We start from the raw sequence: 144179 nt of genomic DNA, 5'->3' as shown, positions 1-144179 counted from the left end.
CACTCCACTGTCAATCAGACCCTGGTGTCTATTGTTCCCTTCTTTGTGTCCATGCATATTCAATATTTATCTCTCACTTATAAGTGAGAACATGAAGTATTTGGTTTTCTGTTCCTGTGTTAATTCACTCAGGATAATAACCTCAAGCTCCATACATGTTGCTGCAAAGGACATGTTCTCATTCTTTTTATGGCTGCATAGTATTCTATGGTGCATATGTACCACACTGTGTTTATTCAGTCCACCATCGATGGGCACCTAGGTTGATTCAATGTCTTTGCTATTGTGCATACTGTTTTGATGAACATACAATTGCATGTGACTTTATAATAGAATAATTTATTTTTGGGGGGTATATACGCAGTAATGGGATTGCTTTTGGAGTCTTTGCAATTCTCATTTTAGAGATCTTTCTCCTCACTGGTTAGCTGTATTCCTAGGTATTTTGTTCTTTTTGTGGCTATTGCAAATAGGATTGTGTTCTTTATTTGGCTCTCAGCTTGGATATTTTTGGTGTGTAAAATTGCTACTGAGTTGTGTACATTGATTTTGTATCCTGAAAGTTTCCTGAAGCTGTTTATCAGTTCTAGGAGCCTTTGAGCTAGCCTTTGCTAGCTAGACAAAAAAGAAAAAAGGGAGAAGATCCAAATAAGGACAATCAGAAATGACAAAGGGGACATTACCACTGACCCCAGAGAAATAAAAAAAAATTCCTCAGAGACTGTTATGAACATGTCTGTGCAAACAAACTAGAAAACCTAGAAGAAATGGATAAATTCCTGGAAACACCCAACCAGGAAGATATGGAAACTCTGAGCAGACCAATAACAAGTTCCAAAATTGAATCAGTTACTAGAAAATTGTACCAAACAGAAAAAGCTCTGAACTAGATGGATTCACAGCTGAATTCTACCATCTGTATAAAGAAAACTGGTACCAATCCTACTGAAACTATTTCCCAAAAAATCAAAGAAGAGGAGCTCCTCCCTAATTCATTTTATGAGGCCAACATCATTCTGATACCAAATTATTTGATAAATAAATATCAATTATTTGATAAATAAATATCAATCTTATTTATTCTTTCAAAGAACAAGCTTTTGGCTCATTGATTTTTCGTATGGATTTCTTCATCTCCCTTTGATACAGCTCAGCTCTGATTTTGTTTCTTAAATATTTGCAGACATTTATCATTGAAGTTATCTGGGCCTGTTTTGTTTGTTTGTATAAAGTTTTCTACAAGTTAAATTTATTTATTAGTCATTCAAATATTTCTAGGGATATTCTTGGTTATCTATTCTAGATGAACTTTAATTGTTTCAATAAATTTTTCAATTATATCTAATGTCACATTTCTGGATATGGAATTGATTGTAACATTTTTCATTGTTATTTTAATATGTTAAAAGTTGATAATGTATATTGAGTATGTGTATCTTCTGTCTTTCTTCTTGTTAAGTCTGGCTGGGGATATAACTATTTCTTTGATATTTTCAAAGAAACAACTTCAATTTCTTTTTTTTGCTCTGTTTGTTTCTGTATTTAAACTTATTGATTTGTTAACTCATGTTTATTGGGACTTATTTATGATTTATGTGGATTTAATTCTCTTTTCATTGTTATTTCTTACAATCACAGATTAGATCATTGATTTGAAAACTGTCTCCTAATATAAACATTTATATTTACACTAATGTTATGACAGCATATAGCATGTTATAAATTTCTTCTAAATATTGCTTTACTTTCAGGCCACAAAATCTGATATTTTGTGTCATTTTTATTTAATTCATAATGTTATCTAATTTCTAATGTGACTTCTGTTTTAACACATGGGCTATTTATAAGTATAATATATAATTTCAAAAAATTTCTGCCTTTTCTGTATATCTTTCTGTTATTGATGTCTAGTCAAATTTGGATGTAGTAAAAACAAATATCCTATATGAATTCAATCTTTCTAAATATCTTGAGCTTGGTTCTCTTGGTGAATGTTCCATGCTTACTGTTTTATTCTGCTTGGGCTAGTGTAATGACAACAACAAAAATACCGCAGACAGCATGGCTTAAATAATAAACATTTATTTCTTATAGTTCTGGAGGCTGGTAAGTCTAATATCAAGGTACTGGCAGGTTTGGTAGCTTGTGAAGACACTTTTCCTGGTTTAAGGATGGTTGCTTTCTTGCTGTGTTCTCACATAGCAGAGAAAGAGGGAAAGATAGCGTGTTGCCTCCTCTTCTTAAAGGGCATTATCTCATCAAAGCGGCTCCAAACTCATGACCTCATCTAAACCTAATTACAGAGGCACAAGTATTGTGGGCAACCTGTGCTTTAAATGTTAAAAGAAGTGTATTCTGTTGATATTGGTAGGATTGTTCTATAAATTACCTAGTTCAATAGACTGATAGTTTTTTTTGTTTTCCTTTAAAGAACTTTTTGGTTGTTTTCTATCTTTTTGTGCTATTGCTAAGAGAGAAGTGTTGAAATCTCCAACTAAAATTGTTGATTTATATATTTCTTCTTTCAGTTCTGTCAGTATTTTCTTACGGAGTTTTGAAACTCTGTTATTAGAAAAATACACATTCAGGATTGTTGTATATCTTTGAAAAATTGGCATTTTTATTACAATTTAATATCTCTTTTTATTCCTGACAATATTTCCTGTTCTAAAGTCTATTTTCTTACATTAATATAGCTGCTACAATTGTACACTAATTATGTTTGTAGAGCATACCTTTATCCTATCATTTACTTTTAACTTATTTCTGTCTTTATATTTAAATTTTCACTTTCTGTGGGCAGCATAGAGTTGGTTCTTGTTATCTGAGCCAATTTGACAATAGCTGTCTTCTGTATTTTTAAGAGTTTTTTATATACACCATTTATGTTTAATGTAATTCTAATATGACTGGATTTAAATCTACAATCTGATGCTTGCATTCTACTTTATTCATTGTTTTCCTGTAGCTTTTGTCCATGTATATGCCTTCTTTTGGATTAATTTAGATTATGTTATAATTATCTGCTATCTATAGTAATGGCTAATATTTATAACTATCATTTTTATTTTCAATTGCCTTTGTGTATACACAAAGTATTTAATTACAATCTAACTTCAAATAATATTATAATATATTAAATATGTAAAGAAACACAAATGTGTATATATAATTATTTTCTCTTTTATGATATAATTTTTATGCATTTTCCTTTTACATATTCTATAAACCCATATTGCTACCATTTTTACCATTTTTTCCTTTGGACACCCAATTACTTTTAAGAGTTACTTAAAACTTTCTGTGTTTAATTTTCTCAGAGTTTCTATACTCTAACATAATCATTTCTACTTATCCTTGAACACACCACTAAAAATTTTACGTGTATTTTTCTTAACTTTTTATGTGGCACCCAAGTTCTCTTCCTTCTAAACTTTACCGATGGTCAGCCAGTGCTTACTTCTCACCTCTTCTTGGAAAGTTTTATCTTTCCTTAGATTTCAGTCTACTTATTTACTTTGCAACCTGTTTCAGGTGGGTTTTTAAAAAGTTATGATTTTGTAGTTTCATCATTTTGTATTGTTAGAGTGGTAGCAATGCCTTTTTTCTTTTTTTCTATATTTTATATGAAAGCAGACCACCTACAATTGAATCTTAGCAGACAAGAGTTGTCAAGGTTAAAAGTATTAAATTTGAGGCATTACTTTTTGCACTATGAATATACTGTAGAGAAAGTGAGTTAATTTATTACTCTAAGTTATAATTATATTTTATGAAATATTCCATTTTAAACTGAATGTTACGTGTTTTTGTCATTCGTTCTACAACTTGAATAATGTCATCTTCAATTGATGGAGGTTACTAAAGTGAATTGTTCATATGATATAAATACATAGATGCAAGTTTGTTTCAGGTATTTATTCAGCAAATATTTATTCAGGCTCACTTTTGAAAGTTAGGGTGTTAAAATGATAAAGACTGTTCAAACACCTTCTCAGGATGCGCTTGGAATTTCTTCTTGAAGGTTACATTAACCATGAAGGAATAAGAAACCAGAGATTTATTTTAAGATGTAGATATAAAATACAGAAAGAAGATTTGCTGATATTTATAATACATTGTGAGGAAAGTAATTAAGACCCTTGAAGAAGATTATTTATACAGAGAAAAAGAAAATAAACCGTATCTCTTAAAAATTAAAGCAAAAGATAAATCAACTATGTATATAAATATAATACATATCACCAAAGAAATAATGATTGATACGAGTATCAAAGACCAACAAGAAAGTCTAATGAGTGTATTTTAGAGTGATGGTTTTAAAATGAAAGGAGTTTTAACCAGTTCACCAGCAGGTGCGTTCATAGGTTCTGGTTAGATCTATTACCTATAAGCTTTTGAAACAGACTAGAAAGAATTTCCTTCCATGACGTAGCTCCACATTGAAGAGAAATTAATGGTAATAAAATTAAAAATAAGTAGGATGTTGAATATAGAGGGAAATGACAGATGATTTTGAGAGGATACTGAGGGAACAGAGCAGAGCTAGGGAATTTCAGAAATAAATTATTATGTCTTTGAAACTACAAAAAAAAAACAGAAGATAAAGTTCTATGACATTAGAAAACCTATCCTGAGCTAGCCTTCTTTTAAAGATCCAGAAAAGACTGATTTCATTTAACAATGAGCAATCAAAAAGGGCTAAGGCCCAAACTCCATAAAAAGTATAATGACAAAAAAGAGAATAAATAATATATAATAACAAACATACAGAAAATAAAAGCACTCCAGAAAGATATAAATACAGAATAGATCAAAACTGTGTTTACATAACTTCATCGTGATACTGTCGAAAAATAAAAGCCTGATTATTCACTTTTTTTAGCCCAACTTTTATAACAAGTTCTGGGGTACATGTGCAGGATGTGGAGGTTTGGTACATAGGTAAACGTGTGTCACAGTGGTTTGCTGCACGATCAACACATCACATGGGTATTAAGCCCAGCATCCATTAGCTATTATTCTTGATACACTCCTGCCACCCCTGACTGGAGAAGCCCCAGCGTGTGTTGTTCCTCCCCATGTGTCCATGTGTTCTCATCATTCGGCTCCCAACTGTAAGTAAAAACATGCAGTGTTTGGTTTTGTGTTCCTGCATTAGTTTGCTAAGGATAACAGCTTTCAGGTCCATTAGTGTCCCTGCAAAGGACATGATCTCATTCCTTTTTATGACTGCATAGTATTTAATGATGTATATGTACCACATTTTCTTTATCTAGTCTATCATTAATGAACATTTGGGTTAATTCCATGTCTTTGCTATTGTGAATAGGGCTGCAATGAATATGTACATATGTATCTTTACAATAGAATGAATTATATTTCTTCAGGTATATACCTAGTAATGGAATTGCTAGGTTGCATGGTATTCATATTTCTGCCTGTAGATCTTTAGGGAATTACCGTACTGTCTTTCACAATGATTGAACTAATTTACACTTTCACCAACAGCATAAAAGTGTTCCTTTTTCTCCACAGCCTAGCCAGCATTTGCTGCTTCTTGACCATTCCGACTGCCGTCAGATGGTATCTCATTGTGGTTTTGATTTTTTATTTCTCTAATGATTAGTGATGTTGAGCATTTTTTCATATGTTTGTTGGCCACATAAATGTCTTCTTTTGAGAAGTGTCCGTACATGTCCTTTGCCCACTTTTTAATGGGGTTGTTTGGGTGTGTGTGTGTGTAAATTTGTTTAAGTTCCTTGTAGACTCTGGATATTAGACCTTTGTCCGATGGATAGATGGCAGAAATTTTTCCCATCTGCGGGTTGTCTGTTCACTCTGATGATAGTTTCTTTTGCTGTGCAGAAGTTCTTTAGTTTAATTAGATCCTATTTGTCAAATTTTGCTTTTGTTGCAATTGCTTTTGGTGTTTTCAGCATGAAATCTTTGCCTATGCCTATGACCTCAATGCTATTGCCTAGATTGTTGTCTAGGGTTTTTATAGTTTTTGGTTTTACATTTAAATGTTTAATCCATCTTGAGTTATTTTTTGTATAAGATGTAAGGAAGGGGTCAGTTTCAATTTTCTGCATATGGCTAGCCAGTTCTCCAATTACCATTTATTAAATAGGGAATCATTTCCCCATTGCTTGTTTTTGTCAGATTTGTTGAAGATCAGTTGGTTGTAGGTGTGCAGGCTTATTTCTGAGTTGTTTATTCTGTTCTATGGGTCTATATGTCTGTTTCTGTATCAGTAACATTCTGTTTTGGTTATTGTAGCCTTGGAGTATAGTTTGAAGTTGGGTAGCATTATGCCTACAGTTTTGTTATTTTTGCTTAGGATTGTCTTGGCTTTCTGGGCTCTTTTTTGGTGCCATATGAATTTTTAAATAGTTTTTTTCTAATTACATGAAGAATGTCAATGTTAGTTTAATGGGAATAATATTGAATCTATAAATTACTTTGGGCAGTGTGACTATTTTCATGATATTGACTCTGTCCATGAGCATGGAATCTTTTTCCATTTGTTTGTGTCTTCTCTGATTTCTATGAGCAGTGGTTTGTAGTTCTCCTTGAAGAAGTCCTTCACTTCCCTTGTTAGCCATATTCCTAGGTATTTTATTCTCTTTGTAGCAATTGTGAATGGGAGTTCATTCATGATTTGTCTCTTTGCTTGCCTGTGGCTAGTGTTTAAGAATGCTAGCAATTTTTGCACATTGATTTTGTAATCTGAGACTTTGCAGAAGTTGCTTATCAGGTTAAGATCATGTCAGCTGCAAAGATTATTTGACTTCCTCTCTTCCTATTTGAATACAGTTTCTTTCTTTCTCTTGCCTGTTTGCCCTGGCCAGAACTTGAATAGGAGTTATGGGAGGGGGCATCCTTGTCTTGTACTGGTTATCAAAGGGAATGCTTCCAGCTTTTGCCCACTCAGTATGATATTGGCTGTAGGTTTGTCATATATGGTTCTTACTATTTTGAGGTATGTTCCTTCAATACCTAGTTTATTGAGAGTTTTTTAAATGAAGGGATGTTGAATTTTATTGAAGGCTTTTTTCTGCATCTATTGTGATAACCATGTGGATTTTGTCTCTGGGTCTGTTTTTGTGATGAATTGCATTTATTGATTTGTGTATGTTAAACCAGCCTTGCATCCCAGGATGAAGCCAACTTGATCATGGTGGATAAGCTTTTTAATGTGCTGCTGGATTTGGTTTGCCAGTATTTTATTGAGGATTTTGCATCAATGTTCATCAGGAATATTGGCCTGAAGTTTCTTTTTTTGTTGTATATGTGCCAGGTTTTGGTGTCAGGATGATGCTTTCTCATAGAATGAGTTAAAGAGGAGTCACTTCTCTTCAATTTTTTGGAATAGTTTCAGTAGAAATAGTACCAGCTCTTCTTTGTGCCTCTGATAGAATTCAGCTATAAATCCATCTTGTCCCGGGCTTTTTTTGGTTGGTAGGCTATTTATTACTGCCTCAATTTCAAAACTTATTATTGGTCTATTCAGGGATTCAATTTCTTTCCAGTTCAGTATTGAGAATGTGTACATATACAGGAATTTATCTACTTCTTCTAGATTTTCTAGTTTATGTGCATAGAAGTGTTTATAGCATTATCTGATTGTTGCTTGTATTTCTGTCCACAGCATGGATACCAACAGCATTCCACAGAATGGGAGCATCAATGTAAAAATCTTCAATAAAATACCAGCAAACCAAATCAATAAATGCAATTGATCACAAAAAGAGAACCAAAGACAAATGACATGGTTATCTCAATAGATGCTGAAAAAGCCTTCAATAAAATTCAACATCCTTTCATATTAAAAACTCTCAATAAACTAGGTATTGAAGGAACATACCTCAAAATAATAAAAGCCCTATATGACAAACACATAGCCAATATCATATTGAATGGGAAAAAGCTGGAAGCAGTGGTCAGTGGTGATATCCGCCCTAACATTTCTGATTGCGTCTATTTGATTCTTCTCTCTTTTTTTCTTTATTAGTATAGCTAGCAGTCTATTTTATTAAGTTAAAAAATAATCAGCTCCTGGATTCATTGATTTTTTAATGGTATTTTATGTCTGTAGCTCCTTCAGTTCTGCTCTTGTTTATTTCTTGTCTTCTGCTAGCATTGGGGTTTGCTTGCTGTTGGTTCTCTAGTTCTTTTAGTTGTAATGTTAGGTTGTTGATTTGAGATCTTTCTAGCTTTTTGATATGGGCATTTTGTGCTGTAAATTTCCCTCTGTTTCAGCTGCATTCCAGCGATTCTGGTACATTGTCTCTTTGTTCTCATTAGTTTCAAACTTCTTAAGTTCTGCCTTAATTTCATTATTTACCCGAGAGTCATTCAGGAGCAGGTTGCTCAATTTTCATGTAGTTGTGTGTTTTTTAGTGGGTTTCTTAATCTTGAGTTCTAATTTGATTGTGTGGTGGTTTAAGAAACTGTTTGCTATGATTTCAGTTCTTTTACATTGGCTGGGGAGTGTTTTACTTCCAATTATGAGATCAATTTTAGAGTAAGTGTTATGTGGTGATGAGAAGAATGTATATTCTGTGCTTTGGGGTGGAGAGGTCTGTAGGTATCAATCAGATCCACTTGATCCATAGCTGAGTTCAGGTCCTGAATATTTTTGGTAATTTTCTGTCTCAATAATCTGTCTGATATTCTCAGTGGGGTGCTAAAGTCTCCACTATTATTGTGTGGGAGTCTAAGTCTCTTTGCAGGTCTCTAAGAACTTGATTTATGAATCTGGGTGCTCCTGTACTGGGTGCATATATGTTTACAATATTTAGCTCTTCTTATCAAATTGAAGTTGAAATCTTTAACATTTTGTAATGCCCTTCTTTGTCTTTTTTGATCTTGTTAGGTTAAAGTTTGTTTTGTCAGAAAATAGAATTGTGATTCCCGCTTTTTTGTTGTTGCTGTTTTCCATTTGCTTGGTAAGTTTTCCTCCATCCCTTTATTTTTAGCCTATGTGTGTCTTTGCACATGAGATGGGTCTCTTGAAGACAGCATATCAATGAGTCTTGACTCTTTATCCAGCTTTCCATTCTATGTCTTTTCATTAGGGAATTTAGCCCACTTACATTTAAGGTTAATATTGTTACATGTGAATTTCATCCTGCCATCATGATGGTGGTTGGTTATTTTGCAGACTTGTTTATGTGGTTGCTTCACCGGCCTGTGTACTTCAGTGTGTTTTTGTAACAGATTTTCCTTTCCATATTTAATGCTTCCTTCAGGAGCTCTTGCAAGAAAGGCCTAGTGTTGACAAATTGACTTGGCATTTGCTTGTCAGAAAAGGATCTTATTTTTCCTTCACTTACAAAGCTTAGTTTGGACAAATATGAAATTTTAAGCTCAAAATTCTTTTATTTAAGAATGTTGATTATTGGCCCTCAATCTCTTCTGGCTTATAGAGTTTCCACTGAGAGGTCTACTGTTAGTCTGATGGACTTCTCTTTGTAGGTGATCTGGCCTTTCTCTCTGGCTGTGCTTAACATTTTTTCTTTCATTTTGACCTTGGAGAATCTGATGATTATGTTTCTTGGGATGGATCTTCTCAAGGAGTATCTTACTGAGGTTCTCTGGATTTCCTGAATTTGAATTCTGGCCTGTGTTGCTATCTGGAGAAGTTTCTCCTGGATGACATCCTTAAGTATATTTTCCAACTTGGTTTCATTTTCTCCATTTGTTTCAGTTACCCAAGTCAGTTGCAAGTTTGGTCCTTTTATATAATTCCATAATTCTTGGAGGTTTTCTTTGTTACTTTTCACTGTTTTTCTCTAACTTGTCTGCCTGTCCTATGTCAGCAAGATAGTCTTCAAGATCTGAGATCCTTTCCTCCATTTAGTGTGTTCAGCTACTGATGCTTGTGTTTGCATTGTGAAGTGCTCATGTCGTGTTTTTCAGCTGCATCAGGTCAGTTATGTTCTTCTCTAAGAAGAATAGAATAGCTGGCTATTCTGGTTATCAACTCCTGTATTATTTTATCATGGTTCTTAGATTCTTTGTGTTTTGTTAGAACATTCTTCTTTTGCTCAGCAAAGTTTGTATTACCCATTCATGTAGTTTGGCTCTGTGTCCCCACCCAAATCTCATCTTGAATTGTAATAATCACTGCATGTCATGGGAGGGACCTTGGGGGAAGTAATCAAATCAAGGGGGTGAGTTTTTCCCATTCTGTTCTTGTGCTGATGAGTAAGTCTCAGAGATCTGATGGTTTTATAAAGGGAGTTCCCCTGCACATGCCCTTTTGCATGCCACCATGTAAGACATGCCTTTCCTTCTCCTTTGCCTTCTATCATGAAGGTGAGTGCTGAACTGTGAGTCCATTAAACCTCTTTCTTTTATAAATTACCCAGTCTTGGGTATGTCTTTATCAGCAGCATGAGAACCGACTAATACACCCACCTTCTGAAGTCTGCTTCTGTCAGTTCAGTGATCTCAGCCTCTGCCCAGTCCTGTGTCCTTGCCAGAGAGGTGTTTTGGTCTTTTGGAGGAGAAGTGGCACCTGGCTTTTTGAGTTTTCAGCATTTTCCCATTTTTTTTGTTTCTCATGTTTGTGAGCCTTCAATCTTTGAGGTTGCTGAAATTTGAATGGGGTTTTTGTGGGGAATTTTTTAGTTGTTGTTGTTGTTGTTGTTGCTTTCTGTTTGTTTTATTTTCACAGTGAGGTCACTCTTCTGTAGGGCTGTTGTGGTTTGCTGGGGGTCCACTTCAGACCCTAGTTGTCTCAGTCCCTCCTACATCTGGAAGTATCACCAGGGAAGGCTGCTCCTTCCTCTGGGATCTCCCTCCCAGGGGGAACCAGTCTGATGCTGGCCCGAATGCATCAGGAGGTGTCTGGAGACCCCTGTTGGGAGGTCTCACCCAGTCAGGAGGAATGGCATCAGGGACCTACTTAAAGAGGCAGTCTAGCTGCTCCTTGGCAGAGCAGGTGTGCTGTGTTGGGGGTAATCCACTTTGCTCACATCACCTGGACTCTCCAGAGCCAGCAGGCTGGAAAGGCTACGTCAGCTGAACCACAGAGTAGGTAGCTGCACCTCCCCCTGGGGACTCCATCCCAGGCAAAGATCAGAGTTCTGTCCATATAACCCTGACTGGAGTTGCTGACATTCCCACAGGGAGGCCCTGTCCAGTGAGGAGGGATGTACTGGGGTTCCTCTTAAAGAAGCAGACTGGCCATGATCTGGCAGAGCAGTTGTGCTGCGTTATGGGGAACTCCTCCTGGTCCAGACTGCTAGGGAGGAACCAGCAAACTAGAATAGACTGGAACTGCAGAGATGGCAGCTGCCCTGTCTCGCCCCACCTGCCCCCTCCAACTCGGCCTGTCTCAGGCAGTCTCCAGCCTGCTGCCACTGTCTGGCTGGAATTCCAAGCCAGTGGGTCTTAACTTGTGAGATGCTGTGTGAATGGGGCCCACAGAACAATGCTGCTTGGCTCCCTGGACTCAGCTTCCATCCCAGGGGAGGCACGGACAGCTCTCCCACCTTGCCGGAATTCCCAGGGCCAGAGTATGCAGAACTCCTGAGTCTCCCTGCATGCATGAGCAAACTGTCACTCTGCCGAGACTGCACAGCTCTGTGCTTTGGACCCAAGGCCCTGGTGGTATGGTCTCAGTGGATTGCAAAGATCTGTGAGAAAAGCATGGTTTCCTGGGTGGGGTCTCACAATCACTCACTGCCCCCCTTGACTGGGGCTAGGGGCTCCCCTGGCTCCATGCCACTCCCAGTGGATCCTCTCCATGACAGCCACGACCACAGCTGCTGCTAATCAGCCATCTTGGCCTCTCCACCCTGACTATTCACTTTTAAGGTGAACAAAATTTATTATTTGTTCTTGATAACTCATAAGTAAAGGGAAAACATTCATATTGTCTGAACTAGATGTACTGTACCTCTGGGTAACCAAATATCGGAAAGAGAATAAAACCTCTTTTTAAAATTATTCTCTTTTTAAAATAATTTAAAAAGAAATGATAAACTTAAAATATCACAACTTTTGAACCCATGCTAAATGTATTAATCTAGGTATTAAACAAGAATAGATGCTGACATTATAACAAGTGAGACAACCAGATATTACATAAATCCTGATGAAAGAAAACATTATCAACATTATCTGTTTTATCTAAATATTATCTATTTTATCTAAATAAAATTGTCAGATCCGAGTGACTTTAAATCTGGACCAATCCTCCCATTTGCAGGAAATATAGAGGAAATAAAAACATGAAACCATTAAAATCCAAACTTGGAAAACTCTACAAGTCAAATAGCCTGTGTTCTTCAACAAATTACATTCATGCATCAAAGAATGATATTCCAGTCATGTACAGCATGTACAACTGTGGTCTCATAAGATTATAATGCTGTAGTTTCATTACAGTTTTACTGTACTTTTTCTGTGTTTAGACATGTTTATATACAAAAATATCATTGTTTTATACAATGATATTTGTTTTATACAATGATATTTTTGCCTACAGTATTCAGTGCAATGATATGCTGCACAGGTTTGTAGTTTAAGAGCAAAAGGCTCTACTATATACTTAGGTGTGTAGTGGGATATTCCATCTAGTTTTTTGTAAAGACACTTTATGATGCTCCACACAATGATGAAATAACCTAACGACACATTTTTCAGAACACATCACTGTCATTTAGCAATATATGACTGTAATTGTAAGGAAAAGGGAACACTTAATACACTGTTGGTGGGAATGTAAATTAGTCCAGCCACTGAGGAGGGCAATTTGGAGATTCCTCAAAGAATAAGAGTTGAACTACCGTTCGACCCAGGAATCCCATTTCTGGGTATACACCCAAAGGAAAATAAATCTTTCTATAAAAAAGACACATGCACGCATGTGTTCATCACAGCACTATTCACAATAGCAAAGACATGGAATCAACCAAGGTGCCCAACAATGGTGGACTGGATCAAGAAAATGTAGTACATACACACCATGGAATACTATGCAGCCATATAAAGAATGAAATCATGTCCTTTGCAGCAAAGTGGATGCTGTTGGAGGCCATTATCCAAAGTGAATTAACGGAAGAACAGAAAGCAAAATATACATGTATTCACTTATAAGTGGGAGCTAAACATTGAGTACACGTGGACATAAAGACGGGAACAACAGAAACTGCAGACTACTAGAGAGAAGAGAGAGGGAATGGGGCAAGGGCTGAAAAACTACCTATTGGGTACTGTGCTCACTACCTGGATGATGGATTCATTCATACTCCAAACCTCAGCATCACACAATATACCTGTGTTAGAAACTTGCACAATTCTAAAATAAAAGTTGAAAAAATAAAATAAAATGAAAATAGGAAAAGAAAAGGATGAATGGGGAGTTGTAGAGACTCAACAAAAAGAAATAGTGAAATGTGTTAGACTAAAGGATAATGTCTAGGGAGGCATAGTTAGACCATTAAACTGTAAAGAAACATAAGAAATGCTTATTACAAATTTCAGGCAATTGAATCGTTTAGTGGGGAAAGAGGTAGATATGATTAGGAAGGTGCTAATGGAAGACTCTAGGATCTATACTATGCAAATAACCATATTACAGACATATCATTACTGAAATTTTGGGAGGCCCAGAAGAAAGGGTGCTAGTATATTACAAATAACTCAGATATATACCAGCTTTATAATGTGGTAGTTTAGTGATTAGACTGTCAAGTCAGATTGCTGCTTAGGTTCAAATTGCAACTTTATTCTAGCAACAGGACTTTGAAACAGTTTCTTCATCTGTAAAATGGTGATATTTTACTTATAGGTTGTTCATGAGGATTAAAAGAAACATTGTGAAGGAATTTAGTTTTATGTTTTGTAAATAAGATAATAACAGAATCTTTGCTATATTATTCAGAAGTGAACATATACCTTTTTATTGTCATTACAGCAATTTCTCAAAAACTTTTTGCATACTAAGTCATATATCTCACCTAGATAAGACCCTGAAAGTAATATTTAAGTCTTATTAGGTAAAATTTGAAATATAAAGTGTAAAACTTCAACTAAAGTGCAAATATTTATTGATTAAACCAAATGAATAAAGCATATTGTGTTTTTCAGCTGAAGTAGAAAATACTTTTCTAATACAATTGAATTCTTAAGGTTCAATTAATATCATTAGTAATTTTTGTTCAATATATTTATTGCCAGACTCTTTTCTTCCCTCTCCCATATATGATATTTACTTGAACATTTTTTGAGAAACTTTAGGAAAATAAATCTTTTGTACATCCTGCAATGATTAGTTGGGTCAAATAAGTATGCAATAATTTGGAATTTCATGGAACATTATTGTGAAGGCAATGTTGAATAAACAAAGAGTCAAGACTGATTAAATTGGTTCTCTTATAGATGAAATTGAACTTTTCACAATTCTTTTCAGATTGAAGTTGGGGATCATTTTTTTGCATCAAGTATGTAAAAATTGACACATTTTTGGCTATAGTTTCATTTAATGTTTCATTATTTTCATAGCCGTTTCAAAACAGGTTCCACATTTATGGTCACTATTCTTTGAGATTTAAAAACTTAGAGTTAATAACATATTTCACTTTACTATCTTTTAAAATTTTAATAACACACTGGTTTTCTGAAAAGTAATGATTTCACTACTATTTTCATATTTTTTAAATTTCTTTTTGAAGTTAGATTTTTAATGCCAAAACCTTTGGAGATTTTTGTTTTTTGGCATAATTCCTTTGCTCTGCCACACATGTTTAAAATATGCATTATCATAAAAAGACTATTGCTTCAAAATTTTATCTTCTTTAAATATATTTTTCAGATTTCCGAAGTCATACTGAAGCTTCTTAAAATTCATACATTACAGAAATCTACAATGTTCAAAGAACAGCCTTAAATAAATCCAATTCCCTGAGGTAATCACTGTCAACATACTATTCAAAGATTTTTTGTAGACCAAGTTATATGTGTGTGTATATACAGATTAAGTGTAATTATCCTATTTATAGTTCACCTATTTTTGAAGACTGACCTACGCTAAAGATTTTTTATTTAAACAATGTTGCTTTTAACACTTTTTTAAAAGTTTGAAACAAAAGTTAAATAAAATTTTTGAGAGGCCAATACTGTATAGAACTTATTTACTGGCAAATATATTTAAAGAAACATTTGATGAAATATCTAATGTTTGATCTTTTTAAAGTTTATCAATTGCAGCTATGATAAGATTTAGTCTCTAAATGACATTGAAAGAAGAGCAAACCCTGTCATCCCAGAACATTTGCATGAAAAACAAATAAAACTTTATCTTACTAAGTCACCATTTTCAAACTTCTTTTTAATAGGAACTTAGCATATATGTTAACTAATTCTAGAACCGTCAAATGCTAAAATCTGCTCTATAACTACATTGAGACATCTTAATAGCATTTCTTTATTGACAGAGTTATGAATAAAGGAAATATGGGGATATATTCATTCAATTTACTCATTAAATATTTAGCTAACAGCTACTACATGCTAAGCACTATGCAGGGCACTAGAGACACACACTGAGCAAAGATGCTAAATTCTGTGCTCTCAGATATATTGTTTTAGACAGAAACAGACATTCATTGAAAAATCAAAAATAAAAATCTAAAATTTACTGATGTGAAAATTGTTTCAATTTTTGTCTACCAAGTTGTATACCTGGTAATACAAAGAAAATAAGAAAGATTTTGTCTCAGTCACCAATGTTTCTTATATAATACCTACATAAAAATAAGAATAATTCAAAGACATACTGTCCTCTGTTACTTAGAATCTATTAGAGGAAATAAAAAGTAAAAATGTAATCATTAAGCAAGTGACTATGTTGGTATGACGTGAGCACTAAGAGATGATTCCATTTATTGTGAGCATGTCTAAACCCGCCAAATGGTTTTCTAATGTAATGACAGATGTAACACAAAACAATACAATCACTGCTTTACAAAGTCTGTACCTCCTAATGTAAAATATCTGCATCTGAACTATGAGAAAAATACATTGAAGTTGTACCCAGCTACACATATTCATTTTTTTCACATAGCATTCATTACAAGTCTTCCTGACTAGTGGTTTCAATCATGATGTGTAATGATTTGATTTAAATTGTGTCTTTCCCAGAGAAGATTTGTCCAAACACATAGAGCAAATCTTCCACTGAAGTCTCCAGGTTTGAAATCAATCAATAACTGGAATTTTAACGGAGGTAACCACATAACTTACATTTCCATGTTCCAACTTGTTATTGTGAAGAAATTGCTGAATACTCAGAATGAGTTCAACCAAAGCTTGCCTGAGTTCACTCCCACGTTTGTTAACCTTAGGATAAAACCTTACTGTGAATAGAGAATGCACTTGAAAACAAAGACAGACTTGTTCCAAGCTTCCCTGGGAGTGAGGGTATACAGAACTAACCTGATTTTTGGTCTGGTAGGGGTCTGATTTTTAGAATGTGGTAAATTTGTATTAGTGACATTTAAAAACACTTGTCCTAACCTCCAGAGACATGGATTACAACAAAATTCTGAAAAATAAATTAGCTATATACATATAGATGTGTTTATGTAAATTTCGTGTATATATACACATACAATTTAGTGGTTACAAGAGTAGTTTTGCAGATGTTTGGTGTTGAAACTAGCGCTGAAAAGTTGGCTAAATTAAGACCTCAATTTTCAAGGCTTATGACATTAAACTACAAGATAGAGAATGGCTATTTTTCTCCCAATCAGCCTCTGAATCTTCAAAGTAGTATTTGTAGCATACCTACTTATGCAAATTTTTATTCAGCCACATAAAGTATAATTGGAGAATGCACATTTTTCAAACACTCCTTGGAATTTCTCAAATGTAGCAGACATACCACAAAATTACCTTGATAGGTTTAATGTAAGAAAGAAAATACTACATATACATATAACATATGCCAAAATTGTGCCTAAATTATAGATATTGTTAATTGTTAAATCTTTGGCAGCTTTAGTTTGGGTTTTATTCCCCTTTCTAAGTGGATCTATGAGATCTTGGGGTGCATATTAAGCTACCCATATTTTCTATATGCCCTCGTATTTGAAGATGATCAAGAATGCCCTACTATGTCTGATTTGGTCAAATTGCCATATGCCACCAGGACTGATCTCCCCCTGAGCCACACATATCACTAAGCCCTCAATTTTATACCAAAAAAAAAAAAAACTAAGTCAGTTAGTTTTGTTGGTAGTTGCTATATTGCTTCTCTTCTTGTTTCCTCATTTTTTTCTATTTTTGGAGGATAACTTTGTCATGAGCTCCTACAGCCACTAAACCACTCCCCCTTTATTACTGTCTAGCTATATAATATTGGCTTGCTTAATTCTATTATTAGCTTAAATTGTTGTGTTGGATCAAACTTAATTCCTTGTTCATTTGTTTATCTTTGAAAATACTAAATCTCTATATTATTAAAAAGATTAAAGTTGGTTATCTAATTTCTAATTTGAAACAGATAAACAATTCTTTTGGACTGCCTGTGTGAAATAAACCAAACCACCACCACAGAAATTTCTATCTGTATGTCGTGGTTTATTCCACAAAGACATGAGAATCAATGTTATGTATAGTCAATTAAAATTTAGTGGTTGAATATGCCACAAATTATTCTTTATTCTTGATGGAGTAACTTAAGACATGTCAAAAGTAGCTGCCAAGTTTAGGGAGGAAAACTAGATAAAATTAATCCATACCAATAGGTCACTCAACATATCTGGTTTTTATCACTTGCATTGCCAAACTATTGTGTATTCTAGAATGATCTCAGTGAATAAAGGAATTAAAAAAATACACTGTATTTCTGCCAACACTGTTATTTATCAGATTATCTGAGCTATAAGATTTTTGACAGGACATGAATAATGACAAGCACAGCTAAAATGTCAGAAACCTGAATTCTGTGCCTTAGGTGGATTACCACAGAACTCTGGAATTTTAGTGCTTCAAAGAACTTTAGAGATAGAATAACTCTTCACTTTTCAACATTCTTCTCAAATTTATTTTAGTTCACCCAATCAATTGAAATACAACTCCTGTATAGACAGTATTAAGTGTAAAACATTTATGTGTCATTTCTTTAAGGTGAACAATTGTAAGCCATCACTTCAGGAGAATGACTGAAATGGCTAAAGCATACACTGGGTAACCTTCAAGTATTAATGCCAAATCCCTCAAATTTGACTCTGCTCCCAGAACATGCTACGTTCATGTTAGAGTACCTGACTTTTAGGAAACAAGATCCTTTTGTCATTTAATGTAACGTCAAATTTCATGCTAGTGCTAAACATTCTAATTGTACTGGAACTTAAAAAAAAAAGAAAAAGAAAGTTTAGGTTTAAATATGAAACTCTCAGTTTAGGTTAAAATATGAACTTAAAATATCAACTGATCATTAACCAAACAAATCCCTGGCATGGATCTGAGCAACATGGAAATAATAGAGTACAGTTGATCTTCTTTAGATTTTCTTTGATTCAACAGATCAATACAATCATATTTTTATTTATTTACTCTCTTGCATTTCGTTAATAAGCATGCAGGTTGAAAGAACACCAGTATGTGCTGAATAGACTTTTTGAGCATGATTAATTAGAAAGCACAAATTATTCATTTAAATATGGTTCAGTTGCACAGAATTTGAATGAAAATTATTTTGTGGGTTATCCTTTATCGGTTTCATAAGAAACTTTCATCAAATCACAGCCTTTATCAAAACATTTTGCCTAATAGAATTATCTGCTATAGGTACAGCTTCCTTCACTGCAAGGTGTCATAGGCACACCTACGTTTAAAAAGGAGTACAGCTTTGCAATTCTTCAGTCTCAGCAGATTAAACAGATACCTTTTTCATGGACACTGACACTTTTATTCTAAATGACTAGTGGGAATTGAAATTCAAAATATTTCCAAAATCTGATAAATATTTCAGTTTTAAAATATATTATATTTATACTATACTTCCAAAAAAAATAAATTAACATTAATCTAATATGCCTATGTAATCCTTTTTAGCAAGATATATTTTAATTTTAAAATTGAACATTTTTTCTAATTATACTTTTTCTAATTTAGAAAATACTATTTTATGTACATAAAATTTAGCAGAATATTTGATTATTGTTATCATGACATTGAGAATAATCATAAATACAACTACACTGGCAGAAAACGTTGATTAGATAGCTCATTTATTTAATAGAAGTTAAATTTGAAAAATATCAAATAAAATCAAATAATGTTTCTATATTCACTTCCAGCTCTAACAATTTCCATGATTTAGTACCTAATGATTCTTTTTAAAACAATGATAGTTTCAAATGTACAATAACTAGGGTTCTCTTTGCTCTGGCAAAATGAATAAATTAATACGCTGTGAGCTTACACTATGAATGCTGTTTTCAGCCACCTTCACCATTATACGGATGGAAGAAAATGTAGAAAATAAATTACAGTAAAAATGAAGTAAATGGAGTCAAATATGCCTTATTTTTTATTATACTTTAAGTTCTGGGTTACATGTGCAGAACTTATTTTAATTAACACTCATACTCCCAGCTCAAAGAGCTGAGTTTTATTGGATTCAAGTATCTACCATGCTATAGGTGAAACCTAATTCCATTCTGACTTTCAAACTATGTGTACTCAGTCTGATTCCCAGCTCTCATCTTTATATAGCAGCTGTTGTTGTATCTATGAATAAATTCATCCTCCTCCTGACTGTTTCAGGCTCCACATTAATCAAAGGTTTCAGTTAATTAGTTGTAAAAAGGGGTGTTACCAATTTCCATATCAGCCAGCCCAAGTAGATACCATATTTTGTCTAGCCAGGATCCCTGCTTACAGATAAAAGTAAAGATGCTTACCCTATACAAATACATACATTTGTAATAAATAGAATATATATGCTACAGACATAAAAATAAATATGGAAATATTTACTTCATAAATATATGTAAAATTTATGAAAATAATTTTAGGGCAATTTTATTTTCACTAAATTATATATTCTGAAGATCATAAGACACCATCAGTTTCTGCAGCTATCTCATTTATGTGATATTCTCTCCCTACTGCTCATCACTAAATTTTCTAAAGGAAAATTGCTATCTGCAGATATCAAATATTCACTTTTTTTTCAGAGCTAATGTTTATCATCATTTTTCTCCCATCTCTTTCATGAAATAATTTTTAGGTAAAATTGTGTTTGAAGAATGTTTTAGTATTTTGTTCCATCTTCTATTTGGGGAAAGGTCAAAAAAATGTTCACATTGTTTCTTGCTTAGCTGCAAACAGTTTTTAAAAGAAGTTCAAGTATACTTATATTTCTCCCATTGAACAAGAGTTTTTTAAAAAGTCTCTTGATGTTGAACCTTGCTTCATCTCTAAATATATTTGTTTATGTGAAAAACAAAACTTTTTGGCAATCTGGACATGTTTAGGATTTTTTCCTCCTTTAAATTGAAAAGCACATGATAAACATCTGTCATAAATCGTAAGTGTACCTTTCATTCTTGGTTTTGATCCAGCAAGTGTTCTCCATCACAAACTCTTCATCTGGCATATTTAACTGATGACTCCCTGCAGATAAAGCTGAAAGAAGATGATTTAATAATCCCCTTCATGTTCTAGTCTCAGGTTAAGTTGCTCTTATTTTACATTTATTTGAAATCTCTTTTTTATTCTCTTTATAAGAATCTTTAAGTTCTGTTTCTTTTTTTATGGAAAAAAAATCCTTTTACAAAGAAGTATTTCTCTTTTATTACTTTCCAGGGTACTCTTTGATCTCTAAGCATTTTGACTTTATTTTTTTTTTTAATTTTTTAAAGTGGTCTCAAATTAGCACTTATTTAAGAAACAAACTCTATTAAATCCTGAGTATGTGTTAAGCACAAAACATAAAAAGATGATTGAGACTGATCCTTCCTTCACTAAAAAACTCATGACCTACCAGCAATGAAATGCAAAGCAATCATTCCTTTCATGAAAGAAAATAAAGTGCAGAAATTTAAAAACATAAAAACAAAAAAACAGATTTGGAATCTCACAAGCCACAAGACTTGTTTAAACTCTGGGCTTGGCAGGGCACAGTGGCTCAAGGCTGTAATCTCAGCGCTTTGGGAGGCAGAGGAGGCCAGGAGTTTGAGATCAGCCTGGGCAATATGGCGAAAGGCAGTCTCTACTAAAAATATACATCTGTAATCCCAGCTACTCAGGATGCTAAGGCACAAGAATCGCTTGAACCTGAGAGGCGAAAGTTGCAATTGCAGTGAGCTGAGATGGCGCCACTGCACTCCAGCCTGGGCGACAAGAGTGAGACTCTCAAAAAAAAAAAAAGAAAGAAAGAAAAAGAAAAGAAAAGAAAAGAAAAAAAAGGAAAAGAAAAGAAAATCTAGGCTCAGTCACTGTTAAGGTATGTGACATTTGTCAAATTTCTTATTCTCTGAATCATTATTGTATAATCTTGAAAATAGCTCTGTAGAGGAAAATAAAAAAAGAGTATGGATCCTAAACTACAGATAGTGCTTTGTCTAATATCTGTACATTCTCAGGCACATACTCAAAATTCATTTCCACAGAAAAGGAAACGTTAGTTTGGAAATCTGCATTTTTTATGGAATTTTGTAATTTTATTTTACATTGAGATTTAAGTAATTTCCTAAGGACCCATATGAAATGAAAATTTGCAAACTCATAAACAAAGTCTAGGCATTCTCATAATCTGTCACATACTGAGACCATTTTGCAACACAGACACTTTGTTAAGCTTTCTTGTTTTCATACAGAGAACCTGCTGGAATAATGAAATTAATTCATTAGATATAGTTGTGAAAGGAGACCAGCAATACAAAAATTCTCAGTGACATTTCAGAATAGAGTCAAGTATGAACAGGCCACTTGGCGCAGAACTGACAGAGTAGGAAGAAATAAGACTGTAATTGACCTGAGATCTTTGAAATGATCATTATCATGAGAGTCTCCCATATACATACCATGGAGTGCCCATGAGCATGGAAATCTGCATTTCTAAAGGAAGTTTTGAAAGGAAGAGGAAACACCTGAAGTATGATGAACATAACAAGGAATGATTTGTACTTCCATTTTCAGTCAAAATGGAGTAGACCCATTGCTTCTAGGTTATTCCTGTTCCAACCAAAACTCTCTGGACGTAACACAACAAACAAGTATAGAAAGACTCTGAAAGGTGGAGCTGAGAATGTAGACTGTCTAGGGACCTTGGTTGTCAAGGAATGACACAGTGGGTCCTTTGGTTTCTTTATTGCCCCTCATATATCCTAGACAGGGTACTGCAGAAGATTCCAACCCAGAACCTCCAATAGGCAAAGCCAAGAAAATAAATTTCAAGCTAAGCTTGTTCCCTGAAGTGACCTAACAGAAGAGAAAATCATTTTGGAAATACCCAGCCGCCTACAGCCAAACACCAAGGGAACCCAACTGCCCCATGGTTTCAGTGAGAAAGAGCAGAGAGCTGACATTCCACCCCATCCCTTCCCCAGCAAAATAGGTGGCAGCACTCAGACAAGTGGTATTGGTAAAAAGAACAAGGAGCTAACCTTCCACCCCCGCCTGGGAGGAGCAGGTAGCACTTCAGTTCTCCTGATGGCTGGTGCTGGCACTCCAAGTAGGAGTCTGACCTTCCTTTCCCCCGCCATTCATTTTTTCCCTTTGAAGCTAAAACAATAGATTAGAGGTTGCTACTTCTTCCATATGTAATTTTACACTGCCTGCCACTAGTTTATTTGACTGTTTTAAAAATCCATTTCTTTTAGTTTTGTCACTTGGAACTTGAATTTTTATACTATGCCCTATTCTAAAATCGTATTCCTTTCCTTCTGCCAGATACCTTCTTCAGTCTATTCCCCCCCAAAAAAAAATCCCTTGAGTGAAAATTGAGTGTTGTGATAATTTTTACTGAAACATCCTTCCAAAATGCTACTGGTTACTAATTATTTACATTTTTATAATTCTGCCTCATTCACCATGTTATAGAAATGGGTATATATTTGCATTTGCTTTTATGACTATAAATGTTATTAATTTCAGAAGTAAGTTTATAAGCATAATTATATGTTGGGGAAACAGTGGAGAATATAGAAATTAATATTTAGTTGCATCAATAATAAATAAGAAGAGTACACTAAAAAAATAGGCTTAAATTACAATTTTAGGCCGGTGGCTGGGCCATTTTGGCAATATTATTTTATCTTAAACTCAGAAGTACTTGAGAAATGCTTCTTAATAATTTTTATCTTTTTATACTTTTCATCTCACTTTTTCAGTTTCATAGTGTATTTAATAAATATAATGAGAAATTGCTAGATACTAGTATACTGATAATTTCACCTTTTTCTTTCTATTTTTTAAAAAAATTGTATTATTTTAAAAGCATTTTTTCCAGGCCATATGTTTCTGTACAAAGTGTGTTATATCTATGTTTTCTGAAATTGTACTGAGAATTGACAAAGATTCTGCTCAGCTTATAACAATCTTTTTCATGTAAATAAATTACAGTGCAATCTAAACGTGTAAATAATTTATAATGTAATGAGTTGTTTGCAAGCTGATTTTTTCAAGTGCCCAAGATTGAATTTCTTTGGCTTCCCTCAGTTGACTTTACTGTATCTCATATGAAGGCACATTGCTTTGTAGCTCACCCCTATTTCACAGGGTCAAGAATTGATATTAACCCTTTTCCAAATGAACAACTATAACTAAAAAATCACATAGCAAAAATATGTCCACAGGATATGAAGTAAGGTAGAAGAGTAAAAGGGTAGAAAGGTGTCTTTTTTTGAGAAATAACCAAGTGAAAAAAAAATGATATTTTTAGATTTCTAACAATCTTGAAAGAGAAAAATAAAATAAAAGAACAAGTGATAGGCTCTTGCCTGGAACTGACACTTGTACCACAGGAAAATGCAAAAAGGAGAATGAAAAGTTGCTCAATGACCTTTCCTTTAATGCACTGAAGATAAGGTTTGCTTGTTCTTTCTAATCAGGTGTCTGGCGAAATAAAAAGAATCCTTGGACTTTCTACTCTTTAGTTTCTCCTTTTGTACAGATAATTTCATACTGCCCTTTAGTGTTTCAAACACAGAACATACGGTTGACCTTTGATCAACCCTTGGGTTAGGGGTTACAAGCCCCCACACAGTCAAAAATTCATGTATAACGTTTGATTCCCCCAAAGCTTAACTAGTAGTAGCCTACTACTGACAAAAAGCTTCACTGATAACATAAAGTCAATTTTCACATTTTTGTATGCTGTATGTATTATATATTATATTCTTACAATAAAGTATGCTAGAGAAAAAATATTATTAAGAAAAATCATAAGATAAAATATATTTAGTATTTATTAAGGGGAAGTGGATCATCATAAAGGTCTCTATCCCCGTCTGTTATCTTCACATTGCATAGGATGAGGAGGAGCAGAAAAAGGAAGGGTTGGTTTTGCTGTATCAGAGGTGGCAGAGGCAGAAGCAGTGAGGTAGGTGGAAAGGGAGGCAGGAGAGATTTCTTGAAAATAATGATGTATAAATGAATTGTGCAGTTCAAACCTGTGTTGTTCAAAGGTCAACTGTATAAAATTACTTTGGTACTCATGAATTTAGCTACTTAAACTCTATTCACTTATAAATCTTTATGAACTACAATCTTTTTTCGTAGTAAAGTGAACTGAAGGTCTTAGAGATTTATATCTATATTTAGGCATGCCTCAGAGATTTTGCAGGTTCTATTCCAGACCATGGCAATAAAGTAAGTCGCACAAATATTTTGGTTTCCCAATGCACACAAAAGTTATTGTTACAATACTGTAATCTACTGAGTGTACAAAGCATATTTTACTAAGTGTGCAAAGCCTAAAAACAATGTACATACTGTAATTTAAAAAGTAATTTATTGTAAAAAATGATAACAATCATCTGAGGCTTCAGCAAGTAATAATCATTTTGCTTATGGAGGGTCTTGCCTGGAAGTTGATGGCGCTGACTGATCAGAATGGTGATTGCTGAAGGTTGGGGTGATTGTGGCAGTTTCTTAAAACAATGCAGCAATGAAGCTTGTGGCATTATTTGACTCTTTGTTTCATGAAATGATTCTCTGTAGCATGAGATCCTGTTTGGTAGCATTTTATCGACAGTAGAACTTCTTTCAAAATTGGAATCAATCCTCTCAATCCCTGAGACTATTTTATCAACTAAGTTTATGTAATATTCTACATTTTTTGTTGTCATTTCAACAGTGTTCACAGCCTCTTCTCCAGGAACTGATTCCATCTCAAAAAACCACTTTTTTTGCTCATCTATAAGAAGTAACTCCTCATTCCTCATTCACTCAAGTTTGATCATGAGATTGTAGCAATTCAGTTGCATCTTCAGGATCCACTTCTGATTCTGGTTCTCTTGCTATGTTCACCACATCTGACATTACTTTTGCCACTGAAGTCTGAACCCCTCAAAGTCATTTATTAGGGTTGAAATAAACTTCTTTTAAATTCCTGTTAATGTTGATATTTTCAGCTCACATGAATTAAGAATGTTCTTAATGACATCTAGAATCATAAATTATTTCCAGTGGTTTAAATTTACTTTGCCCAGATCCATCAGAGGAATAAGAGCTATCTATGATAGCTTTAGCCTTACAAAATATTATTTCCTAAATAATAAGGCTTGAATATCTAAATTACTCCATGATCCCAGGTTAAAGAATGGATGTTGTGTTAGTAGGCATGAAAACTTCAATCTTCTTGTATACCTTCATCAGAGCTCTTGGGTGACCAGGTATTTTGCCAGTCAGCAGTAGTATTTTGAAAGAAATCTCTTTTTCTGAGCAGTAGGTCTCAACAGTGGGTTTTAAATATTCAAAAAAAATTCTGTTGTAAAGAGATGTTGTGTTATCTGGGCTTTGTTGATCCACTTATACAATACAGGCAGAGTAGAATTAACATAATTCTTAAGGAACCTAGAATTTTCAGAATAGTAAATGAGCATTGGTTTTAACTTAAAGACACCAGCTGCATTAGCCCCTAATAAGAGGATCAGTTTGTCCTTTGAAGCTTTGAACCCAGGTATTGACTTCCCTTCTCTAACTATGGAAGCTCTACATGGCATCTACTGCCCATATAAGACTGTTCTGTCTGCAAAATCCATTGTTTAGTGTAGCCATTTTCATCAATGATCTTAGCTAGGTAATCTGAATAACTTACTGCAACTTTTACATTAATACATGCTTCTTCTCCTTGCACTTTTATATTATGGAGACAGATTTTTTCTTAAACTTCATAAACCAGCCTGCACTATCTTGAGATTTTTTTTCCTGCAGCTTCCTCACCTCTTTCAGCCTTTATAGAATTACAGAGAGTTAGGGCATTGCTCTGAATTAGACTTTGGCTGAAAAAAATGTTGTGGCTGGTTTGATCTTTTATCCAGACCACTAAAACTTTCTCTATATCAGCAATAAGGCTATTTTGCTTTCTTATAATTTGTGCATTTACTGGAGTAGCACTTCTAATTCCTTCAAGAACTTTTACTTTGCATTTGCAGTTTGGCTAACAGTTTGGCACAAGAGCCCTGGCTTTCTGGCTATCTTAGCTTTCAGCACGGCTTCCTCATTAACCTTAATGATTTCTAGCTTTTGATTTTAAGTGAGAGACATGCAACTCTTTGCTTCAGTTTGAACACATAGAGGCCATTGTAGGGTTATAAATTGTTATAATTTTAATATTGTTCTATCTTAGGGAAAAGAGAGGCCTGAAAAGATGGAGAGAGATGGGGTAATGCTGGGTTGGTGGAGCGTCAGAACATACATAATATTCATCAATTAAGTTTGCACTCTTATATGGGCTTTGTTCATTGAGCCCCAGGCAATTGCAATAGTAATATCAAAGATGATAAGCACAGATCACCATAACAGGTATAACAATAATTTAATAGTTTGAAATATTGTGAGAATTACCAAAATCTGACACAGAGACACAAAGTGAGCAGATGCTGTTGGAAAAATAGCGCCAATAGACTTGCTACTTGCAGTACTGCTACAAACCTTCAATTTATAAAAAAGCACGATATCTACAAGGCACAATAAAACAAGTTGTGCCTGTATTGTTAAATCAGACTACATTTGGCCTGAGAAAGCCTCCATAGTCCCATGCTTGAGTTCTTACAAATAATAACCTAAATTGGTACGTAAATAAGTTGAAAACCTAACTTAGGAGTATGCTTGTGTAGCAACTAGCTGAGTGTTATCTAATCATAGCAACTATGCTTCAACCAATCACAGGTGGCCAACTGTTCAATCTGTGTTCAAATTAGGCAAATGCCATGCTGTAACCAAGCCTGCTGTTTTTGTACCCCACTTTCGTTTTCTGTACATCACTTTCTGTTTTCTGTACATCACTTTCTGTTTTCTGTACATAAATATATATATATATATATATATATATACACACACATACACACACACACTCCCTACAGTATGGAATGCATACAGATACTTCCTATAGTATAGAATACAAAGATAGATATTCCCTATAGTGTAGAATAGAAAGAGAGATATTGCCTATAATGTTTTATTAATGTTTCCTTCATTCATCATATAGGAAAGAGAAATGATTTCATATTACATAAAGTTCTTTTTCGCTTATGATAATTATTGAAAGCTTACTCATACTGTGCAACTAAATAAAAATAACTGTTTATCAGAAAAGCCACTTTAAAATAATTACTGTTTTATTCACAGAAAAAGAGATCTGAAATTTTTAGAATTTAGTTTCTTCATATTCATTTTGTCCCTATTGAAAGATACATTTAAAAATACAACAATTAGCCAGATGTGGTGGCACACGTCTGTAATCCCAGCTACTCGGGAGGCTGAGGCAGAGAATTGCTTGAACCCAGGAGACGGAGGTTGCAGTGAGCAGAGATCACGCTACTGCCCTCCAGGCTGGGTGACAGAGCAAGACTCCATCTGGAAAAATATATATATATATTCAAGGACTTACTGTCAAAGCAGGACTCAGATCCTGCAGGCTCACGTATTTCATTTTCACTATGATATTGATATTTTTCCTATTTAATCATATATGACATATTTTTATTAATAGCTATTAATTGTAGATTAAAATTATCAATACCACCCCATTCCATATTTTTTAGAATTAGGTCTGATAACAGTAACATAAATTTGTATGACATTTTACATTTTACAGAACATTTTTAAAACCTATTCACAACACTTCTGGAAAGATCAGGTGTGGTTTCCAGGCATTCAGAATCGCATTCTCATTTACATTTGCAATCTGGACGACTTCTTCTTTTTCTCCAGTTAAATTACTTACAAAACATTCTTTTTATAAAATTACATACTTGCTTCTGTGTATACCATTTCTGTAATCTCTTTCTTTACTTCCATATAACCAAATATCTCCTGTTACTTAAGATCCAGTTCAAATATTTCCTCTTAAGAATTTTTACATGCCCTCCATCTTGACTGTTATATATTTTATTCTAGACCCTTGGAGCACATTATTATCTCTTATGATGTATTTCCTTCTCTCCTATTTAAAATTAATTTGATACACATATTAGCTCTGCCACTACTAGGTAAGCTTATTGGGTGCAGCTATTTTCTTTCTTTCTTTTTTTCTCCTAGCAGCAGCTAGCATACCACCATACACTGTAGGAATTTCAGATGTTTTGTATGGAAAGAATGAATAAAACTTCAGAAGAGAATTTGTGTACAACTAAGGTGGCCCATGTCAGAACTCAGCCCAGGAATTGTGACTCTTCTGCTATTTTAGATTTCAAAGAAGGGGATATTGTATTGTCCCCAAAAGCCACTCAAAGTGTTACCATATTCTAAAGTCAAGTAACCTTGACCTTAAGCATAGTTCATTTATTTTACCTGGAACTTGTCTGGGTCTCATGATTTATAGCTATTAATTCATGTTCTGATTTCCTTTCTTATTCATGCTTTTATTATTTGTCATGTGCTTTCCCAGATTTCTGTGAGTAGAGATTTTTAAAAACACCTTTTACCTTAAGTTCCACATATTATTTCAAAACTCTCTTTAAACAGCTGAATCAAAAACAAGCAAACCAATGAAAATGAAAACAATACAAAAAACTATTTCAAAAACGTAATTACTGGAAATATTTTAACAGAAAAAGAGGAATGAATCTGATTTTTAACATTGGTTTTCAACTAATTACATATGAGCATAAAATATATTTCTTTTAAATTTGTACAAAAATTTCAAATACTATAAAATCTTTAGACCACGACAAAACTGTAAATGGATGATAATATTATACTCAGAAAACATTTTGAACTGAAACCTTTCTGCTTGAATTGGAAGTCCATATTTTTCTGTTTCATATAATTATTAGGAGCACACTTTACCTTTAGTTTTCTACTAGCCTGCCTTCTTTCTAGTTATCACTGGCACTTTTAAATCATTCTTTCCAAAGAACTCTTCATGCTGTTGCCACACTTTACAGGCAATAACTGTAATTCCAAAATGTGTCAAAATCTGTCACAGATCTGCTTCAATATTTAAACTTGAAAAAATAAGATTTTTTTTCTCTATCCAAAGGCATTTTTGTAGAAGAAATTATATACAAACACACAACACAAAGGAAACTGAATGAGAAAAGAAAATTGACATTTTGATTTGTGGACTCTCCAGTAGGTCTATCATTCATCCAGAAAAATATCAGTTGTGTCACTCTTCTCAGGCAGGGAGACTAATTGGTGCAGCTGTGGCAGAACACAGTCTTTCTGCTGGGAAAGCCGCCTTGCAATGAAATAGAACATGCTAAAGGACTTGCAGGTGTTATGAATTGAGTGTAAAAGATGAGACTATGTCTGATTAGGGAGAGCTAAGAATGTATAGACATGTCTTTCTAAACACTGAGTTACTAATATGTTTTTTTGTGTGTGGATGACAGTTCTTTCATTGAACAAATATTTTTGAATTTGTAATCTGCACAAAGCAGTGCACTAGACACAGCCCATAGCCTAAGAAACAAACAAAACTGGACATGATGGAAAAGACAGCGAAAAATCAACATAGAAATGAACTCAATCTCTAAGGTAATGCAGTGCCTTATTTTGGTTTTCTTTTTCATAATGAGATTTCCATCCAACTCATTCTAGAGATCATAAAGGTATTAGTAAAAGCTAACATTTAGCATGGCCAGAGAGGTGAAATTATCTGCCCAAGGTCTTATTCAGGTTTTGTAATTCCCAGTTTAGTCAAATGTTGACTTCACTATAATCTTCTGTGAACCAATCAGATAAGAATTCATGACCATATCATCCACTTACACTTCCCTGGTGTTGCAAAAGGAATTATTATTTATGATTTAGCAACATAATTGAACCTGAGCAATTGCTCATCATTCAGGAGACCAGGTGAAGGAAAAAGGAATGGCATTAGTCCTTTACAGCAATGGAAAGAGAAGTTGGACATTTTCCTAGAAGCAAACGGGAGTCTCAGACTCTTTACCTCCCACCTCACAAGATGAATTTATCAAAGATTCTTCCTGATGTTTTGGGTAAGAACAGTGGACACGGAGTGATAAGGCTTATTATCTGGGCAATCTTGGGCAGGTTTTTTAACCTCTGTGCATTTCAATTTTCTCAATATCTTTAGGCTACTTTTATCAAAGCATCTATTTCACTATATATTTTTTCTTGTCTGGATGTTCTTGAGGACAGGAATTGTCTTATTTACCTTTATACACCTAAAGCTTAGACTAGACATATCCAAAATTAAATGATAAATAGCTACCAAATCAAAAAATAAAATATTATCCTTATCTAACTCATGGAATTGCTATACATTAATGAAAACATTGTGAAAACACTTTAAAACATTAAAATGCTATGTCATATAAGTGAGCATCATATTTGTGCTTATCAATATTCTAAGTGTTATTTATTTGTGCTAGTTTACTTCATTCTTATAAAAAACTGACAAGGGAGATATTATTATTACCCCTTTACAGGTGTGAAAACTGAGCCACAGAGAGATGGACAAAAATGCCAATGTGACTTAACCTGTACTTCTTGGAACCAGAATGTGTACCTGTGCAATCAAATACCAGCATCTGTGCTCTTAACCGGTATATATTATTGCAACCAAATGGATTTATTTACTGTTTGTAGATATGCCTATGTATCTCTTGATTGAAATAGCAAATGACTAAAAAAGAATGTGTTACCTCTGGAATTTAGTTCATAAAGGAATGTTGAGATATAGAAAGACCATTGAGACTGAAGTCAGACAGGAATGGTTTAAATTATCCTGTTATTCTCTTTCTCTTTGATCTTAAAGTTATAACGGGATGTTCCAGAGGCTTAGTTTCCTATGAAATTATGAAATGATACCATTTACTTACAGGATTCAAAGTGTCTAATTATAGAACAGCTAGTAGCCCTTCAGCAATATATAGCTACTAGTCCTACAATTATTGTCATTGCCATTTGTTTCCCTTTTTTCTTTCTTTCTTCCTTTCTTTGATTCTTTGTGTATTAATTCACTCAACACTTAGAAATTGAGCACTTATTGTGTGTCAGATATTGCTCTAAGTGGGAAGGATATATAAGGGAGTAAAACAGATATAGCTGCATATGTAAAGCTTACCTTCTTGTAGAAAGAAAAATATGACACAGGTTAAATATATAAAGTAGATTAAATATATGAAATAGATTATATAGCAGAAGATGATAAAAGCTTTGGAGAAAAATAAAGCAGGCAAGTTTCATAGTGCGTTCCAGAGGAGAGAGAGAATTTGCAATTTTAATAAGGTGGTCAGAGATAAATGCACTAAGGTGATATTTCAAAGAAGAGTTGAAAGAGATAAAGGAGGCAAACAATGTGAATATCTTGAAGCACTGCACTTTGGGCAAAGGATACACTATTATAAATGTCCACTATTATAAATGTCCCAGAGTGGGATCATGCTTGCCTTGTTTGAAGACTAACTAGAAAGCCATAGTGGATAGAATGGATTGAGGAAGGGAAGAGAAATAAGATTTAAATCAGAGAAGTATGGGGATGGGGTCATCAAAGGAAGAACACTTTCTCGATTTTGAGAATTTTGAGTTGTTTTTTGTTTGTTTGTTTGTTTTCTGAGGTAGAACACCACTGAAGTATTTTGAGAAGAAAATAGCCTTAAGTTGACAGCTCTGGCTGGTGTGTGTGTTAAGCAAAGATGGTAAAAAGTGAAGGATGATAACAAGAAGCCAGTTAGGAGGTGTTCGTAATAATCTTGCTGAGAGGTAATGATGTCTTGAGCCAGAGTATGTGGCAATGGTGTGTTAAGGACAACCATTTGTGCCAAATGCTGACAGCTGACCCTATTTATTGGCCCAAAAGCAATAAGAAGAGATGGATATAGATTTCAAGGAGAACAGATCATCTTGTGATGCAGTCTCTGTACCATTTACAGCCAAGAACAGATCGTTAACCTTTTCAGTTAAGAAGAATGGGTCATTTTTGCTGCTCAGAAGAGTCAGAGACATTTTGGGATGCTGAGTTCTCCAGCATATTGAACTACATGCTCCCCAGCCAGGTCTCAGTGTCACTCTCTTTCTCAGGGGCCTGAATTTAGCATAGGAAACTTGCCAAGATGATCGATTCAGCCTTCCATGAGATTCTAGCATTCTCAAACTTTGGTTCTGGGCCTCATTTTTAGCACAACCTGCTCTCTGGTTGCATGACAGGAGGGTTCTTTACAAACCACCATCAAGGTCTTCTGGCTTTCACACTGTGCCCTGAGTTGATAGTTGGCTGATTTCATCCTATTAGTTTCTTCCATCAGTGCATCACAGGCACTTTAAAACACTCAATCACTACCACAGCTTCTATAATTGCTACTGCTCCTATGAAAGTATCTTATTTAGAAACAATGGTGTTTATAAGGACAGGGGTATTTGTAGGAGACTAGTAAGTGAGGAAGTAAAGCAGAAAGAGAGGAATTATCAAGCCAGTTGTCCTTGCAGGTAGCTAGAGCTTAATGCCAAGGTGGCTATCTGGAAGGTAATGCAGAACTCCTGCTTCAGAGTTAACTCAATGGAGAAACAGCAAGTTAAGGTATTCATGCATACAATGCCAATACTCTGGTTCAGGTCTGCTCCCAGAGAGCACTAATTCTCTGACATTTACTGCCTGCTGTGCCTGTGGTAGAGTGAAATTCAACCACTAGAGAAAGGCCTCAGGCAATGAGATACAGATGCTAGCAGCTGGAAATCAGTCTGATACACAGTACAATGGAAAGGCCCATCGTATATGGTCAGGGCACTGACCATGTTTAGCATACAATCTACTATTGATGAACATCTGGATAGTTTCTGGGTTTAGACTTTTATGATTAGTTGCAAGGAACATTTTTGCACATTTTTTTTTTTGTGAACACATGTATGTCTTTTTTTGGGGTGTATACCTAGACCAAGAATTACTAGGTCCTGGGGTATACATATGTTCAACTTACTACATTCTGTTAAACATTTTCTTAAAATCATCATACTAATTCACAATCCAGGAATTGTTAAAGAGAACTGTGGTTGTTCCATGTCTTTGGTAATAATTAGTGTTATGTCTTTTCTTATTTGATTCATCTGTTGCATGCGTTATTATACATGTGTGGTTCTAATTTTCTTTTCCCTGCTTATTAATAAAATTGTATATTATTTGTATTTGAAAATCACACATCCTTTATTGTAAAGTGTCTGTTAAAATATGTACCTTTAAATTTAATTAAACAGCATTGCTTGATAAACTTGATTTTCTCCTTCTTTTTTCATTAACCATATTTTTGATGTTTTTGAAATTTACCAATGTTTCACATATATGCTTAATTCATGTATTTTATTCATTCACTATTATAGCACATAATATTTATCTATTCCCCTACAGATGGGTGTTAATTTATCTGTCAATTTTTTTCCACCATGACAATGCTGTGAAAATCATCCTCATTCACATTTTCATCTGTATTCTTGACTATATACCAACTAAAGCTCAAAATATATTGCGAGACTAGGAGTAAAAATGTACATTTCTTGTAAATTACCTCAGTATTTTCCTTTTCTCATAGCCTGGCTAGGTCTTAGTATTTTCCTTTTTTTGTCTTTTGTGTTTCAATTGCTTTTTTGTGATTACTAGTAAGCTTGAGCATCTCAATATTTATTATATAGCTAAGCCTCATAGCAGAGATAATAGACATATAATACCAGCACAAAGCAAATTTACTGTAAAAACTTACAGAAAGAATGGCAGCTGATTATATGCAGTTTCTGGAGTGCTCACAATTCTGCTGGCCTAATATAGCTGGGCCTGATGTGGAAACATTCAAGTTTGTGCTCCAGGTACTCCAATAATCTTCTTTATATGATCAATGAAAAATTGGGAGGAGACACAGGGCACCTGATCTACCGTGTAACAATGGGAATCAAAAGATCTTAACTTTCCCATTCTTTGGTATGACCTTGCTGATAAGAGGCATATCCTGACTTCCTGAGTTGCCTAAAGGAATTTGGTTTCCAGGACCAGTGTAAGTTGGAGACTTTGCAGACCCTTGTACAGAGCCAGTTCATTGATAGGCTACCCAAATGGAGAACTGCCTGGATCATCCATCCATTCGTTCAGCAAATGGCTAAGTATCTTCTTGGTTACACACTGGTCCCTAGAAGAACTGATTAAACATAAGACTTCCCATCAAGGGTGGAAATTAATTGAACCTTTAGTGCAGCTTCTAGTTTCTCTTGAAAATGGTTGGCCGGGCATGGTGGCTCAAGCCTGTAATCTCAGTACTTTGGGAGGGTGAGGTGGGTAGATCATGAGGTCAGGAAATCGAGACCACCCTGGCTAACACGGTGAAACCCTGTCTGTACTAAAAATACAAAAAATTAGCCAGGCATGGTGGCACGCACCTGTAGTCCCAGCCACATGGGAGGCTGAGGCAGGAGAATCACTTGAACCTGAGAGGCAGAGGTTGCAGTGAGCCAAGATTACACCACTGCACTCCAGCCTGGACAACAGAGCGACACTCCGTCTCAAAACAAAAAAAAAAGAAAGAAAATGGTAAAAAATAATAATAAAAATAAATAAGTAAATAGATATTACCTAAGTATAGAAACTATAGAATTAATAAAATTCTCATTAGAAGGATTTTTAGAATCATCTAAACCATTTGGTATAAAGTCCAACTTGAGAACACACACACCACACACACATACACTCCTGGGATCAGACTGAAGGATGATTTAGTGTCTTTTTTTTTTTTAATTTCATTAGGTGAAGGCCCAAGACCCACATATCCTGCATTAGCCTAAGAATGCTGCTGATAGTGCAAAAATCCTGGTAATGTGATTTGTCCCCCTCACCTCTGGTTCTTGGGTCATCGTGAAGGATCATATAATTCCCACCAGAATGCAAATAGTATTATATCTATGTGGATGCAAGAGAGAGCTTGCCTACTTCAGAGAAAAATAAGTCCTAGGGGACACAAAGTGTGTACTAACAGTTTATTTTGAGGTGACATTTTGTATCCAGCTAGTATTGATTATCTTCTGCTTGGTCATATAGATTTTCTGCCTTTAAGATGGTGACAAGATTTGGTTACCTCAAGGATGTGGAGAAAGTTACAGTCATGGCTTTTGCAGTAGCACTGCTATGTGAAGTAGTTGCAAACTTTCCTAAGAGCGAAGACATCAGAATAAGCATATCATTTTATGCCTGGAGGAAATGAGGAAACTTTGATATAATTCATGTGGTTGAAGAAAACATCTATGTGAAGGACCAAAGCATACAGACTAAAGAGGCCATGACAGTTACCAAGAAGTAATTGTCTAGGAATCACTAGGAATTATCTAGGGAAGGGAATGGGATCTAAAAAGGTTTCCTACATCTTGAGCAGATTGTGGGCAACATTTGAAACATCACTATCAGCCACAAACTGGGAAAGCTTTAGCCAGCTTTTGGGCTGGTCATTTCTGTAGTAAGAGAGAAGAAAGATAATTTATCCACCCTCTGAGCACCCTTCCCTAGCCTCTAAAGGTCAGGAGTGTTCATGCATAAATTGTTGCTTTGGGAAATAGCTAGTATTCTTGTCATTCTCCAGTAGGCATAAACTCTATAGAAATCCCACAGAAATGCTTCTGCCTCCAATGATGACTTCTGAAGAACAATAACAACTGCAATAGAAAGGAAATTTGTAGAAAATGTATGATAACCATAGCAATATTCCTCGCTTCCAGAGACATCGAATCATAAAATCCCCAAGAAATGATATGGTGTTATCCTAGTAGCAATGATCCAAAATAATTTACATCATATCCATCCAGTCATACTCATTCCATGAATTGTAAATCTCCATCTATTCACCTTGGTGAAGATTCGTGTGAATTAGAGGGAAAGAGTGAATTTTGAGATACAGAAACTTTGGAGTCCTTAGACCTTGGGTAAAAATGTGATACTCTAACCTTAAAAAAAAAGGAAATCTATGAACTAAAATGGAAATATCTCCAAGATGTGTTCAGTGAAAAGAAAAATATGCAGGACAGTAGGTATATTATGTTCTATTTGTGTTAAATAAATAATACTCCTTATATTGTGGTATAGAAATACAAGGATCCTGAATTACCAGATGAACTGTCTTATTTCCCGTGCCTAACACCCACATGCCTAAGAGTTTCACCCAGCAGAAAGTCCTTGCAGAGTAGGCCAGTGTTCATTTTTTTAAGAGTTCACATAACCAAGGATAGGTGAAACAGACAACCCTGTCAAATTGTTGCAGGAGAAATTGTTGCAGATAGTCTTTGAGAGAGTCGTCTCATTGCTCAGTGGTATTTGCTCCCCATGAGTGATAGTGAGTTAAACCACCAAATGCCATGCTGAGAGGCCTAGGGCAGTGGCAGGCATAAGCAGAATCCCACTGACAAATTTTATTAGGTTGGGAAATTTCCATGCCTGAAAGATATTTTCAATAGCTATATGTGCATTATCTACTCCAGAAAGAACATGGCAGCTCCATTGCCCACAAGTATGTCTATGGCAATCAGGTCCCATTTTTGTCTCCTTGGTTAGGTCAGGAATATCTGCCAGATGCAAGTTGATCCATGTACATGTGGTGGTTGCCTAGTTTGTTTAAAGTTATGCATTTGGTAGCTGCCAGATGAGAGCAGAAGCCCCAGAGTGAGAATTTAAGTCTTACTTTCCAACACCAGAGTTAGCTCTGCCAGGGAGAGAGACATCTTGACCTCAGAAGTTGAGCAACTTGTGGGGTTTGGGCCCCAGAGGCTTTATCACTGAAGACCTTAGTCCTTTCTGTGGAGCTATCTCATTGCTAGGATAACTGGAAGAGCAATAGGTATGTCTCCCCTTTGTTATTAAGATTCCCTATTCCATAAATTCTTCTTTAGATCCTTTGCTCAGTTTTCTCTTGGTTTTCCTGTCCTATTGAGGAGTAGCATATCAATACAGGAGACTTACTGTCTGGGTTCAAATCCACCACTTATCAAACGGTGGGTCTTTTGACAAGTCACTTAATTATCTGTGTCTCAGGTTCTTGATTTGAAAGAGATCACTTAAGCCCAGTAATTTGAGGCTGCAGTGAGCTAAGGTCATGCCACTTCACTCCAGCCTGGGTGACAGAGCAAGACACTGTCTGTAAAAAGATAAAATAAGATTTAAAAAAAAAAGACACAAAATGATATTTTGCACCTCATGGTGTTATTATGAAGATTAAATGAATTAATTTTTTTAGCACATTCAAACATTCTGCACCAAAGTAAACCACATTTGTTCACTGAATAAATTAATTGACTTTCTTGTTTATTTATAGAAATGTATCCAAATTATTTCGAAGTTAGGGAACATGGACTTGAATGATAACACAGTATTATTAATGCCACTGTATCATTACTAAGCTAATGATGTGCTTTATTCTGATGATAGCTTTTCTCTTTTTTTTTTAATTATACTTTAAGTTTTATGGTACATGTGCACATTGTGCAGGTTAGTTACATATGTATACATGTGCCATGCTGGTGCGCTGCACCCACTAACTCGTCATCTAGCATTAGGTATATCTCCCAATGCTATCCCTCCCCCCTCCCCCCACCCCACAACAGTCCCCAGAGTGTGATATTCCCCTTCCTGTGTCCATGTGATCTCATTGTTCAATTCCCACCTATGAGTGAGAATATGTGGTGTTTGGTTTTTTGTTCTTGTGATAGTTTACTGAGAATGATGGTTTCCAATTTCATCTACGTCCCTACAAAGGACATGAACTCATCATTTTTTATGGCTGCATAGTATTCCATGGTGTATATGTGCCACATTTTCTTAATCCAGTCTATCATTGTTGGACATTTGGGTTGGTTCCAAGTCTTTGCTATTGTGAATAATGCCGCAATAAACATACGTGTGCATGTGTCTTTAGAGCAGCATGATTTATAGTCCTTTGGGTATATGCCCAGTAATGGGATGGCTGGGTCAAATGGTATTTCTAGTTCTAGATCCCTGAGGAATCGCCACACTGACTTCCACAATGGTTGAACTAGTTGACAGTCCCACCAACAGTGTAAAAGTGTTCCTATTTCTCCACATCCTCTCCAGCACCTGTTGTTTCCTGACTTTTTAATGATTGCCATTCTAACTGGTGTGAGATGATATCTCATAGTGGTTTTGATTTGCATTTCTCTGATGGCCAGTGATGATGAGCATTTTTTCATGTTTTTTTTGGCTGCATAAATGTCTTCTTTTGAGAAGTGTCTGTTCATATCCTTTGCCCACTTTTTGATGGGGTTGTTTATTTTTTTCTTGTAAATTTGTTTGAATTCATTGTAGATTCTGGATATTAGCCCTTTGTCAGATGAGTAGGTTGTGAAAATTTTCTCCCATGTTGTAGGTTGCCTGTTCACTCTGATGGTAGTTTCTTTTGCTGTGCAGAAGCTCTTTAGTTTAATTAGATCCCATTTGTCAATTTTGGCTTTTGTTGCCATTGCTTTTGGTGTTTTGGACATGAAGTCCTTGCCCACGCCTATGTCCTGAATGGTAATGCCTAGGTTTTCTTCTAGGGTTTTTATGGTTTTAGGTCTAACGTTTAAATCTTTAATCCATCTTGAATTGATTTTTGTATAAGGTGTAAGGAAGGGATCCAGTTTCAGCTTTCTACATATGGCTAGCCAGTTTTCCCAGCACCATTTAATAAATAGGGAATCCTTTCCCCATTGCTTGTTTTTCTCAGGTTTGTCAAAGATCAGATAGTTGTAGGTATGTGGCATTATTTCTGAGGGCTCTGTTCTGTTCCATTGATCTATATCTCTGTTTTGGTACCAGTACCATGCTGTTTTTGTTACTGTAGCCTTGTAGTATAGTTTGAAGTCAGGTAGTGTGATGCCTCCAGCTTTGTTCTTTTGGCTTAGGATTGACTTGGCAATGCGGGCTCTTTTTTGGTTCCATATGAACTTTAAAGTAGTTTTTTCCAATTCTGTGAAGAAAGTCATTGGTAGCTTGATGGGGATGGCATTGAATCTGTAAATGACCTTGGGCAGTATGGCCATTTTCACGATACTGATTCTTCCTACCCATGAGCATGGAATGTTCTTCCATTTGTTTGTATCCTCTTTTATTTCCTTAATGTAAATGGACTAAATTATCCAATTAAAAGACACAGACTGGCAAGTTGGATAAAGAGTCAAGACCCATCAGTGTGCTGTATTCAGGAAACCCATCTCACGTGCAGAGACACACATAGGCTCAGAATAAAAGGATGGAGGAAGATCTACCAAGCAAATGGAAAACAAAAAAAGGCAGGGGTTGCAATCCTAGTCTCTGATAAAACAGACTTTAAACCAACAAAGATCAAAAGAGACAAAGAAGGCCATTACATAATGGTAAAGGGATCAATTCAACAAGAGGAGCTAACTATCCTAAAAATATATGCACCCAATACAGGAGCACCCAGATTCATAAAGCAAGTCCTGAGTGACCCACAAAGAGACTTAGACTCCCACACATTAATAATGGGAGACTTTAACACCCCACTGTCAACATTAGACAGATCAACGAGACAGAAAGTCAACAAGGATACCCAGGAATTGAACTCAGCTCTGCACCAACCGGACCTAATAGACATCTACAGAACTCTCCACCCCAAATCAACAGAATATACATTTTTTTCAGCACCACACCACACCTATTCCAAAATTGACCACATAGTTGGAAGTAAAGCTCTCCTCAACAAATGTAAAAGAACAGAAATTATAACAAACTATCTCTCAGACCACAGTGCAATCAAACTAGAACTCAGGATTAAAAATCTCACTCAAAGCCGCTCAACTACATGGAAACTGAACAACCTGCTCCTGAATGACTACTGGGTACATAACGAAATGAAGGCAGAAATAAAGATGTTCTTTGAAACCAATGAGAACGAAGACACAACATACCAGAATCTCTGGGATGCATTCAAATCAGTGTGTAGAGGGAAATTTATAGCACTAAATGCCCACAAGAGAAAGCAGGAAAGATCCAAAATTGACACCCTAACATCACAATTAAAAGAACTAGAAAAGCAAGAGCAAACACATTCAAAAGCTAGCAGAAGGCAAGAAATAACTAAAATCAGAGCAGAACTGAAGGAAATAGAGACACAAAAAGCCCTTCAAAAAATCAATGAATCCAGGAGCTGGTTTTTTGAAAGGATCAACAAAATTGATAGACCACTAGCAAGACTAATAAAGAAAAAAAGAGAGAAGAATCAAATGGACACAATAAAAAATGATAAAGGGGATATCACCACCGATCCCACAGAAATACAAACTACCATCAGAGAATACTACAAACACCTCTACGCAAATAAACTAGAAAATCTAGAAGAAATGGATACATTCCTCGACACATACACCCTCCCAAGACTAAACCAGGAAGAAGTTGAATCTCTGAATAGACCAATAACAGGAGCTGAAATTGTGGCAATAATCAATAGTTTACCAACCAAAAAGTGTCCAGGACCAGATGGATTCACAGCCGAATTCTACTAGAGGTACAAGGAGGAACTGGTACCATTGCTTCTGAAACTATTCCAATCAATAGAAAAAGAGGGAATCCTCCCTAACTCATTTTATGAGGCCAGCATCATTCTGATACCAAAGCCGGGCAGAGACACAACCAAAAAAGAGAATTTTAGACCAATATCCTTGATGAACATTGATGCAAAAATCCTCAATAAAATACTGGCAAACCGAATCCAGCAGCACATCAAAAAGCTTATCCACCATGATCAAGTGGGCTTCATCCCTGGGATGCAAGGCTGGTTCAATATATGCAAATCAATAAATGTAATCCAGCATATAAACAGAGCCAAAGACAAAACCACATGATTATCTCAATAGATGCAGAAAAGGCCTTTGAAAAAATTCAACAACTCTTCATGCTAAAAACTCTCAATAAATTAGGTATTGATGGGACGTATTTCAAAATAATAAGAGCTATCTATGACAAACCCATAGCCAATATCATACTGAATGGGCAAAAACTGGAAGCATTCCCTTTGAAAACTGGCACAAGACAGGGATGCCCTCTCTCACCGCTCCTATTCAACATAGTGTTGGAAGTTCTGGCCAGGGCAATCAGGCAGGAGAAGGAAATAAAGGGTATTCAATTAGGAAGAGAGGAAGTCAAATTGTCCCTGTTTGCAGACGACATGATTGTTTATCTAGAAAACCCCATTGTCTCAGCCCAAAATCTCCTTAAGCTGATAAGCAACTTCAGCAAAGTCTCAGGATACAAAATCAATGTACAAAAATCACAAGCATTCTTATACACCAACAACAGACAAACAGAGAGCCAAATCATGAGTGAACTCCCATTCACAATTGCTTCAAAGAGAATAAAATACCTAGGAATCCAACTTACAAGGGATGTGAAGGACCTCTTCAAGGAGAACTGATGATAGCTTTTCTCTAACACTCACTACATGCAAAGTGCCATACAAAGGGAAAAGAAAATGGTCATGAATACACCATGCTCCATGTGTTAATGAGGTTTGCACAGTAGTGGGGCAGGTGTATAAGCCAACAGCTATAAGAAAGTATATTGTTTGTTGATATTAATTTGATAAGAATCTATGAGATTAGAGTAGAAAGACCCAATTTAGTCAGGAAAGGAGTGAGGAGTCAGTGAATGAATTCTTTTTAGAAGTTAGAAACTAGAAAATAATGGGGCAAACTTTGATTTTATTCATTTTGTTTTTAAAATTACTTTCACCTCTGAAAAATAATAATGTGCTTGTGTGTAAAAACTAAGAAATATTTGAAAAATATAAATAATACATATAATGTAAACATTTTGCTTTATTTCTAATCATTAAGTTATATATTTACTATGTAGAAATGCAATTAGATGTAACCATTGATTAGGCTTTCTATCATTTGCCAAACATTGTTCTGTGCATAAAATATCAAGTTATCAGAAAATAGCCTAGAGAATTTGGAAATATTCTTATTCCTGGTAAAATATTTTACCTCTGTCTAATTGTAGAAAGTCTGTTTGCCATAGGAAGAACAAAGAGGCCTTTCATGTGTTTCGTTTTTAACAAGAATTTTTTTCTCATTTCTATGCCTCATTCAACAATTGTGCAATATTGATTATAGAGCTCTTATGTAATCCTTAGGATTGCTTTATTCCATTGAAAAACCATCTTTTAGTTTGTATAGTTATTATAGCACTGCAGGAGTCTTCACGGATGCAATTATCCATGCATTGTTACAGAGCAAATGCCACAAGGGGGAAAATAATTACCTAAAACAACTGAACCAGATGGATATTTGAAAATAAAACACATAAGATATATGTCGTTTGTGTGGTTTAGTTTCTGTGGTTAATAACTGTTCACCAGAAAAAAAAAAAAAATATATATATATATATATATATAAACCTATGCAATTTTTATAGCCTAAGATGGTGGTGTTTTCAATTCTCATTTACATTTCTTTAGTTACTTTCAAAGGAAGGAGCCAACAAATATTTTCCTGTTGCTGTAGTGGTTAAGGGGAAACATAGTTTATTATTTCCTAGGGCAATGCCAGATGACAGGACAGAGTTAATCCCCAGGAGTCTGTGGGAAAATTACCAGTTACAGACAAATAGTAAATACCACATTTGAAACACTGTGACCTCCAAGATCTAAAATTAGAGCAGAAATTGGCCATGACCTTACAAGGTACCTTACTATCTGGAACAAATGAGGAGAGAAAATAAAGCAGGCAGGTGGAGAGGACAAGAACAAAGCTTCATTCCCTCAAAGCCATTAGAAAGTTGAGCTACAAGACTCCAGAAAGGGCAAAAGCAGTATTTGGGTATTGTCAAGATTTCAAGAGCAAAGACATCTTCCACTTCTATATCTTTTCCCCAAAGCTCAGAGTCTCATCACATATTACCTCATTGATCACAAATGGAAATGAGCTGACAGTGCTTTGTACAATATTGACTTTGTGAATGCTATTTCTATTAATAGTGTCACAGTGTTGTTGTGATATTGTTTAACGATTATTTGGAAAGACCAACTTCAGTTCAAAGGTTGAAGTAAATGTTTGAGATCTGGAGTCAGGTTGACACTCTTCTATTGTTTCTGTGACTTGGTAACATTGCCTAATCTCTCTGAGTATCATTTTCCTTCACTATAAAGTAGAAGTAAAAGATATTAATCTTGCTCAGAGGGAAGTGAAGGGCCACATACAGTGTCTGGCCCATAGAAAACATGTAATAGTAATGTATAGGCATATCAGTATTATGATGATCAATAAGCCAGATGACTGCCAAATTCTACATTTTAGAAGGTGAGGATATCAGAAAGAATTTTTTGCAATAGAAATTATTATTTGAGCCTTAAATATAATTCTTCTCCTCTGTTTTTGGTCTTCAAAAATAAGATAATTTTATCTTTTAAGTTATTACACCATGTGCTTAATAACATCTTTAAAATATAAACTTTCAGAATTTACTAATTTTGGGTGACTAAGGCTATTTTAGTCTCTTTGGGGCCTCCTAATATTTCTGGCTTGTTTCTGGCAACCTAGTACGTACAGTGAGAGATGTCTGTAGACTCTGAGCAACTCAAATTTTACAGATCAAAAGTCTTCTTAAAAACTGTAAGTTTTCTTAGAATAGTACCTGATACAAATTGCCTGATGAAAAATGCTTCTTTTGGATTAATGAATGAATGGATGTTGAATCATGCTTATGTATTACAGTGTATAGATAAGAAGTATGATGTTTATCCATTCCTCTAGGTATTTTAGGTTTCATTTATTGATAGTTTTATCATTAAAAGTTAAAAAAAATCAGTCGTTCTTATGTAAATAAAACATTTTTGCTAAATTGTAATATAACGGTACATTGAAATCTGAATACATATCACAATGTTCATGATGTTCTCAACCATATGACTCAGTGACATCTACATAATTCACCAAATTTGATATTTCTTTCAGAATTTAGTGCTAAGAAAAATTTTATTTAACTAGAACTAATTTCATCCCTTTACAAAAAAGGAGTATTTAATATAACAGTTTTCCTTCTCTCAGTGGGCAGGAAGCTCAGATGAAAGTTTTATACTGAATCATAGTGACATTTTAAGAATTAGGCTTTTTTCTTTTTCTCTTTGCCTTTCCTCATTTATTTTCTTCCCTTCCTTTTACAGTGTTTTCAAACTCATGGGGTTTTTTTTTTTTTTTCTTATAATACATTATTGTCTACAAAAAAAGTCACTAGGTGTTCCTTAGGGGATAAAAGAATGTTAGTTTAGGCAACACTGACTAGATAAAAGCTCAAAATATTGTTTGCCTCACATTTCTCAGACTGCAATATGTTATGTATTTTTAAATTTCTAAGAGAAGGAATTGTGTTGAATTAAACTTCAAGCTTATTTAACTGAAGAATCTCTTAAGAGGAACATGCAGAACAAGATTTAGGACATGATATTTGATGTTATCTGTAGAAGGTAGATAATATTTACTTTTAAAGTTACACACCGATATACACAAATACATGCATGCAAGATGCAATAAGACACACTGGAAATTTATGAAGTCTTATTTGACCTTTTATACATAGCTACTGATTTCAAGTTGATGAATATTTATACTGCTGCTATGCATTTACATATGTATGCATAAAAAGAGTTTTGTATTAAATTAGTTGTTTTAACATAATTGGTGTCATACACTATGCATATTTGGGTGATTGGTTTCTTTTGTAATTAACAATATGTTAATTATCTATCCATAGCACCACTTGTGGATCAACTTCCTTCTTTTTATTGTTACACAGTATTATATAGTGTACATGTATCCCAATATTTTTAACATACTGATTAGTGAATATATGATTATATCTAATTTTGTCCTTTGTGAACAACCTGCAGTAAATACCCTTGTCCATTGCCTGTGTTATGGATAGGTATCCAGAGAATCTGAATGGTTCATTACTCAGTTTTTGCTGTGGTTAAAAACAATTCTCCAAAACATGTTGGAAATATTTCAAGACAATGAAAGCTCACTCTTCAAAAAAGCTGCATTAATATACATTCCAACCACCACCAGAAGAAAGTGATACGGGAGGGGTCAGGGAAGTGCTGGGTAGAGAAGGGCAGGTCCCTGGTTAGGGGTCCACCTCCAGGTGAGTGCCCACGGACCTAGGTGAGGACAAGTATTTCTGTTTACATGCCTAAATGTTGCATTTTCCAATACCACCCAGGCCCACCATGCCCTGATCCTGTGCCTGTAAAAACCCCAAGACCGTAGTGGGCAGAGACACAAGCAGCTGGACATTGAGAGGAACACACCAGAGGAAGAACACACAAGTAGCTGGGTGTCGAGAAGAACACACCAGCAGACACCAGCAGATGCCAGCAGGCCATTTATGGCAGAACAACGTGGCGACAGGAATCCGGGCTGGGCCATGGAGGAGAATCCCGCCATTGAGCAGCCCAACTCCAGGGGAAAACCACCTTCCTACTCCATCCCCCTTCTGGCTCCCCATCCATCTCCCGAGAGCTTCCACCACTCAATGGTGGCTCACGCCTGTAATCCCAGCACTTTGGGAGGCAGAGGCGGGCGGATCACGAGGTCAGGAGATTGAGACCATCCTGGCTAATACAGTGAAACCCCGTCTCTACTAAAAACACAAAAAAATTAGCCGGGCGTGATGGCAGGCGCCTGTAGTCCCAGCTACTCTGGAGGCTGAGGCAGGAGAATGGCGTGAACCCGGGAGGCGGAGCTTGCAGTGAGCTGAGATCCAGCCACTGCACTCCAGTCTGGGCGACAGAGCAGGAATCCGTCTCATAAAAAAAAAAAAAAAAAAACCTTGCTCTTGTTCTCCAAGCCCACATGTGATCCGATTTTTCTGGTACACTAAGGCAAGAACCCCAGGAGAGAGAAAGCCCTCTCTCCTTATGAGTAAGGCAGAGGGTCTAACTGAGCTGATTAACACAAGCCACCTGCAGATGGCTAAACTAAAAGAGCACCCTGTAACACATGCCCACAGGGGCTTCAGGAGATGTAAACACTCAAACCTAAACCCTGCCATGCGGTCACAGCCCCACAGCCGGCCTGTCTGCATGCTCACCCTAGAGGTTTGAGCAGCAGGGCACTGAAGAAGTGAGCCACACCCCCATCACCCACCCTGCAAGGCAGACAGGAAACTTTTCCCGTTTCAACAGAAGAAAAGAGAGAAGAATCAAATAGACGCAATAAAAAATGATAAACGGGATATCACCACTGATCCCACAGAAATACAAATTACCATCAGAGAATACTACAAACACCTCTATGCAAATAAACTAGAAAATCTAGAAGAAATGGATAAATTCCTCGACACATACACCCTCCCAAGACTAAACCAGGAAGAAGTTGAATCTCTGAATAGACCAATAACAGGCTGTGAAATTGTGGCAATAATCAATAGCTTACCAACCAAAAGGAGTCCAGGACCAGACGGATTCACAGCCGAATTCTACCAGAGGTACAAGGAGGAACTGGTACCATTTCTTCTGAAACTATTCCAATCAATAGAAAAAGAGGGAATCCTCCCTAACTCATTTTATGAGGCCAGCATCATCCTGATACCAAAGCCGGGCAGAGACACAACCAATAAAGAGAATTTTAGACCAATATCCTTGATGAACATTGATGCAAAAATCCTCAATAAAATACTGGCAAACCGAATCCAGCAGCACATCAAAAAGCTTATCCACCATGATCAAGTGGGCTTCATCCCTGGGATGCAAGGCTGGTTCAATATATGCAAATCAATAAATGTAATCCAGCATATAAGCAGAACCAAAGACAAAAACCACATGATGATCTCAATAGATGCAGAAAAGGCCTTTGACAAAATTCAACAACCCTTCATGCTAAAAACTCTCAATAAATTAGGTATTGATGGGACATATCTCAAAATAATAACAGCTATCTATGACAGACCCACAGCCAATATCATACTGAATGGGCAAAAACTGGAAGCATTCCCTTTGAAAACTGGCACAAGACAGGGATGCCCTCTCTCATCACTCCTATTCAACATAGTGTTGGAAGTTCTGGCCAGGGCAATCAGGCAGGAGAAGGAAATAAAGGGTGTTCAATTAGGAAAAGAGGAAGTCAAATTGTCCCTGTTTGCAGGTGACATGATTGTATATCTAGAAAACCCCATTGTCTCAGCCCAAAATCTCCTTAAGCTGATAAGCAACTTCAGCAAAGTCCCAGGATAAAAAATCAATGTGCAAAAATCACAAGCATTCTTATACACCAATAACAGCCAGCCAGCCAAATCATGAGTGAACTCCCATTCACAATTGCTTCAAAGAGAATAAAATACCTAGGAATCCACCTTACAAGGGACGTGAAGGACCTCTTCAAGGAGAACTACAAACCACTGCTCAAGGAAATAAAAGAGGATACAAACAAATGGAAGAACACTCCATGCTCATGGGTAGGAAGAATCAATATTGTGAAAATGGTCATACTGCCCAAGGTAATTTATAGATTCAATGCCATCCCCATCAAGCTACCAATGACTTTCTTCACAGAATTGGAAAAAACTACTTTAAAGTTCATATGGAACCAAAAAAGAGTCTGCATCGCCAAGTCAATCCTAAGCCAAAAGAACAAAGCTGGAGGCATCATGCTACCTGACTTCAAACTATACTACAAGGCTACAGTAACCAAAACAACATGGTACTGATACCAAAACAGAGATATAGACCAATGGAACAGAACAGAGCCCTCAGAAATAACGCCACATATCTACAACTATCTGATCTTTGACAAACCTGAGAAAAACAAGCAACGGGGAAAGGATTCCCTATTTAATAAATGGTGCTGGGAAAACTGGCTAGCCATATGTAGAAAGCTGAAACTGGATCCCATCCTTACACCTTATACAAAAATCAATTCAAGATGGATTAAAGACTTAAACGTTAGACCTAAAACCATAAAAACACTAGAAGAAAACCTAGGCATTACCATTCAGGACATAGGCATGGGCAAGGACTTCATGTCTAAAACACCAAAAGCAATGGCAACAAAAGCCAAAATTGACAAATGGGATCTAATTAAACTAAAGAGCTTCTGCACAGCAAAAGAAACTACCATCAGAGTGAACAGGCAACCTACAGAATGGGAGAAATTTTTTGCAATCTACCCATCTGACAAAGGGCTAATATCCAGAATCTACAAAGAACTTAAACAAATTTACAAGAAAAAATCAAACAACCCCATCAAAAAGTGGGCAAAGGATATGAACAGACACTTCTCAAAAGAAGACATTTATGCAACCAACAGACACATGAAAAAATGCCACCATCACTGGCTATCAGATAAATGCAAATCAAAACCACAATGAGATACCATCTCACACCAGTTAGAATGGCAATCATTAAAAAGTCAGGAAACAACAGGTGCTGGAGAGGATGTGGAGAAATAGGAACACTTTTACACTGTTGGTGGGACTGTCAACTAGTTCAACCATTGTGGAAGTCAGTGTGGCGATTCCTCAGGGATCTAGAACTAGAAATACCATTTGACCCAGCCATCCCATTACTGGGTGTATACCCAAAGGACTATAAATCATGCTGCTATAAAGACACATGCACACGTATGTTTATTGTGGCACTGTTCACAATAGCAAAGACTTGGAACCAACCCATGTGACCAACAATGATAGACTGGATTAAGAAAATGTGGCACATATACACCATGGAATACTATGCAGCCATAAAAATGATGAGTTCATGTCCTTTGTAGGGACGTGGATGAAATTGGAAATCATCATTCTCAGTAAACTTTCGCAAGGACAAAAAACCAAACACCACATATTCTCACTCATAGGTGGGAATTGAACAATGAGAACACATGGACACAAGAAGGGGAACATCACACTCTGGGGACTGTTGTGGGGTAGGAGTAGGGGGGAGGGATAGCTTTAGGAGATATACCTAATGCTAAATGACGAGTTAATGGGTGCAGCACACCAGCATGGCACATGTATACATATGTAACTAACCTGCACATTGTGCACATGTACCCTAAAACTTAAAGTATAACAATAATAAAATAAAATAAAATAAAAAGTTCAAAAAAAACAGTAATTTCCTCACACTGTCTTAAGTTCCACATATCATCTGCTCCTCTTAACTTTTGCCATTCTAATAGATAAAAAATTATACGTTGTTTATTTAAGTTTTATTATTACTTCATTTTGGAGAGAAGTAAGATTCAAAGATTTGAGTTAGTCAAGCTTCTTGGTCCATTGTACATCGGTCTGTGTAATTCTTTCTTCTTTCATTTGACTTCACTATTAGTTTTTCCATTATCCCCCTTCATCACTCCCATTTTGCTTCCACCTACAGTCTCTCCCCTCCAAAATAAATGTATTTTAATCTGTCTTTGAATTTGTAACTATCTATGAAAAAAATCATTATTGTTGTTTTAATATGCCGATTCTTTATAAAAATACATTATTACAGAAGATATCTATATTTTATAAGCAATATATTTTAAGATCTATCATTGTTATTTTACGTACACCGAGCTGACTCCTACCAATGGCTGCATAGTATGCAAGGTTAAGCCACCATCACATTTTATTTGCCCATTAACCGCCAGGGCTGCCTCAAGTATTGTGCTTTCACAAACACATTGTGATGAATAGCATTGTACATATCCCCTTGAGGACTTACATGTGAGCTTCTTGGAGATGTATCCACAGGCGCAGAACTGCTGTGCCACACTATATACACATAATTATTTTTGCTATGCACTATCAAATTTCTCTCCAGAAAGCCATGATAGTTCACAATGCAGTGACAGTTCTCAGTACTCATTCTCCCACATCTTTGTTAAGACTTTTTTAATCTGACATTTGAAATTTTTGCCTTATGATAGATGGAAGACATAGTTCATTTGTTTTAACCTAATTTTCTGTGATTACTAGTGAATATGCACATCTATTCATTTATTCATTTACCATGTGGATTTCTTTTATAGAACCATTTAAAATCTTTATAATCTTTTTAATTGAGTTTGCAGCCCTTTACTTGAAGCTAAGGAGCACTTTCTTATGTAGCCTAGGTAATATTCTTTAGAAGTCTTATATGTTATGAATGTGTCTTTAATCTGTCACTTGTTAGGTTTTTTGTTGGTGTCCTTTGGAAACTAAAATATCCCGAGTTTAATTTTGTTGAAGTCTACATTTTTAAGTTATATGTTCTATATTTAGATATTTGTATAAGTACCATTCCCTCACTTCCTTGAAGAAGTGACATAAATGTTCTTTTGCATATTTTTTATTATTATTATTCAATATAGAGCCTTTCTCGTTTGTATTTTTAATCATGTTTATTTGGATAAGAGGTAGGAAGTCAAGCTTATTTTGTTTCTCATAGTAAACTGGTTTTCCTCATATTATGGACTGAGGGATTCATTTTTATTTATAGGCTTATGGTATACCTCTATCATACAACAACTTGTCATACATACATGGATCTGTTTCTGAGTTCACTTTTCTCTTCCACAGTTTATTTTTTGTTCCTTACCTATACTCCAGTTTTAACTAAATTCTATCTTTTTAATGTGTTTGCTATCCGTATGCTTCATCGGCTGACAAATTTTGGGAAAACAATCATAGAATTTTCTTAATGGGATACTAAAACTTAGAAACAAAGGAGGGTTTGGTATAAGGCCACTATTACTCACAAACGTTGATTTCACAATCCTAAACATTTAACAATGTATAAAAAAGCAATACTTCATGATCAAGTTGTATTTCTTTTAAAATACAAAGTTGATTTCACACAAAATACGTAATTCACTAAAGGAATAGTGCATGTAGAAACATAAAGGATAATCACAATTATGGAAGACATACATTTTTTTTCTCCCTTTCTACTGATTACTCTGCTTTATTTTACTTTGTTGTTTTGATGTTATCTCCCCAACTTCATAACATTGAAATATCCTATGATTTATTCCCTGGAAAACTTTTTAAACTATAGTCAATGTTTTAATGATAGCAATGAATATCACAGTTTTAAAGTAATTTGGAAGTCCAAGATTTCCAGATGTATGCTCCAACCTAGATCACTGCCTTGCACTCTACGTTTATCCATCCAACTGCTGACATAACGTCTTCACTGGGATATAAAACAGAGTTTTCAAATTTAACTTAAAGCAAATCTCCAATATGCAACCCTCCAAAATCTGTACTTTCTACAGTTTTTCTAACCTCTGTAATTATCAACTTCCCCAAAGGTGTTATTTTGGGGGATAGATGTCTGAAATTGCAACGCTAGGTCATGTGGTCATTGCCTGTTTAGTTTAATAACAAATTAACCAACTGCTTTTCAGAGTGGCTTTACCACTTTACATTCTCACTAGCAATATGTGATTAATCTAGTTTCTACAGATTCTTACCAGTATTTGGTACTGTCACTATATTTTTGTATTTTCATCATTCTGATAAGTTTGTAGTAATATCTTATGGCCTTTCTTTGCATTTCTCTGATGGCTAATGAAGCTGAAGATGTTTTCGTGTGCTATTTGCCATCTTAAATCATCTTCAGTAATACATCTGTTCATGTCTTCTGCTCATTTTTAATTGAATTGATTGGATTTTTATTGTTGAGTTTTGAGAAGTCTTTATCTTTTCTAAATACCAGTCCTTTGTTAGATATATGGCTTGGAAATATCTTCTTCGAGTTGGTAGTCTGCTTTTGTTTCATTTTCGTATGGACGTTCACAGAGCAAGAGTTTCCCAATTTATCAGTTTTTCCTGTTTATGAAGTCATGCTTGTAGAGTCACATCTAGGAACTCTTTGTCAGCTCTAAATCCTGAAGATCATTTCCTAAATTTTTGTAAAAGTTCTCCTGAGACCTTGCATGATTGAAAATTTTACATACTTTACCTTCACACTTAAATGAAGAATATAAATACTAAGGTGTGAAGGTTTTCTTCTCATCATAATTTTAAAAATATGACTGCATTATCTTCTTGTATGAAGGTTTAACATTGAGAAGTACAATGGCTCTGCTCCTGTTGTTAATTTTCCTAAACGTATTAAGTTGCCATTGGAGAATGCAGCCTATAAAATTATGGGCACTTTCTCATTTGTTGATTTTTCTTTTGGCCCAAAGTTACTGTACAAGATTTCAGTGTCATGTGTTTTTGAAAACAATTGTTTCCTAGCTATGAGCTACAGAACTCATGTGTATCAATTATGACATTTAAATCTGTTATATTTTTTCTGTTTTTATTTTGGACTTCTTTTGGAAAAGGCGATCAGCTCTCTGTGATTACGAAATTTCCAATTATTCTTTGAAGTTCTATCAGCATTTTTATTTTTCTGCATATAATTGATATTTCCTATGGTACACCCACATAGATTTAGGGATTTAGGGATAATAGATATGTTTGTGTACTTTTATCCTTGCTAAAATGAGATAAAACTTTTTGTCTTTTTTTTTTTTTTTTTTTGAGATGGAGTCTTGCTCAGTTGCCCAGGGTGGAATGAAGTGGTGCAATCTCGGCTCACTGCAACCTCCACCTCCCGGGTTCAAGCAATCCTCCCGCCTCAGCCTCCCAAGTAGCTGGGACTACAGGCGCCCACCACCACACCCAGGTGATTTTTTGTACTTTTTTTAGTAGAGACGGGGTTTCACTGTGTTAGCCAGGATGGTCTCGATCTCCTGACCTCCTGATCCGCCTGCCTCAGCCTCCCAAAGTGCTGGGATTACAGGCGTGAGCCACCACACCTGGCCTTGTCCTATTAATATAATAATAAAATTGCTATACCTATCTACTTTTTGCTAGAACTCCCCATCCCCACTATTTTAACTCTTGATTTTAAGCACATTGTTTTAGCATTTTTTTTATGTACAGCTATCAATACATAGCTAGGTTTTATCCCTCCATCAAAAAGTATACAGAAATATATTTTCTAAAATAATTTCAACATTTATCTTAGATTCGTGGGGTACATGTTCAGGTTTGTTATGTGGGTATATTTTGTGACTTTAAGGTTTGAGGTATCATGTTCCAGTCACCAAGGTAATGAGTATAAAACCCAATAGGTAGCTTTTCGGCCCTTGCACTCCTCCTTTTCTCCCCTCTAGTAGTCCACAGTGTCTATTGTTCCCATCTTTATATTCATGCATAGCCAATGCTTAGGACCCACTTATAAATGAAAGCATGAAGTATTTGGTTTACTGTTCTTGCATTAATTCACTTAGGGTAAAGACTTCCAGCTGCATCCATGTTGCTACAAAAGATGTGATTTCATTCTTTGTATGGCAAAATAGTATTTTATGGTGTATATTTACCACATTTTCTTTACCCCATCCATGTTGATGGGGGCATCAAGTTTGATTCCCTGTCTTTGCTATTGTGAAGATTGGTGCGATGAACATAAAAGTGCATGCGTCTTTTTGGTAGAATGATTTATTTTCCTCTGGTTATATACCCAGTCAATGAGATTGTTGGGTCAGATGATAGTTTTGTCATAAGTTATTTGAGAAACTTCCAAGCCACTTTCCACAGCAGCTGAACTAATTTACATTCCCACTAACAATGTAAGGATTCCTTTTGTTCTGTAGCCTCACTAGCATCTGTTGATTTTTGACTTTTTAATTCTGACTACCATGAAATGGTATTTCACCATGGTTTTGATTTACATTTGTCTGTAAATAAGTGACTTTAAGCATTTTTTTCATATGTTTAGTGGCCATTTGTATGTCTTCTTTTGAGAAATGCCTGTTCATGTCTTTTGCTTATTTTGTAATGAGGTTTTTTTTTATTTGCTTGTTGAATTGTTTAAGTTCATTACAGATTTTGGATATTAGATCTTTGTCAGATACATAGTTTGCAAATATATTCTCCCATTCTGTAGATTGTCTGTTTACTCTGTAGATTTTCCTTTTGCTGTACAGAAGCTCTTCAGGTTAATTTGATCCCACTTGTCAGTTTGTGTTTTTATTGCAATTACTTTTGAGGACTTTCTAATAAATTCTTTCCCAAGGCCAACGTACAGAATGCTGTTGCCTAGATTTTCTCCTAGGATTCTGATAATTTGAGGTCTTACATTTAAATCTTTAATTTGTATTGAGTTAATTTTTATATAAGGTGGAAAGTAGGGGTCCAGTTTCACTCTTCTGCATATGATGACCCAGCTATCCTGGCACCTTTTATTGAATAGGCAGTCTTTACCACTGCTTATTTTTGTCTTCTTTGTTGAAGATGAGATGGCAGTAGGTGTGCAGTTTTATTTCCAGTTTCTCTTTTCTGTTCCATTGCTCTATGTGTCTCTTTCTGTTTTTGTACCCGTACCGTGCTGTTTTGGTTACTGCAGCCTTACAGTATAGTTTGAAGTCAGGCAATGTGATACTTCGAGCTTTGTATTTTTTGCTTAGAACTGCTTTGGCTGTTTGGGCTCTTTTTTGATCGCATATGTATTTTAAGATAGTAATTTTTAATTGTATGAAAAATGACAACAGTAGTTTAGTAGCAATAACATCAGATCTATAGAATGCTTTGGGCAGTTTAGACATTTTAAAGACACTGATTTTTCCAATGGATGAGCATGGAATGTTCTTCCGTTTGTTTGTGTCATCTGATTACCTTCAGTAGTGTTTTACAGTTCTCGTTGTAGAGATCCTTCACTTTCTTGGTTGGATGTATTCCTAGTTATTTGTATGTGGGTGTGGCTATTATAAACGGGATTGCATTTTTTATTTGGCTCTCAAAGACTGAATGTTACTGAGGTGTAGAAATGATACTGATTTGTGTACATTGACTTTGTACCCTGAAACTTTACTAAAGTCATTAATCAATTCTAGGACTCTTTTGGCAGAGTCTTTGGGGTTTTCTACATATAGTATCATATCATCTACAAAGAGATAATTTGACTTTTACTTTTTCTGCTCAGATGGCTTTTATTTCTTTCTCTTGCCTGATTTCTCTGGCCAGGACTACCAGTACTATGATGAATAGGAGTAGTGAGAGTGGACATACTTGTCTTGTTCCTGTTTTTAAGGGGAATGCTTCCAGCTTTTGCCCATTTGGTATGATGTTGGCTGTGGGTTTGTCTTATTATTTTGAAGTGTATTCCTTTAATGCCTAGTTTGTTGACGGTTTTTATCATGAAGGGATATTGGATTTTATTAAAAGCTTTTTCTGCATCTATTGAGATGATCACATTGTTTGACTTTTTATTTCTGTTTATGTGGTGAATTAACATTTATTAATTTGCTTATGTTGAACCAACCTTGCATTGTAGGAATGAAGCCTGCTTGATCATGGTGAATTAACTTTTTGATGAGCTGTTGAATTCAATTTGCTAGTATTTTGTTGAGCAATTTTGTATCTATGTTGATCAGGGATGTTGTCCTATAGTTTTTTTTTTTCATTGTGTCCTTATTAGGTTTTAGTATCCAGGTGAGTCTAGCTTTGTAAAAAGAGCTGGAGAGGAATTTCTCCTCCTCAATATTTTAGAAGAGTTTCAGTGGAATTGGTACCAGTTCTTTGTATATATGGTAGAATTCTCCTATGAATCCACTTAGTTTTGGACTTTTTTTGGTTGGTAGTTTTTTGGTTTTGTTTTGTTTTTTAATTGCTGATTCAATTTTAGAACTCTTTATTAGTTTATTCAGGGCTTCGAATTTTTTCCTGATTCAATATTGGGAGGCTGTATGTTTCCAGGATTTCATTCATTTCCTCTAGATTTTTCAGTTTGTGTGCGTAGAGGTGTTCATAAAACTCTTTGAGGGTCTTTTGTATTTCTGTGAGGTTGGTTGTAAGAACAGCTTTGTTGTTTCTGATTGTGCTTATTTGTATCTTCTCTCTTTTTTTCTTTGTTATTCTAGCTAGTTGTCTATCAAACCTGTTTATCCTTTCGAATAACTGGGTTTTGGTTTATTGATTCTTTTTATGAATTTTGGGGCTCAGTTTATTCATTTCCACCCTAATTTTAGCTATTTATTTTCTTCTGCTAGCTTTGAAGTTAGTCTTTTCTTGTTTTAATATTTCCTCTAGGTATAATGTTAGATAACATCACACACTGGGGCCTGTCATGGGGTTGGGGGAGTGGGGAGGGATAGTATCAGGAGATATACCTAGTGTAAATGACAAGTTAATGGGTGCAGCACACCAACATGGCACATGTATACATATGTAACAAACCTGCAAGTTGTGCACATGTACCCTAGAACTTAAAGTATAATAAAAAATAAAATAAAATAAAAAATAAATTGAGATCTTTCTAAGTTTTTGATGTAGGTACATATCACCATAAACATTCCTCTTAACACTGCTCTAGTTGCATCCCAGAGATTTTGGAATGTTTGGAATCTGTTTTCATTTATTAAACAGTACTTTTAAAATACAGAAATCTATTACATCTACATCAGTTGTGACTTTTTATGTTTGCGTTTGTTTCTTCTTTGTTTCATGAATGCACTATCTTCTTTTATCTCTTTAGTACAGGCATTATATTTTTTTCAAAATTTTTTTGTGTTATAGTAGGTGATACCTCAGACACATAATATTCTGATTCTTGTCTTTTTATGCCTCTCATTTATCATGTTGATTTTCTTCAAATGTTTGAAATAATATTTGTGTTTACCATACATTCTCCCATAATTTGGGAGATCAGGGTGAACCTGATAGAAGTTTGCCATCATTGTTTTCTAGACATTGGGGAAGTTCATTCCCTCATATGTTACCACCATCAAGGACTGAAGGGTCCTCCCCCTTTCCCTCCATCCCATCTTCCACTGAAAGCCTCAGCCTGAAAACAACACCTAGTGCTGTGTACAAATGGATTTAAGAGGGAGAAATAAGGGGAAAAAGGCCTCCAAGACTGACAGCTCTAAATTTAGTTTCTGAAACAATGATCTGTATCTTTGTCTCTGACTACTAAGCACTCACAAAATCACTTTCACTTTTTTATAAAAATTTTCTTTAATGTGTATTTTAGATTATCTTCTCCTACTTCATAATCACACTGTTTTCTGTTTTTAAAACACTTCTTAAAGTTTCTGGTTATTGATCCTCTAATTTTGTAATACTTTAAGCATTTTAAAATGTATGTTTTATTATAAAACAAGCAAAAGAATACTTTCAGAAGATGAGAGAGGTAGGCACCTATCATTATTTATTCTAATCCTATATGCTGATTTGTATAAAAATTGATTATTTACGTGTAATAATTCGATGGTCTTAACTTAGCTGGAAGACGTCGATGAAAGATTTCAAAGAGATTGTATGTGTATCTATCTGTCTGTGCACCACAAGAACTGACTGTGCTTAGTTCTCATTCTTCCAATGTGTGGATTAGAAGGTCTATTTAATTATATTTTGGGTCTGTAAATCTGTCATTATAAATAATGAGCATTCTATGGATCTTTCTGAGACTCTATGTGTCTGTAGAGAAATACACATTTTTGTTTATATTGAGAATCATTACATATTAGCTCTAGAAGGAAATGTGAGTAATTGTATAGTCAAATCTTTAATTTTCTACTGAGGACAATGAGTTTCAGTTATAACATGAAGTTTATTTATGGTTCAAGGGATAAGGTGGAACCAAGATTTCTTATCCTTCAGGTAGTTTATTTTTCTTTTATACCAGGTGTATATCCAGTGGTTTGCACTTTTTCTTTTCATAAATTAAAACAACAACAACAACAAAAGCTAACAGGCTAGTTGATCCCATGTCTTAGAATGAAAAAAAAAAATGCCAAAGCCTCGTAATTCAATTGATATATAATCCATGAATTCATAAGTGCTTCTGCTTATTTCTTAAGCTTTCTAGATTAGGCTTTCTTTTTTTCTCTTTGTTCCTTTTTTGTCTATAAAATAGATTATCTGTTTTGCTTTGCATTTATTTATTTATCAAATATATATACAACTCTTGTTATACGCAAAGTGTTTGTTAGGAATTTATGGATGAATTGTGTGGAGAGGGAGGAATATGACCTAGTCATTTCCCAGCTGTACTAATATTTTTATTTTTATCTGGGCTTACATACTCCATATAAAAACCATATACAAATATAAGATACAGTTTATAATTTTATAATGTAAGTAGTAAAATCTTTCTTTTTTCCTGAAGGGGCTTCTCTCTGTTTTATTCTTGATCATGTCATAGTCAGTGAAGGAACTATAAGTTTGTTTTTTCAGCCAGTATATGAGCTCTATTTCAGATTAGAATAAATTGCTTAAAATTTCAATTTTAAATCAGTTTGAAGAATATTACCTTTTGCTCTGTTTTTGATGTTTTTAATTAAAGAAGATGAAAATATGCACAAATTTGTTTGATAGAGATTATGAATTTTTTTCAAAAAAATAAAGATAACTATTCAATGCTTAGAGTATTTGAAATATGGAGATAAGAAAATTGGCTAAATTTCTTTTTCTGGAAAAAAATGGCAAATCAGATAAAAGAAAGCAGGAAGAGTATTAATATTACCACTACAGTAAAAATCATTGTGAACCAAAGCAAATGTAGTTTTTTGGTTCCATTAATATTTAAAGTTCCAGTTTTTTTCTACTGTCCTATGAGACTTCAAAGAAACTAATACTTTAAAAATAACTTTTAAATTATAACAAAAATGTGTATATAAAAATATTGCCTGAGAACTCTTTCATTTATTTTGCTTCAGTTCCTTCCCTTTCTTTGTCTATGTGTCCTTTTTTATTCAACAATGTGGATCTTTATTTAAGGTGCTGGTGACATTAGAACAATAAAATGAAGTCTTGGGAACTATATGCATGGAAATTATTCCTAATGAAACCATAGAATAGAATAGAACACATAGATACAAATGGATGAAATGTACTCAGAGCAGCAGTTCTGCCTATCCTTAGAGGACATAGCATTATTATACTATTATCTGAAAAGGGTTTAATTATATTCACGTTATATCCATCTGCCTTAAAACCCTTATCATACCAGAACATGCTGAGAAATCTACTTTCCAAACACTTAACGTGCAAAATCCCTTGTGTAAATCTGCAAGTTTCAATGGCTTTATGGAATCCAACAATGTCTCTAGAGGCTTTCCTTTGATTTTTCTCTATCCTGCCTACATTGAGTAAACAGAAAGCCCATTGACTCTCAGTTATCTGGAAACGCATTTTCCACTTTATGATTTTTTTTTTTTTTTTTTTTTTTTTTTTTGCAGAAAGGCTTTTTAATTCCTTATGTTCCTATGTGTGCATCTGGGCTATTGGTCTCATTTAGATATGTTAACACTGGTACTACTATCTAAACATTGTTTTTGAAGGGCAACCAGCTGCATTTCAAATCATGATAACAAGTCAAAAACACAAAACATCCTAAAATAAAATAGCATTTTAAGAGTGTATTATTAACAACAGTAGAATTTATTTAACTAAAGTAAAATGGTACAAAACTTCTTTTTAAAAAGAGGGTGAACGCTGATGCTATTTGTATAACATGCACGACTAGTTTTTTCAACTTCAAGAATGCATTAGGAACAGAATGGAAAGTGCACTTCACATTAAAAGTCCCTTTAAAAAGTTCCAAACATACTAATTAATAAATCTGAATTCTTTAAAAAAAAAAAAAAAGCTTTCTCCCAGGATCAGGAAATCTTTTCTTCTATATAACATGCTTTTTCATATATAAAATGTATTTTGAGATTTAAAAAAATACTTTAAAACCTTCAAAATATTTATTTAGACATAAATGTGTATAAGTCTATAGCAAGACTTACTTTTCCAAATAGAGAAATATGTGCAATCAATTCTGTTTTCAATACTCAACAATTTTTTTTAATTTCATCTTCTCTTTGTCTTTTAATTTAGTTTATACACTATATAACACTTGGCTTTAAAAAGTAGGCTATCAAGTTTCAAGTGGTAAGAAGTGTTAAAAGAATCAGCCTATGCTTATTTTTGTCTACCTTTTATTCTATATCCTTATGGTTTCCTGTTTCTTGTCATGTCACATGAGGTGGTTAAAATTTTATTTTTATGTTAAAATAGTTTGCTAGATATCTTTTGTTTGTTCCTTCAAATCCATTCCCCATTATTCCCCATTCTGTTCTTTGTCCCGGTAGGCTGACTTTGTTGAAATACATCAATAGGCTCCCTTAAACTCTGCTGGTTTCCCATTGATTTAAACCAAGGGGAGATTCTACAGGTGATCAGAGGGTGAGAGGATGAGATCATGGAGTTTATTCCTGCAGTTCCATCTCTGTGGGATCACCCTGTACTGTTTCAATCCTTCAACTGATGGTCAATGCTTCCCTCAAGGAAGCCTCCTCTATACTGTCCTCTCATTCTAGGTTTCTGTACCTGGCACTTCCCCATACAAATTCTTCCCTGGCTTCGAAGTGGTAACAGATATGCTGATAATAGCCTTCTGGGTATGGCATTATCCTTTGTGATTTCTCTGCACCCTCCCCATATGGTTGTAAATACCCTCTTTCTAACACCACCTTAAAAATAGGATACCATTTTGTGACATCTATTTTCTGGCAGAAACTTGACTTTATACAACTTGGCTTTTATTAATGTCTTGGCTTTCTTGATTATAGATTCTCTACCCCACTTCAGACACAGTTCTTCCTATTAAAGGAAACTTGTGTGTGTGTCTCCCAGTAGGCATAACTTTTATCCTTTCCACCAATTTTCTATTTTTCTATATAAAAAATTGTATACATCAGTAAAATAAATTGAACTTCAAGTATTGTTTTGAAATGTATAAAGAAAAGGGCCATGAATAAAACCTTCATCAAGTGAGCAATTTGCAGTTGAACAGCAATTCCAATTACCGGTACCCAAGTTCCCAGGCTTCTTTGTGGTGGTATTTGTAACTGATTAAATTACTCCTAATTTTATGTATGGGTACACAACATGAAAATTAAAACAAAATATATTATCGCTTTCAGAAATGACAATGTATTCCTGAAACAGCATTTTGAATGTGGCCTTCTGCTCCAAATAAGTGAAATCACAGTTAGCATTTTGTGTTTTGAATGAATGAATTCTTACTGGGTTTATACAAAACAGTAAGTGGAAAATTAATTATTATATAGATGGATAATCCCGTTTAACTATTTATAAAATAGCAGAGTAAAATTTCTGAATTTTATAACATAACCCACCTCTCTTACTTTTCTTCATTTGGAAAAAAAAAATTTAAAGAGGTTTTTTCTGTAGTAAGAATGTTAAACATGTTGAAAATGCTTCTGAAACAAAACAAATCAAAAAACCATTTTAGGAATAAACTATGTAACAATCTAGTCAAATGCAAGTAAAGAAAATGCAAATAATTCCTATATTTTCCATCAAAGCTATAGGCCTTGCCCAGGTCTGTCAGATCAGCCTCATGGGTGGTTAGATAGCTACACATTTCAAACATCATCTTGCCACACAACTAAACCCAGATCACTGAGAAGGGAAGAGGGATAATTCTAAATAAAAAAAATGGTCTAACATGTGAAGAAAACATTTCATTCTTTAGAATTTGCTAAATCATTATAAAAAGCATTCAATAATAATTATAGCTAGGATTTGTTGAGCACTTCGTATATTGCTTTATTTAAACTTCTCAACAACCCCTAAAAGGGAGATATTTTTATTATCCCACTTTATTGATCAAGATCTATTCAGAACACAAAAACATATTAGTAATTTAAAGGCAGAAAACTAGATAGGAAGAATTATCCATTAGAAAAACATAGTTAATTACTACAAGAGGTAAGAGAAAGTTCTAAAAAGAACTTTTGCTACACAAGTAGCAAAGGCATCAAGTAGCTATGATCCATAGGGCTTTGAAAGAGCACACATGGAAAGGGATACCTGAAGGATAAGATTCCGACCTCTTTGAAGAGGATGTGGCTGCAGACCCTTGGATAGCAGAGAAGTTCCCTGCAGTGCCCGGCATCAAAGCTGGCCAGCAGCAGGCAGGACAGGGCTAGTAATCAGAAAGCTGAGCTAAAGTTGTCTGGGGAGTAGAGCCACTAAAGCTACACCCTGTGGTGCTGGCAAACTCATAGGAGGCGGAGTGTCACTGGGTCTCCCCCATAAGATAATCAGCTGTGACATAGAGGTAAGAAGAAAAGTACACCAGAACCAGGAGCAAAAGCCTTCCTTCTGCTTACGTCTTCTGGTGTCCCTTCACTGCCTTCTCCTGGCGAAGTCCAACATTGTTCCAATGGCAAAAGAAAAATGTTCACAGGGTCCAGATCCAGAATCAGGAAGCTGAGCATGAGGGGTGGATTTAGAATTGAGAGTAAATAAATTGATAACTGTACCACCCTCTTTAAGGATGAGAAAACTGAAGCTTATTAAACTCCATAACTAGTACATGCAAAGGCAAGAGTCAAACACCTTCTGAATTAAACTCTCTTCTTAATCCCTACTCACTGTATTGCTTTAGTAACAAGCTACCCAGCCACAGGAATTCTACTCTATAATAAAATTGTAAATATTTCCAGTTTCTATAACGTTGTAACAATTGTTCAATTCTAATTGCAACTATATTTCCTAAGTTGTACATGATTTCAACCATAAAGTAGGTGGCACTGGAATTCAAATGTACAAGCACATGAAAGCAAAAGTAACTGCAGACAACAAAGGAAGTACCTATTAAATGGAAACCTTTTGGCTGTGTTAGGATCATTAGAAAGTGTCACTTTTCATCTCCAGGCACTGGAGTGAATCACTTGAATAGGGCTTGAAGTGAACCCCCTGCAAACTCCAGCAGCCCTACAAAAGAGGGACCTCACTACTGAAATAAAAACAAACAAGCAGAAAGTGACAACAAAAGCATCAACAACAACAACAACAAAAGGCCCCCACAAAAACCCCATCCCAGGGTGAGAGGCACAAAGACTGAAACTAGACAAACTCATGAAGATGAGAAAGAATCAACAAAAAGAATGCTGAAAACCCAAAAGACCAGAGTGTCTCTTCTCCTCCAAATGATCACAACATCTCTCCATCAAGGACGTAGAACTGGACGGAGGATCAGATGGATGAATTGACAAAAATAAGCTTCAGAAGATGGGTAGTTAAAAACTATAATGAGCTAAAGAAGTATGTTCTAGCCCAATGCAAAGAAGCTAAGAATCTTGATTAAAGGTTCAAGGAATGGCTATCTAGAATAACCAGTTTAGAAAGGAACATAAATGACCTGATGGAGCTGAAAAACACAGCACAAGAACTTTGTGAAGCATACACAAGTATTAACAGCCGAATCGACCATGTGGAAGACTACCTTACTGAAATAAGACATGCAGAAAAGAATAGAGAAAAAATAATAACAAGGAATGAACAAAACCTCCAAGAAGTATGGGGCTTCATAAAAAGCCCAAACCTACAATTGATTGGAGTACCAGAAGGAGACAGGGAGAATGAAAACAAGTTGGAAAACACACTTCAGGATATGATGCAGGAGAACTTCCCCAATGAGCAAGACAAGCCAACATTTAAATTCAGGAAATACAGAGAACCATTAAGACACTCCATGAGAAGATCAACCCCGAGACATATAATCATCAGATTCTCCAAGGTCAAAATAAAGGAAAAACTGTTAAGGGCAGCCAGAGAGAAAGATCAGGTCACCTTCAAAAAGAAGCTCAGCAGAATAACAGTAAACCTCTCAGCAGAAATTCTACAAGCCAGAATAGACTGGGGGTCAATATTCAACATTCTTTGAAAAAAGAATTTTCAACCCAGAATTACATATCCAGCCAAACTAAGCTTCATAAGCAAAGGAGAAATAAAACCCTTTCCAGAGAAGCAAATGCTGAGGGATTTCATTACCACCAGGCCTGTCCTGCAAGAGATCCTGAAAGAAGCAGTAAATGTGGAGCGGAAATACTGGTACAGGCCACTGCAAAAACACACCAAAATGTAAAGGCCAATGACACCACAAAGAAACTGCATCAACTAGTGTGCAAAATAACCAGCTAGCATCATGATGACAGGATCAAATAACCAGCTAGCATCATGATGACAGGATCAAATTCACACATAACAATACTAACCTTAAATGTAAATGTGCTAAATGCCCCACCTAAAAGACACAGACTGGCAAATTGGATAAGGAGTCAAGACCCATCAGTGTGCTGTATTCAGGAGACCTATCTTACATGCAAAGACACACAAAGGCTCAAAATAAAGGTATGGAGGAAAATTTACCAAGCAAATGGAAAGCAAAGAAAAGCAAGGGTTGCAATCCTAGTCTCTGACAAAACAGACTTTAAACCAACAGAGATCAAAAAAGACAAAGAAAGGCATTACATAATGGCAAATGGAACAATTCAACAAGAAGAGCTAACTATTCTAAATATATATGCACTCAATACAGGAGGACCAGATTTATAAAACAAGTTCTTAGAGACCTAAAAAGAGACCTAGACTCCCACATTATAATAACGGGAGACTTTAACAACCCACTGTCAGTATTAGACAGATCAATGAGACAGAAACTTAATAAGGATATTCAGAACTTGAACTCAGCTGTGGATCAAGTGGACCTATTAGACATCTACAGAAGTTAATACTTCAAAGCAACAGAATATACATCTTCTCAGTGCCACATGGCACTTATTCTAAAATTGACCACAAAATCAAAAGTAAAACACTCCTCAGCAAACGCAAAAGAACTGCAATAATAACAAACAGTCTCTCAGACCACAGTGTGATCAAATTAGAACTCAGGATTAAGAAACTGATTAAAAACCACACAATTTAATGGAAATTGAACAACCTGCTCCTGAATGACTCCTGGGTACATAATGAAATTAAGGCAGAAATCAAGAATTTCTTTCAAACCAATGAGAACAAAGAGAAAATGTACCAGAATCTCTGGGACACAGCTAAAGCAGTGTTAAGAGGGAATTTATAGCACTAAATGCCCACATCAGAAAGCTAGAAAGATCTCAAATCAACATCCTAACATCACAATTAAAAGAGCTAGAGAGACAAGAGCAAAGTAATCAAAAGCTAGCAGAAGACAAGAAATAACTAAGATCACAGAAGAACTGAAGGAGATACAGACACGAAAAACCCTCCAAAAAATCAACAAATACAGGAGCAGGTTTTTTGAAAAAATTAACAAAATAGATAGACCACTAGGCGGACTAATGAAGAAGAGAGAGAAGAATTAAATAGACAATAAAAAATGATAAAGATGATATCAGCACTGACCCCACAGAAATACAAACTACCATCAGAGAATACTATAAACAACTCTATGCAAACAAACTACAAAATCTAGAAGATATGGAGGAATCCCTGGATGCATACACTCTACAAAGACTAAACCAGGAAGAAGTTGAATCCCTGAATAGACCAATAACAATCTCTGAAATTGAGGCAGTAATTAATAGCCTACCAACCAAAAAAAAAAAAGCCCAGGACCAGACAGATTCATAGCTGAATGCTGCCAGAAATACAAGGAGGAGCTGGAACCATTCCTTCTGAAATGATTCCAAACAATTGAAAAAGAGGGACTCCTCCCTAATTCATTTTATGAAGCCAGAATCATCCTGATACAAAAACCTGGAAGAGACATGACAAAAAAAAGAAAACTTCAGGCCATTATCCCTGATGAACATTGATGCAAAAATCCTCAATAAAATATTGCCAAACCAAATCCAACAGCACATCAAAAAACTTATACATCACAATCAAGTTGGCTTCATCGCTGGTATGCAAGGCTGGTTCAACATATACAAATCAATAAACATAATCCACCACATAAACAGAATCAAAGACAGAAACCACATGATTATCTCAATAGATGCAGAAAAGGCCTTTGATAAAATTCAACATCCTTTCGTGTTAAAAACTCTCAATAAACTGGGTATTGATGGGACATATATCAAAATAATAAGAGCGATTTATGACAAACCCCAACCAATATCATATTGAATGAAGATAAGCTGGAAGCACTCTCTTTGAAAACCAGTACAAGACAAGGATGACGTTTCTCACCACTCATATGCAACATAGTTTTGGAAGTTCTGTCCAGGGCAACCAGGCAAGAGAAAGAAATAAAGGGCGTTAAAACAGGAACAGAGTGCCTCAAGTTGTGTCTCTTTGCAAACAACATGATTTTATATTTATAAAACCCCACCATCTCAGCCCTAAAACTTCTTGAACCGATAAGGAACTTCAGCAGTATCAGGGTACAAAATCAATATGCAAAAAATCACAAGCATTCCTTTACACCAACAATAGGCAAGCACAAAACCAAACCATGAATAAACTCCCATTCACAATTGCTACAAGAGAATAAAATACCTAGGAATAGAGCTAACAAGGGAAGGGAAGGACCTCTTCCTGGAGCACTACAAACCACTGCTCAAGGAAATCAGAGAGGACACAAATAGATAGAAAAACATTTCATCCTCACGGATAGGAAGAATCAACATTGTAAAAATGGCCATACTGCCCAATGTAATTTATAGATTCAATGCTATTCCCATCAAACTACCATTGAGGTTCTTCAGAGAATTAGAAAAAACAATTTTAAATTTCATATGGAATCAAAGATGACCCCATATAGCCAAGACAATTCTAAGCAAAAAGAACAAAGCTGGAGGCATCACGCTACCTGACTTCAAACTATACTACAAGGCTACAGTAACCAAAACAGCATGGTACTGGTACTAAAACAGACATATAGACCAATGATGCAGAACAGAGACCTCAGAAATAGCACTACAAATCTACAACCATCTGATCTTTGACAAACCTGACAAAAACAAGCAATGGGGAAAGGATCTCCTATTCAGTAAATGGTGCTGGGTAAACAAGCTAGCCATATGCAGAAAACAGAAACTGGACCCCTTCTTTACACCTTCTACAAAAATTAACTCAAGCTGGATTAAAGACTTAAACGTGAAACCCAAAACCATAAAACACCTAGAAAAAAACCTAGGCAATACCATTCAGGACATAGGCATGGGCAAAGACTTCATGACTAAAACACCAAAAGCATTTGCAACAAAAGCCAAAATTGAAAAATGGGATCTAACTAAACAAAAGAGTTTCTGCACAGCAAAAGAAACTATCATCAGAGTGAATAGGCAACCTACAGAATGGGAGAAAATTTTTGCAATCTACCCATTTGACGAAGGCCTAGTATTGAGAATCTACAAGGAACTTGGGAAATTTACAAGAAAAAAACAAACAACCTCATCAAAAAATGGGCAAAGGATATGAACAGACACTTCTCAAAAGAAGATATTTATGTGGCCAACAAACATGAAAAAAGAAGCTCAACATCACTGATCATCAGAGAAATGCAGATCAAAACCACAATGAGATACCATCTCACACCAATTACAATGGTGATTATTAAAAAGTCAGGAAACAATAGATGCTGGTGAGGCTGTGGAGAAATAGGAATGTTTTTACACTGTTGGTGGGAATGTAAACTACTTCAACCATTGTGGAAAACAATATGGTGATTCCTCAAGGTTCTAGAACCAGAAATACCGTTGGGCCCAGCAATCCCATTACTGGGTATATACCCAAAGGAATATAAATCATTCTACTATAATTACACATGCACACGTATGTTTATAGCAACACTATTTACAATAGCAAAGATATGGAACCAATCCAAATGCCCATCAATTATAGACTCAATAAAGAAAATGTGGTACATAGACACCACGGAATACTACGCAGCCATGAAAAGGAATGAGATCATATCCTTGGTAGGGACATGGATGAAGCTGGAAGCTATCATCTCAGCAAACTAACACAGGAACAGAAAAGCAAATACCACATGTTCTCACTCCTAAGTGGGACTTGAACATTGAGAACGCATGGACACCGACAGGGGAACAAGACACACCAGGGCCTGTTGTGGGGTAGATGGTGAGGGGAGAGAACTAAAAGGATGGGTTAATAGCTGCAGCAAATCACCATGGCACATGTATGTATACCTATGTAACAAACCTGCACTTTCTGCACATGTATCCCTCTGTTTTTTTAGAAGAAATAAGGAAAAAAAAAAAGAAAGAAAGTGCCACTCTTTGGACTCATGGACTATATTTTCTTCCACTGCATCTAAGTGCCCTATGCATGAAATCCTACTACTGGTTGCCATAACTCCCTAATGCTGATTACTTTGATTTTCTTCAGTTAACTCTATTTGGATATATTTTAAGTTTATGCCTCATCTCTGTCTGGATAGACACTCTGGATTTAGTATTCATCCATTGCCTGACTCATTTGTTTATTTTATTTCTTTTTTAATTTTATATTTTTTAATTATTCAAATAATTTAAAATGATATTTGCCCAATGAAGTAATTTTCTCTTTTAGAGGTATCCAAATTGAAAATAATAGGCTTCTTCCACTTTTATTTACAAGATGTAAAGAAAGCCTCAATAAGGTAAGTCCTGAAATTGCTACCTCTCTTAAAATGCAGTCGGTATAAATGATGGTACATCACAGAGAAGGAAAGATATAAATTGCGCCCTGTAGACATTTATATTTGGATAAGGCTGCATGTAAAATCCTCTACACTTCAGATTCACACATTTCCTTTTGGGATTTAACCAGTTTGAAATAGGTTCTCTGTCACTTGTCAAATAAATCCTAAATAAATCAAAAGGCAGATCTAGAGTGTATTTTATCTCATCTCCTCCCTGTGATAGGCATCTATCAAGAGTTTTCCTTTTGTTCGTGATATTTTATAAATATTCATATCTATATAAACGCTTTCTATATTTTCATGTTTGTTGGGGAAAAATGAATCATTCTTTACACATGCCAGTATTGTAATATTTTTAATTTACCACTAATTCTTAGACTTTAATATTTTATTAAATGACTATATTTTATTTCCTAATATTTATATACCAAAATGTTGTTAACTATATATTGCTCTATGGTCTGGCTTTTTAAATATTTGAGACAAATTGCAATAAACATCTTTGTTCATTTATTTTTAAGCATAAGTATTTAAACATGGTGAAATAGAATCCAAAAATATGATTGTGTACATAAAAAGGGAGTATGGAAATATTTCCTTTTCAGAAAATTATTGTTCAGCCTTTTGACAACCATACTTTAGTTTCTTTCTTGGGAACCATTTGTTGCAGTTATCATGTAGTTTTAGTGGGGCTGATTCTACTCAGATTCAAAGCTGCCATTATTCAGAACACTCTTATCTGATATCATTATCACAGTCACAGAGAGTGGTTAAAACATTGATATGAGAACTTATAGGAATCATGAGATCTTATGAGACTTTTACTAAGATTTCTGGGAACGGATGCTGGACCTCTATACATAATGAAAGCTCCAGAATGTAAGTTCCAGACGTGCTACTTCATTTTGGGGATTCAATCAAAATTGAAGGTGTAGATAAAAGGACAGAGAGAGAGAGATTAATTGATCACTGTTGGCATTGTTTGAGTCCCAGATCAAGGTGACCCCAAAACCCTTCACTTTTCAGCCCACGTGCCAATGAATTTCCTTCAGGAGTTCACCCAATTTGAGTTAATTTTTTTCTCACTTGTTCTCAAAGGAATGCTACATGATAAAAAGAGTATTTAAGTACTTTTAAAAATAAAGAGGAACTAATTAACTTTTCAAAAATTTAAGTAATTATAGATCTATAAATTAATAAGAGTCCTTATATTTCCATATATTTGCCAACCAAAGATGCTATTCATTGTGTCAACTTTTGTCAGTACTCTGGGAAGACAATATCTCATTGGTGTTTTTGTCTGATGATATGGTTTGGCTGTGTCCCCACCCAAATCTCATGTTGAATTGTGATCCCCAGTCTTGGAGGTGGGGCCTGGTGGAGGTGAATGGATCATGGTAGTGGTTCCTAATGGTTTAGCACCATCCCCCTACTGCTGTCTTGTGATGTGATAGAGATCTCAGGAGATCTGGTTATTTGAAAGTGTGTAGCACCTTCCCTTTCTCTCTCTCTTCCTCCTGCTCCTGCCATGTGAGATGCGCTGGCTTTCCCTTTGTCTTCCACCATAGTTGAAAGTTTCCTGAGGCCTGCCAGCCATGCTTCCGGTACAGCCTGTGAAACTGTCAATTAAATGTCTTTTCTTTATAAATTACCCAATCTCAAGGAGTTCTTTATAGCAGTATGAGAATGAACTAATATATTTGAATTTCTTTCTCTGCGAATAAAAGCAAGCATTTTTTCCTATACACTAATTATTAGAATTTCATATTTTTCAATTGTCTGTCCATTTTTTTTATCTTCATCCTTGTTTGTAGAATACCCAATGTTATACTGGAGAACTTAAATGTGCTTACATCTATTAAGCAAGCCTGTTATGGTGCTAAACCATTAGAAACCACTACCATATATAAGAATAATGAGCTACTCTTCTTTTCCAACAATTTTTCTCAGGAATGCCCTCACATTCACTTTGTAGACCTACTGATCTCTGCTCTCAACTTTCTATTTTTTTCCTGAGGAATAATTTATAAAATGCTGTGCAACGTCTAACTGACATCCTCTGAAATCTTAATGCAGAAATGAGAGAAATATGCTATTTTTTGCACACTTTAAGAGTAGAGACTTCTTAGATGCTCTTCCAGTAGACTCAGGAATAACAGAGGACCCAAAGGCATGTTTTGTAGAAATAGAGAAATGGCATATTTAACTAATACAATAATTTATTATATCATTTCCCAATAAGTACTTTATAAATCGTCAAAGATTTGTGAATGTATCAAGGGAAACATATTATCCTGAAATCTGTTTTAATGTCTAACCTGAAATCAATACACACAGTAATTTGAGTTGATTATTTTCTGCAAAACAGAGCAGTCTGAGCACATGTCATTATGCATTTGGTGGGTGGCAGCAGCAGTTAGCACAGCTCAGGTGAGTGTTTGTCATCACTAATTGCTGTTTGATTTCACCATTTCACGTTTTTAACATTTCTATGCTAAATTTAGTCATATGTTATTATTTTAGTGTTTCCAAAATATGAGTCACTTTCATACTGCTTTTATGATTTTTGCCTGAAGCTGAGAAAGAAGCAAGAATAAGCATAAGGAGGCTGAGACAGAAGCATTGGGGATGGTGAAGACACTGAGGCTGTAGCAGGGTGACCTGAGGACACCAGGAGGGGTTGGGGAAAGAGCCAAGAAACCCATGTCCCCACTCTGTATGGCTGCACAGTGGGTCCTCCTGAAACCTCCTATATGCAGTTAATCTTAATCAAAACTAGATAAATGAACTTGAAGTGTCTTCCAGGTATCACATATCTTCTGAATATACCCAATTTGGCCCATCATCTGTTTTTTGTTTCTGTTTTTAAAAAATTAAGTTTTTGTTACCGTTTTTGTTGTTAACGTTGTTTGGATGTTTTATGGTCTATAAGATAAGAACGTTTTTTATATTTGCAAAAGCTTACGTTATAAAAGATTATATGGGGACCAACATTATAACATCTATTTCACTCCTTGGCCTGCAAAAATGTTAGCTTTCTGGTCTTTTATGAAAAAGTTTACCAACCACTGCAATGGATCACAGATGCCAGGAATCATTTCTGTAACTTTATTCAATGTCCAATTAAAATGGGCATTCTGTGCTATCATGCTATAATCAGGTTCTCAAGGCAATCAAGGCAGACTTGAGTACTATAAAAATGCTATTCATTTTGCTAAAAGTCATGTGATTTCTAAATATCAGGAAGAAAGCAATGGGCGTGAGCAATAGTATTGAAAATATTTACACAAATGGGCCCCTTATGGCCTGTGTTCTCTAATGCGCCAATCTTCTCAGCACTTCCAATGTTCTCAGCACTTCTTAAGTTTTCTGTTTGACACTAAAAATATTTTTTATTGATTTTTTTGTACTTGGAGTGAGGGGTGGGAAGGGCATTTTATTGAAATAACTATAGCAAGCTGTAAAAGGGAAGGTCAAGGTTAAAGAATATAATGAATGCCTATGAAAGCAGGTTATAAGTCAGTTAATAAATTAGAGGTGACGGATGACATCTATAGGCGCCTGTCTTCTGGATACTCTTGGAAGAATAAGTTCCTACTATGGTTGTCAAAGATTATGCATCACTTGAAGAAGTTCATGCTAATCAGTCTATGACTGACATTCTCCTTGGATCCCTACAAGTCCTTCACGTGAGGCTAAGTCATCACTGAAGAAACATAAATGGAAATAAATTAAATTGATTCTTTCAGCAAATTGGTTTGCAAAGAGCACATCAGCGAGCATCCTTCAGAAGAGTAAATATAAAGGAAAATATTTTGAACATATTTGAATTGTTATAAAAATAGGATCAACATTAGAAAAGTAAACAAAAGTGATGTGTAATATCTCCCAAACTATATTTTATTGTTAGTATTCAATGAACCAGAGCTTCATTGCTGTTGCCTCAACAAAATACACATGCTTTGAATTTGATTAAAAAAAATTTCTAACATAGAAAAAAGATATAACAAAAAGTGATTTCCCTGTCAACTAGCTTCACAAAAAGCATTATAAAAATTGTGTAGGCTTCCATTAATGGTTAACCCAGTCCCATTCAGATGAAACCACAATCTTGAAAATTTATTTTAGGTCCACTCCCAAGCATATCTCCAAGTTAAATTTAACTTTGTTCCAAATAATATATGATGTTGTTTGCCCTGCTTTATATTTTGTATAAATGATATCTCATTGGATATTTCCTACTGCATATTTTTAACTCAATACTATATTTTGGAGATAATAACACAAATTGCTCCAGTTCATTAACTTTTAGTGCTGTATTATACACATAGTATAAAAATTGTTTCCATGAATATCCTGGTATATATCTCCTTATGTACATGTGCAAGAGTTTCTCTTGTGTACATTATAAGAATTTAAATTTCTGAGACAATGGTTATGTCAATCTCATATAAGATATGTTCTGTTAAATTCTCTCCAATATGGTCATTCTAGTTAACTTTCTTCCCATTAGTCTTCAGCAAAATACAGTTTTGTTTTATATCACTGCTAACATGTGATATTATTGGACTTTACAATGCTTGTCAGTCTGTGTGATTTGAACTCTCTGATTAAGTATCCCCATGTGTGTGTGTGGCGGGGGGTGTTATTAATCACTGTTATGTTTCTTCTTCTTTAAATTTCCAGGACACATTTTTTTTGTCAATTGTGCTTTTGGGTAATTATCTTTTTCTTATTTCTATGTTTGATTCTTTATAGCTTCTAAGTACTAAATTTTGAGTTATATGTCTAGGCAAAACCTCTCCCTAGGCATTCCTCATCATTCTCCCTGTTTAAGGGTATCTTTTGATGGATAGAAGGTTGTAATTCTAATATACTCAGATTTATCATAATTTTCCATTTGCTCCATGCTGTTTGGATTTAAAAATTCTTTTTCCACCCTGAGTACAAAAATATCCTTCAAAATGTCTTGGAAAAGTTTTAAAGTTGTGCTTTTCACATTTAGATATATATTCTACTTAGATTGATTTATGTGTTTGATATGAGGTAGAAATTTAATTTCTTTTTTCCCACTTAGATATTCATATTGCTCAGCCATGCATATGAGATAAATTTTTAAAAATATTTTATCCTGCATGCTTAGTTGCTTTTAGTGGTAACATTAGTCCAGGTACCCATATACTCCACTACCAGAAACAATTGCTTGCTAAAAATTATTTAACAAATCCTATAACAGTAGTACTCTGTTCTACCTTTAATTACCTATTCTATGTAAACTACCATTGTTGTCTAGCCCTATGATAAATTATTTAAAGACAATCGTCAATATTTTATAATTTTCAATCACTTCTAGATATCAAAATCTCTGTGAAGTTTAACCCTCTATGAGTGTTACAATCACGGTGAGGCAGCTGATTTGCTAGATCTTATAAAATTAAGAAAGTTTTACACCAAGGTAACAGCTGGGCTGTGTTCTGCAACCTAAGTGGACATGAGTGAATGCTAGATCTTATAAAATTAAGAAAGTTTTACACCAAGGTAACAGCTGGGCTGTGTTCTGCAACCTAAGTGGACATGAGTGAATGCAGAATGAAGGACCACCCCAGGCAGAAGGAATGTCGCAGGCAGCACAGGTTCACAAAGTCCAGGGAGCGCTCAGCGAAGGAGGAAAAGGCAGGAGGTGAAGATGGGGCAGATTCTCAAGATCTTGAATGTCTTCTTGAGGAGTCTGGACATTATGTTACTGGCAAACAGAATTATGTATGAGTTCTAGGAGGGAACTTACATATTAAGATTTGTATATGAAGAAAAAAGCTCTGATAATAGAGTACATATGTGTATGTGCATCAGTCCAAGGCAAATCTGGAGAGATTGGAGTCTGGAGGCAGGGAAAACATCTTTTTAATGATGCAGCAATTCCAGCTAAGAGTTATCGAAGTCTTGGCATTTCTAAGGTAATGCCAAAGAGTAGGAGGGAATCTAAATATATTCAAGAACAATATAGAGAAGAGAAGCACCTACATTTGGTGAAAACTGAATGTGGTGAATGAGAATGAAGGAATATTTAAGCAATCAACCTGGTTTCTTCTTTGAATAGATGATTGATAGTAGACAGATAGCTGATAGAGTTGCAAACAGCAGGCCTTATACGATGAGTGAAAGCTGAGATAAATCCAGTTCACCAAAAAATTACTGAGGGCCTGTTATTTGTCAGTCTCTAAGAATTAATAGTATACACCTCAGAGAATACAAAGTTAAAATATACATAAACACTGCTGCTGATGTGTATGAAATAATATTTCCTCAATGCTGTTGTATGGCTCTTCTTTACTAATGAAATCAGAAAAGTAAAAAAGAACTTTCATTACAGGTGTAATGTAATATTAAATTCTAGATGTTAAATTGTGTAGAGTGCTATGAATATTTGGAGTTTATTCTTTGAAGCGTAATGGAATCATATACATTTAGTATAAATTCATCATTGTAGGCTGGGTGTGGTGGCTCACTCGTGTAATACCAACACTTTGGGAGGCTGAGGTGGCAGATCACAAGGTCAGGAGTTTGAGACCACCCTGACCAACATGGAGAAACACCTGTCTCTACTAAAAAATACAAATTAGCCGGGTGTGGTGGCACACAACCTGTAATCCCAACTACTCAGGAGGCAAAGGCAGGAGAATCGGTTGAACCCAGGAGGCAGAGGTTGAAGTGAGCCAAGATTGCGCCGTTGCACTCCAACCTGGGCAGCAAGAGCGAAAGTCCGTCTCAAAAAAAAAAAAAAAAATCATTAATGCAAAAAACTTTAACCTGAAGGAAATTCACAAAGTGCAGTCACTTGTGAATGGTTTGATGTGGGTGATATTGAGCTATACACTATGTTTTATCCATGTTTTCTATTTGTTCTATTATAAATATACACAAATTTTATATTCAGAAAAAAAGTGGCTCACGCCTGTAATCTCAACACATTGGGAGGCTGAGGAGGGGAGATCACGAGGTCAGGAGATCAAGAACAGCTTGACCAATGTGGTGAAACCCTGTCTATACTAAAAATAGAAAAACTAGCCAGGCGTGGTGGCATAGCCCCTGCATAGTCCCAGATACACGGGAGGCTGAGGCAGGAGAATCGCTTGAACCCAGGAGGCAGAGGTTGCATTGAGCCATGATTGCACCACTGCACTCTCCAGCCTGGGCGACAGAGTAAGACTCTGTCTCAAGAAAAAAAAAAAAAATTAAATTCTGAATTTTTTGAATGACATGGTCTCTCCAAAAATATTCATGCCAGGTCTTTTTGTTAATGAGCGACAGATAATTTTAACTATGTAATACATGCCTGACTCCTCTTACATACAATTACTTTTCTGTAGGTTAAAATCATGGCACAATGTTTCTCCTTGCTTCTATCTTGACACAGGGCTTTTTGCAGTAAACTCTGTTATTATTTTCATTATTTTTTAAGAAACAATTACAGAATAGACATTCTTTGAGGCAAGAATTGGGCTGCTATTTATCTTCTCTTTATGAAGATATGCTGAATAATTCTATTTTTTCACAAATTCTCATTCACAAAATGCTAGAGACTTGAGTATTTTTAAACAACCTGTTAATCTCCCCTTATGAAAAATCTGTAATGCTATCCTGGGAGACCACCATCTGTCAACACCTGATCTCAAATTACTCCTACTGAGAAATAGATGATGCCACATTGTTGTCCAGTAATGCACATGCCTTCCTTCCCTTACCAGCCCTGAAACTGACAAAGATGACTGGACTTTGCTCATGCTAACATCCCATTAGCTACACACTGCCCACTTTAATTCGCTCTGCTTGATGGAGAAGTGGCCTCTTAAAAGCCACTCAGTGCAAGCTTTATAGTCACAGGAATGGAGCCAAAAATAACTCTTATTTTCCACCTACTGTGCAAATAATATTAAAGGTGTATCGTCTCATGACTTTGTTGAAGGCAGTCCTGCTGGAGCTGGGAGCTGCATGCTCTCCTTAATCAAGAGCCCACTGTGAGCTGGGCCTATAAAGTCATTGGGTAGCCCCTGCCAGCAATTAACACACAACATGCTGACCATTCTTGGCAAACCTGAAGTAGGATTCTGGTGCCAGAAAGGCAAGATCAATCTTGAAAAGAGTGTGACCATCTGTTGGCACTGCCCATTCTTCCCACAGGGCTTAGAGATGGCACTAACACCCACAATGCCTGCTTGAATGGATAGCACTGCATTTAAATTTTTAATTGTAAAGAGAAGTTTTTTTTTTTTTCTATTTTGAGGCTTTGCTGCTCCCTGGTTCTACAAGACGAAAAGGCCAGACTTAAGTCATTAAACCCCACAAATGAAAGCCTTCTTTCTGCAAAACATTAGCAAGAAGTCTTTTATTTGGCTCATGAGAAACCAATCCATTGGGGTTTGTCTGGTAATGATAGTGGAAGTCAAAGCGATAACACATCTAGTACAGTATCACTTGACCCCAGGCTTCCTCTCAGGCTATCAAACTTAGCAAAGCAAAATACAGGACACCCTATCAAATTTGAATTTTAGATGAACAACAAATGTTTGGAGGTGGGCATACTTATACTAAAATACATTTATTTTTATCTGAACTTCATAATTAATTAAGAGTCATGTGTTTTATCTGCAATCCTATCCTAGGCTCACCTCGTAAGCTCTGTTTAATGGAACATGATATCCCACCCTCTTCCTACCTCACTGTATTTAAAAAACTATTCAGGAATTTTTTAAAAAAAATTTTACACACACACAAACACACACTATAAAGTACATACATGTCATTAATTTTACAGATACAGCTTGATAATTTTTATATACATACACCATACAGATCAAGATGTAGGACCACTCCATCATTCGATGAAGTTCCCTAGTGTCCCTTTCCAGTCTATACCCTCTCTCTTTCCCCCACTGAGGTAACCCCTATTCTTCTAGTCCTAAAGATTCGTTTTTCTTTCTTTTCATAAACCTCACTTAGATGGAATCTGATAATATGCACCTTTTGGGTCAGGTTTATTCTATTCAACAAAATATTCATGAAATTCTGCCATCCTGTCGTGTGCAACAATATTTTGCTCTTTTAAATTTATTTAGTTGTATGAGTATAGAAAAATTTATTTGAGCACTCACCTGTTGCTGAGTATTTATGTTGTTTTCAGTCTGGAACTGTTAGGAATACAGCTGCTACAAAGATTCTAATGCATTTGTTTTGGGATGTGTGTGTATATATGTTTATATATGTATGTATGTATATGCATCCCTGCAGATGCACATATTTAATAAATAAATATGGTTATTGAATAAAATATCAAAATTTAAAGATACTGAGCATTTTACCTTTCATTTAATAGGAAATTATTACTTTTTCTTTCCAAAATACAAATGAATAGTCTTCTTGGGGTAAGAGTGAGTCAGTTAGCTCTCTCTCCACTATTATTTCAAATCAGAGTATTGTTTCAGAAGACGAATTAAATAAAAATCCTCTTAACTATTGGATTTTATCATTCTAAAATTTTATTAGCAACAGTAGAGCATGAAATACTAGAAGCTCAAAAATTAAGCACTACTATCATCATGCCCACTACAGCCAACATTGGAGAGTATGGTTCTTTGGTTTTGAGTAAATTGAGAAAGAAAAATACATGTCACAGACCAAGGGTGGTCAGAGAGCATCTCACGGCTTGCTCCAACAGCACTTTCCAGAATACCAGATGGGCATTGCTACCTTTTCTGTTGCCATTACCACTTCATTTCACTGCCATTGTTAATGGTATTTCTATCATCCTCTGCTTAGATTACCAGTCCTGGCCATGCACAGTGGCTCACATCTGTAATCCCAGCACTTTGGGAGGCCAAGGCGGTGGGGATCACCAGAGATCAGGAGTTCAAGACCAGCCTGGCCAACATGGTGAAACCTCATCTCTACTAAAAATACAAAAATTAGCCGGGCATGGTGGCATACACCTGTAATCCCAGCTACTCTGGAGGTTGAAGCAGGAGAATCACTTGAACCCAGGGAGCAGAAGTTGCAGTGAGCCGAGATTGCACCACTGCATTCCAGCCTGGGTGACAGAACGAGACTCTGTCACACAAAGAAAAGATATTCAGTCCTATATGGTAAAGAATATCCTTTTTCTCTCAACAGAAAGTTCTGCAGTAGTTTCCTTATATGTTAACAATGAGATAATTTACTACAAAATAGGAAAGAATTGTTCTTTCACCTCACATGGACACAAATGAATTCTTGTCTTTCAGATTTCTTTGTTTATACTTTAGCATTTCCTACATATTTTGTTGTAATAAAAAAGTTAATGTATTTTTAAAATTTTCAAATAGACAATTATAATTATAATATCAACCACTAATATAACTTTTATGCTGTCCCAGGAACTGATTCCAGTATATATTAAATTATGTTACAAGGATAACAAACTAGAAATAGGTTTTTATTATTCTTATCCACACCTTTCTGATGAAAAATCCAAGGTGTGAGCTGTTAGGTTAAGTTGGTCAACATTACTCAACTAGCTAGTGGTAGATTCAGATTTATAAACCCAGGGTGTTTATCTTCAGATTTTCTACTCTTAAGGTGAACTATGTTTGGTTTACTTGAGGCAGTATTTTTAAAAAATAAAGGAAAAAGAAGACAAACATTCACCACAAAGGGAAACTCTACAGGTACAACACAGACAGCAGAAATGAAGATTCATTTCCTTCAGTCACTGCAAGTGCAATGACAGAGAATCATTTTCTCTTCAATTTCATATATCATTCCTAAGATTTCAGCTAAAATGGCAATTATAATAATGTATATGGAATTATGAATATTTTTTCCTACTAAATCTGACTGAAATGACCAACTATTTCTCAATAATGGGTCTAACATTAATTGCACAGACAGAGCTTTTCCCATCCTCGATGCTTTATGTACATTTTAATGTATTCTTTAAAAAAAGATAATAGATTTTTCAAGGAATCCTATGATTCATGCAATTTTCTAGATGGAAAAATGAAGCCCCAGAACAATGCACTGTAGAGCACAGATAAGCAGTCAGTAGAGCTCTCAAATTTAGGGGGATTATTGAGACTACTGAAAATTAAAAGTTCATACACACATAAATTCAAGAAAAGATTAGAAAAATTGTTCTTCATGTTAGTATTTATTTGAAGGCCTATTTTGATAAAACACTATTTTAATATCCTTCCTTTGATTTATTCTCATTTTCTATTTCTTATCATCAGTCTGAGTCCCAAATAGTGCAGCTGCATATCCAGCAGAGATTTCTACCCACCCCATCATCTGGACCAATGGACTTGAGCAGGATCATAAATGCATGTTTTGCTAAGGCTAGAATGCCAGTAGGGCCCACAATTTTGCTTTATTTTTTCTATTATTCAGAAATGATAATAAATATTCTGGGAATGTAAGAAACACCTTAAGCATTTTTCCACAGTAGGAGTATAGATGACCCTTAAGATACAGGGGTTAGGAGTGCCAACTCCCCTGCACAGTAAATAATCCATGCGTAACTTTTGATTCCCCAATAACTTGACTACTAATACCCTACTGTTGACCGGGATCCTTACTGATAATATAAACAGTCAGTTAACACATATTTTGTATGTTGTCTGTATTATATAGTGTATTCTTACCATAAAGTAAGCTAGATGGAAGAAAATGTTAATAAGAAAATTATAAGGAAGAGAAAATATATTTACTATTTGTTAAGTGGTGGTGAATCATCACAAACGCCTTCATCCTTGTTTTTTTCACACTGAGCATGCTGAGAAGGAGCAGGGGAAGAAAAGGCCGATCTTTCTGTCCCAGGGGTGATAGTGACAAAAGAAAATCCAAGTATAAGTGGGCCCACATGGTTAAAACCATGGTGTTCAAAGGTCAACTGTATTTGACATTTATATTATGCAAATACAAGTTTTGTGATATAATGTTATGACATAATGCCCAGCAACCATCAGCTGTTTGGTTCTCGCTCACTTAATTTTGGTTTTATTCAGATGGCACTTGTGCATCAGTGATGCTAAAGAAGATGATCCCCTCTCTGAAATCCAGAGAATAAATCATGATTAGTCTCTAAACCAGTAGTGTCAATTCCATTATTCTTTGCTAAGGATGGCTTTAGTTTAATGAATGCCATTTGGCCCAGTAAGCCATAAGAAATCTAATGCCAACTTCTGGAAAAGACGTATTTTTCTTATATAAGGACATTAGTGTAACAACTGGTGAAACCTAAATAAAATATAGAGTTCATTCAATAGTAATACAGGATACCAGTGATGTTTTCTCAGTTTTGACAAATATGCCATTGTGATATAAGATGATTAGCTCAGAGAAAATTGAAACTGGGTGTGAGTTTTGGAAAACTTATCTTTGTAACTTTTCTGTAAATCTAAAATTATTCCAAAAATTTTTTATTCAAAAAAAAAGACCATGGCCTATAACTAAAGAAAATTAAGAAAGTGGACCTGACAGATTTGGATTTAGGGCAATCCTAGAGCATGATATTCTTGGGTCCAGGAGACCCAGAATACTGGCTGCTACTCGTTAGAAGATAACCCAAAGTACAAGCAAGTAAACAAGACCGTCTTTGACCTTATCTGTGAGCCCAACTGATATGATCTTTATTGCTTTTAAATAACTCAGTATGGAGATATATTAGACAAGTTTAATTTTAATTATAATAATTTATTCAAACAAAATGATTGCAAGGGCATTGTCAAAAATGAAGATATTTGTACTACTGAGACAATCTCTTTTCTTTAATGTACTTTAATAGTATTTCTACCACTTGCACATTCTAGACATTGAAGGCACATAGTAATAACTATTTCTGTTAGTTATGTTGGTTGCCATGGTTACTCTGCAGCTGTGATGTAACAAAGAACATTATTAAGACTTTTTATGAAGTGGCAAATATAGCTTAGCCTTGCAAAAGTGTCATTAATAATTTCAAGGGGGAAATAGATGAATGTATTTATATTGGAAATTCAAAAAACCATATATAAAGAGGCAAAATTATGTGCCCTTGAGAAATAGGAATTCCTTTCCGAAATGAGAACATTTTCAGAATCATTATGGTAATCACCATTTTGCATTCAGTGGGTGAGTATGTTTGCATAGTATGGTACTTAATAATATATATATATGTGTATATATATACTTATATATATATGTGTATATATATATACATATATATGTATATATATAAAGTATAGGGCAGAAGTAACAGATGTATTATACGTGAGGAACAAAAAAAGTTTACCCAAGTGTTGTCCGCGAGGTTGCTGAACATATCAAATTCTTCTATATACTTCCCAATGTATATTCACACACTCCAGGATTGAAAAAATGTGGTGTTTTGAGCCACTGTTCTTGCTCCCCAGGGCCCTTAGGTAAATTGCCTTAGGAAGAGCAGGTAACCAACAACATCTGAAAAGTTTGAGTTTTAATAAATCTTTCATTTTGCCCTCCTCAACCTTCATTGAACAGCCCTTTGACATGTGATATGCTAGCATATTAATCGCAATAAGCTACTGCACACTAGATGCCAAATGTCAGGACCTTAATATGCAAAATACATTCTTCCTGCGTAAATGGGAACTTGACTCTCTTTGTCCTTAGTTCTTTGAGAGGGCTGATGTCATAACTTGACTATAAAGAAAAAATAATGCAAATAGAGCTATTTATTTAATTAGTAACAAGGGTAAAATCCTTCTAATACAACTTCATCAGAGGTCAGTTTGGGGTCCCTATCATAGAACAAGCGGATTTTAGGGACTGGCTTAATACTGATCTCTAGACTTCAATTTCCCACTAATAAAGGGTAATATAATGTAGTGTAAGACTTTGTATTTGTTCAGATATTTTAACTACTGAGGAACTAATATGCAACAACTGAATAAATAACTCTGCACTTAGTGTTACAGCAGCACAGATGACCTCTGATGGAGAAAAGGATCAACCGCAGCCAAATCAAAGGTGGAAATGGGCTATTACCATTCAGAGAATCGAAACTAGAAAGCTTCTTTCTATTTTATTATTAACTAATTTACATATGACTGTAGAAGATATAAACATCACATGTGACCAATTTTTAATCATGACGTTAGAAGAAAACAGTCTATTAAAAAGAAAAAATAGAACCAATCAAACAAAACATAATGAAAGGGCTTGAAAGGAAGCCAAGTATTTGAAAGTTCTAATCTTCAAAAAAAAAAAAAAAATTTATTAGCAAGTTTTATTTCCTGAAGTGGCTGCTATAAATTAACATATATTACTTTCTAGAATTTTCTGCTATAGTTATCAAATGTAACCTTATATTTTCAGTTCTTTTGTGCCACTATAGCTAGACTCAAAATGGTAGCATTCAGAATCAGATTTCATATAGTCTTGTTTCCCCAGTGCTGAGCAAAGTGTAGGGTATTTAGAAGACATTTTAGCTTATGAGATAAAATGAAGGAGATAGGTTGAGCTCATATGAATTGCTTCAGTGTTTTTAGTGGCGGTCAGTAATTTGGGAAGCTAACTTTTCACATTAGCGTTTTTTTATTATTCAGAAATTTTCTAAGGTGTTGATACACCTGATATGTGCTGGCCTTTAGAACTGTTTTTTCCCTCGTTTCTCAAATGCTGTTATTTGAAGACCTGCACTCATATCCTGGGAAGTTTGGCCTCTGACTTCTTATTTCCCTGAATAAACATCATAATGGCAACTTCCTTTTTCAAATTTAAGCCCTCACTTTCAGAATTTTAATCCAGTTAGTCCTTTCCCTACAGTGTGTAATCAATACTCAGGGATTAGTCTGTCTTTCTCGAAGAGTCTTCATTATAAAACTTAGCAGCTTTGTGATCTCCCCACCCGAGCTCTACTTCCTAGACAATGGATGAGAAAACCCTCTTTGGTTATTGCCCAATTAATTAGAATTTACTCCTGGGTTTTGATTACTTTCAGTTGATGATAATTATTAAGCCACTTGGCTTTAAGGACTACAAAATGTGACAAAGCTTGAAATTAGGTAAAGGAGCCTAAATTTTCATTTTTGGAGGAGAAATTGAATTGTGCACATACACAACTAGGGGGAAGTTATCAAAATAGCATTTGGAAAAGTGTTCAAATTAAAATTTTCTACACAATTTTTACCAAAACACTTTTGTACATATATTACTTCCACATGCAAGACATTTTCTGTCCAACCACTAATCAATCTTGGTTTTTGCTTTTCAACTTTACACTGTAACTTATGAAAGCCTTATTTACGATAGATAACACTAAAGGATTATTATATAAAGCTGGCACAATTGACTTCAAATGCACAACATTATCGATTGGTCACTGGACTCATTGAGAGTTCCACCCACAAAGCCTGGTTTCTTTTGCTGTCATAACTAGATGCAGCCATTATTGATGTCACAGTACAACACATCATCCTTTGTGGACTCCTCTTTTCTGGGCGATGAGATCTTTTTTGTCATATTTGTATCACAGCTGAAATGCCCACTATCTCCAGTTTAATCACTTATGGGAAAAAATGAATCAAAAATATTGACTGTGTATTAGTGGCCCAAGGGAAATCTGAGAACTCTCTTTTGACTCCTACAACGAAAACGTCTTTCAGTCTTTAACTTCTTATTATTTAAATAGCCATTGATTTGTTTACTATATTTTCTGTTGGCAAAGAGTAAATTAGCAGGCACTTCTGAAAAAATCATGCACACTGTTCATTATTTATTTGAGTTGAGATTGATATGTAGGAAGCATTAGCCAGCTGAGTACACCTATGTAGAATTGTTTATATAAGAAAAAATAATAAGCAAAACAGGATTTCATTAAAACTATGTGGAATTTTATTGTACAGCAAACATTTTTGTTAACTCTACTTTACCATAGTTGACAAATCCAGTGATTTCAAGAAAAAAAATAGGTCAGAAAGGGAAGGAAAGTATAGTTATACATAAGCCTTGTCTCTTTAACCCATTTATTAAGAAAAACAATCCCTTTGAACGTAAAAGTCTACTGAATAATCTCCTAAAAATGTGTAATTGGAACATATTCTTAAATTTATAACAAGAAATAAAATTGCTTGAAGAAGGCAAAGAACTCCAGACAGTGTCCCTGCACAGCAACAGAAGAAGCCTCGTCAGCAGCCCAATATTTAAAAATTAAAATCTCCACTGGAGCCAGGCGCTATGCTCACCAAATAACCAATAAAAGGCAGTTGTTAACTGCTGGGAAAATAAATTGCTGAGAGAAGCATGTGACAAAGGCAATTAAAAACTTTCTTTTTCTAACCACAAAATGTCCTGCCCCAGAAAAATGTAGAGAATATAGTAGAAAAGATTGCGCTCATAAATAACTTTTTTTCTTTCTCTGACATCACTCTGAAAAATATCTTTCCTTTTTTCCTAGGGACATATTTATGTTTGCAGTGTTTTAAAGCTTGACTCAAATGTAGCTGCTAACAAAGCATATCTTTGCCTGTCGAGCTCTCATGGACTCTCTCGTCTTCTAATTGCCCAGTGAAAGTGCAGCATCAAGATGCTTGGGCAACAGCTAATCGTTCATAAGTGCTGGAAGCAGGAGAGCTTTTACAGAATGAACAGCAATCAAATATGGTAAGCAGATGGCTGCTCCACACTGTGAGGGCCACCACCAAAGACTCCCTTCATTTAGGATGTGCCAAAAAGCCACGGATGGCTCTATTAACACACTTTTTTTTATTAGTTAAATTTTTTTTATATTTAACTAGAATTTTAAAAAGCTTGCACAGGCACATTTTGTCCTATAACAATCAGTCTTCCCAATAAAAGATCTTTAATACTGGCTGCATCTCAGATTCCTTTGTCATTCTCAGAAAGTAATCCACTGTATGACTGAGTCTTCATGGATTAATAGCAGTGAATGAGTGCTAGCAATGGGGGAAAGGGAGCCACATTCCATGAAGTTATTATTGTTTTGAAAGTTTTTACTCTTTTAGAATTTGAATACTCTTGTGAAGTCACAACCACAAAGGTATGCTGTACAAGAAATATATTTTTTCTTGCTTTATTTAATAAAGTAAACATTTTAAAACTACAACATTATTTAAATTATAAGGGTTTATATTTTCTCTATGATTTTCTATACCAATTTATGTGTGGTAGTTGAAGGTGATCTGTTGCTATCCTGACAACTTGCAGCAAAGTGCATCACTACATATTTGTGAATTGAGAGGCAGAGGAAGTGGAATCTTGAAGCAAACTTAAAATAGGAAATACTCTATTGTGTAATAGTCTGGTGGGATAACACCAAAAAGTGGAGACAGGAACTTGAATAAGATTAGCTTTGAATTCATTATTCCTTGGGCCTAGAATTTATAATTATTAAAACATATATTTAATATCTCAGGTGAAAAATATTTTGGATTATTAGATTCATCACGCCATTTTTTTGCTATTATTATAATTCATAGGAAGAATTCTCTGACTATGTGACTGACTCTTTAAAGAAAAATAGAGATAAACGAAATGTATCCTTTTGTTGTTGGGGCTTGCAAGATCTCATTTTATAGCAGTTTAAGGAATTAAATTGTTAAAAAATAATATGGGTGGTATGCTCAGTAGGCATTCTTTTTTTTTCTATTTTCGCTATAGAGAAGAAGTTCAATAATTTAGAGAATAAGAATTAGTGTTGCATTTTGGAGAGGTGTACATTTATTCAAGCTTCCTATTGCAAATCCTAGAGTTTGACCATAAATCTTAACACAAAACTGTTCTTTTCAGGTATACATTTGCATAGCTCCTTTCTTTTAACCTCTCATTTCCAGTCCTCAAATAGGTCATCAGTTTGCTAATTGCTCACCACAGCCTAGGTTTTAATCACCTGATCCATCAACTGGCCTTCTCACACTTTCTTTATTCATCTTGTCAGTAAGTGACATTCTTGGTAATGAAAACAACAAATCTATTGATAGCATCCCTCCGTGGAGTGGAAGGCATCCTACATTAGCTCTGTCTTGGAAACCAGTCTATTCTATTACAATTGACCTTCTCTTGCTGATTACCACACAAATCACAGTCCTTTACCCCCCTCCCCATCTATTAGAGTATTTCTCCTGCAGCCTTTCAATTGCCTGACTGCGGTTGGTAATTGGATTCATGTTTGAAGCACAGCACTGTAAGGAAAAGCCTGGAATAATTCAAATGGAACACCCTGGCCTAAGGCTGAGACCATATGTTACACTCAGATTTGTGTCAGTGAAGCTTATTGCTTTAGCAACAAGAAAACCCATTCAAATGTCATGAAATTTTGTTTTATTTTAGTGGTTAATTTATTTAGAGATGTTAATATAATGCAATGTCCGCAAAATTGTGATAGTAAAGGGATGGATAAATTACTTGACTTTGTAAAGTATTTTTAAAAAAATACTCGGTAAATTGTCTTGCCTCTCCTCCTGAATCTCATACTTTGCCACAAGTAGCTTTGAATTATGTAATGCAAAAATTAGAGACCATCGAAAAGCCAACTACTTGGCAGCTGGCCTTCCTCCAGCACTCATTGCTCCATACACATTTAGAAGCATTGTACCACTTTTGCATACCTTTTCAAATTGATGAGTTCTTTTTATTCTGTTATTAAAAGGGCAAATATTACCTGACTAAATGTACAGTTAGTGACAAAATAGTGTACACACATACACACACACACATATATACACATACTATTTGTGAAATAGGTTGCCATTACTTTTAACGGCAAAAACCACAATTGCTTTTGCATCAACCTAGTAGAAATACATGTGAAAGTGACTAAACTCCTTTATTCTTGTGTGTCACTGATAAGTTTGTGGTCACCTATCTATCCAACCTCTCTACCCCTGTCTCATGTTCCCTAATATGTATTCTAAGAAATACTTTGTATAAAATCTGAAATGCTAGAGAGAATTTTCTCTCCAGAGAGAGAGAAAACTGCTCTCTGGAGAAACAGCAGGTTTTTTTTTAAGTCTCTAAATTATTCTTTCATGTCATTGGGCTATGACTCCATTATTAATATAAACCCTAGTGATGTATATGAATTTATATGAATTACTCAATAATAATTGACCTATGAGTGGATCATTCAAATACCCACTGCATAACGTCTTGGGTGAAGTAGCCACGAAATATCTCATCTGTCCCATTTTGCAGATAGACAAGTTGAATCATGTAAGCAAGTCCTTGAAACAATTCAATAAAAAGGTTAAAATATGAAATTCTATCTCTTCAGAAATAATTATAAAGCACTGGTCCAGTCTTGCCGTAAGTGCAGCCGTGGCAACAATTATCAGTTACCTTACAGATGGAGAGAAGTAAATGAGACATTTCTATTTATATATGACTTTTTCATTGTTTTTGTACATATATTTGAATGTGCATATAACTGACTCTTAGGAAGTCAAAACATCTCAAACAAATAGTGATGCAAGTGTGTACAACTTCACAAAATTTCTAGCTCATATGTCTAGGTGCTAGAAATAAGTGTAATTTCATAAATGTGCTAAAAAATGTAGTCACTACCTGCTACTCGCTTCATTCTGAGAACTAGGAGGCATCAATTTTCAAAGTGCAGCGAGTTTCACTCTTTTTCTAAGTTTTATTTTTTCTGGCTCATAAAATAACTTTTCAGTCAGAAGCTTTTAAGTATCAGAACTTAAAAGGCTTCTGTTTCTAGATTTGGCATCTAGAGAGTAAAATAAGTAGAAATTAATGAAAGTTACACTAATGAAAGACTAAATTAACTAGACATAGTTATCTCCAAGAGGACTTTTGAAGTAAGAATTGTCAGATAATTATACTACAAATCATTGCTCTCAGAACACAAAGAGGCTACAATGTATGCTTCTAAAGTGACTATCAAGGACAAGAGGTTGGAAATATTTACCTATTTTGAAATTAATATTTTTTTCTGGTTAATTACTTTCATAAGACAAAAATATTGAGACAAACGATTTGTATCAGTGAAGCCTGGTCACCACCAAGACTTCATATTTATATAATATATAAAATGCTTTCCTACTAGATCCTATAAAATATTGTTGGAGTAGATATGTGAAACTATATATATATATATATATATATATATATATATAGTCATTTTTCTTTCAAAATAACTAACATAACACAATCAAAATGCAAAGATATCTGTACTGGCCTCAGTAAGAGGTATACGCTTTTCAGTTTCATGCGTAACTTTATGATGATATAATCAGATCATCACATTACTTTTTGAGTTCATTTTGTAATCAGCATCCCCACTTACTCCTCTCTCATGATGTTTAGGAGTTCCAAATTTGTGTTGAACATAAAAAGCTCAATTTCTTATAAATAAATTCAGTCAAATGGCAACTTAAATATATTTTCAATGAGCACATTTATTCCCTCTTTTGTACCAAAAGATATTTTAAACTACTAAAATCCTATATTTAATTTTGCATATCTACTCCAAACTTGATGTTTTGCAGAATCTACTGGGAAAGCAGTTTTTCATTTCTCTCTTTTAAAATTAACTGGTGCCCGTTCAATAAAGTGTAAAGTAATATGAAAGTTTCAAATATGTGTTGGTAGGACTTGAAATTCATAAACAAAGTTAGAGTGAATCTTTAATTTTCCAAAAATACATCTATTGCCTGTGGCTGATTTCTTGACAAGTTAAAAACAAGTTAGGGGAAAAAAGCTTGCAACTGAAATTTGAGTATTCCACAATACCATAAGCTTTGAGGAGCACTTAAAGATTTTGCTTCAAATGTCCAATACTGCTATTCTAAACAATATTGAAGAAATGTTGGCTAATTACTGTCAATACTTTCCACTATATACAGAGCTTAAAATCTGTCTCTAATCCTCTTCTGGGCATCATACTTCACAAATGGCGCCAATTTCCTTTTTTGAGAATCTTCTATCTTTCAAAGTCTAGATTATTATTCTCATTTTCTCCTTTATCTGAAATTCTTCTATTCAAAAACTTATAAAAATTTACAGTGTTTTTTTCTTTAGAATTGAAATTCACAACCGTTCTAAATAATTTAAAAATAATGGGTAGGAAAAGGTGAGATGTAACCTGATGAAGAAGCCACAAGTTCTAACTAAAATAGAAACCTGCCTTGAGAATTAGGAGTTTTGATCTCCGTCCTCATTATTTATACTTTCCCTGGACCTGTTACTTGATATCTCTGTCCTTCAAGATACTCATCTGCGAAATGGTACAAAAAGGGAGAAGCATTATTTCACTAGAACATTGTGAAAATAACACAAGATATGTGAAACACAAGGATTTTTGTCTGCTATCTTATGCTTACTGATGAGCAGGAATTGCTCACTGATAAACAGTTATACTTACTGAGAAGCAGGAAAACAGAAAGACTGGAGAAGTTTATAGCATCTGTTGTGAGTCAAAGTGAGAGTGGGAAAAGCTAAAGTGACATTCACAAATTAGACAAACTTCCTTTGGAGTTCCAAACTTCCTTTGGAGAGGAGACTAATTAGGTCATGCTCTGGAGACTTAAGGAAGTGAGCAACTACTGAGGAAAATACAAACAAAATATATGCCTTACTTGAAGTACAGAATACAAAGGTAAGCTATGATTTGCTTTACACAATAAATATCTACATTGAGAAAAATAAAGGGGAAAGCATAATGTAAGAATTGTCTTTATATACAGACCCGGTTTGAATTCTCCATTACAATTGACCAAATATGCAAGAAACATCATCTTAATAACTCAAAATTCTAACGTTATATTCACTGCTCAACTAGTGGCAGCTTACTTAAATTGGAAGGAGAATATTCAGGAAGTAATAAACCATATCTGGAGAGATAGTCCTAAAAGTGAAAACCTACAAAATGATAGTAGATATCACACACATAGTGTGCTATTTGGTCAAAGATTATTTCCTCAAATAGTGGCAAATCTACCCTAAATATGGTAAATATATATTATACATTCTGTTAATTTTCATTGTATGTGTTTGTCCCTGAGCAGCAAAACTATGTCTAACACAAACCAGTTAGGGCCAATGTTAGGACAATAATCTTTTACAATTATTCAATAGATATTCATAGATGCTTTAGTATTACAACACTCAAAGAAATGCCTTATTTTTCTGAGTAATACAACAATTACTGAACTCCCCATAAAAAAGTATTTTGTGTTGAATTAACGTTTGAAATAAACAAAAATATCCCATTTCTAAAACTTCCTACAATATTTTGGCATGCATTTTTTAACTCTACAAAACTAGGAATAAGGTTTTATCAATTTTAATTGATATTTACAGTTGAGTATAAACATCCAATCCAGGGACAAGTTTTAAAATGTGCGTGTTCTCAAAAAAGACAAATGCCCATTAGAATTGCAGGACAGAGTTACCAAAAGAATTCCAGAGATCTGAGGCATTAGTTTTGCTTCATAATGAGTGATATTTTCAGATTTTAAGGTAGACAAACTATTGTTATAGACTTTCAAGTGGGCAAAGTAAAAGGTTTTAGAATAAAATCACAAAATCATAGTACTTTACAAATCTTCAATGTGGTATCTAGTTTAGCTGAATGTCTACTTCGGAGAAATGTACACATACACGTATACTCATTCCTAGGATGATTTCATAACCTCATTAAATAGAACATTCCAGTGTGTACATTCCTCTCCAATAAGTAAATAAATAAATCAATATGACAAAGAGGTCAAACAGTGTTATTAAATTATCTGCCAGTTTGGTTGTATCTCTCCAAAGACCAAGTTGAATAACTCGTGCTCTTTATCTTCTGGCAGAAATCCAAAGATGAAGGAAAAGAAAATAATGCTCTTTGAAGAGTCAGGACAGGAGAATTACTAATGCAATGGGTAGGTTGTCTAAAGATAATGTTTATTTCTATCCTTTGCAATAAGTTACCAATATTTATTAAAATATGTTTGTTGCTATTCCAGTTTATATGAGGGTATCAAGGCTACAGTTTTATGTTCTTGGCATATAAAAGATGATAAAAATAAAAATATATTTATTCTAGAGGAAATAAACATTTTCACTAAGTTAATTTAGACACATGGGGCTACTGTATAGCACGAATGGACATAAGAATTTATGTTAAAATTGAAACTGACAAAATTCAAAAACCAGGCTGTTTTTAATCTTTAACTGTAAAAATTGTTAAGGAGATATAGTATCCAAGACAAAGTCGAATGTTGAAATTGTAAACAGGCTATGAACATATGTTGCAAATAAATGAGCTATGAGAATAGAAAAAAAATATGTAGTTCAATAAAGACACTAGAGTGAAAAAAAAAGATACGTGTATATATAAGCATATGCTTGGCAAAGTGAGCTAGCTGATCACATTGGCTTCCTCAGGCTTTTAGGCGCAAAGCTAGGCTGCATTTTCTAGCCTCACTTGCAGTTAAATGTGACCCAAAGAAATGTTAGTTGAAGCGACATTATTGTTTCCATTCAAGGTGACTGCAGTGGAAATGGCTCCCAAGATATGTGGAGTCACATGGTAAATGTGACAGACATAAAATGGGAGACCGCATCCTGGGAGGACACCCTTTCAAGGAGCAATGCCATTCTTGAGCTCTTACATAAGCAGAAATTTTAACACTCATTGTCTTACACTACTGGGACTGGGCATATGTCTGCTACAGTACCTAGTGTTACCTTAACTCAGTGGTTCTCAAGCTTCAGCATACATCAAAATCACCCGGAGAGCTTGTGAAAATATGTTAAAAGGCCTGGCCCCACCCCAGAGTTTCTGATTCAAGAACTCTAGAGCGACCCAAATGTTTGCATTTCTAACAAGTTCCCGAACTGCTGCTTTCGTACAATACTTCAGAAACTTCTTCTTTAACTCGTATAATATGCTTAAAGTAAATATGTTATTATTTTAAACTTACTATTAGAACTTTGAGGTATAAAAGAATTTCTTCTCCTTCTTTTTATGACTCCTCCCCACAGTTATTTTGGTAAAACTCATTAAAAAATAATTGAACTTGTCAAAAATAGGTAAAATACTTCAGAAATCCAGAACCGATCTTAATTTTCTTACTTCTGCTCTTCATCTAATCAACAGTTATTCCTTTTTTAAGCCAAATGATACTTCTTCAAAGCACATTAATGAAGAATTATAATTATAAAGTGCTTTGTAAATTCCTAATTGGATAAAAGTTTTCAGGATTTCTGTTCTGTTTTCCTTGACAACCTACACCCTGGTCATGTCCTGGTTCCTCTAACTCACCCTAAACTTAGGTGAACCTTTTTTAGCATCCACTTTCCTCCTTCCCTTTGATTGTTTTCTCTTTCAACTCCAAGGCCCTTTAAATCTTGTCTGTGCTCTCCTGGGCTTTTGTAAATGACAGTGAACCCAGCTACTGCCTTTCAGAACCTTCAAACCCCCCAGAAACTAAAATTTCCAGTCGTCGCTTGAGTTCTTGTTTCTTGCTCTCTCAGAACTTCTTCTACCAGCCCATAAATATTTGAACACAGTGAAATCGTTTAAAGATTCAAAATATTTGGTTTGTCACTTTCTTTAGGAGGTTTCAAAAGAAGCGATGTTTTCAACTAAACTATAGAAACAGCAAGAAAGGTATGTATTTCTTTTCCTCAAAGATACTCTGCTACAGGTGATGAAACTAAATTCTAAGAATAGACCCAAATCATTTAGTTAAAAAAAAAGTACTAATAAGTCTCTCTAGCAACCTATATGTATATATAATATGTATTTAAATATAGAAACTATTACTATAAACAGAAGTGCCAAATTTCTCTAAAGAAAATTATTGAAAATCAGCCATCTCCTCTGTAAAAGAGGGTCATTAGAGTACTAAATCATAAAGCTTTGTAATAATTGAGAAAAAGTTATAAATTAGTGTCTGACAGATTGCACTCAAGAATGTTGGCTACCACTACTATTATTACTTTGGACTCCTAAATGGGGATTGTAAGGAACAGCGACCACTACTGAAGATTAACAATGACCGTGGCTCTCCTTTACTCTGGAAATCATTGGCTCAATCTTTTGGGTTACTGATGATGTGACCTTCTTTAATGTAGGGGACTCAGGCTTTACAAATCTGAAGGTTGATGAATTCAAGGCTGTCAGACATTCAAAAAATAGAAAAATAATTTCAGAAATAGCAAAAAAGGGCTTTTGCCTAAAAATGTAAGAGCTAACTGGTAGTTGGAATTATTTAAGCAGAAAAATTTTGAAAAGGAGTCTTCATTCCACAAGTTTGCTTAAAGTTTAACAAAAGATGTATGAATAGCAGCAGAGACTTTTTTTTTTTTTTTTTTTTTTGGAGCTGGCATTAGGAAGGAATAGATAGACGAGAAGAAAGCATGAGCGGCCCAAAAGGGAGTATGGACACCTGGAACCCCTAGGCAGGAAAAGTGAACCAAGAGTGGGCTGGAGAAAATTTTTTTTTGTGATGGTAGTTGTCTTTTTTTTTTTTTGTATTGGTTTTTCCTACATGGCTATGAACTTGGAGCTCTGTAATGGCAAGATTCCATAAGGCTTTGGCTTCTAAAAGCCCAGCAACATTATTATTAAACATTTTCTACAGACACTTTCAGTCTCTAAATTGGTTTTTTGTTGTTTTTGGGTTTTTTTGTTGTTGTTTTTTTGTTTTTTGAGACGGAGTTTCGTTCTTGTTGCCAGGCTGGAGTGCAATGGTGTGATCTCGGCTCACTGCAACCTCTGCCTCCCAGGTTCAAACGATTCTCCTGCCTCAGCCTCACAAGTAGCTGGGATTACAAGCTTGTGCCACCATGCCTGGCTAGTTTTTGTATTTTTAGTAGAGACAGAGTTTTGCCATGTTGGGCAGGCTGAACTCAGGTGATCCAACCACCTTGGCTTGGCCTCCCAAAGTGCTGGGATTACAGGCGTGAGCCACCGCTCCCGGCCTCTAAACTGGTTTTGAAGAATGCATTAATTTGTGCGTAGGATAACAAAGATAACCTCATAGAACAAAGAAGTGTGAAGAAACTGTGGTGAAAAAACTAGTTGTCTAACATTAGACCTTAGTTACATTAGCAAATAGGCAAAAGTAGACAACCATTTTAAATCTAGGTGATTTTTTAATGTAAAATTGCATTATCACTTTTATTTCCTATATTTAATTGGAATAAAACTAAACACTTCAATTAAATATTTTCCTTAATTTAATAATGAAAATATTTAGCAAACTTTTAAGAACACACAATTAGAGAAGATAATACAATTTAGAGGGAAAAAGAATAAAGAATTTATAAATCAATACATAAAAGGAAGCCAAGAATGAGGCCAATCCTTTGGGTATATGCCCAGTAATGGGATGGCTGGGTCAAATGGTATTTCTAGTCCTAGGTCCTTGAGGGGGTCTGGGGGAGAGGGATAGCACTGGGAGAAATATCTAATGTAGATGACGGGTTGATGGGCGCAGCAAACCATCATGGCACATGTATACCTATGTAACAAGCCTGCACATTCTGCACATGTAGCCCAGAACTTAAACTACAATTAAAAAAAAAAAAAAGAGGCCAGTCAATATGCATACCATAAATAACTGTATATACTACTTTAACAGAGGCACAAATTTGGAAAGATTATAACTGATTCTTATGAGAATTCAAATGTGATACTGTGTAAAAAAGCTTCTTTAAATTCTGTATAGCACTATAGAAGTGCTTCTTAGCTTTTAATAAAATAGTGCAGAATTATTCAATAAATCCATTATTTCATGTTCTTTCCCAACCTATCTATGATCAATACTTGCATACTTGAATACTTTTCTAGCTTCTACTCCTCAAAGCAAGTGAGAAAAAGAATAAACTTAATTTCTAGAAGTGGGTGGCATAACTGCAATAAGAGCTTGGGCTTTCATAAATCTGAATTACTTAGAAAAATAAGCCATGCCCTTTTTATTTTTTATTTCCTTGACTATCTTAAAGAGGTTCCAAAAGATCGTCAGCTACTGAACAGCACTAATTTTATACATGCACACTACACACACATATATATGTGTGTATATATTCTAATATAAACCTAATTAAGTTTTCCATGAAGTATTCACATGGGGATAAAAATATATATGTATTAAAAATCATATTTTATATTATTCCTAATACAAAACATTTGACAAAAATTCAAAGCAATAATTCAAAAAATATTTGCTCTCTAATATATGTCTGGATTCATTGACCCCTTATGCGTGTTCACAGGCATGCAAGAGAAACACCTGGACTATGCCAGAACTGAAATAAAACTCTACCACCTGGAAAAAAAAAACATATCTCTAATACCTCCACATTCGAGGGAACCTAACAGAATTCATATGTGTAACAAATGAATATTTTTGTAAGCAACCATTCAACTTTCCATCGATGACAGTTCTAGAATTCATTTTTAGGGTTAGAAACCATAAGCTACTTGGCAGAGGCTGATCATTGTTGTGCCTCACACACTGACAAAATGCACGCTTCCATCATTGCCATGGGTTGGTGTGAATACTGCTATCAATGTGGCTCAGCCCAATGCACTATTATCCTTTTCATATTAAATCATCCCTTCCCACAAATGTATAGTTTGAAACATTTTCCTTTCATCATTTTTACAGTAGTACAACTATTTTTCCACAATGTAATACAAATTAAAATTAAAACCCATTTCCTGGAGAAAAAATGTTTAAAAGGAATATCTTTATTCAATATTATTTGTTATGCTTAAAATTAATTGTGCAAATACTCAGTGATTTGAAATCATTTCATCATAATGTATGTTTTCTACTCTCTTCAAGAATCAGAAGAGTCATAGTATTTGACTAGAGTGTTAAAACATTTAAATTTCATGAAACCCTATTGCTCTCAAGTGATGTGTTCACCCCAGAATGTTTATCCACCTCTGAATTTCCCTTGTTGATGTAACTGAGGGTATTTGCAACTATCTCATTACCAACTTAATAAAGACAAAACTGCTCCTTTCTCTTCTGCTATTTTTTTCTTCTAAAGTTCCTCATCCCAGTAACTCATTCTTCCTCAATAAACCATGTTGATGAGATTTTTAACCCTTCACTAGCTATAAATACAGATCTAGATTCCTATTAAATTTTCTGTTAAATAGTTCCTAATCTCTTTCCAATCTACTGTTTACTTCCATTCTTACAGGTTCTGTATGGACTGCTGCAGCTTCCTCCCAACTTGATTATCTAATTCAAAATGATTCCTTTTCCTCTTAATTTTCATGTTCCCTTTACAGAGATATATCTTATTCACTCTCAACATTGTCTTTGCTGTACACTTTGTGAACTCCTTCTCCATGTTGTTGGGTTAATTTATCTCTTTTCTTCCCTTCAATTCTCCAGGATTTCTTTATCCTTTCTTTCTTAAAAAATGAATTTCTCTAAGCTTATTTAACACTGGCTTACTGAGACAACTCTTAATCCTGCCTTCTTCCTTAATTCTTTTTAAGTGGAAGACAAAAGTTATTTCACTTTGGTCTGATTACATGTATACTTGGATCTGTTTTCTCCTTCAAATTTAATTAAATTTCTGCATTTTAAAATTTTATTTACAAGTACGCATTCACTCAGAGCTTTATTTGACTCATATTTTTATAGATAACCATGATATTATCAAAAGTACTAAGGTATAAAAGATTAGATATGGCTAAATCTTTATAGAACCAGTGAAACCTCGTGTCCAGGGAGGAACCTTGGCATTGATTTAATAATTGCCAAGATGGTAGTAATAAATACTAAACCAAAAATGTTTACAAAGTTTTGTGTTTTTTAATTGATTTTATATTTCAATAGGTTTTTAGGGTGCAGGTGGTGTTAGTTACATAAATAAGTCCCTTAGCAGTGATATCTGTGATTTTGGGGCACCCGTTACTCAAGCAGTGTACCCTGTACCCAATGTGTAGTCTCTTATCCGTCATTCCCCTCCCACTCTTTCTCCTGAACCCCCAAAGTTCATTGTTTCATTCTTATGCCTTTGAATCCTCATAGCTTAGCTCGCACTTATGAGTGAGAATACACAATGTTTGGTTTTCCATTCCCTAGTTACACCACATAGTATAATAGTCTCCAATTCCATCCACGTTCCTGAGAATGCCACTATTTCATTCCTTTTTATGGCTGAATAGTATTCCATGATATCTATATACCAATTTTCTTTATTCACTCATTAATCAATGGTCATTTGCGCTGGTCCCATATTTTTACAATTGCAAATTGGGCTGCTATATATGCATGTACAAATATATATATTTTTTATATAATGACTACTTTTCCTCTGGGTAGATACCTAGTAGAGGGATGCTAGATTAAATGGTAGTTCCACTTTTGGTTTTTTAAAGAATCTCCACACTGGTTTCCATAGTGGTTGTACTAGTTTACATTCCCATCAATAGTGTAAAAGTATTCCCCTTCACCACATCCAAGGCAAAATTTATTATTTTTTTTATTATGGCCTTTCTTGCAGGAGTAAGGTGATATCACATCGTGGTTTTGAATTGCATTTCCCTAATAATGTTGAGTGATGTTGAGCAGTTTTCCATATGCTTCTGGCCATTTGTATACTTTCTTTTGAGAATTGTCTTTTCATGTCCTTAACCCACTTTTTGATGGGATTGCTTTTTTCTTGCTGATTTGTTTGAGTACTTGGTAGATTCTGGACATTAGTCCTTTGTCAGATGTATAGATTTTGAAGACTTTTTCCCATTCTGTGGGTTGTATGTTAACTCTGATGATTATTTCTTTTGTTGTGCAAAAGCATTTTAGTTTAATTAAGTCTCACCTACTTATCTTTGTTTTTGTTGTGTTTGCTTTTGGTTTCCTGATCATGAAGTATTTGCCAAAGCCAATGTCTAGAAGGGTTTTTCCAATGTTATCTTCTAGAATCTTTATGGTTTCAGGTCTTAGATTTAAGTCTTTGATTCAACTTGAGTCGATTTTTGTATTAGGTAAGAGATGTGGATCCAGTTTCATTTTTCTACATGTGGCTTGCCAATTATCCCAGCAGCATTTGTTGAATGGAGAGTCCTTTCCCCACTTTTTGTTTTTGTTTGCTTTGTCAAAATCAGTTGGCTATAAATATTTGGCTTTATTTCTAGGTTCTCTATCTGTGCCATTGGTCTATGTGCCTACTGTTATAACAGAACCACGCTGTTTTGGTGACTAAGGCCTTATAGCATAGTTTGAAGTTGAGTAATATGATGCCTCCAGATTTATTCTTTTTTCTTAGTCTTGCTTTGGCTATGTAGGCGTTTTTTGGGCTCCAGGTGAATTTTAGGTTTGTGTTTTCTATTTCTGTGAAGAATGATGGTGGTAGTTTGATGGGAATTGCGTTGAATTTGTAGATTTCTATTGGCAATGTGGTCATTTTTACAATATTGATTCTACCCATCCACAAGCATGGGATGTGTTTCCATTTGCTTGTGTTTTCTATTAATTCTTTCAGCAGTGTTTTGCAGTTTTCCTTGTAGAGATCTTTCACATCCTGGGTTAAGTATATTCCTAAGTATTTTATTTTATTTTTTGTAGCTATTGTAAAAGGGGTTGAGTTCTTGATATGATTCTCAGCTTGATCGCTGCTGATGTACAGCAGAGCTACTGATTTGTGTACATTAATTTTCTATCCTGAAACTGTTGAATTCATTTATCAGTTCTAGGAACTTTTTGGATGAGTCTTTAGGGTTTTCTAGGTATACGGTCGTATTATCAGCCAACAGCAACAGTTTGACTTCCTCTTTACCAATTTGGATGCACTTTATTTCTTTCTCTTGTCTGATTGCTCTGGCCAGGATTTCCAGTACTATGTTGAATAGAAGTGGTGAAACTGGGCATGTTGGTCTTGTTCTAGCTCTCAAGGGGAATGCTTCCAACTTTTCCCCATTCAGTTCAATATTGGCTGTGGGTTTGTCATAGACGGCTTTTATTACCTTAAGGTATGTTCCTTCTATGCCAATTTTGCTGAGGGTTTTAATCATAAAGTGATGCTGGATTTTGTGAAATGCTTTTTCTGCATCTATTGACATGATCATGTGATTTTCATTTGTAATTCTGTTTATGTGGTGTATCACATTTACTGATTACATATGTTAAACCATCCGTGCATCACTGGTATGAAACCTGCTTGATAATGGTGGCTTATCTTTTTGATGTGCTGTTGGATTCAGTTTCCTAGTATTTTGTTGAGGATTTTTGCGTCTATTTTCATCAGGGATATTGGTCTGTTTTTTTTTTTTTTTTGTTAGGCCCTTCCTTGGTTTTGGTATTAGGGTGATACTGGCTTCATAGAATGATTTAGGGAGGATGTCTTCTTTCTCTATTTTGTGGAATAATGTCGATAGGATTGGTACCAATTCTTTGAATGTCTGACAGAATTCAGGTGTGAATCCATCTGGTCCTGGGCTTTTTTTTTGTTGGCAAATTTTTTATTACCATTCCAATCTCACTGCTTGTTTGGTCTTTTCAGAGATTCTATACCTTCCTTGTTTAATCTAGGAGGGTTATTTATTTCTAGGAGTTTATCCATCTCCTCTAGGCTTTTTAGTTTATGTACATAAAGGTGTTCATAGTAGCCTTGAATAATCTTTTGTATTTCTGTGCTATCTGTTGTAATTTCTCCCATTTTGTTTCTAATTAAGTTTATTTAGATCTTCTCTCTTATTTTCTTGGTTAATCTCACCAATGGTCTATCAATTGTATTTCTCTTTTCAAAGAACCAGCTTTTTGATTCATTTATTTTTTATATTTTTTGTTTTGATTTTATTTATAATAGTTCTGCTCTGACCTTGGATATTTCTTTCCTTCTTTGGGGTTTTGGTTTAACTGGTCTTTGTTTCTCTAGCTGCTTAGAGTGTGACCTTAGATTGTCTATTTGTGCTCTTTCAGACTTTTTGATATAGGCATTTAATGCTATGACTTTTTCTCTTAGCACCACCTTTGCTGTATCCCAGATATTTTGATAGGTTGTGTCACTATTATCATTCAGTTCAAAGAATTTTTAAATTTCCATCTTGATTTTATTGTTGACCCAGTGATTATTCAGGAGTAGATTATTTAATTTCCATGTATTTGGATGGTTTTTAGGGTCCCTTTGGAATTGATTTCCAATTTTATTCCATTGTAGTCTGAGAGAGTGCTTACTTATAATTAAGATTTTCTTAAATTTGTTGAAACTTGTTTTTTGGCCTATCATATGGTCTATCTTGGCGAATGTTCCATGTGCTGATTAATAAAATGTATATTCTGCAGTTGTTGGATAGAATGTTCCGTAAATATTTGTTAAGTCCATTTGTTGTAGGATATAGTTTAAGTTCATTGTTTCTTTGTTGACTTGCTGTCTTGATGACCTGTCTAGTGCTGTCAGTGGAGTATTAAAGTATTAAAGTCCCCCACTATTATTGTGTTGCCATATTCCACTTTATAGTCATATGACTATGATGTTTTAAACATAAGCCTATTCATATGCCAGATAAACTTCAGAAACTCTTAACGTCTCTACTACAAAAATTCTGCCTCTATCCTTATGTAATTAGGTTGATTTAGAAAATTAAAGGCCACAGGCTAGAAAAGTGATTTCCATAAATGCAACAAAACGAAAAGTTTTTCCAACTACATCTATGCAATGGGAAATCTTTTTTTAAGCACCAAATCAATTTCTTCAATTGTACAATGTATTCTAATTTGATAGTTTTCAAATATAGTAACAACAAAATATAATAAAATTAAGACTATATAAAAACCAAGTAAATGGTATAATTCTAATAATGACTAAAAAAAGATACTTATTATTAATTTTATAATCAGTATATAATTATATATTTAAATTTTACTTTACATATGTAAGATCAAAGCCAAGGCAGTTAACCACAATTTTCAATTTTATCACCAGCCACTTGTGCTATTTTATCACATTTGAAAATATTCAAATAGTGATCTATAATTTTTTGGACAATAACAATTAAGGACCTTTTCTTCTTCAAGGTAATTTTTAAAATTAAATGATGTATTGAACATACTACCAAAAAACTTTACTTTTTGATTATGGCCTCTACATTGAAGATCTTTCAGAATTATTTAAATTAATTTTAAAATCTTCCCATGACCCCTCTGTTCAAAGAAATATCATCTTTGAAATAATTTGTGTGAATATTTACAAATCAAAAATGGATTCACAAGACCATATTGCCATAATCACTAATTTTAACAGTCTCCTAAACATTTTCTATATCACTTTTCTTGATTGTAAAATGTCAATAATATGGACATACTCTTAATATAACAGAATATTTAAATTACATCAATTTCCCATCAACCCACCAAAGTCATTCAATAATTATATTGGCCATTTCCACTGATGGGCCAGAGGCTCTTCCACTAATGGCTTCCATGTTTTCCACTGCATCATTTGTCTTGCCAGACTTAGTTCATTTTTACCCAGGAGAATCATCTCTCCCATTCAGCCACCTTCAAGTTGGTCTTCCAATTTTTGAACATCTGATTCCACTTAGATCATAGCCAGCTTCTCATTAGTAATCTGTTCTGTATACTTTCTATATGCTGCATTTTTAGGGATTCGCTCAAGAACATCAAGAATATTTGTATACAATATTCTTGGCTTCTCATGTGGACTCTTGCATACCGCAAGGCCAGTGGTCTTCAGCACACTCGCCATGACAGCCAAAAATGTATATGAAGTTTGATAATCAATCCGGCACCTCTCAAATTACACCATGATAAGCGACTTTCTAAAAACCTGAATAATTATAATACTAAGTAATCTTAATAAACAATTAAATGTTAAAATTTAAGAAAATATTCAACTAAACATTATAATCAAAACATTAATATAGAGAAAAATAGGATATCTAAAGAAATATGCAATAAAATACAGGATAGAATAAAACCAAATTTTTTTAAGTATTAGTAAAATTTGATTTATTTTGGTTCTTAATGTTAATAGCTGTCCAATATTCATGACATGGATCTTATACAACATCAATAGTTTGGAATTATCTTAACAAAGATTTGGTTCAATTATGAGTAGTATAATAGAAAACTCAAAATAACAGTACCTTAAGCAAGATAGAAATTTATATTTCTTATGTAATCCAAACCAGTCTAAATCTAATATGAAAGTTTTATAATCATCAGGGTTTTTCAGATTTCTTTGCTAACATTGTCTTGTGATCCTCCCCATACATCATGTTAAAAGAGCCTACTTGAACTCAACCATCACATATACATTTCAACATATGCATTTTAGCCTAAAAAAAGGAAACAAGGATGAAGAAGAATGTGCATTTCTTTTAAGAATACTTATCAGAAATCACAACATTCTATCGGCTACCACTGAGTCACCTGTACTCACCTAGCCATAAGGGACTCTAAAAATTGTGGTGTTTATTTATTATGTCCAACAAAAATCAGGATCCTATTACTAAGAAAGAAACTGAAAGTAGTTATTGGGCAACAACTAGCAGTCTCTGCAATAAGGTCATAATCATAAGTTTGATATTTCAACAGAAAATCAATCTTCTAACTTTCTTCAACAAAGGATGGAAATGTCACAATTTAAGCCAAGGTCAGAGAATGACTTCTAGAATTTGAGTGAGATCTACAAGATAGGAACTGGGTTAATCTTCAGAACATGAGAACTGGACTTATGTTCTGGACTTTTGTCACGCTCTTAGCCTGAAGCCAGTAGGGCAACTGGTCAGGGCCTGACAACAGGGCCAATGGAGAACCAACATATTGATCTAGTAATGTCGCCTGAAATTTGAATCAAATTGTGCCTGGAGCCATTTCTATTTATATGTGTCAGTAAATGTGTTTCCTTGGTATCCAAGAAGAGGTTAAGAGAAATGAATACATACATGCATAATAGAAAGAAAGAAAGAAAGAGAGAGAGAAAGAAAGAAAAAAAAGAAAGAAAGAAAGAAAGAAAGAAAGAAAGAAAGAAAGAAAGAAAGAAAGAAAGAAAGAAAGAAGGGAGGGAGGGAGGGAGGGAGGGAAGGAAGGAAGGAAGGAAAGAGTTTGTTTCCATAATGTTAAGTCCATTTTTGTCAATATTTTCAAACTACTGCTAGGCACAATACACACAAGACAGTGCCCTATATTCACAAAGGCAATGCATGTCTGCTTGTTTATTTTAAACACTTTCAAAGTTTTATATATTAAGGTGATACATATTTGCACAATCGCATCAGATCACAGAACATTCACATAAAGAAACATATAATTAATAAAGTTTTAACATTTCATTTATATATTCTAGACGAATGCTGTCTGGTATAAATACAATGCACACCACAAATGTGAGCCACATGTATAATGTAAATTTTTTTCATTAGTCATATTTTAAAAGGTAAAAAGAGACATAAAATTAAATAATATATTTTATTTACTCAACCTGTCCAAATATTAACATTTCAATCTGTAATCAATACAAAAGTATTAAAAATATATTACATTCTTTTTTTTCATGTCTGCAAAATCCAGTATGTTCTATATGCTTGCAGTTCATCTCAATTCAGACTAGACACATTGCAAGTGCCCTATCCACATGTAGCTAGTGGCTACCATATGGAATGGCACTGCTCCAGGCCAAGTTAATTCATAGGGATAATCCATTACATAAAGAGTAGAAGTAATTCATCTATAAAGCAATTGGATCTTATAAATTTGTGTGTGAAAGAATGGGTACATGTGAAGAAGTGTGATTATCTTTATACCTCTTTAGGTTTTTGTAAACATATTTTTATAATTTATTTTTTCCTCCATATAGAGCTGAAAATTTATTTATTGGCCAAAAGATCATATAACCTAAAAGATCACTGGAGCTGTTTTGGTTAAAAGTAACTAAAAACCTAATTTTAACTGACTAAGAGGGGAAAAGAAAAGAATGAATTGGATTGTGTAATTATAAAGTCCGTGGGTAGTGTCAGATGCATAAAAGATCTAGGAGCTCAACTCTATTATGATCTATGTTGGCTTCACTTTCAATAAGGTAGGCTTTCTTTTTGTGGTAGCTCCACAGAATTCTAGAATTTTGTCCACTTGGTTCAAGTTCAACAGAAAAGAACATGATTTTCCAACTATATCCATAAAACATCCCAGCCTGATCCCTATTGGCCTAAACGGACTCACATGCCTAATTCCTGAAGCAATTATTGGGGCTGACGTGGAAATTTGAGTAAATTGAAATGATTTATTATCTTAGGCCTTATGTCAAAACCTGGAACTGATGACAGAAACTGTACCACCCTGAACCAAGTGTGGACAATGGGCATTTCTTCAAAGAAAAATTGAAGAAACAGATATAAGAATGAAAAAAACAAGCAGCTGGTATCTGTAGGCTGTTAGCCCTACAGTTCTGGAATCTCAGGGGCAGCCCTACCCCCACAGCTCTACTCTGCATTGCCTTAGTGAGGCTCTTTGTGGTGACTCTGTCCCTGTAGCAAGGGACTGAGCTGTCTAAGATGGACAGCCTCGGGGCCCAGGCAGAGACTTGCTACAGGGAAAACTAGGTGGAGGTAGCCATGCCCTACAGGGAAAACTAGGTGGAGGTAGCATTTGCATTCTGCAAGCCTGCATAGTTAGTGCCACATGGACTTTGCCAAAGCTGATAGTTTATGCCCTCTGGAGTGGAGGTTCAAGCTGCACCTGGGTCCACTTGAGCTATTACCAGGGTAGTTAAGAAGCACTACACCAGAAGGCAGAGAGCAAATGTTTGAGAAGACCCTGGGCAGTGAGCATAGATGTTCCTCGTGTGCCCTGGGCCTCTCCCTGGAAATAATTCTGTTCTCTGGAGTCTAGCACTCTGGTCCTGTAATGGGTGGGACAGCCCCACAAGATCTCTGAAATGCCTTTGGGGTCATTGTCCCATGGTCCTGATAAATAACACGTGGATTCCTTCTATTCATAATAATCTCATTAGCAAATGGTCTCTTGGCCACACCCTTGGCTTTCTCCCCAAAATGCCTTTTTGTTTTCTTTACATGGCTAGGCTGAGAGTTTGACAACATTACATTCTGTTTTCCTCTTAATTATAAAATCTATCTTTAAACTGTTTCTCTCTTCTCATGTTTTAGAATACACCATTAAGAGAAGACAAGTATGATCCTGATACTTTGCTGCTCAGAAAATTTTTCTACCAAATATCTTAGTTCATGACGTTTAAATGCTGCCTTCCAGAAAGTCCTGAGATATGGATATAATTGATATAAGTTCCTTGTCACTTTCTAACAAGGATGGCCTTTCTCCTAGTTTCCAATAAGATATTCCTTATTTCCATCTAAGACCTCATGTCCCTATTTCTACTAACATTCTGTTCACAATCACTTAAGTAATCTCTAGGAAGATTCAGCTTTTCCTACAGCTCTCTCCTTCTGAGCCCTCACCATATTCACCCTTAATGTTCATGGCAATACATGCTTTTTCCACCGTTCACTTCAATTTCTACCTATTACAAAGTCTTTACTTATTACCCAGCTCCCAAGCAACCTCCACATATTTAAGTATTTGTCTGGCAATATTCCACTTCTTTGATGCCAGTTCCTATATTAGTCTGTTTGTGCTGCTATAACAGAATACCTAAGACTGGGTAATTTATAAAGAAGTGAAATTTATTTTCTTAGGATTCTGGAGGTTGGGAACTCCAACATAAGGCACCTGCATCTGGTGTCTGGTAAGGGCCTTCTTGCTGTGTCCTCACATGGCAGAAGGGAGAAATATAAGTTAAAAAGCTAGACAAACACCTCATGATGCCTCTCTTAGAAGGGCCTTTGTCCCATTAAGGAGGGGGGAACCCTAATGACCTAATCATCTCTCAAAGGCCCCACTTCTTACTACCATCACATTGGTAATAGTTAAATTTTGGAGAGGACACATTCCAACCATAACACTTGTGTTGTTTTTTTCCAGTTACACCCATAGTTGCCTATAATTTCGGTAGGCAACAGGAAAGAATTTGAGGACTTTTACTGCTGTGCTGAGTCATATAATTATTTTTCCCATGTCTGAAGTGTCATCCCAAAGTTTGATTTAGCCCTTCTGTTCTGAACATTAACATTAGGAGACTGCAATGGCAAATGCTGGAATTAGTTACAAATAGCTATTTTCATGTTCAATTAAATTATTTTTATCACATATATTATTTCTTTGTTCTCTTGATTTTACTAACTTTTTACAATAACCATATATAATGCTATAGCCAGAGAACAGTAAATGTTATTTTTTTAAAAAAATTAAGTACATTCTAAAAACATTTTCAGTTATCCAATAATACAGTCTTAGTTTGTAAATATCCTCTTCTAAGTCTATCATGAGCCTTGTAAGATTTTGTTTTTAAAAAGACTGAAACAAAACAGAACTGCTCTGATTTTTCCTAACCCATGTGTCTGGCCAGGTGTTTGGAAAGGAAGCTTTCATGGGTATTCTTTTCTATAGTATCTTGCCCAAGGATTGAAATCAATGAATTCAGTTGCCTAAGGTCACAACTAGCCTGCAATTACTTGAATTCTTATTACTCCTTATTTTTATCCTAAAGCTGTACTTTTTATGTTTTGTTTGTATGGCTGATTCGACAAAAAAAAATCACACCTAACATTACTGAAACTAATTATCTAATTAGAAGTCTATGTAGCCTTTACTCCTTCAGTAAGCCAAACAGTCCGTTTTCCAACTGACTTTTTTTTCTAATGCCTTTTAGCTGGAAGAAAAAGAGCTCTACATGCCATCAGTTAATGGGCTTTATTAAAATAATTCTTACTTACACAAGCATAACGTTTTAGGGATTTTTTTTATGTGTCTTTCCTCTTGTATTTAGGTGTCTTATGTGGCCTCTTTTCCTCTCACAGTTTATCAAAGAAAATCTCTTTAAGATACACATTTGATTTTATTTTAAACAACAATCTTTCCTCTTCTGTTGCAAACTAGATTGAGTTTGTAGATCTTTTGAAAGAGTCTATAAAATGGGTGTTCATCCCTCCACTCCTTGAAAAGAACCACAGTTCTACCTAGTTTGAGAAATACCCCATTAGAAACTACCTATATTGACGTATCTTTAATTATATAATATGCAAACACAAATCTTAGTTTCACACAGATGTTATTTCATTTTCTGTGGTAAGAGAAGTAATTCTGGTATCCTTACTATTTTATCCAATAGTAAACTAGCTTAATTTGACTGAGAGAATATTGTTTCATTGGAGATAAGTGTTCATTTCTTAAAATCTTTTTATTTAATAGAAATATTTGTACAGTAATAAATAATTTACACCTGATTCACACAAGGTTTTCATAGTGCTAAATTTTTATAATTGTACATTTAAAAACACTTGGCATTTTTGTGCTGATTCACTTAATCAGCCATTTAAAGCACTTGGCATTGTGCCAGGTGCTCCCTTAAGTGCTAAAACTTTGCAGTAAAGAAAGCTTTTCATTCCTTGCCCACATGGGGCTTAGGGACATGTGACTGAGAAGGATGTTGATTGTATGATTAAGGCAAATAACTATGTAATTAAATTTCCTGTAAAGAAAACTCCAAGCACTATTTAAAAAGTAATAGGAGGACTAACTTGGAAGTTACACTTAAGCTGAGATCATAAGAATGAGTAGGGATTGTCTAAGATAATGAGAAACAAGAATATTCTTGATTAAAGCAATGGCACGTGCAAAGGGCATGGGGCAAGAAGAAGCATGACTTGATTGAGAAATTGAAAGAAGGGCCAAGTCATTGAAACTCATTAAGTACTAGGAGAAATGGTGTGAAATAAAATAAGATCATACTTCCTAAAGCTAAATGTCTTGCTCCCAAGATTGCCTTCCACAGTTGTATTTTCTTACGACTCCTGATATCTCAACCTCTAAAGAATCATTAACCAATGTACCTATACATATATAAAGCTCATCTTGCCATCACACCTTCTATCATGTACCTAAGTATTCTCAGTTCTTCCCTTTCCCTCTCATCTGACCCTGAGTGCTGTCCATCTTCTAGGGAACAAAATCCTCTGCAAAATCCAGGCCAGACCCACAGCAGGATGAAGAAGTTTTCTTATATCTTATCCTTCTCCTTAGGCCTGCTATTGCTTTATTGCTCTGTCAGGTTTTAAAACTACATAAATTTTTAACTCTATGCAGCTCAATCTCTTCTTATCTTCAGAAAATGATGCCGTTTGTAACAGAAAAGATAACACACACCAGAAATAGTTGTTTCTGGTCTCCAGAAATCAATACAGAAAGTCTCCACATGAAAAGAGTGAGGATGTCACTGAAAAATATAAGCAACTATGTATTGTAAGCATATGCTTCAAAAATCATTTACCTAAATTCTTGGCTTCCACCAGACTAGTTCTTTGGCAATATTTTGGACTGTCTAATAATTCATGGCTTGGAGTAGACATTTTATTCACTGCTCATGATTAAATCTCCCTAGGAATCTGTTCTCATACCCTATTAATTTTTTTTTTTTTTTGAGACAGAGTCTTGCTCTCTTACCCAGGCTGGAGTGCAGTGGTGCAATCTCCGCTCACTGCAACCTCCACCTCCCGGGTTCAAGCAATTCTCCTGCCTCAGCCTCCCGAGTAGCTGGGATTACAGGCACATGCCACCATGCCCGGCTAAATTTTGTATTTTTTTAGTGGAGACAGGGTCTCACCAAGTTGGCCAGGCTGGTCTCAAACTCCTGACCTTGTGATCCGCCTGCCTCAGACTCCCAAAGTGCTGGGATTACAGGTGTGAGCCACCGTGCCCAGCCCTCATACTCTATTATTTCTTTCAAATGGGCTGTACCATCTGATTTTACTGCTACCCTTTGAAATCTTTCTATTCTCTGATGGACAAACTACCTAGTTCTTTACCCTCATCCCAGAACATTCTCATTGTCCACTGGCCTTAAGTAAAACCTGGCTCTTCACTGGGGATATAACTTCACCTTCTCAAATACAAACTGCTCACTCTCCACATGCCTTACCCTGCAGGGAGAGTGACATCGCATCCTCCTCTCTTCACACTAAGATGGACAGATCCAAATTTCTCCACCCTGTTAACTAGAAGCCCTTTGCCTCCTTTGCGCTGACATGACCTCTCATCAGGCCCCTTCATCTGTCAGCTGCTTTGCACTTGCTCCCAGATTTCCTCACCCTAAATCCTGCAATGATCATGGATTACTCACTGTCCAGAAGGTTGTTGAACTTGACATTCCAGTCTCTCACTATTCTACTTGCTCAACTATGGCTTTCACCACTTCCGACTATCTACTAATCCCTTTTATGAGCCGCTTCTTTGTTCATCCAATTCAAATCCCATTGTCCATAATTTTAAACCATTCTTTTATTTATGTCCACAACTTTTGTCACTCCTCTTTCTGACAAAACCTGTCTGGGAAATCTTAACCCTTGATAAATTCAATCTCACCCAGCTTACTGGGTAGAGATGAAAAGAAAAATTTAACTGTGCAGATTAGGGCTACTATAGCTTCATGATCTTCAAATTCATTCATGTCTGGCCATGCTGTGATTTTTGTGTGATCTGCTTACTACCTCACTTTCCAGGGTGATTATTCTAAGTTGCTTTTTTTACTCAAACCTCTGAGTATGACTGCTTCTCTATTTTGTCCTATAACTTTGCTTTCTGCTTCAAAACAAAGTAAAATCTATTAGCAAAGAACTGACAAACTTGCAACTATAACTGTGTCTGCACCTATTATTTCTTCCTTAGTTTCTCTTGTAATAAAACCTCTACGGCTCTTTCTCTCACCTGTGCTCTGTATCCATTCCCTTCCTACATGCCCCATGAGCTTGTCCAATCAACTACCCTTATGCCTGCATCTTCAACCCTCACAGCTGAAATATGAAAAACTTCCTTCTGTCTCATGTTCCCCACCAGCTTCTCACTGTCTCTCCCTTTCTGTTTACAACAAAAAGTACTGAATACTCTGTCTTCATTGTCTTTACTACCTTTACTGTCTTCATTATCTTTATTGTCTTCAATTCTTAGCATATTATTTATTCCTAAAACAGAGTAACCTTATTTTCTCCTACAACACACAAAATTTCTTAAAATTGTTGTCTCCAAATTCACCTAATGCCCTTGCCCCAGTCAAGTGGAGAATTCTTAGGTCTTAATTTACTCGACTATTCTTTCTTATCACAGTCATTTCCATTGACTTCCATAACATGAAACTTCCCTGGGTGCCTTCAATTTGCTGTTGTTGTTGTCTTATTATACAATTGATTAATCTCGGTAAAATTTACCATATTCACTAGGCCTTGCAAATAAAATATCTATATATCAATATTCAATATAATATTTAATAAGTAGCAATACATCCATATTATTTATTTTTGATATCTATTTTATTCTTAACTTCATTTCTTTTTTCTTTAAGTTTAATTTATTTTACTTATGTCTAGCTTCTTGTATTTAACACACTTGTCATATATATTTTCAGCTGTTCATTTTGTACTTCAACGCTATAGGTTACCCTCAGTTTGCCACCTTTTAATGCATCCTCAGGCTTTGATGACAGATATGTTCATTGTAATTGACATTTTGTAGTAAGTATTCATTATTTTCTTTTTTAAAATGTTTATTTTAAGTTTAATGGTACTAGTGCAGGTTTGTTACACAGGTAGACTTGTGTCATGGACATTTTTTATACAGATTATTTCATTGGCCAGATATTAAGCCTAGTACTTATGAGTTATTTTGCTGATCCCCTCCCTCCTCCTACCCTCCACCCTCCACCCTCCAATAAGCCCCAGTGCATGTCGTTCCCCTCTATGTGTCCATGTGTTCTCATCATTTAGCTCCAACTTCTAAGTAAGAACAAGCAGTATTTGGTTTTCTGTTCCTGTGTTAGTTTGCTGAGGATAATGGCTTCAAAAAATAACAGATGCTGGTGAGGTTGTGGAGAAAAAGGAACGTTTATACGCTGTTGGTGGGAGTGTAAATTAGTTCAGGCTTTGTGGAAGACAGTGTGACGATTCCTCAAAGACCTAAAGACAGAAATATCATTCAACTCAGCAATCCCATTTCTGGGTATATACCCAAAGGACTATAAATCATTCTGTTATAAAGACACATGTATGTGTATGTTCATTGCAGTACTCTTCACGGTATCAAATATTCATTAGTTTCAATCTTATTTTCTTTCTTGCTTAAGGGTTAACTATAAGTATGCTTTTTAAGTGTCCCCAATATATGAGGAAAGTAATTATTTTTATTTTTGTGGCTGAAATTAATTTAATTTCAAACGTGTTTTCCTGTTTTCTTCCTATTTCTCTGTTCGCTTCTCTTCAAATGCATCTGAAAACTACTTCTTCATCTTCTCATTTTCATTTATACTCTCTTTGAAATATTGGACTTTGGCATGTGTGTGTTTATCTGTAGACTTCCCCTGAACAGTATATTCATTTTCATATCTCCATTAATTATTTCTGAATAAATAAAATCTTTACAATATTAAACTCTGAAATGGTTGAAAAAATCCCTAGACACAGAGAGATTGACAACACTTTAGTCACTGAACTGTTATTTATTCAAGAATTCAAATATTCAAACATTATATTAATTTTAGTCCTTATTTTGATGGCACACTTTTAAAAATCAGCATAATGATTTCTTAAATATTCAAATTATGGCACCTTAAATTTTAAAAAATGGCAAAATTAATACCCTCAATGAGCTATGGCTGAAAACAAAAATTTGACTATACCTTTTTGAAATCATATTATACAATTACTCCTAGTCACATAGAGACTTTGATATTTTCATTAACAGGTAAATGAAAAGTTTCAAGGCTCAGTGGTGTTATTTCTAACTATTTACCCACATTTTTTGCCTGAACTACAAAATGCAAAATTGTGGTAACTTAGAACTATGCCATACAGCTCAGGAATGAAAAGAACACATTTGGCATATAAAAATAATTAGATCATTTGTCTCAAAGTGTTTTCAAGGGAAATCTCACATCATCTGGGGTGATTTTAAAAAACACAGATTCTAGATGCCAACTAGACTAATATAATAGAGACAGCTGGGGATGGGAGATGGATGGTGGAGGATGAGGGTGGGGATTGGAATGGGGATGGGGTCCCAAGACTCTGCATTTTATAAACTCAATGGTTATTCTCATGCATCTTTAAGAACCAATAAAACAAATAAATGATTATCTGGTGAGACAAATGTGCTCATTTATGTTTCCAGAACACATACACTGTTCAAGTCTTTGATTGCTTTATAGGAGCTCTTTTTATGTTGTAAGGAAAAAATTTAACAGAAAAAGCAAACGTCTACAACTTAATGAATGGTCACTGGTTTCTATATAAGATGGAATATTATGAAAAAAAAATTCTGGTTTCAAAAGCATACTAATTTTGAATGCCTAGAGTTTGTTTAAGTATTAGAGAGCTGTGCTCTCCAAACTCAGTAAGTAGAAAATTCATCTATGAAACGTATGAATATGCAGATTCAAAAGGACTGGGACAGGAAGGAGATTTTAAATTTCTAAAATGTTTCCAGGTGAGGACACACTGTGAGTAACAAGATTATAGGAAAGAGCTGGCTCATGGTGACAGTCATAACAGTTGGTAAAGTTTCTGTATCATTGCCCTTTCTTTTAAAATATTCTTCAATTATTTCCATTCAGCAAGATTAAAAAAATAGAATCTTTCATTCAAACAAAAAATATCAATGAGGTGTTTCTGAAATTCTTCTTGATTTTGAAAACCTCATTGACATCATCTTACTTTTACAAAAAGATGCCCTTCTCTACTTATGATGTAATGCAATATAATTGATTACTCAGCAATGAATATCACTATAATATTACTGAGAACAAAAACTTCAGGAACAAAGCGCAATACACAGAATTGTTTTAAATAATTTTGCCTGTAAGGGGTAATATTTTTTAATAGTGTAATCAGAGAAAATGCACAGCAAAAGTGAATACATTTCTGAGGAGTCAAATGAAAAAAAGCACTTTTTAAAAATGAATCGTAAAAAATAATCTTACTGCCTAAGAAGTATTATCCTCACAATATAAAAGTTTAAGATACAAACATAAAAACTGAATAATTTGGGAGTTTGAATTTTATTCCAAATGGACAAAAGTGGCTAACATATGGGAGTGTTCAGATTTGAGAGTAGTTCGGGCTATTTGTGAGAGCTGAAGTCTTAGAGATTCCAGCTACAGTAGCTGGGGCTGTGTTTGGAGTAACCAGAGGGATTGGCTATTATTCAAACTAATGACACTTTTAAAGGGTGAAGGCTCTGAAAACCCAGTAATGCTGACTCATAAGCATACATTTGTTCTGGGCTTCTAAGGGAATTAGACATGCAATTCCCATTAACATTAACAGGAGACAGAAGTTCTATATCTAATTTCCCTCTCAGCGGGCTGGAAACAAACCCCATAATTTGAAGGATTTGCAGCTTTATGCAAGTTACATTGTGATCAAAAATTGCATATGATGAAATGGAAATGATGGAAAAAAATGCCTTATCCCTAATTTTAAATGACCTTGTGTTTCACAAAGCATCTCAGGCACAAATTAAAATAAAGAACAGTTGTACTGGAGAGTAGCCTTTATTCTTAAACATGAGAGTTACAGCCCTAGTGCCTTTATCTATTAAAAATGGTGAATTCAGCTTGTTGAAATGCCACTTTGAAAATTCGTTTTGTGTGAACTGTACAATTTTGTCAGTAAAACCCAGTTCAATCTGGGTTTACTGCCTAGAGTGGAATATAATGATTAAAAGAATTGCAATGCTTCTCTTAGAAAGGGAAAGGCCATATGTATATAAAAATACTGAAGATTCATTGCTAGCCTTAGTATTTTAATTGACATCTGTGGTCCTACTTTTGCAGAGTTACATCACGATAGAGGGGAGTTTTACTTCCTTGTTGACATGGATAACAATTATAAAAAATGCACAGGAGTCATTGAAAAATAGTGTTAAGGCAAAAGTTAATATTACTCTTACATAATTATGTGAGCCAAAAAGAAAGCTTGTCACTGGAAAAAAATTGAGATACTTGTCCCCTTAACTCCACTGTTTAATAATAAATTAATTAATTAAAAGCTATTCATTAGTTTGAAGAATAGTGTGTCGGAAAATTGGAGTTTGATGCCAACTACCTAAGATTACAGAATCAAATGGCACAAATTACAACTGTAACTTAAATGTTTTTCTAGGCACAAAAGAATTCCCAACATAATACATTGGAGGAAGGGGTGGAAAGGGATAAGATTAAGAGATACTGACAATAAAACAGACAAAATCCAAAAAAGGGGTATTTCAAGAAGGGAGTGGTATAACATGTCAACTACTGAGATTTTGCCAAATTCTGGAGTTGTTTTTTTTTTCTCACTTCTCATCCTTACTAATTTCTTATCTTCCTCTTCACTCACTCATCACTCTTACAAGTAGATATTATTTTTGTTTCTGCATTTATTTCCCCCCTGTATTTTCTTATTGTTGTTGTTTTCCCTGAAGAAGTGATGAGCCTTCCAGATTGAATCCTAATTGATATGGCTCTTTGGGGCAGTCAAGAGTGTTTCGTGTGCTCATTTTCCTTCTCCCACAATCTGATCTGGCAATTACTCAGACAGGAGGTTTTGGAATTATAATTACAAGAACGTCCCAACTAGTTCTCTCTGCCTTCATTTTCTTTCCGTCCCAATATTTTACCTACTAGACTTATTTTTTAAAACAGTACTTTGATCAAGACATTTGCTTTTTCAGAATGCTTCTACTCCTGGCCATTGACTAACGGCATACCATAAACTAATTAACCTGGCCTTTGTGTCATATCACAATGGGATCATCTGTAGCCTTTCTAAGTGAATTTTCCATGATCATGCACACACATCTCCTACTTCAGACAAAGTGGACTATTCCTGCAAAAGTGCTCATGGTTTCTCTCATTCTGAGCTTTTTCCATTGTCCAAAGCCTTCCCGTTTTCTTGAGTCTGATGTGACTCCTCCTGAATCTTCTTGCACTCAATTTTTACTTTCATTTCAAGGCATATTTTTCATTATATTATGTGTATTAAGTTAACTGCTTTATTCCTCCTGTTAGAGTCTATGTTTACAGAAGGCAGAGATGGCTGCCTGGTATTGATATTCTCTGCATTTTCTAATACAAAGCCTGGTAAATCGTATCCAGTTAAAGACACTTTTGATTTTATAAATAAGGCTAAATATTTAAAAGTTATTTATTAGATAGGTTTATGTAAAACTGTATATTTTATGTAAAAATATAATGATTTATATAAAAATATAAATGATGCATTTGGAAAATCATCACTGAACTCTTGGTTCCAAGAAGAGCACCTGATGTATAGCAGGCATACAATTAAAATTTATTAAATGACTAAATGAATATATGATTAATACCAACTTCATTCCCAATAGACTCTATTTTATATCACTCACAATTTGTGCCTCTTATTTCCAAATACATAATTCTGGCCAGTCTGATTAAAAAATCTAAGCATATATGTGAGCCTTCCTGACACATAAAATCTAAACAGCATGAAAAAAACAAAGGATGAGAAAATTTAAAAGAAAAGCTATTTCTGTTTGTTACTATGTGGACCATTTGTTAGTAATACTAAAAATTTTGATGATGTTGATAATTGTATTATCACCATTTCTAAATTTAATTTTAACTAAAACAGGTTTATCAAAGTGTTCAATAAAAATTTTAATAGTGAGGAACATGTGAAGAAAGCATTTTTTAAAATCATATCAAATGCTGTAAGACCACCAAATTATAACGTATATTATTTTCTATGAAAAAAATGTCCATTGTATGAAATGTTTTTATGTAACACATCTGGAGGTAGGTATACACTGGGTGGGGTGAAATTTCCTATAACTTCCAGCAGTGAACACCAGTTGACACCATGTCACTGGGACTCTACAGATATTCTGAAAATGACCTCGTGGCTAGAAGCAGTCAAGAGAGAATTTTTTTGTTATCACCCTTTCATGCTTTGAAATGCAACAGATTTATTAAAACTCTTAGATAGAGCCACAAAAGAACTTCATATTATTTTACTAGAGTCACAGAAAAGGAATCTAAAAATAAAATTTCCTCTCTGCTCCTGGGGTCTAGCCACTTCATGTAGCTTTGTGATTTGACATCACAAGAAATTCCAAGGGAGGCTGTGCAAGCAGGGAGGAAGCTGAGGTCAAGGAGCAGCAGGTTCTGGACCTGTGCTTGACTTACTTTGATGATCTTATTTGTTATATCAAATGGAGCAGAGAAAAAGAGGCTCTCCAATGAGCATAAGAAGCTACTCTTGGTTTTAATTCACTCGCTTTGATTTCCCTCAGCAAAACAGATTAAAGATGGGTCTTTCTTTCTGTTGGTGTTTCTCACTGTGGTACTCACTAGGAGAAAGAAAGAGCTGGTTTTAAAGGGTTCTTTGTCCAGCGTGGTCTCTTTAACTACCGAAACATCTTCCAGGATGAAGTGCTGAGGTGTTTGATGTTGGCTGAACTAGAAATCACTTTCTGTCAATCAAATGTAACTGGCAGCCTAGTTATGAAAATCAGTCAAAATGATATAGAAAGACAAAAAAAAAGCTTCGCATTTTAAATTCAATTTTGAACTACCTTACTCCATTCATTTACATAAATATTTAAGTGCCAACTGGAAGAAATCATTAAAACAGCTCAACTGAAATGAAAAGGATTGTTATGAAGGGCTAGTCTCTAGCACCCAGAGCACGCACCTCCCAGGGCGCACAATGCTTAGAGTGCAGAAGTCACGGCCCATTCACCTATTACTTGATAATGAATGTTGTGGCTGATGTTTCCAAATCAGCAACCATTGCCGGCCCACAAGAGCAAACATGTTTTAAACATATGTTTTACATGGTACAATCACTCCATAAACAATTAGTGTATCTAATGCCATGTATGTGGTATTAATACAACCTCAGAGTTGTGCTACAGAGAGATAACACATTTCCCAGCTCATTGGAGGCTCTAATTCACCCCTTATGCCTCACAGCACTTTCCAAGGAGTGTGTTATCTGGAAGTAACACACCCTTGGCTTATGCCTTATTGCTTAATTGTAATCCAAAAATGTCAGATCCAAATAATTACCAACCCAATTTGCCAATACCCATTGTAGGCTTTCTTACTTAAGTGAGCATTTTTAAAATATGTTAAAGTTTTATCGACCTAGAAGAAAGAGATTCCTTTACTCCTTCTTTTTCATGATTATCCATGGTGAGCAGAGAGTACTTGGGAAGAAAAGCAGAGAATCAAGGAATTCGACATTTCTACACTTTTTTGTTTTTAATGTAGTCCAGCTTCACATCTTTACCTACATTTCAGAGTTTACATTTTCTGCTATATCAAATGAGGCTGGCAATGCATATTGTTAGCACTATATTTGACAAAGTAGACTGTTTTTGCCTTTTACTGGCAGATGACAAGACTGAGCCAACTTGATAGGCTGTACCCCTAGGAAGCAATTTTGTCTTTCATCTACCCTTCTATACATATTTGTACTAACAATGCTTTGGTACACCTTACAGTGCGATCCTCCCTCACCACCCCCTAAAATGAATAAGACATCTCTTAATGCCTTGGCTTAGCAGTATTACTTCTCTGTTTTGCCCAAAGCAGAGTTTCGTAACTAGATTCTCTGCTGCAAGTAGTTTGCTCTGCCTCTTATCCTACCTACAACTGCCGGTCATTGTTACAAGCACAGCTCTGTGTCATTTGGATTCTTAAAAAAAAAAAAAAAAAAAAGTCTTAGGCTGCTATTCTTCTTAGAATCAATGTCTTAAGTCTTTATCTAGAATTAGAAGTTCTAAACTATAGGACCTCAATCAATTTCCTCAAATGGCTTCCAGTGCATCATCCTCACTTACCTCATGATTAAACTAAACTCAAAAAACGTGCTGCACTCGCCCTTTGCTTTCCAACATCTGTGTTTTCTTGGGCTGTTTCCACTTGCATGAATTCCTCTCCCCAAGGCTTTGAATCCAAATTGCATTCCATTTCTCATTTTTTAAATCCAGTTTCACGTATTTCTAAGATTTCTAGACTCCTATCTGATTTGTTCTCTACCTCCACACTGTCAGACTCTATTGGATGCTCATGTGAGCAAATGAATTGAAGTAATTTAACATGTCACATGTAAATGTTTACAGTTTGAGAAGTGCTATAGTAGTAGTTTGAGAAGTGCTATAATAGAGGCAGCACAGGGGCAATACGTGCCCAGATGAGGGTTACGTAACTCAACCTCTGTAGTCGAGGAAGGCTTCCTAAAGGAGGTAAACCTTGAGCAACAATTGAAGGAAGAGTTTGAAGGAGAAATGGTAAGGGCTTTCCAGGTGGAGTGAACACTGTGCACTGCTGGTCCCAGATTATTTCTGTATGTGGTGTCATTGGTTCTGCTCAGAAACTACCTATCTCTTACCTGGATTCCCTTGACACTCTTCCTAAAGCCATTCCAGCTGCCACATTACAATCAGAGAGCTTTTCATGGAGGCTGAACACAATTACTTTAAGCTCCAGTTCCTGGACCTTTTCAAGCTTCCCTACACCCATTGGAAGCATTCATGCCTCAGTGGCATGTGCATTTTGTTTCATCCGAATGACATATCCTTGCCCCGATTTTTCATCTAATTTTATGTAGTTCCTTCCAGTACTTCACAAAGCAAAATTAGTTGATCCCTACTCTGTGTTCTTATGCAAGCTGTTCATCCTTTGATCATAACTATTCCCATTTTATAGCCAGAAGGGAATATTTCTTTATGCACCTCCAGTGGCTGTCAGGTTGTCATTTCATGTGTTGCCTGGCTCACAAAACATTCATTTCCATATTTTCAAACTCTGCTAAGAGAACTCAATTCCATGATTTTTATTTTTCTCTTTTAACAGTGTGGCATGATAGCTAAATAAATTTTTAGATAATATTTCAATTCTTTATCAGTTTAAGGAGAAAAATTATCTGACTTGCAAGCTACTATGATATCTCCACTTCTCTCTCTCTCACACACACATACACACACACATAGACACACATATGCACACACACACATGCACCACACACACCACCACCACTGTCACCACCACCAACAACAATATTAATAGCAGAGACAAATGCTAAGAGGACATTATTTGACAGATATGGTAAAAGGCATAGGGATTAAGAACCTCATCTAAGGATAAGCAGCTTGTGAAAGATAAAACCAATGTATAAACTCAGGTCTGTCCTTCCCCAAGGCCACTGCCCTTGCCTTACAGCTCACAAGATTTTAAAAGTTATTTTTATTAGTGTTCTATTTTATAATATATGTGGGATTCTTATTGTGTCTTACTTTCCTTATTTCAAAAACATATCCACTCCTCCTTACTGTAGACAGGAGAACTTCCATGCCACCCATATTATGAAAGGGAGGGGGAAGCCTCTCTTTGTGTTCTTCAACTTTATCATGAAACTCATCACCTTATGATTAAAGAACAGTTTTATTTCTTATAAAAGTTTTGGATATTTGAAGTAGTCTCTTTCAAGTTTGATATAGAATAGATTTTTATCCAGTTTGTTTAACTTTGAATGGCAATTTCAGCCCCAACTCAAATCATGACCTCTGTTAGTTAGGGTAACACAAACTCCTATAACACATAAACCCCAAATTTCTAAGGCTTAAAAGAATAGAGATTTACTTCTTGCTCACAAAGGGTGTTCATACTGTCAGTGGAGTAGTGAATCTCTGTGCCATAGAATCATTTAGGCTGATGAATGCCCTAGGCATTAGTATCCATCCAACAGAAACAATAACAACATGAAGAAGCACAATTTATTTCTTAAAAGCCCAGGCTAAAAATTATAAATACACTTTTGTTCGCCGTCCTTTGATGAGAACTAGTCATGTACCCTTATCTGGATGTAAAAGGGGGCTGCAATTTTCAAATACTGCAGGTTCTGATGCTTATAAAATGCTAGAGCTTCCTTCTGATGTAAAAAAAAAGATACAAATTATTAATACAAAATGAGATATAAGGCTTTGGAAGAGTGTTTTGCAGTGAGGGACCTTAAGACAAGCAATACTAGTATAACAGCTAGTCAGCATCTAGAGACAAAAAATACAGCCTCTGGCTTGGCAGCTACCACCTAATGATAACCCCTCTATAAAAGGAGAGAACAAGAACTTGGTTATTGTACTTGTTATAAGACAGTTATTTCTCTCTGCCTTACAAATTAAGTGACAGCCCCTAGCAAGGTAAGATATGATGTCAAATAATATCTTTTATCATCTATTATTTTTTAAGCAAATCTAATAACGTAACAAGTTCTAAACATCTATAATCAAGATTCTAGAATTTCCTAAAGCTAATTGAGCTCTGGTCAATCTGATTTTATTATGTAAAGTAAATTATCTAAAATTATTCATTCTTTGTTTATTTGTTTGATGCTAACATTATTTTGAGAGCCCAGAGCTTTCTCTGACATATATTCTAAAAAGGAGATTGGATGCTGAATTTTAGTCAGAACTATTATGTCCACGGAAGTACAGTGCACCATCACTTAAATCTATGCTCAGTAAATATTACACACTAAGTAGTCATTCTAACCTGTTTGCATTTATAGCTTCTTAAGGGGTGTGTGTGTGTGTGTGTGTGAGAGAGAGAGAGAGAGAGACTTAATAAAATATTTCAGATAGTAATTTTACTGCAGTGACACAAGTATTTGAATTATGTAAATCAGCCTGGACTGTGAGTGAAAAAAGCCCAGCTTTCTTCTCTGGCTCTGTTTTTCCTTGTGGTGAAATGTTACTTACTTGCCCTCTGTCTGTAAAATGGGAACATTAATATTTACCCTGTTCACTTGAAAGGTTTATATACAAACCAAACACATTGCTGTGTGAAAAAGCATTTAGTGGTGATAAGGTACTCAACAGATGTGATATATTACTGGTTATGATAGTCATGATCATAAAAATGATAAAATACTAACCTTGTTAGGCAAATTACATACATAATGTACAAGTCAGATATTTGTGTGAAAGTTCTCCACTCACTAATTAGGAGATTTTGAACAAGATACATAATTTTTCCATGTCTCAGGCTTCTCTTTAAGAGGATCATTATATATTGTACTATCTGCCCCACGGAGATGATATGAGGATTAAAGGAGAATATATAAAGAGTTTAAAACAGTACCTGTATATTCATTAGATCAAAAACTTATTTTGAATACAAACTTGTTTTTTTTCAAAATCACCTAATTTTTTTAAAGACAGGTAAAATCCAAATTTTATGATGCTAACTCTATCGACACATCTACTTTAAACCATCTCTTATTTTCTATTAAATTTGATTCGTTGCTAAGATAAACTCTAGCCGTATTTCTTTGGGAAGATGAGTACAATTTGGAATGTGTTTAGTTATATACTGAAGAATGTGGATTCAGTGGTTTTTGAGTGTGAGAGTGAAGTGAATACAACTTCAAAGTATCTTTATTACTAGTCCCGTGTAACTATATCTCTATATCCATTTATTCTGGTTTCTGAAGCACTGATTTTTTAAAACAAGGCTTTCTCTATCAAACCTCACAAAGTGTTTTTAGAGAGCATTATAAATTCCATAATTGTTTTGAAAGTATGTCAATAATAGCCAAGGCAATTGTTCCACCTATGTTCAAATTCTCTTGCTAGAAAGTTGTTTTCTCTTTTGTTATTTCATGTTTTAGAATCTCTAATATCCTCATTATTCTTTGAATCTTTTCAGCATGTTTCTATTATTGGACAGTAGAAATGCCTGAATGTTATTATTTTGTGAATTATTAATTCAGGGTCTTCACATTGCATTTGAGATACAGCAGAGTGATATAGGAGAGTATGTTATCATCTTGTTCCCATATTTACAAGTAGGAACAACTGAGAAAAAATTGCACCTAAACAAATTCAGGTTATGGTTGTAGGAAAAGCTGCAACTCCTTCATTTTGTTTCTATTTATATATTGATATTTTATTAAACACTGACAAATATTCATTGTAGTTAATTTGATTTATATTCTGAAACACATTATGAAATGCACTTCAGAGCTCAAGCTATTGATTGCTTGTTTTATATTCTTGTCTTTTAAATTACTTTCTAAAAGGTACATTTCATTATCCGTCACAGTAAGTGAATTAAACAACATGTAAAGGCGTTCCTCTGTGTATTTTTATCTATAAAAATGTTTACACCATTTTAAATTTGAGTCAAGTTCATGGATCTATCTCTTCTATTGCTTCCTCATTGTACAGTCATAAGAACAATACTTTTTTTAGTGTACTGTTGAGGATTACTTGACATAACACCCTTAGCATAGGGAATGGAAGAGTCAATGTTCTATAACTTTTTTTGCGGTGGGGCAAGTGGTGGGGGACAGAGTCTGTCTCTGTTGCCCTGACCGGAGTCCAGTGGCGCGATCTCGGCTCACTGAAATCTCCACCTCCTGGGCTCAAGAAATTCTTGTGCCTCAGCCTCCCGAGTAGCTGAGGCTACAGGTGCACACCACTACACCCAGCTAATTTTTGTATTTTTTGTAAAGATGGAGTTTCACCATGTTGGCCAGGCTGACCTGGAACCCCTGGGCTCAAGGGATCCACCTGCCTCAGCCTCCCAAACTGGCGGGATTACAGGAGTGAGCCACCATACCCAGCCTATTTCTTATTTTAATAATTATCAATACTGTTGTAATTTTAAAACTTCATATTGAGGTAAGTACTCCAGGAATTTTATTTTAGGAGAACCTAAGAACTAAATAAAGAATGTGGTTGCAGCAAACCTTAAATCGTCTTGTTTTTTCTGTGTTCTTTCCATAATAAAAAGTACTAATCTTTGATGTCATAATATATACTAAGAACTCTGTTCAGTGCTTCACTACCTTAGTTTATTTAACCCTTTTGAGAGACTGTGAGGAGGTATTATGCCCATAGAATAAATCTGAAAACTGAGTTACAGACTGGTTTGTAACAATAAGTGACAATTCTTAGTAACAGAAATAACCAGACAAATTATTTGTAATAATTAGCTATACACTTAGCAAATGGTAAAACATGGATTTGCAATCATGTGTACCTAATTTTAATGTTCTACTTACTTCCTCCCCTTTGACTATAGCATAATCATAGCTATTTCTTATATGACCTTCATGTAACTGATTATCAATAATGTCTTCATGTCATCTTTTTATATGTGCAACATTCATAAATTATAATCTCTTGGTGGGCAGGCTTCATTTCATGTATTTTCATACACAGCAAATAATTTAACAAAGTGACATAAATATATTTCCAGAGGAATATATAAATTATGATCAAATAAATGAAAATATCCTAAATTTGCTATGGGGGAGAAAGTAGGAATAATTTTTCATCTTTGTCTTCGATGCTAAAGTATTTCCCTAATCATTATGACTGGCAGTGACAAGACCTTGATAGACCATCAGATTTGGGGCTCCCAGTTGGTCCTATTTAACCAGCTTCCCCAGGGGCAGTTTTTCTCCTTCAGTCTTATTCCTATTAAAGGTAACTCTTAGGCACCATCTGATACTCAAGCAGTTTATTCTACCAAGGATCTTACAAGACAGACAGCAGGAACAGGCCCAGTGACCCGGGCCAGACACAGTCAGGGGTCAGTTGACTGACTTACTGGGAGGATCTCCCTTTGGAGACTTTTCTGAGAGTTTGAGGGATTCTTTCCTCTTTCCTATATCTATATTCAGTCCAGGTCAGTTACGAGGTGCTTCTTTCATAAAGGGACTTTAGCTATTCTTGTAAGGGCAAGCTTTGTTACAAGGTTCATGAAAGTTGCATCTATGCTGAGGTGGCCTTGTCTCTAGGGCAACCAGGGCTTTTAGGTCCCATTGTTAAACAGACTCTGTAGTCCCCAGTTCAGTTTGTATTGTACTGCTAAGTGACACTTAAGGAAAGCTCTGCAAAATGTTTGTGTGGGCCTTATGGCTATTGTTCATCTAACAGGTACAATATGTCTCTTATAATTACTATACTGATTTCAATAGAAACTACACATGATTAAGCCTTGCTAAGCTACAAATATTTTAAGAGTGATCCATATTTATATTTATCCTATTCAGAAACAAGACAAATGATTGAGAGTCCATCTATCTCAAATAAATATATATGACAATAGCTGAAATAGAACTTTGACTCAGGATGCTGTGCAGTTTCCTGAATAAGAAATTTATATATATATATATATAAAATATATATATATAATTAGGGATATATATATAAAATTAGGATATATGTATACATATAGATATATATGTATAATTATATATCTTAATTATATGTATATACATATATATGTATATATAGATTTATATGTATATATAGAAATATATGTATAATTAAATATGTATAATTAGGATATATGTATATATAGAGATATATATGTATAATTATAAATATATCTCCTAATTGTAAGTATACATATATGTATATATAGATATGTATGTATAATTATATATATATCCTAATTTTATATATATATCCCTAATTATATATATATTTTATATATATATATAAATTTCTTACTCAGGAAACTGCACAGCATCCTGAGTCAAAGTTCTATTTCAGTTATTGTCATATATATTTATTTGGGATACATGGACTCTCAATCATTTGTCTTGTTTCTGAATAGGATAAATGTAAATACGGACCACTCTTGAAATATTTGTAGCTTAGCAAGGCTTAATCATGTGTGGTTTCTACTGAAATCAGTATAGTAATTATAAGAGACATATTGTACCTGTAAGATGAACAATAGCCATAAGGCCCACACAAACATACATATATATGTATATATATACCTAATTTGAGCCAAAAAATACAATAACAGCTGCAAATACAATAGCGTGTACAATGTCAGTTTGTTGATGTCAACATCTGATTTTTTTCTGAAGACATAATAACTGCATTTGGTTTATTAAGATCCAGTCTGGCTTTTTCTTCTAGTTTAAGCAGACTCTCCATTTGATCCCATGTTGTTGTTCCTCTTTACTTCTGCTAAAATTGATCAATTTCTTAATCAGTGACCTTTCTTAGTCCTTGTAGATTAGCCTGAGACATGGCTAATCTAATTCTCAAAGTTTGCTTCAAATATCGAGTCTTTAATGATGCTTTCTTCAGAGGCTTGCTTTTGTTGATAAATTGCAAAATGCCTACTGTTATTAACCACAAGGGCTTCCCCTGTCTATCCTGAGTGCCCCTAGTAAGATCTATGTGCCTTCCTTTTAGGTTCTGTCTGAATTCTGCTGTTTTCTGGAGATACATTGCTTCCCTTAATGGAAAATTTACTCTAATTCAGATCAGAAAAGCAAATGAATTTCCATTCATTGAACAGAAACATAAGTCTCCAACAACATACTTTTTCCTTTCTAAAGCATAAAGGTTTGGAGTGCATTTTTATTTAATAATATAATGCCTAAGCTTATGCTGGCTACTGCTGGAACACTTAAGTCATGCAAATATTCCTTAACTAGAGCATTTCAGACCAACGAGGGTCCAGAATTTACTCCCCTCCTCAGCTCTGTCAATTGATGTGATTCTGCTAAGAGTATCAGCCTTCTACCAGGAAACTTACAGGAACAATTTTTCAGCAAATGATAGCGACCTTCATGAAAGGTACTAAAATATACCTAATTTGGAAATAGCTCATTAAATATTTCTGATTACCCATAAATATAAGCATCAGGTTTTGGCCAAATAAGACCTTCAAAGATAAAGCAAACTGTACCATTTTTGAATGATTTTTTCTAATCTGTAACACACTATAAGAAATACGTAAAAAAAAAAAAAACTCTGGATTATTATTTTGGAAAATAAAAAGATCTGTTAATATGACTTAACTTGTAAGTATGTCAAAATTTCTCCTTTGCTAAAGCATCAACTCTCTTTAATTTAGCTGCATTGGAAATCTCAATTGAGGAGTTATCACTCGTTTTCTCATTTTTCATTTATAGGCAAGCTGTCAAGTCATGCGGGGTACCATTGTTCCACAATACCCAGACTTTGGATTTTGCATGTGTTGACTAATATTCAAAATGATGACATAATTGTAGTTTTCCTATTCTTTAGAAGAAAGTAAAAACTAAACAAAGGTACAATATTTTGCCAATGATTGGGACATTATATTTTTCGACTTGAAATGATTTCTACTATTTTGTTTCTTTTCATATGAACTATTAAAATAATAACACCATCTGGAGAGTTAACTGAAATAGAACTGGAGTGCTCAGTGTATGAAATTATGTGACTGTGGGTAGTATAGCCCTAAATAATTTATGCTCAAGTACAGCAAAGAAAGCTTCAAAGTGTATTCCTGTGCTCCATCACAAAGTTATACCCCATTTTCAGAACCACTTGAAAACTATTATTCTGCGGAAAAGTTAAAGTACCCCTTTTTCTAAAACATATATCTGAATTGTTTTTAATACATCAGTTGCTTCTCATGGAAAATTAAAGAAACTAAACACTACTCTACAAACGTCAGAGATTACGTAATGGGACCACTTCATTTGATATGAAAACTGAGAAAGATCACTGGTCTCTCCTGCCTCGGGTCCTTGGAACTTACTGTTCTCTCTGCTTGGAACATTTTTCCCCTTCTCTCTTTGTAAATCTTGATTTTGACTCTTTCAAATTTTGGCTCAAATGTCGTATGTCAGAGAGGTCTAATATGACCACAGTATTAAAATAGTACCATTTTCTATTCATCCCATCTATCTCTCTATCTTACTGCTCTGCCTTTTTGTCTCTTTGAAGTTCATTCTACTTGATATTTATGTACCTTTCTGTGTACTCATTGATTTTCTGTCTCCCTATACTAAAATATTAATTTCATGAAAAACAAAAACATTATTTTTTATAGTTCTGTGTTTCCAGTGCCTAAAATACATCCTGGCTAATAGTAGGACCTCAACAGATGTTTGTTATTAAAAGAAATAAATAAGTGAATAAATGGATAAATAAATGAATGAACTGAAAAAATCTTAATTATATATACCATGTTTTATAAGAGCCTCTCAGGATAAGTTAATGGTTATTTTTTATTTACCAACTTCACTGCATGGCTCACTTCCCTCCCTACTCTATATACACATAAAACCATAAATAATTTCTAATTTTTTAACTTAACTGGTGTTTATAACCTCAGCATTCCTACCAATTTCTCAGTATGGAATACTTTTCCTACCATTCCCCACCCCAATTCCAACTATAGGCATTCTGATCATCTTTCAAAGTTCAGATTAAAAGCCATTTTCTTCACAAAGCTATATTTCTAGTAATAATGAATTAATTATAGTTTTCCCCTCTATTGCCACTGCTGTATTTCGGTTATAATTCTTACTTTAGTTTTGTTTCTGGCTGTGCCCAGGAAGATACTAGAATTTAAATTCTTGATTAGTAAAGGAATTAATTTATCTCTCAATACCATGAGGTATACAACACAGTGCATTGTCTGTTTAAGTTACTTAAACTATTTTGTGGTGGAAAAGAAAGAATAAATTAATCTGATTCAATGTTTTTAGTAAATGTCCACAATAATATTGAGGCTTAGAGAGACTGATGCTAAATGCATCTCAAATTCTATTTAATTAATTTGATCTACCTTTTAAAACCATGAAGTCAATTTAGTTGATCAGCTTACGTAGAATTTTTTCTTAAATCAGCAAAATTGTCTCTTCCCTCCAAAAAGTATCTATCTATATATGAATTTGGGGAAAGTATGTTTATAGACTGAATGAGGACTACTCTAAACAGCAAAATAAATAAAAAATTTATGTAATCTACAGAAATTGACAGCCAGATGTTTCTGTAGCTATAGTAATTCATGCGTATTAGAAAATATTGAAGCTATTACATGTAGTCCTTAGTTTGCCATTGCATTTATTCAAAAATAGACACTCAATATCTAAGACAAGAATACATTTCAACTCTATGTCTAATATATATATACACACATTATAGTTAGCCTGGTGATAATAAAACTTCATGAAAAAAGCTGTGAGGCTGTTCTTTTCATCCAGGCCTTCCAGGTTTCTAAAGATGTTTCCTGATGGGTGGACAGCCAATAAGTATCAGCACTGCCAACAACCTGAAAAAGCATCTGATCCTGCTCTTTGTGGCCATTTCTTAGAATTAGTGGGAAGCAGCACATATTGACACTGAAATCTATTTAAAAGCGAGGTTCCTGACAACTGAACTTCAAGAAGGCAGAGACTTAAAAAATGCACATAGACACATTGTGTTGACAGCAGGCGCTATTGACTTTTCCCGCTGTACAATCCCACGCCAAGGGCTCAGTAAAGGCACAGAAGCCCAAGGGAGAAAAGGAGCTGGTTTTTCTTAAAAACTACCTGCTGTCAGTCAGTTTGGCATCATTTGGGACAGCGGGTGCTCTATAGATAAAACGAAAGATTGTTAGAGATTTTTTCTTTTTTTTTTCTGTTTTATGACAACTCATTGATGGTAGGACCTAGTTGTGATAAAAGTTCAGTTTATCTTGACAAGATAGTTTTTTCTCCAGTCTATTAACCCGATCACTGGCCTGTGACAGATTAAGGAGAGGAAAAACATAGAAATTTGACTTTCCCTGTCTCCTCTTTTTTTTTTTTTTCACACACAAGCTATAGCTGGATAGAGATAAACCACGCCTGCATTTCAAACACAACTTCCCAAAACCAATTACAATGCAAGTGCCTTATATTTGTTGTGTTTTTAAAATCTGTCCCTTTTGACATCTCTGATCTACAGGAAGATTATATTTTGCACAGTGTTACCAAGCCATACTGTATGAGGTGAATGAACTGATTGTAAGGTCAGTAGATTGAATGCAGGTGACTCCGTGTTATAGGATTGGTCATAATTTATCAACAGGAAATACTAACAGTGTTCAATGTCAAAATTTCAAAACTAGAATTCCTATTCTGTGACGATAATATAAGGCTGCTTTGTGTCTGATTAAGAAGAGAAATTATATGGCTATCTATTGAGAGGGCACAGAAAAGTCTATGGAAGATGCTAAAGCTGATGGAATGCCAAATGTTGCAGGAAACAGTGGGCAAACCACGGATGTGTTTGATAAATGCATTTGAACATTATAGATTAAAAAATAAAACAGAATGACGGGGGCATTTGTTTTAAGCAATGAATTAATTTTGAGTCAAAGCTGTCACGATTACAACTGAAAAAAGAAGAGAAAAACTTCAAAATGCTCTTGAAAAAAGTGAATTAACAAAGAAAACGAAAGCAAGGAACCATATGCAACAAGCACAATTTAAAAAATTAAATTTAAAATCTAACTTTTATTCATTTAATTAGGTTCACACATAAATATGTAATTAGAATGAGAAAAATGATTTATGGTAAATTATTAAATGTAAAACTGATGGATACTACAAATAAAATTAAAATCAACATGGCATAATATTCTGAACAGTTAATTTCCTAATACTTTTTTCTACACTGTTGGATTACATTGTCCTTGCTTAGCCTCCCCATGACAATGATTTTTGTAATGTCTGTTTCTACAGAGAGAATAGAAAACTAGTTCAGACATTCCTCTAGCAGAGTTGATCAAAACTTGTTCTTTAGAATCAATAGTTTAGAAAAGATTCCTTCAGCTTCACAACTCATTGGTAATGACATGCCAAGACTTGATCTGGCCTGGTGACATGCATAAAACATGCAGCTTCACACGCAGGCATCCTCAGCATTTGTCATGCTGCTGCAAGGTTGTGCTCTGCAAACGGAAGTCCTGCATACTTCCCAGCCTAAAAGAAAGCAAATGTATGGTGCACTTTTAATTCTTTACAATCATAATTAGAAATATTCCTCAGGAACATTTATGCTAATATTAAATATTAATTTAATATTAAATTATTAAATATGTAATTAATATTAGTCAAATATTCCTGAAGAATATTCCCCACAGGAAAATACCTTTGACCAGGCATTCATGAGTACAAAATTATTCACTAAATTGTCTAATAACTGAAAGAAATTTTTAAAACTTTTGTGGATACGTAGCAGGTGTATATATTTATGAGGTGACATATTTTGGTACAGGCATACAGGGTAAATGGAGTATCCATTGCCTCAAGCATTTATTCTTTACTTTGTGCATACAAACAATTCAATTGTACTCTTTAGTTATTTTTGTTTTTTATTTTTTAATTTTTATATATTTTTTGAGATAGAGTCTCACTCTGTCGCCCAGGCTGGAGTGCAGTAACATAATCTTGGCTCACTGCAACCTCCGCCTCCTGGGTTCAAGTGATTCTCCTGCCTCAGCCTCCCAGGTAGCTGGGATTACAGGCACTTGCCATCACGCCTGTCTAATTTTTGTATTTTTTTAGTAGTGAAGGGGTTTCACCATGTTGGCCAGGCTGGTCTCAAACTACTGGTCTCAAGTGATCCGTTCACCTTGGCCTCCCAAAGTGCTGAGATTACAGGCATAAGCCATCGGGCTGTCTTTCAGTTTTTTTAAATGCACAATAAATCATTGTTGACGGGACTAACCCTTTTGTGCTATTAAATACTATATCTTATTCATTCTAACTATATTTTTAAACCCATTAACCATCTTCATTTCCCCTCCTACCCCCCACCTACCCTCATCATTCTTCTCTATCTCCAAAGGTTCACTTGTTTTAGTTTTCAGCTCTCTCAGATAAGTGAGAATATGGGAAGTTTGTCTTTCTGTGCCTGGCTCAACTTACTTAACATAAAGTCCTCCAGTTCCAGTCATGTTGCAAATAACAGATCTCATTCTTTTTTGTGACTGAATAGTGCTCCATTGTTATATGAATCACATTTTCTTTATGCATTTGTCTGTTGATTGACACCTAGATTGCTTCCTACCTGGGCTATTGCGAATAGTGCTGCAATAAACATGGGAGTGCAGATATCTCTTTCTATACTCATTTCCTTTATTTTGGGTTTATACCTGGCAGTGAGATTGCTAGATCATATGGTAGCTCTATTTTTTTAGTTTTTGGAGGAACCTCAGTACCACTCCCCATAGTAATTGCACTAATTTATATCCCCACCAACAGTGTACAAGCATTCTCTTTTCTCCACATCTTCACTAGTATTTGTTATTAGTTGTCTTTTGAATAAAAGCTCTTTTAACTGAGATGAGATGATATCTCATTGTAGTTTGGATTTGTACTTCTCTGACAATCATTGATGTTGAACAGCTTTTCATATGTCTGCTTGCCATTTGTATGTTTTTGTTGAGAAATGTCTATTCAGATTTTTGCCCATTTTTAATCAAATTATTAATTTTTTTCCTATTGAGTTTTTGAGTTCCTTGTATATCCTGGTTATTAATCCCTTATCAGATGGATAGTTTAAAAATATTTTACCCATTTTGTAGGTCATCTCTTAGCTTCATTGATTGTTTCCTTTACTGTGCAGGAGCTTTTTAAATTAATGTGATCTCATTCACTCATTTTTGCTTTGGTTGCCTGGGCTTATGGCATATATATGGCATAAGAAATATTTGCCAAGAATTCTTAGTTTGGGGTTTTAGATTTAAGTTTTTAATCCATTTTGATTTGATTTCTGTATATGGTGAGAAATAAGGAGTCTCATTATTCTGCATATGAATATCCAGTTTCCCCAGCACCGTTTATTGAAGAGAATGTCCTTTTCCCAGTGTATATCTTGGCACTTTTGTCAAAAATGAGTTCACTGTAGATGTATGAATTTGTCTCTGGGTTCTTTATTCTATTCCATTCATTTGTTTGTCTTTTTGTATACCAGTACCATACTGTTTTGGTTACTATAGCTCCATAGTATAATTTGAAATCAGGTAATTTGATTCCTCAAGTTTTGTTCTTTTTGCTCAGCATAGCTTTGGATATTCTGGGTCTTTTACGGTTTCATATAAATTTTAGGATTTTTTTTATTTCTGTGAAGAATGTAATCACTATTTTAACAGGGATTACATTGAACCTGTAGATTGCTTTGGGTAGTATGGACATTTTAACAATATTGATTTTTCAAATCCATGAACATGGAATATTTTCTCATTTTTTGTATCATCTTCAATTTATTACGCCAGTGTTTTATAGTTTTTATTGTAGAGAACTTTCACTTCTTTGGTTAAGTTTATTCCTAAGTATTTAATTTTATTTGTAGCTGTTATAAATGGGATTACTTTCTTGATTTCTTTTTCAGATTGTTTGTTGTTGGCATAAAGAAATGCTAGATTTTTCTATGTTGATTTTATATCCTGCAACTTTAGTGAATTTGTTTATCAGTTCTAACAGTTTTCTGGTGACATCTTTAAGTTATTCCCAATATAAGATTATATCATCTGCAAACAAGGATAATTTGACTTCCTCCTTTACAACTTGGATGCCCTTTATTTCTTTCTCTTGTCTGATTGCTGTATCTAGAACTTCTATTATTCTGGTGAAAGTGGGCTGTTGTGTTCCGCATTTAGAGGAAAGGCTTTCAGTTTTTCCCCATTCAATGTGATATTAGCTGTGGATCTGTCATATACGGCTTTTATTGTGTTGAGGTATGTTCCTTCTCTACCTAGTTTTTTCAGGCTTTTATCATGAAGAAATGTTGAGTTTTATCAAATGATTTTCAGCATCAATTGAAATGACCATAAGGCTTTTATCCTTAATGCTGTTGATAGGATGTATCACATTGATTGATTTGCATATGTTGAACCATCCTTGCATCCCTGGGATAAATCCCACTTGGTCATGAAGAATGATATTTTTAATGTGTTGTTGAATTTGGCTTTCTTGCATTTTATTAATGATTTTGCATCAACGTTCCTCATGGATGTTGGTCTGTAGTTTTCTTTTTTTTTTTTTTTTTTTTGATGTGTCTTTGTCTGGTTTGGAGATCAGGATAACACTCGCCTTGTAGAATCAGTTTGGAAGTATTCCCTCCTCCTCTGTTTTTTGGAACAGTTTGAGTAAGGTTGGGATTATTATAGCTCTTCTTTAAATATTTGGTAAAATCCAGCAGTGAAACCACTGGGTTCTAGGCTTATCTTTGCTGGGAGATTTTTGTTATAGCTTCAATCTCTTTACTTGTTGTGGTCTGTTCAGGTTTTTTTATTTGTTCATGGCTCAATCTTGGTAGGTTGTATGTGCCTAGGAATGTATCTGTTTCTTCTAGGTTTTCCAATTTATTGGCATATAATTGCTCATAGTAGCCTTTAATGATCCTTTCAAATTTCTCTCTTATCAGTAACAATGTTTCCTTTTTCATCTCTGATTTTTTTTATTTGAGTCTTCTCTCTTTTTATCTCAATTAGTCTAGCTAAAGGATTGTCATTTATTTATCATTTCAAAAGTCCAACTTTTCATTTTATGGATCTTTTGTATTTTTTATTTTAATTTCATTTATTTCTGTTCTGATTATTTCTTTTCTTCTACTAATTTTGGGTTTGGTTTGCTCTTGCTTTTCTAGTTCTTAAAGATGCATCATTAAGATATTTGAAGTTTTTTTTTGTTCGTTTGTTTTTTTACTTTTTTGATGTAAGTGCTATTGCTATAAACTTTCTTCTTAGTACAGTTTTCACTTTTTTGGTATGTAATATTTCCATTTTTATTTAATTCATTTTTTTAAAATTTCCTTCTTAATTTCTTCATTGACCCACTGACTATTCAAATGCATATTGTTTAATTTCCATGTCTTTGTAAAGTTTCCAAAGTTTCTCTTGTTATTGATTTCTAGTTTTAGTCTATTGTAGTTAGAAGATACTTGATATAATTTCAATTCTTTTGAAGTTTTTAAGACCTTCAAAACTTTTGTGGCATAACATATGGTATATCCTTGAGAATGACCCATGTGCTAAAAAGAAGAATGTGTATTCTGCAGCTGCTGGATGAAATGTTCTCTAAATATCTGTTAGTTCCGTTTGGTCTATAGTGCAGGTTAAATCCAATGTTTCTTTTTTGATTCTCTGTCTGGATGGTCTGTCCAATGTTCAAAGTGGGGTTTTGAAGTCTCCAGCTATTATTATATTGAAGTCTATCTCACTGTTTAGTTCTAATGATATTTCCTTCATAGAACTGGGTGATCCAGTGTTGGATTCATGTATATTTACAATTGTTACATTCTCTTGCTGAATTAATCTTTTTAGCATTATATAATGACCTTCTTTGTCTGTTTTTATATAGTTTTTGTCCTGAAATCTATTTTACCTTATATAAGTACAGCTATTCCCGCTCTTTTTTAGTTTCCATTTGCGTAGAGTATCTTTTTCCATTCCTTTATTTTCAGTCTGTGTGTCTTCACAGATGAGGTGTGTTTCTTGTAGGCAACACATTGTTCATCCTTGTTTATTCATCCAGCCACTCTATGCCTTTCGATTAGAGAGCTTGGTCCATTTACATTTAATGTTATTATTAATAAGTAAGGACTTACTTCTGACATTTTGTTATTTGTTTTCTGGTTGTTTAGAGGTCTTCTGTTCCTTCTCTCCTTCCTTCCTGTCTAATTGGAAGAATTTTTAACAGACCAGTTTCTGTCTCCGTGTATGTGCTGGCAATGTAGAAGTGGCAGGCTGTCCAATTTTCTTAGGCTCCAGACTAGTAGACCCCAAGGTCAAGCTGAGGAGTTGTCCTTATTATAGCAGCAGTAGACTGATTAAAAGGCTGTTCATTTTGTTTTGATCTGTATGTTTTTTAAACAGCTTTATTGAAATATAATTTATATACAATACAGCACACCCATTTAAAGTTTACAATTTCTTGGATTTTTTAATACATTTAGCATTGTGCAATCATCACCACAATTTAGTGTGAAAATATAATATCCCCCCAAAATGTCCTTACCTTTTAGGAATCACTCCTAACTTCCCTTCTCCCAGCCACTGACAATCACTAATCTAACTTCTGTCTGTATGTGTCTATTCTAAACATTTCATACAAATAAAGTAATATTATATTATTCTTTTGTGTCTGGCTTCTTTCAGTGACAATGTTTTCAGGGTCCATTCATGTTGTACTTCATTCTATCTTTTTGCTGAATAATATTCCATTATATGGATATATCCTGTTTCATTCATTCATTCACAATTCATTCACAATTTGCATTGTTTCCATTTTGTGGATATTATGAATTTTGTGTAGACATGGGTTTTCAGTCATCTTATGTAACTGTTAAGAAGCCAAATTGCTAGCTCGTATGAAAACTTTATATTTAACATTTTAGGGAATTGCCAGATAGTTTTCCAAAGCAGTTATACCATTTTACCTTCTCACCAAAGAACATTGGGTTTACAGTTTCTCCACATTCTCCCTGAATGTTTTGTTATCTGTCTTTTTAATCGTAGTCATCCTAATGCATGTGAAATACGGTCTCATTATGGTTTTGATTTGCATTTCCCTAACGAATAATTCTCATTTTTTCATGTGCATATTGATCATTTGTATATCTTCTTTGAAGAAGTGTCTATTCAATATCTTTGCCCATTTTCATAAATGAGTATACACATGTGGTATATAACTTATATATAATATAATGTACAAATCATAAGTGTTATGTTCAGTAAGGATGGGTAATTTTACACACCCATGTTAATACCATGCTAACCAACATGTGGAATATTGCCATAATCTCTGAAAGTTCAATAATGTTTCTTTCCCATAAATTCCTCTCACCTAACCAGGTAAACCCTCTGATTTCTATCAGCATAGATTGTATACCTTCTCTTGTATTTTACATACATGAATCATCAAATATATGCCCACTTCTCTTTGTACTTTTTCACTCAACATTATGTTTTTGAGACTAATTCATGTTGTTGCAAGCCTCTGAAAATTTGGGGATTTTATTACTAAGTAATATTCCACTGTAAAAATATGGTACAATTTCTATAGTATTCATTCTCCTTTAGTAGACAATGGAGTTATTTACTATGAATAAGACTGTTATAAACATTGTTTGTAGGTCTTTTCATGGGAATATGTTTTTATTTTTCTGGAAATGGAATTGTTTGGTCATTGTGCAGATGCATGATTAGCTTTTTCAAAAATTATCAAACAGTTCTCCTAAGCAGTTTTAACACTTTTGCACCTCCATCAGTGATATATGAGCTTCCAGCTGCTCCACATTCTCAACATTTCATATGTTTAGTCTTTATGGTTTGAGTCATCCTAGTGATTGTGAGTTAACAGTCACAATAAGCTAGTGGTAGCTTATTGTGATTTCAATATGTATTTTCTCTGAGTACAGTGATGTGCTGGTTGAACACCATATATCTTTTTTTTTTTTTTTTTTGACGGAGTCTCGCTCTGTCATCCAGGCTGGAGTGAAATGGCACTATCTCGGCTTACTGCAAGCTCCACTTCCTGGGTTCACACCATTCTCCTGCCTCAGCCTCCCAAGTAGCTGGGACTGCAGGCGCCCACCACCACGCCAGGCTAATTTTTTTGTATTTTTAGTAGAGACAATCTTTCACCGTGTTAGCCAGGATGGTCTTGATCTCCTGACCTCAGGATCTGCCCGTCTCGGCCTCCCAAAGTGCTGGGATTACAGGTTTGAGCCACCGTGCATGGCCAGTATGTCTTTTTTTAATGAAGTGTGTATTAAGTCTTGTGCCCACTTACATTGGGTTCTTTTTTTCTCTGTGTATTAAGGAAACAAGTATTTTGTCGTGTGTGTATGCACATGTGTGTGTATTACTTTCTTCTGGTCTATCATTATCACTAGCCTACAAAGTTTGTCAATATCTTTTGAGGGGCAGATGTTGTCAATTTGATGAAATCTAATTTATCATATTTTTCTTTTGATGATCAAAGAAATTTATGCAAAAGTAAATGATATTTTTAAAAGAAGCCAAGGAATGCTGGTAATCTTTAAAAATTGGAAAAGGCAAGGAAATAGATTCTCTCTTGGAGCCTCCAAAAGAGAAAACAACCCTGTCAACATCTTGATTTTTAGTCCATCAAGATCTGCATTGAATTTCTAACCTACAGAAACTTAGGTTGATAAATCTGTATTGTTTTAAGTTGCTAAAGTTGTGATAATTTGTTACAGTAGCAATAGGAAACTAACACAATAAGAAAGTGTGTTAAAGTAAATAACAGGTATTATGAAAATGGCGTTGCTAATAGAAGGATTGCTTACCTATTTGAAAAATCAGACACAATATAAATGGTCAAGAATAGGAGATTCCTTAGATAATGGGTTATCCAAATTGTTTAATAATAAACAATCATTTTTAAAAGTGGTCATATAACTACATGTCTTTAAAACTGGGAAAATTCTTATAACAGCTTGTGAAGAAAAAACTGAGTTAAGCTCATTATTATTTTGTTCACTTTTTGTAAAACTGAATTTATTTACATATGTACATATTAGAATGCCTATCAAAATAGTAACTATCACTTTCTTTATCCATGCTATTTAAAGTGACTTTAATCTTTTTCCTTTTTAGTTATCTGTGTTTTCTAGCTTCCAGGAAGAAAACCTTTGACCAGCCTGTTACCATCAGAGATTCTGTGAGAAGACATTATAAAAGCTACTTCCCGTATGCATAATATTTATTATTTGCCTAAGTATTTCCTCCAAATATTAATGTAATCTGCTTGCCTCATAAAAAGAACAAATGCCAAATACTTCTTTTATTATTTTAGCTTACATCCTATCCTGGCAACAGACATGGTTAAGTAGGTTATTTCTATGCCCTTTCCTCTGAGTCCCACCTTGAGCATAATTGACGGCCTTTATGGTGCTACTTGAATTAAAGGATGTCAAAGACAGAACAAATAGCAAGAATGTTGATTCTTTTACTTCTTCCAATGCACTTTGTATATTTTATGACTGTATTGTTCCTTTCAGTAGAGGTATATTTTAATATTAAAATGAAAAATAAGAAAGTTATATAGCCAATTGAGAAAATAACAAATAGAACCCAGGTGTTTGCTCTTCTCTGTACCTTTTTCTAATCTAGTAATCACATACTGAAAAAATAATAATTTGTTTTAGTAGTTTTGTTTTCAAGGAAAGATATGGAAGGTTATTTTCTGATTCAATTCTGTTCCAATTCAGTTCAAGAAATATGAGAATGTTAATAAGTATTTCCTTGGAAAGATAGAATTTGATACTGGTTTATAGAATTGACAGGATTTGAATGAGTGTTCTCACTATTTTCTTCATTTTTTTCTGCCTTCATAACTTTTTGCTGCATTCCTGAATCTAAAGTTATACCTCTTGCAAATTTCGTATATTTATTGGAGGTAAGTGCAGAGCTTGCAATGTATTTATTCAATTGTATAAAAGGGGTAATTTATCTTGTCTGCTTTATGTATGTTAAAAACCAGAACGTCTACAGCTTTCTTAACTCTAAGTCTTTGGTTGTTTGAAAGATAAAAGTATGCAAAATAATGAGAAAAAAAATGGTGCAGAGGTTTTTAGCACAGAAATTTGCATAAGTAAAAAGCAGCAGAATGTTAATAGCCAAGAGAGTGGGCAAAATATCTCCAGGACACTTCAGAGATCTTCAAGGCAGCCCCTGCAATCACAGGCCCAGAGGCAAAGGAGGGAAAAATGGTTTCATGGGCCAGACCCAGGGCCCTGCTGCTCTATGCAGCCTTAAGACATGGCACCTTGTGTCCCAGCTGCTCCAGATCCAGCCATGGCTAAAAAAGGCCAAGGTACAGCTTGGGCAGCTTCAGAGGGTGCAAGCCCCAAGCCTTGGTGGCTTCCATTTGGTGTTCCCAGAAGACAAGAGTTGAGGTTTGGGAACCTCTAACTAGATTTCAGAGGATGTATGGAAACCCCTGGATGTACAGGCAGAAGTCTGCTGCAGTGATGGAGCCCTCATGGCAAACCTCTACTAGGGCAATGCAGGAGAGAAGTATGGGGTTGGATCCCTCACACAGAGTTCCCACTAGGGCACTGCTTTTTGGAGCTGTGAGAAGAGAGCCATCATCCTCCAGCCCCCTAAGTGGTAGAGCCACCTACACCTTGCACCATGCATCTGGAAAAGCTGCAGGCACTCTTTGCTAGCCTGTGAAAGCAGGCTATTACCCTGTAGAGCCACAGGGGCAGAGCTGCCCAAGGCCTTGGGAGCCCACCTCTTGCATCAGCATGCACTGGATGTGAGACATGAAGTCAAAGGAGATTATTTTGGAACTATTTTGGAGATTATTTAATGAGTGCCTCACTGGGTTTTGGACTTGCATGGGGCCTGCAACCCGTTTGTTTTATGTTTACTTTCAATACTGACACAACACAAAAGCATAGTGAAGAAAAAAATTAAGTAGATATTTAATTTATATTACTTTAAGTTTGGCCTCTTCCAGTTGGGTCTCTCTCATAAGCCAGCACAAAAAAGCTATAACTAGTCATTGTTTTAAAAGCACAATTTTGATCAATACCTTATTGTTACACTGTGGATTTAAACATACTGCAAATTATATCTATCGTCTAATACTATTTGAGATCTGTTTTCTGAAAGTTTTTTTGCCATTATAATTTAAGAACTGACAATTGTCTGGATCAGGGACTGTCAAACTGTGGCCCATAAGTCAAATTCAGCTGTAAATAAAGTTTTTTTTTAACACGCCCATGCCCATTCATTTACATATTGTTATGGATGCTTTTGCACTGGATAAAGTTGAGTAGTTGCAACAGAAACTCTATGATGTGCAAAGCCTAAAATATTTATCATCTAGCCTCAAAAAAGAGCTTGTTGATTCCTGCTTTAGCTGGAAAAGAAACATAAATGTTGTAAAAGTATTTTACCAGTGGACATCCATCAACTTAAGTAAGTGGAGACAGCAAAGTGAGTAATGAGTGGAGAGTTTTCATTAGGAAAAGTTGTCAATAGCAGGATAGTAAATTGTACTTTATGCAATCATTGGATTATTGACTATTAACAGATTTTGTTGGAATAACATTTTCAAAATACTTAAATTATGTATTTAAAAAGTAGAGCTATATAATATAACATCAATCAAAATCAAGTCACCACAATGATAATTAAAATCTGTCACTTGGTTTATTATTCAGCATTATGATGATCACCCTTGTTAATACAGTTGTTTAGAAAGCACGTATTGCCATTTTCTACTCTACCTAAATTAGTGTGTGGTTAGCTTAACGCATATTGACTTATTTAAGAAGAAATCAAATATCCTGGGTCAATTCTCTATGAAAATATAATGAACTCATCAAAATTACTGGTGTTTATTTACTCACGTGAAGGATGTGTTTATGCCAAAAAGGGTTCTATTTGCAGGAAAACTGTTATACTAGCTCTTATTTGTTTCTAGCAATCACTACACATACATATTTATGTGGATTTACATTTGACAACTTGTATAGGCTACTCCACTATATATTTGTATGGGCTTCATTTCATTTTATTTTTCAAATTCATTAATGCTTATGAGTTATAATGGAATTTTATTTTACTGCTTCCTTAAAGTAAGTTCCCACCTTTCTTTAGAACTTAACTAGATTTAGTACCATCTTCCAGCTGAGTAAATTTTAATGATTATATTTCCTTCCTAACTTATGGAGATGTTAAAAAAATCAGACTTAACTTTGATCCCAACGAAATTTTGCTAGATAATTACAGGTATATATCTATCTATCATTACAAACCAGTCAATTATTTATCCAGTTGGCATCTTCTGTGCAATTAATTTGAAGTACCAGTGAAGCAGTGGAAAACACTCTTAAATCATAATGCTATACACCTGATAACTTTTTTGGAAACAAAATAGTGACAACAATAAACTTAAAAGCAAATAAATTTATGTTAATTTTAGGTCTAATGCTATCTATCTTCTCTTATTTTGAAAATATATGAATATATATGTTTACCACTATGTGATTATTTGTTTAAACTGTTTTTAGATTTTTAAAATTTTCCTATCTATGATTCTGAATCTCATGTACAAATGTAGACAGCAATACTTAACTGTCTTAAGGTTGCTGAAAATATTAAATCAGATAGTATTTATCAACTATAAAGCAAGAAGAAAAAGCTATTATTTGGGCAGTTTGTGACCTTCACATTACACCCATAATTACTTCTAGTAATCCAGTAGTTGTTAAATTCTAGTACTAAGTTATTATTATTTAATTAAGGAAAGCTTTTACTGTTCATTATATCAGAAAGAAAAAGTATATACATGTAGGAGAATTAACAAGTTTTCTGAATATCTACTATGCCAGGCATAAGTTTGGTGCAGTATAGAAAAAAATTAAAATTTCCTCAATTCTTTTTTTTAAATATTTATAGCATTAAACATATATATATATATACACATATATTTTTTATTATACTTTAAGTTTTAGGGTACATGTGCACAACATGCAGGTTTGTTACATATGTATACATGTGCCATGTTAGTGTGCTGCACACATTAACTCATCATTTAACATTGGGTATATCTCATAATGCTATCCCTCCCCCTTCCCCCCACCCCACAACAGGCCCCAGTGTGTGATATTCCTCTTCCTGGGTCCATGTGTTCTCATTGTTCAATTCCCACCTATGAGTGAGAACATGCAGTGTTTGGTTTTTTGTCCTGCGATAGTTTGCTGAGAACAATGGTTTCCAGCTTCATCCATGTCCCTACAAAGGACATGAACTCATCATTTTTTATGGCTGCATAGTATTCCATGATGTATATATGCCACATTTTCTTAGTTCTTAATAGCTTGTGCCTATACAACTAATGCCATAGTAACCATTAAATCTCAAGTCAAAATGTCCTTCTATGCAGGAACTCCAGACCCATGAAAAATGTTCTATTTGTTTACATATGTATTTTGGCTATTTCCAAGGAGTGTCTTTGTTATGCTTATAAATTCTCCTGACTTGGGAAAATTCATTAGCATCTCTATTGAACAAAGGTTTTGCTGAGCAGAGATTCTGCAAACCCGGGAATCTACAACCAGGAGTAAAATTCAAGCTACAGATTTGCCAGTGTAATACACTTGACCCTCAGGGGACACAAGCTAAAAAAAGTAGTTTCCTAGGTAAGACGTCTTGAGCCTGGGAAATTTCTGTCAAGTCAGATGACACATGGTGACACAAGGATGGGTCAGACCAGCTCCAAAAGTGAGCCTTTTAACTGCAACTGGAACCTCTATATCCTCCTGACCTACTGGCCTTCTAGCTCAGTCCAGCTCATGAGATAATTAATTCTTGAGACTATGAGGTTTGAGGTGTTCCATATCACACTAAAACTTACCTGTTTGCAAACTTCTTAGCACCACACCATTCCTTCAAACATGTACATGTATGTCTTCATCAACTCTAAGAGTGACCATTATTTTTGTTCCCTGACAAGAATGAAATTATTCTGATCCACCAAGTAAATCATGACAAAGAAAAAAATGCTTCCAACACTATGTTGAATAGGAGTGGTGAGAGAGGGCATCCCTGTCTTACGCCAGTTTTCAAAGGGAATGCTTCCAGTTTTTGCCCATTCAGTATGATATTAGCTGTGGGTTTGTCATAAATAGCTCTTATTATTTTGAGATACGTCCCATCAACACCTAATTTATTGAGAGTTTTTAGCATGAAGGGCTGTTGAATTTTGTCAAAGGCCTTTTCTGCATCTATTGAGATAATCATGTGGTTTTTGTTGTTGGTTCTGTTTATGTGCTGGATTACATTTATTGATTTGCTTATTTTGAACCAGCCTTGCATCCCAGGGATGAAGCCCACTTGATCATGGTGGATAAGCTTTTTGATGTGCTGCTGGATTCAGTTTGCCAGTATTTTATTGAGGATTTTTGCATCGATGTTCATCAGGGATATTGGTCTAAAATTCTCTTTTTTTGTTGTGTCTCTGCCAGGCTTTGGTATCAGGATGATGCTGCCCTCATAAAATGAGTTAGGGAGGATTCCCTCTTTTTCTGTTGATTGGAACAGTTTCAGAAGGAAAGGTACCAGCTCCTCCTTGTACCTCTGGTAGAATTTAGCTGTGAATCCATCTGGTCCTGGACGTTTTTTGGTTGGTAAGCTATTAATTATTGCCTCAATTTCAGAGCCTGTTATTGGTCT

The 144179-nt window shown here is 34.8% G+C and overlaps 1 long non-coding RNA gene and 1 pseudogene across 1 annotated transcript; one reads left to right on the top strand and one right to left on the bottom strand.

Annotated features, from left to right (window-relative positions):
- The first annotated feature begins 82049 nt into the window (after positions 1-82049).
- On the top strand, positions 82050-138853 carry LOC109026252 (uncharacterized). The gene is made up of 5 exons (XR_008678168.2): positions 82050-82226; positions 85531-85736; positions 91907-91978; positions 93659-93711; positions 138585-138853. It is a non-coding gene; the product is annotated as an uncharacterized lncRNA (long non-coding RNA).
- On the bottom strand, positions 102444-102782 carry LOC101145895 (NADH dehydrogenase [ubiquinone] 1 alpha subcomplex subunit 5-like; annotated as a pseudogene).
- Positions 138854-144179: the final 5326 nt, after the last annotated feature.

Source organism: Gorilla gorilla, chromosome 2 (genome assembly GCF_029281585.2).
Source record: "Gorilla gorilla gorilla isolate KB3781 chromosome 2, NHGRI_mGorGor1-v2.1_pri, whole genome shotgun sequence".
NCBI classification, from domain to species: domain Eukaryota; kingdom Metazoa; phylum Chordata; class Mammalia; order Primates; family Hominidae; genus Gorilla; species Gorilla gorilla.
This window is presented reverse-complemented; position numbering and strand designations above follow the sequence as displayed.